Source organism: Telmatherina bonti, assembly GCF_933228915.1.
Source record: "Telmatherina bonti genome assembly, chromosome: 7".
Taxonomy (NCBI): domain Eukaryota; kingdom Metazoa; phylum Chordata; class Actinopteri; order Atheriniformes; family Telmatherinidae; genus Telmatherina; species Telmatherina bonti.
In genome coordinates this window covers 26,705,519-26,813,740 of record NC_136625.1, presented here as the reverse complement: position 1 = coordinate 26,813,740, position 108,222 = coordinate 26,705,519, and the positions used below count along the sequence as shown (strand labels likewise).

At 38.7% G+C, this 108,222-nt stretch overlaps 5 protein-coding genes across 8 annotated transcripts in view; 2 read left to right on the top strand and 3 right to left on the bottom strand.

The window, feature by feature from the left end:
• Positions 1 to 18,315: 18,315 nt before the first annotated feature.
• On the bottom strand, positions 18,316 to 39,449 carry LOC306758216 (polypyrimidine tract-binding protein 2-like). The gene is made up of 17 exons (XM_079243457.1): positions 39,391 to 39,449; positions 37,414 to 37,435; positions 37,225 to 37,276; positions 35,034 to 35,197; positions 34,855 to 34,926; positions 34,690 to 34,761; positions 34,424 to 34,582; positions 33,112 to 33,222; positions 32,569 to 32,737; positions 31,507 to 31,584; positions 30,470 to 30,582; positions 27,515 to 27,548; positions 25,479 to 25,571; positions 24,607 to 24,723; positions 22,158 to 22,257; positions 21,988 to 22,065; positions 18,316 to 21,837 (listed from the first exon to the last, which is right to left on the bottom strand). Exons 1-17 carry the CDS (start codon positions 39,396 to 39,398, stop codon positions 21,708 to 21,710), a joined length of 1,572 nt encoding a protein of 523 aa, XP_079099583.1. The 5' UTR covers positions 39,399 to 39,449; the 3' UTR covers positions 18,316 to 21,707.
• A 2,178-nt stretch (positions 39,450 to 41,627) lies between these two features.
• On the bottom strand, positions 41,628 to 53,069 carry dpydb (dihydropyrimidine dehydrogenase b; the record flags this gene model as incomplete). The annotated part of the gene is made up of 25 exons (XM_079244350.1): positions 41,628 to 41,792; positions 41,889 to 41,966; positions 42,165 to 42,227; positions 42,309 to 42,455; positions 42,666 to 42,787; positions 42,879 to 42,933; positions 43,589 to 43,731; positions 44,110 to 44,229; positions 44,361 to 44,481; positions 44,623 to 44,706; positions 44,821 to 44,889; positions 44,991 to 45,155; positions 45,274 to 45,489; positions 45,591 to 45,775; positions 45,917 to 46,127; positions 46,205 to 46,374; positions 46,896 to 47,003; positions 47,153 to 47,240; positions 47,320 to 47,401; positions 47,727 to 47,923; positions 48,237 to 48,398; positions 48,754 to 48,841; positions 49,988 to 50,070; positions 50,200 to 50,310; positions 53,037 to 53,069. The coding sequence occupies 25 exons, from the start codon at positions 53,067 to 53,069 to the stop codon at positions 41,628 to 41,630; spliced, it is 3,066 nt and encodes a 1,021-aa protein (XP_079100476.1).
• Positions 53,070 to 56,844: 3,775 nt separating this feature from the next.
• odr4 (odr-4 GPCR localization factor homolog) lies at positions 56,845 to 64,565 on the bottom strand. The gene is made up of 14 exons (XM_079243973.1): positions 64,474 to 64,565; positions 64,043 to 64,147; positions 63,599 to 63,712; positions 63,256 to 63,348; positions 61,981 to 62,087; positions 61,863 to 61,899; positions 61,370 to 61,513; positions 61,169 to 61,264; positions 60,563 to 60,610; positions 60,289 to 60,408; positions 60,101 to 60,215; positions 58,433 to 58,636; positions 57,367 to 57,417; positions 56,845 to 56,949 (listed from the first exon to the last, which is right to left on the bottom strand). The coding sequence occupies exons 2-14, from the start codon at positions 64,139 to 64,141 to the stop codon at positions 56,879 to 56,881; spliced, it is 1,299 nt and encodes a 432-aa protein (XP_079100099.1). The 5' UTR covers positions 64,142 to 64,147; positions 64,474 to 64,565; the 3' UTR covers positions 56,845 to 56,878.
• Positions 64,566 to 64,958: 393 nt separating this feature from the next.
• LOC306758957 (nucleoprotein TPR-like) lies at positions 64,959 to 96,240 on the top strand. 4 transcript variants are annotated; one of them, XM_079244411.1, is made up of 55 exons: positions 64,959 to 65,170; positions 65,815 to 65,919; positions 66,084 to 66,148; positions 67,685 to 67,775; positions 67,936 to 68,039; positions 68,157 to 68,321; positions 68,471 to 68,563; positions 68,994 to 69,074; positions 69,224 to 69,311; positions 69,547 to 69,684; positions 69,781 to 69,875; positions 70,182 to 70,379; positions 70,469 to 70,576; positions 70,839 to 71,059; positions 74,785 to 74,948; positions 75,032 to 75,156; positions 75,264 to 75,412; positions 75,517 to 75,679; positions 76,264 to 76,398; positions 77,086 to 77,226; positions 77,340 to 77,544; positions 78,353 to 78,549; positions 78,647 to 78,787; positions 79,561 to 79,677; positions 79,786 to 79,989; positions 80,115 to 80,305; positions 80,427 to 80,574; positions 80,848 to 80,985; positions 81,489 to 81,620; positions 82,589 to 82,719; positions 82,864 to 83,074; positions 83,162 to 83,311; positions 83,401 to 83,493; positions 84,453 to 84,557; positions 84,705 to 84,917; positions 85,070 to 85,108; positions 85,413 to 85,601; positions 85,713 to 85,824; positions 85,934 to 86,127; positions 86,314 to 86,384; positions 86,631 to 86,830; positions 86,943 to 87,137; positions 87,286 to 87,398; positions 88,613 to 88,687; positions 89,893 to 90,114; positions 90,212 to 90,413; positions 90,492 to 90,694; positions 91,045 to 91,116; positions 91,373 to 91,464; positions 93,022 to 93,134; positions 93,252 to 93,350; positions 93,453 to 93,594; positions 94,192 to 94,289; positions 95,547 to 95,645; positions 95,895 to 96,240. In XM_079244411.1, the coding sequence occupies exons 1-55, from the start codon at positions 65,020 to 65,022 to the stop codon at positions 95,948 to 95,950; spliced, it is 7,542 nt and encodes a 2,513-aa protein (XP_079100537.1). In that variant the 5' UTR covers positions 64,959 to 65,019; the 3' UTR covers positions 95,951 to 96,240. The 4 variants fall into 4 exon arrangements, with proteins under 4 accessions (XP_079100537.1, XP_079100539.1, XP_079100536.1 ...); XM_079244413.1 differs by having other exon boundaries at positions 87,283 to 87,398; positions 91,376 to 91,464; XM_079244410.1 differs by having other exon boundaries at positions 87,283 to 87,398.
• Positions 96,241 to 107,135: 10,895 nt separating this feature from the next.
• The window catches only part of dusp12 (dual specificity phosphatase 12), a gene marked incomplete at its 5' end in the record, with an annotated part of 8,423 nt that continues 7,336 nt past the window's right edge, over positions 107,136 to 108,222 (top strand). The window contains 3 exons of the mRNA XM_079243233.1: positions 107,136 to 107,398; positions 107,526 to 107,639; positions 108,146 to 108,222. The exon at positions 108,146 to 108,222 is cut by the window's right edge and continues 42 nt beyond it. Coding sequence (XP_079099359.1) covers positions 107,136 to 107,398; positions 107,526 to 107,639; positions 108,146 to 108,222 — 454 coding nt within the window. The remainder of the gene's footprint in view (positions 107,399 to 107,525; positions 107,640 to 108,145) is intronic.

The window sequence follows — 108,222 nt, the reverse complement described above, 5'->3', positions numbered from 1 at the left end:
CATCACTCCTCCCTGACATACCATATTGTGCTCTGGCAATTTATTAATTTGCACAAATTAGTGAAAATGCTTCCTTGTTGTTTGTTTTATTATAATGATTATGATTAAATTAAATTTTTAAAAAAAAACTCTTTAATTCCCTGAGAACAATGTTGTAGTAATTAAAAAAAAAAAAAAAAAAGAATAATTATTACATATGTATGTAATAATTTCCAAAGAGTGAAGACTGCTGGCAGGAATTATCTCCTGTACCTTTCGGTCTTGCATTGGACTTGAAGATGTCTTTTACTGAACACACTTTATTGTTTCCTCACTATGTTGTGTAGAGGATATATTTAAAAAAAAAAGGCATTCATTATTTTCAGCAGCTTGTGCAACTGATAATAATCCAGATATTAAATCAGGAAGGGTAGTCCACCATCTTTGACACTAAACTAAAACATCTCATACTTGGAAACAACAACAGTGGCGTTACTTTTAATTAGGAGTAGCCAGGGCATCAGAACTAACGTGAAAAAGTCTTTTAAAGGTAAAAATAGTTTTTTTTTCGCTGCAAATCTGAAAAGTAATAGAGAGTGGCCATGATCTTCAGACCCAGTAGTGATTTCACAAACATAAATCTGTCTGGAGATTAACGCTCCTTTCAACCATTGTCAGTGAACACATCACTACATGGAAGTTAAAATTCAACCATGCAAAAACAAAAACATAATTTCACCTTCTTTCAGCAAGGCAAAGTGGAGAGCTATCCTGTGATCTGATGAATCAAAAAATCATCATTTTAATTGGAAATCACAGAAATCCTCTGGTTTCCCTCATCAGAATGCCCATGAATCAAACATGATCTTTAAGGATTCAACATTTTAAAGGTTGTCGTGTTCAAGAGGAGGGTTAGAACACTATAGATAAAGATCCACATGCTCTGGTCTGAAACTTGTTCTCTTTGGTCTGGTCATCTCTACCTCCTATGCTTACAGCATCTCACCTTCTCACTTGGTTGCTGTTTGCGGTTGGCTTTCTGATCCAGCCAGGTCTGTTTCCCTTGTTCATTTAAAGAGGGTCATTGCCTTTTCCTCACTACGAGCCAACCGCCTGATTTTACTCAAATGAAAAGCTACTCCTCCATTAAAACCATCTCTGGATTCGGGCGTTAAACAGAATATTAAGTTGGAAAGGATCAAATCCTCACCAGCGCTTCAATGAATTTCACAAAAACCTGGGATCCTCTTATAACTTATGTGAACAATTTACCTTGTCTGGAAATGGACCTCTGACTGTCTATAGCTGCCTGGGTCAGTCCGGTAATGAGGAATGCCAAGTGCATTTGTGGTTGTGCTTTTTATTGTGGTTGTGCTTTTTTGTCTTTGTCTTTTCTGAGATGGGACATATTTTCTACAGTTGGTTGTAAAATATGATGAATGTTATGGTTTTATATGACAATTGGAACAATATAAATAAAGTGTTTGAAAAAAAAAATTAAGAGCCAGAGAATGCATTGTGTCCCCACAAAGATATCTAGACAAATGTGTGTGTTTGTGTGTGTGTGTGTGATCCTCCTGTCCAGATGAATCTCTCTCCACTCGACTAGATGTGTCACTTCCTGCTCTCTGTGGTTGTCATGGAGAGGCCAGGGCTCGAGCGATAAAGAGCCATCTGCCGTCGGCATGACCACCTACAGGCCAGCCTCACGCCCAGTCATGGCAACTGTGATTGATAGCCCCCAGAGAGTGACAGAGAGAGAGAGCAGAGAAAGAATGGGATAAAAAGGGAGAAGAGGGAAGAGAAGAGGGCATGGAAGAGGAGGAGGAAGTCAGAAGGGGTGTGACAGAGGAGGAAAGGAGAAAGATGAAGGAGGAGGAGAGAGGAAGAGACAGGTCCAGATGTCCCCCTGTTTGCACTGGGGTTTTAAGTCTCTCTCTCTTGTTTCCAAGGGAGACAAATGGTAGAAACGTGACATTGAGAGCGAGTGCATCAATTGCCTGAACACAAACACCCACACACACACACACACACATACACACACACACACACACACACACTCCTTAACACGTACACACTTGCAAGACTATGTTTGTGAGGACATTTAAAATCAAGTTGAACCCGAACATCCACGTCAACCAAAACCCTGATCTAAGCTTTGCTCCAAAACAAAGTTGGATGAGACGGTAACCAAGTGGCCTAGACCGTCTCACTTTCCCAAAATGTCCCTAACCTGACGGTCTAAAACTTAAACTGACCCTGATAAATACATTTGTGAATGCATACACATACACACAGGTACATAGAGCTTAACAGAACTAATGCAAACTGATGCAAAAGTTTGCTTTTTTTAAAATGTCTCTTGGGTTTGACAGTCGCCTCTGAGTACAGAACAGTTTGTATGTTGTTGCTGTGCTTCCTATTCACCACTAGAGGTGCAGAAGATTAAATTATTTTTGTAAAGAAATCTAGTCTTTATTTCCTCTTCCTTGTAGTTTCCCATGTTGCACTGCTTTGCACCTTGAACCAACAGACAACCAAAACATTGGCTCATTAACGTTTCTTTTGTGAATCGTAAAAAGCCATCGTAGTTTCTCCTGTTTGCACTGAAGAGATCGAGGCAAAAAGAAGATCAATTCATTGACTGCAATCTGCAAATTCACCTCTCTTGGCAATGCAGATTTCTCCTTCAAAGTCATTTTGAATTTAATTAAAGTAACCTGAGGAGAAAGCAACCTTTAAACCCAACTTAAGAAAAACTGGGAAGAGAATTCCATTTTTTAAAAATCTGAAGTTTTTATTTGGCTCTTTAACAAAAGTTGCAAAAAAGAAAAAAAACTTATTTGCATTTTTTCATTTATTACCATGTGATGGGTCAAAACTGTTGTAATGTAAACTTCTGATTCCTAGTATCTATAAAAAGGCAGTAGATAAGTATCAGATTGTGTACAAAGGGGTTTTGAGCAAAGTTTCTAGCAAAAAATTATACAAAATGTCTCAGAAACTCTATGTATCAAATATGTAACCTTTGGCTTTATAGGGTTAATATTTTAAAAGCCTTTATGAAACTCATATTCAAACTTTGAGATGCTTTCTCATGCTATCCCTGTTAAAAAAAACAAAAAAACAAAAAACAGCCAACACTAAAAAGTCAATTTGCCTCATTTTAAACAGCAAATGTTTAAATCAGGGCAGAAAAAACAAACAACGTTGAAGTAACTGTGATTTAATTACAGCCCACTTCAATCCAATTCAACCTAAATAAAACAGAACTCTAATTATCCCAAAACACTAATTATACAATCATTACAATCATATAACAAGAAATTGTTTGCATCCAAATGTGTTTGCCTGTTTTACTCTAATTTAGCAAAGTAACTGAGATGAGTTACTTTCTGTTGGACTCTTTATAAGTCATTGTGAAGAGTCATTGTGAAGCAATGACTTATAAAGATTTTTACAGACGTTATGAGACCTCCTTTGGTTGTAGTGATACCAGTGACAGAGTCTGGATTTTTGTCATCGTGTACACTTAGTAAGCTTCGACAACACAGCTACTTTAAATATGTTAATTATGTATATTGGTTTTGATGATGTTGATAAGTTAGAACTTATCAGACAAATGTGTTTCCATTACCCCATGCACACAGGCTGGAGTAATGATATTTAAAAGGTGACCACCTTCACCTCTAAAATGTTGCTAAAGGATTTTACGCTCTCATGAAGTGGTTTTTTGGACATTACTATATAGAATTATGTTTCAAAACTGTAATGGAAACATATTTTTCATATATAAGCATCTCAGGATGTGACATGAAGGGTCATGTGACCAGATGATATCCGGGAAAGATTGATATTGAGCAAAAGACAGCAAAATGCAGAGTTTCACAATCAATTAAAAACGGAAATGAGGGAGAAGCGCTTCAAAAAGCTGTGTCAAATCTATCACAGCAGCTAGAAAACGTTGGAATAACATTATGAGGCCACACTGCATAATCCACAATTCCCGTAAAATCTCGTCCAGCTGATGGCATTTTAGAGAAGTTGGGCTAATGTGCGAATGACCGTTGCTATGGAAACATCTGCAAATTATAACTGCAGTTTGTAAAAATTTTTACAAATATCACTTTTATTTTGCAAAAAGCTGTAATGGAGCTATAAGTAAATTTTCTCCATCTCCTAAACTTTGTAAGCAATAAAATTAGCAACACTCTTAAAACATTGCAACCTGCAACTACATGAAAATTATTTTTATCCAGTAAATGTCTGGTTTTAGTCAAACTGCTGATAGACAGCTAATTGCGATGTATCAGCTAACACTTAAAACCATTTAAATCTATCTTTTATATAGATTTTTGGTAAGAAAAAAAACCTACAGGTATACTAGAAGCAGTGTGAGGATGTACATTTGTGATGCTTTGAGTAGTTGCTAATGTAGTTGCTAACGTTTTATTGCATTAGCATGCTAACTATAACCAAAACTAGCTAAAACAGGAATGATGCATAGACCTGAGAACTTCATAACAGACCCTCTGATGTTCGCACAAAGTGTTCAATAATTGTGCATGCCTTTATTGAAGTGTGACCTTTGTAACATTCAAAATCTGTCAGAATGGTTTGACTTTAGATTAGATGCTACAGTGACTGCATGAAAGCTTAGAAGCAGTTGAAAAGAGGGAGGATGGACAGGTGTAGTCTACATATCTGACGCCACAAATCATGGCTCAAATTTCATTCAGCAGCTTCCTCATGCAGCAGCTTTCTGCCCTAATTTGATCTGGTTCATGAGTTGTTTTTTGTCCCAATTCATCATTGACTGAGAAGTTCCAGTAACTGACTGGGAAGATATGCATCCAAACTGGGCTACTGCAGAAACAGTGCCTTGTTAGCTGGAAGCTGTGGCGTTAACATAGTTTTCTGTGTGATGACCTTCAGCTCTCTGAGGTGACTCATGTCGGATTTACCATTGTTGTGTCATAATTCATTTTGGATTAAAAACCAACACTGTTGCAATTTCTCATAGTCACAGCTGACCATATTACACAGTATATATATGTAACTGCTTCCGTGTGTGTATCTGGACCAGATCAATATGATTAATTTCTAATTTATTTCTAAGGCCGATCTCATTTCATCCTATTCAGTTCATCTCCTCATCTAAATCAATAGAGATATGAATCAGCCCTGTGTGGTCTGCAGGGGAAAAATCCATTTCTATGGCAGGAGATAGGAGATCCTCACTGGGCCAACATGGCTGTGTGATTGTGTGTGTGTGAGAGAGAGAGAAAGAGCGAGATAGAAAGACAAGTGAAATACGACCCAGGGTGTCTGGGGTCCATCCATTTCCAGCTGCTGCTGCTGATGGCACTGTGTCCGCCTATCATATCACTTAATGACTCTGAAGTCATCACTTACCTCATCCTGACATCAGGTATCGATTGGCTGACTGCAAGAGGGATGATGGATAGATGAGTGGTCAGACAGATGGATGGAAAGACAGATGGACGGATGGACTGAGGAAGAAGCTAATCTCATTAATACAATATGTTTGTTACATATGACTCAGTCGGTCTTTCATACTGGTAATCAGTTTTATAAATCACTAAAATATGCTGTGTTTTATGTCTCTTGTGCACAAGAAGCAGTTTGTATTGATGCATATACAGCATTACTTTCCTCTAGCGCTGAAAGATAAAAAGGAAAAATGAGACACTGCCTAAATTACCCACAATGCAGCTGGAAAAACAACAGCGGAGATAACACAATATTAAAGACCATTTTCATCTGTAATGAATGGACTGCACATCTGGGGAGTTCTCATTAAGCATCATGAGACTAATCAGGGGTGTGGGCTACGGCTCTGCAGGTACAGGTCACACATTTGTCACTAGGGTGACCACATGTCACAGAGTCACTGAGCTAAAAATGGTTGCCACAGCACGTTGTGGAGTATGTGAATACGAATTAGGCAAAAATATTGCACTCCTTTAGATCAAAGGGCCATACTGGCATTAACCAAAGCATTATGAATGCCCCTGTAGGATATACTGTTGGTACTTTGTAAAGCTGCCAAGATGATCTAACTCTCCAAGGCCTGGATGCTGTAAGACCCCCATTGATGCTCTGAGGTATCATGATAGCCACACACCTTAAATCCTTTAAGCTGTGAAGTGGGGCAACACTCTACTGGACTTATCCCAGCATGATCTAATATTCAGGATCAGTCCATTCTCAGACCAAAAACCTGAGCTCATAAGAGGAGATCCAGACCTCATAAAACCCCCCTTTGGTTTTTAACACATGTACCATATTTCTTAGATAGTCAGTTGTGGTGTTTTTGTCACCACTTGTTTCTATGCATTTTCAAGTTGTGTATTTAAAAACATGCATTGTCAATGCCTTTCCCATCTTTTTAAAATTTCATAAAATTGCACAGCCAGCAGCTGACTTCTCATTTTATCAGTTTAAACAGATTCTAAAAATCTTATGCCTTACTTTCCTCACACCTGCTGTCATGCTACATGGCAGCAAGCGATGAGGAGGTCGGACCTAGTGATGGGATGTTCGACTCTTTTTGGAAAGTCGGCTCTTTTGCTTCGGCTCCCAATGTAGAGCTGGCTCTTTTGGCCCCCAAAAGGCTCTTGATTTAGAATATTTTGTATTCACATACTTTATCTTTAACATTCCACTTTTTTTTTCAGTGTTCTTATAAGAAGACTCTATTTGTGAATTTATTATTTATCATTATTGATATTTCAGCCAAAGTGTTTTGTTGCACAAATGAACAAAAGACATAAAGAAAAAAAAAACTCCACAAAACTGAGCGAGAACCAAACTCAATAAAACAGTATTAACCCGACAACAGTAAGGTTGGGTGATTTTCACCAAGCTGCAACCTCCGGCAGTAAAAAGTGAAGCCTATGCCGAGTGCATAAAACTGCAGTTCCCCCTTCATCCACCAAGGGCTCCAAAACAGAGCAAATCCCCATAGACTCCCATGTTAAAAAGACCAACTTTACAGCAGAAATAAACATGTTTACAGCCTGGTTCAATAATCCGTTTTCGGTTTATAGGTCAGGCAATTCGCCATATTTAGAGGCGTGTCCATTTGATTGACAGGTACCCAATGTCCTGCTTCAAGTAAAAAGAACGCGGAATAGCCGCGGTTTTTAGCCGGTTAACAACATGAGGTTAGCTCCTGTTTTCTCCGGGTTAGCTCTTATCTGCAGAAAGCTCGGAGTTTGCTCAATGTTAGTCATCCACCATGACGCTCACAGCACCCCCCTCAGCTCCACCTCGTTGCCCATATTTGTATTTTCCGGGCGAGACGACGTGCATGCCCCTGCCAAGATGGCGATGGTAGGAACCGCCTACCGAGCTTCAATTCAGCTCTTCAAAAAACTATGGGTGACATCAGGGAGGCTGCGGACATCTTTTTATACACAGTCTATGATTTTCACCCATGCTACATTGATTTTGAGTGGCTACTGATTCTACGGTAGTGTGCTAGCATTATGGTTCTCGTTAATGTTTACAATTGCAGCCCCTGTAGCCACTCATGTGACAACACCAGGCCCTCAAGCATTCTCCTCACAGCTGTCTCACTTGCAGTGTAGCGTCTACCCCCTCGGTGTTCTCCTATAATGGGATGGGCCAATCAAAACAAAGCACTGCCTTGGGTAGAGCTGGGGCTGAGCAATGAGAACTAAGAAATAAAAGCAGAAAGAAAATCTGGGAGTCGGCTCTTCTGATTCACTACAAAGCATCGGCTCTCAGAGCCGGCTCTTTTGAGGATGACACACCACTAGTAGGACCCAAATGCAGGACTCTCAAGAAACTCACAAGTAGAAGTATGAAGTAAAATAATTTATAGGTCCAGTGTGTAAGACTTACTGATGTCTTGTGGTAAAAATGGCCATCGAAACTATTTCAAATATCAAGCACTATTGTGAATAGACGGTGGCCAAATTAATCCAGACAAACATATTTTTTTTTATTTGTGAGAGGATTCACTGGCCTTAATCTGAGCTGTACTGCAAGAAATCCCTTTAAAACTTTCTGCATGTGTACTGTCCTCTTCTATGTGCCTTTAAAGCAGCTACTTATCCCATACAAGGCTCTAGCACCTCTTAAACAAAGCAGGTGTTGATGTTCTAAAGGTACCATATTATAAAATTTTTCAACAATGCCATATGAGTGTCAGAAGTCTAAAAAGATTGTTTTCAAAGTGTATTACCACCAAATTCAGACTTGTTCTTAATTTCAGCCATTCCAAATATCAATACTCATGAGCGGTGCCGGGCTACACCAGCTCTATGCTCCTCTCTGGGAGAACATGTAGCATTTGTTGGCTCATCTAGCCAGGCAGCGAGTCTGTGGCAGCATTCACCACCAGGAAGAGTGCTGATTTTACTTTATGATGTCATGAAGAGAAAGATCTGAAACTCCCTGGTTTTAGTACATATTTGCCCAAAAGTGGAGCAAGTAAGAAAAGTGGAGAATTTTCTTATTTTCCTCATGCTAAAGCTACGGAGACACGTCTGACTGTTAGAAAACCTTTCGATTGAATTTTGCATAAAGTGGGACCAATGCCCAAAGGTTTCACTTCATACAGAGTTGTTTGTTATTCAGATACACCGTAATAAAAAATGGTGGCACAAATATGTCACTGACACTGTCATTATGTATGTGGAAACAAAACAATTAAATGACTCAGTTATGTCATTTTAGTAAAGTGATTATATTCCAATAAAAACAGTTTTTATTCATATATCAAGATTTTGTGTGCCTGACTTTTGATTCTGTGACACGCTACATCTTTAGTGAAACGGAAAGCGTCGGTCAGTCAACATGTACAACTCGGTAGAAAATGAAAATAAAATGTAGAACAGAAGTGAAGACTGACTGACTGACCAAAAGACAGACCAACATAACACAGCACAACTAACACAACACAATACAATGAACTGGTAATTAAAAATCCACAGAAAAAGCTCTTCCATTCTACTCTTCAGAGCTGGTGTCCTGCAGGTTCGAGACATCTTCCTCCGATTATTTCAACCTCGACACAAGTCTGCTAATTACCCACTGATTAGAGACAAGTGTGTTGCTGTAGGGAAACATCTAAAATCTGCAGAACACAGATCCTCCAGGACCAGGATTAATCCGCGCCAAAGACCATGACACTCTCAGTTATAATGTCTCTCATGGTGAAACTGAAGGTTTACCAGTAGGCTGTGAAGTATAATGAACAGGAAAATGACTGCATCCTTCTTGCACTTTTCCAATTAATCTTTTGGTTCAAATCTCTGAAGTGCTTTTTAAAAACGGGTTAAAAATCTAAAAATGTGTGCATGTGTATTCACATCTATGACTCTGAATCCCTCAATTTTTATCAGATGCAGCCATTTAATAAATGCGGACATAGAGTTGAGCTGATCCCTGAACGTGGTAAAGAGTGAAGACCTCTGAGATTTTAGTAGGTAGAGAGCACACACTAGAACTGCTGGCTTGCCTGATGACAATTTCATGTTTGATGTTGACACCCAGTACTGAGACATGCAAAGAGAATTGTCCTCATTCTTCAAATCTAATAAAGTCTTGGTTTTGCTACCACAGCATTGTCTGACACAATCACCATGCCAGTAACTTAAAGATATCTGTGCTGTGAACATGGCTGCATGTGTGTTGATCTCTCACAGAGGATCTCAGAAAAGTGAGAAAGTCTCAAATACAATCTGCAAAAGCGTGGTAATGGACATTGTTAGGGAAAGTGGTCCAAAACTCAACAAAATAGTTGCAGTTTCTTTCTCTCTGGGATATAGTTATTGTATTATTGTAAACCAAGATGTGGAATGACTGCAGCACATTGTCATCCTCCAACTCTGAGCTGCAGCTGCTAAACTCAGTTCTCTTCGCTACACGTATACTATGAGAGGTAAAAGGGGTCTTTTCCCTTCTAAAGAAGGTTCTCTACTGTCCTCCAAACTCAGCCTCTCTGTTACTCTGAGGATATCTTGGGCTAAATGTAGCGAAGACAAAGCCGCACTCAGCAAGCTGGTGAAAACTGTTCACAGAAACCCGACTTCAAGAGGAATACCACAGTGTGCAAATATAGACTTGAAATGTTATTGCTGTGGTAGTGTAAGTTTACCAATCTCAATGTATCTGGAGCAACAATCCACTACAGTCATATATTACGTTTTGTTCAACGGGTCAGTACAGCTTGTTTTAATAAAAGAATTGGCCATGATCCTGAATTTGCATCCAGTTCTGATTATTTAACTTTCCAGTGGTAAGTTCCCTTGATGGAAGTGTCTCTCTTTCTCTCTTGACTGAGTGCTTTATCTTTGTTAGATTGACAGATTTTTGTCATCAGATTTTGATATCATACTGGGATTGTTGGCTCTGCTTTGGAAATCACTCTCAGCTCTTCCATATTCTCAAAACTGGGTGGTAAGAGAAGCAGTGGGACGAGTGTGGCTGTTGATAAGGCAAATGATTTGGTGTCATCTTTTACTTTATTTTGTGTTCATCTTGCAAACTTCTCAGACCATCAAATGGTTTTTTAAAAGTGCGGCTTCACTGGTTTTCAGCTGCCCTTCTCTTGCAGGTCCATGTGGTTCCTGGATGGTTTCCTCCCAGCAGAGATCATGCCTCCTGCTGGGAGGGCATTATGTTTTATTCCCTATTATAAACTCTGATGCTACATGGCATACTTTCAGTAAAGGAAACCCAGAGAACATTATTTGAAGGAGCAAGAAAAATAAAATAAAAAGGGACAGGGCAAGAAATAATCCAAGTTTCTATATCAGATGGATTTTTACAGGCTGGAGAGAGCTCAGAGAAGAGGCAGGGCATAACACAGATGCTGAATTAACCTTCGTTATGGAGTCCCAGAATTAAAGAAATGTGCCAAAGTTTGGTACCAGCAACTTTAAAACTAGTACCTCGAAACCTGAGAACAGTTTGAAAACACGATTTTAAGGAAAAGTTAAACTGAACCAGTATTTACGTTTCAGAGGTTAAATTTTTTTTGCCATGTCTGTCTTTGTTTTTTTATTTTACTTACAAAAAAAAAAAAAGAAAAGAAACACCACTTGTGTCAACACATGTAGAAGATGAAAGATTATTCAGGTGTGGAGGAAAATGTGTGTGTTGTGTGAAATCTGAATTGCCTTCAACACTGAAACGCACGTCCTGCTGCCAACCAGAAGATGAAGTGAGGTTGAGTGAACACCATGTGATCCATGAAGCTATTCTGTAGAGTCCACACTGCGTGTAAATGGCTACACAGTGCATGAATGCTTTTATCTTGCTTTCATTCGGGATTTCGTTTTTGGTTCTGTTTGCATTGTAGTGACTGTGTCCACTTTAGTCGGTAATGTCACTGCTTGATTGATGGTTTTGTATTGTTTCCCAATCACAGTCTACTTGAAGAAAAGGAGCTTTCCATCATGTTTTCTTCCCAATGTGACCCCAGACTGGATAGCTGCTCTGCAAACCTCTCCTTCACTGATATTCGGTGTCATGCCTTGGTCTTAATGCAGCGCTGTTGGTGGTCAGTATGACGACACAAACCCTGATGTTATGTTATTAGGTTATGGAAAAGGCCATAGTCATTTGTGCTCTGTGTTTGTGTGTGTGCGTGCATGACTCCTTTGCTTTCCTTTTCATCCCACTGACCAATGACCTACACCCCCTACGCCCTCCCTTCCTCAGCCCTCTCCCCCGCGCCATCACCGACCGTGCGAGTGAGGAAAATGAAGGTATGGCGGGGGAGGGGAAGAACACACCAACCACAGATCTGTGGATCATCTGCATCACTGAGCACACACGCACACAGAGGAGGGGCTGTGAGGTCATCAGGGAGGAGACACGCTATTGGTCAGCAGGGCAGCTACACAGCTGTGTTGGTCCTTCTTTTCTTTCTTTCTTTCTTTCTTTCTTTCTTTCTTCTAATTTCATTACAATGGACAGATTCTGAAGGTAATCAAGTAAAAAAAGAAAAAGAAATTGCATTTATTCATGCTACCAGCTTTCAATACAAATAAGTATTTTTGTATCTGTTTTCATATTCAGTTTGTATCTGTGTGGTACTTGTGTATCATCAGTGATGTATGTCCTCTGTACTTATACCATTTATGACTGTGAATTTTATGGCAGGAGATTTTACCCTCTCAAACAACAAAACCAAGACAAAAAGATTTTTAAAAAAAAAAGAAGCTCAGGAGGAGGTGAGAATCTCTGAAAGAAAGAGAGACAGAGTATAATAAAAGAAGACAATGTCTCACTAAATATGTTAATGTGTGGTCATTAAGCTTGTCATCAACATGACATTACACCATACAGGTTGGTTTTCTTTCTGTGTCTTTACTTCACCACAGACGATGGCAGTGGAAGCTAACATGTGAGTCTCACGGCATTGAAAGCTTACTTTTTAAAAAAAAAAAAGCATCAAAGTGTTGCTGTCCAGAAACACGGTTTGTGTTTTGGGTTGACATGAATCGATCTATCAGTCTGAGTCAGCTCTGCATGCTGCACACTGAACCAAGCAGAGCTACATGGGTTTACACAACATAACTGAAAGAAACACAAAAAAAGCAAGACTGGTGTGGACAAAAACCTTTGTATAGTACATAATCAATGTGTTTCTATTATTCCACTGGCAAAGGGAAGAAAAGAGGAGAGAGTATAGCCCAATACTTTAGCTGCAGTGAAACATGGAGGAGGTTCATTCATGCTGAGGAGCAGCTGTGTTGTCTCTGGCAACGAAAACATCAAATCTTAGAGATGAAATCAGAAAATTACCAATGTAGAGCGAATTGGTGTCAGGATAACAAAGTCTGAAAACAAGTTGTTAGGTCTTTCAGCAGGTCTAGTAACTTGAAGCAGGTGTCCAGCAGAATAAAATAAACAAACGACAAACACACAAACCTCCACCATTCAGCTCATTTCCACCCATATTGTGACTTCCACCCTACTCTATAGTCCTACATTCATTTCATATCAGGTGTGGTGCAGCAGGGACACTTGGAAAACCTGCAGGACACCAGTCCTCGAGGACCTGGATTGAGGATCCCCGATCTGAATCACTTCCAAAACTGAATGGGATCTAAATTAGACCAAGACTCATTCTCAGACAAACCAACAGATAAAAGACAGCAAAACGTAACCTCCACCAACTCCTCGGCAAACACTTTGAATGAGAAAAGATGTTTTCTTTTAAAGTGACCAGTGTACAGTCCTGTAAACGCCGAGGATGTTGTATATGTAGTAATGGAGGAGTGACAGAAACTGTGAGAATGATGCAGAAACCTTCAAGATGGCTTTATGAGCATTCAGAGGATGCCGCTGTAACAGCTCAGACATGTTAGATCTGGCTGATCAAAGCAACTTTTAAACTTTTTACTTTTGTCATTGTATGGCATCATCGATTGGGGTCGATTGACTTGTTTATTTCAACCTGTATATTTTTTTTTTACAAGACAAACCCAAATACTGGTCCGACATGGTTGGCATGCAGTCCATGCACAGCATACTGCCTCTTTAGCATTGAGGGTTAGCTGACTCATTATCACATGCAGTGTATTTTTTTAAATTTGGGTACAAGCAAAGTTAAAGTACAGCTCAGCCGTGCGTTTGACCTCTTATTATTATTTATGGAATTTCCTAACAATTGGAGAAATAAACAGATTGCAGAAAAGATGCAGTCCCGTACAAGCAACTATATGGAAAGAAAATCTAGTAGGAGATAATGTGACAGCAGATTATTTCTGAGCTGAATGATCACCCAGACAAAGAGGTAAATAAACAACATGGTAATGTGTCATATGGACTTTCACCGCAGCTGAGAGCAACTGAAAAGAAATAGGAAAGAAAATCTGGATTCATTAAAACACAGTCTCATGTTCAGTTCTCACTGCACTCAAATGGACCGTGCTTGTTGTTCAGGTGTGTCTTTCAACAGGTGCGTCTGGTAAAAGAACAGTCCACAGATCTGAGAGGCTCCAACATGGCTACCAGAGTGTCGTTACATCAGCTGAATGCCACCTGCAGAGCTTAACAGAGACTGCACCTGGTGCAACGCTCCATCCACCATCTGTATGAGGTAGCAGTTGTCTGATGATCTCACCCTGGATAGAGTCACTCAAACAGTAACTCAATCCTTCTTTATTCACCTCTCCTAATGTCTGCGTCTGCTGGGTCATATAATGAGGTTCAGTTATGAAACATACAGGGAGATGACCCTGACTGATAACTAAAGCGAAACAGATAAAAATGACTCACATTTTAGTCTTTTATCACAGAAAGCTTGAACTTTTTTTCCCATTTCAGATCAGTTTACTGATGTTTTGCAACCTCTAACGTCCCCCACAACAAATTTTAGGATGGCTTTCCTTTCACTTCTGTGGGGTTACAGCCATTTCCATCTAACCCGTAGAATCTGGTAGAATATACTGCTTGTCTAAGTGGGATTCAGCCAAGGCCTGCAGACAGACGCATGGAGTGTCTGCAGGACTTGGCTCACACTGACCTCCAGTGAATCACAGAGGAACTACAACTAATGCAAAAAAAAAAAAAAAAAAAAAAAAAAAATGCACGTCTATTCATATCGGCTCCTCAATAATTCAACCTTCGTGGGTAAATGAGATGCTAGCAGCTTACTAATCACTGACATTTATGCATTATCACTGCCATATGCAGCCTTGCATTAGATATGATGCATCTCATTGCCTATGTTTTCTGAAGAGACAAATAACCCTGTTGAAGTCATGGAGATGTCAGCTGGGTCACAGAGAAAGCTTGAGCTATAAAACTAAAGTCAACCAGACATGAAGGGTTTAATAATGACTTGCATTATGGAAATGTTGCTACCAAGGTTTATTATATTTGGTCACTTTAGTCACAGGCATTTTTCACATCCCTGACTGTGTGCATTACAAATTCTAGACGAGATAAAACTGAACTTAATTTTAGATTAATTGTTAAAGCAAAACAATACTCATATATGAACTTTGTGATGAGAAAAAAACACTGCTTATTGTCCAGAATGCCTCCATTAATCTACATTTATTCCTCCAGACATTGAGGTTCACCGTGCAGAAAAGTTTAAACTGACACACAGCATAATAAGCAACAGTATGCCAGGATGTTACAAAAGATTCAGTTTTAGTTTCAGCCAGTCTGATGGGATGTATGAATAAACGGATAATAATCATGTGCAAATTTACTGTTTTTATTAACTTTGAAACACAAAGAGGTTTTCAGAAATTGAGTGTGTGTTTGGTTTGATTTTTATCAACCTGTGGTATAGTCTGCATGTTACTACTTTCTGTGTGTGTGTGTGTGTGTGTGTGTTTTAATCAGTGCTGCCTCTCTGGGAATACATGCTATTTTCCCATGAGGCCTTGCTGCACATTAACATCTGGGAACAGCTGCAAACTTCATCCCTACAACTAGATCTGATGGGTCGCTGAGCTTCTGCACAGGGACAGATGCAGGGTCAGCAACTCACTCAGCCCTCTGCGTTGTATTGGAAATGGGACTTATGGTGTCGTGTGTAATGTATTCAGATATTTGACAAACTAAAAAAAAAGAAAAAAGAGAAACCAGTCATCTATTCATAACATCTTCCAGTAAGTAAAAAACCTAAGCCTTTGTAGTTTTTGCTCATACTTTAGGGAATGGTTTTGTGATCCACCAGAAAGCAATCCTGAATGAAGTTTTTATTTCCTGTAAACTACCGTGCCGTAAAGGGTCCGGCAGTGTTTCAGTGCTGCTCTGCTTCCCGAAAGCAAAATACAGACTGATTGTTTCTGTAAATTTAGCTGTATTAAACTGCATTATTATCTTTATGTTTACCTATATGTTAAAATATGTTAAGAAAATGTAAAACTGTGCAAATAGGCCGTTATCTTTAATAAAGGTAACACAAAAATGTAAGCACAAACATAAAATTAAAACAAAACAAAAAAAAAAAACCATGACCAGCTGAGAATCATACAGATGTGTGACAAATGTCACAGCGCTGATGCACAAACATCCGTGGTCAGTTTTTCAGCCCCTGGAATGAAATAATGAGACTGTTCATCACTTGTTTTTAACACGCTCACACAGTCACTGGCACTTTATTCAGTCCACCTTGCTTATTCTCGGTGGGATGGAAACATTCCTCAGAGATTTTGCTCCGTATTGACATGAATCATCACACAGTTGCTGCAGATTTGTCAGCTGAGAATCTCCCGTTCCATCGCATCCCAAAGCTGCTCTGTTAGATTGAGATCTGGTGACTGTGGAGGTCATTAGAGTAAAGTGAACACATTTTTTTCCCAAGAGTTTCCAGCACTTGGAGATGATTTTGAGCTTTGTGACCTGTTGGAACTATCTATCAGAAGATGGTTGACTGTCAAAAAAGGATCCTTTACACCCTTACACCGCCACCAGCAGCCTGACCCATTGATGCAAGGCAAGATGGATCCATAGTTTCATGATGTTTACTCCTAATTCTGACTCAACCATTTGAACACTGCAGCTGAAACTGGGAATCATCAGACCAGGTAACTTTGTTCCATCTTCTGTGGTCTAATTTTGGTGAGTTTGTGAATTCTAGGTTGTTTCCTGTTCTTAGCAGACAGAAGTGGCACCTTGTGGAGTCTTTTGCTGTTGCAGCTCATCTGCTTCCAGGTTTGATGTGTTGTGTGTTCTCAGATGTTATTCTGCACAATTTGGCTGAATATATATCATATTTATACGAGTAATTGCGTGGTTATACGAGTCATTGTATTTAAACCTTCTCCAACCAGTCTGCCCACTCAGACCAACAACCATGCCACGTTTAGAGCCTCATGTTTAGATGAAACTCATATTTAGATGAGTAAATGCATTGACTTGTAGCCATGTGATTGGCTGGTTAGCCAACAGGTGTATCAACATTTTGTTGCATAATTTGAGTTTATTCTATTTTTAAAAGCAATGTACATTAATAGACAGAAAATGTAAATATGCAAAATTATAGCTTAAATTAATATCCATCTTTTGTCTGTTGGCAGTTCAACACAAGTAAGAATAAGAGGAGAGTAAAATGTGTGGTAATAGAAGAATAATATGAGAGAAATAAAATGGATAAAATATTGTTGATCTTAGACCAGGAGGACCCCACTGACCGGCTCTAAATTGAAGATATTAAAGAGCAAAATGCTGCATTACATCATGTTCAAGCAATAAAAGACCTCTGAGTGTATATAACTACAAACGAAGAAAGTTTAAAGTTTTTTCCCCTGATCTTTTTTACACAAATCATAAATTTAAACAGATCTCTAAAGACATAATCAAGTTTATTCTAGCAGGATTTGACGGTGATCCAGAGTGCTTTATGTAAGATTAGAGAGGTTTGTGTTCTCAAAGGCTAAATTTTAGAAAAAAAAGTTGATGACAATCAGTCTCTTTTTATTTTGAATGTACTTGTGTAAACCTTTTAGGCTCATTTGAACTCTGCTGTAGTGTAAAGTGTAGCAGGTCTGCAGAACAAAGGGCTACTTCTGTCGATGAACAACTTCAAAAAGGACCACGTCACAATGTGAGTTCAGTGATTTAATGAAAATTCATGGTAGGAGGAGGTAAATGAGGAGAATCTTACGGTCATGACATGCCAAGCAGAGGAGAGTTGGGATGGGGTAACATCTCTGGATGTCAGTGCGTTTTGCTTTTTTCTAGATGGAACCAGGGAGAGAGGGCCAATAGGAGGGATTAATGACACAAAGAGGAATGGGAAAGGTTAAAAAGGGAGGATAAACAGATGAAAGGGTGGAGAGGGGGAGGATGGATGAAGAGATGAGGGAAGAAAAGGAGGAAAGGCGAGATGAATGATGGACGAGAAACCCAAGTTCACCTGTTAACTTCATTAACATAAACACTCAAACTTAGTTTAACCAGTAAGAAATATCTTGAGATTATTTAGAATTGAAAGTCCAAGTTTGAGTTTCTCCAACTCCAACCTGATAAATTGTTTACTTCGAGGGTCCACAAACTCCACTGGAGTTTTTGAAGTCATACATAGAATCAATGCCACACATCTACTGTAGAAGACTGCTGATACACAAATTGTGTAGAATTTCTGCTTTACAAGAGCATTCAAAGCTTTTCTTTTTTAAAAAAAAAATACATTTACTTTAAACTCCATTTAGCTGCTCCATCCACAAAGATCTGCTTCTACAGCAAAGAATAAACATCTCGGTAGAAATGCAGAAAGAACAGCCAACAGAAGGAAAAGTGAGAGAAAGAAGTAAGGGCAGAGAGACAGAGCTGAACAGAGTAAGAAGTTTATTACAGGTGAGATACAGATGAGAGCAAAGGCTTGAAACACTCCATACACAAAAACACACATTAACTTGGGCTCGTTGGTAGAAAAGATGTGTTTAATTTGTGCTAGTCTGAAATCTTGTCACATAAGAAACTGAAATCAAGTAGAAAATTTACATCAATCTCCTAATAAGAAAACAAGTCAAAAAATAAATTTTGCAGCTACAAGACTGAGAATCAAGTGAGATGACATCTGCTAAAAACAGAGACACCGTTTCCTGTCCATCTCTGCTTAATGAATGAGCTCATACAAGCAGAGGACCTGGCAGACGAGGTTAGCTTTTTTTCCTTTTTTAAATCAATAATTAACAAAATAATCTGTTTTTACAGGCTTACAACACAAGATCAGCAAACATTACCAATAAAACGATCTGTTCAAAGACACTGAAGTATCAACAGTAGAATCAGATCACAGACTAAAGGCACATGTGGTCCCAACGGGTCCCTAAAAATCAGAGACCAAGACCAGAATCACATGTTGAAACCTTGTTTAAACAGACAGCCACAGCATGCATCCTGTGTTTTGTGTGTGCACCCATTTGTAACTGGTTTTTAAACAAATGAGATTGGATTTGAACAGAATCTACTCTGCGTGGAAAGCTCCAACGTGTGGGTCTTTAATTACGTAAATGCTGGGGTGCCCATACATTCCTCACTGCTGGAAAGGATGTTTCAGGGATATGGAACCGTCTTGAACAAGCAGCGTTGGCCTCAAACAACTCATCACAAACACAGTTAACGTTACAACAAATTATGTGAAATGATCCAAGTTTTCTTGTTAGTGAAAACAATCTTAAAAATTAATAATTGTTCAAAATGGGAACGATGAAAAATCACAACACACTGCACTGATGGCATGTTGTTTGAGGACTTTAGACAGAAAATCTACTTAAGATTTTGTGTTTTATCTATAGCTTAAACTCTTCATTACGGTAAAGTAACAACTTAAAAAGTGCAAGTTGTTTCAGTGTTATTTGGTTAGATTTTCCCTGCCAAAGGGCAGGAATGTCCAGGATGTAGATCTGGTCTTACAGTGACGACTGGTGAAAATGTCACATTTCATGAATAGTTAAGTCAGTAGAGGATAATCTGATCTCCAGGTTAAAACTAAAACTTTCTCTCTAAGCAAACTGTAGTTTTTGAGTTGTGAAAAAAAAAAAAAGAGTAAACAATTGCCAAGCATCAAAGGTTTTGCAATCAATATTTGATATTAACTTTTACCAAAGTCTCAGACCTTCATGAGCTTGATGTGGGTTACGGCTTGTTTACTTTCTACATTACTACAGACTATTTTAAAAGCTTCACAAACATTACTTCTCACATCTTGTCTCAAAGGTCAGCCTCGACTCCTCTAAGCAGCTAACAATTAAAAAGTTGAAATCACAGATGTCCACAAAACCACATTTTTAACCAGATAGTGATGCCTTTAGAGGTTTGTGGTGCAACTATGGAACAATGGATAACAGGAGCAGCTGAAGTGCACAATTACATAGAAATGTCACGAGGAAAGAAAAAAAAAAACAAACCTCTTTGCTGTCCTACCAACAAAATTCATCACAAGAAAAAACTGAACTTTTAAATAACTCAGATACGATTGTTAAAATAAGAATCCAGACAGAAAATTCTGCTGCTAAACAGCGCAGAGGTTCACTAAGCACATGTACTGAGCAGCGGGGAAAAACTGGCGAGTAGAAAACATTCATTTAAAATAAATACAGTAAAAGCTCTCAGGACAGTGGTGTTAACTGAGTTGGCGTTATTCTGAGTAACAGCACCAGTGTTGCTGTTTTTAATGGTGTGGTGACAGAAACGCTGCGTGGAAGTGGTTGCACCATGTACACACCTGTCAAGTGTGTTGGCTGGAACAGCGTGCTGCTTATGGAAATCAGGGGAGGATCCATTTTACTTTGAGCTTGTACCGTAGCCAGTGGGGTGAGGAATAACTGGTTAGTGGGGACTTGATTAAAAGACAGCTAAATGACATTACCAGGGGAAAAAAGCTGAGCATTAATGAATTGCTTCTGCAACAGGACGGCATTTGACTTTTAATGTAAATATGATGCTTAAACAGCCAATTTTACAGTTATTTAATTCTATTGCATGTTTATTCCTATTTAATCTGTTTTTATATTTTTAATCTATTAATGCGCTGCTGTTTAGTGGGAAATTTTATTCAGCTATGAGGCATTCCAGTCAACCTTATTGTATTTAAATGTGCTTAATGCTTTCATTTAAGCTTCACCTGAACACATCTAACCATCCACAATGTAAAACCTTAAAGCAAGAAACAGAGGTGTTTCCATTACTCTTGTGGTCATCTAATTTAAACAATAATAAAAGTGTCGTAGACCCCAAACCGGAGTGGATGAAAGACAGCCTGAGTATCTCAGACTTTTTGAAGGATGGATGAATGAGAGAGAGAAAAACTGAAAGTGTGTTTGCAGGTTGTGATACTTGGTAAAAGGTGCATTACCAAAAACTAATAGTTTCTGCTTCTGTAATTTTAGTTATGGAAATGAAAAATTCAAGAAAATAAAAGATCTTGAAACGTGTCCCATGTAACGTAATGATTTTTGGAAGTCAGTTCATCCTCTTACTTATTTAGCCATTCAGAGGAGAAAAGCAACTTAGGTGCCCAAGCCTTTAAATGCCACTGTATTCACATCGAACCAGAGTTTTAGCATAACATCTACTTCTCCGTGCTTGTAACGTTTTTCTTCCTCCATTTAAATACATAAAATGGAAAGGGTGAGATGTGAAGCAGTGAACCAGCTCACATGGGATGAAACTGAATTTTCATTTACAAGAACGAGGAGTCACAAAGCACAAAACAATGTAATCATGAAGCGTCATCATGAGGGGAAAAGTGACACATCTATAATCCGAGGAACTCAAGCAACAACAGAAAATCCCAGGACAGCCAGAAACCACCATGCTGGCAGGTCACCTCTGCCTTCTCTGGGTAGAGCAATATTCAATGTCAAAGCAGCAATTTGCACTTAGAAATGATAAAAATTTAAAACGACAAGTTTAGAGAATATCTCAGCACTATATGATGTCTGCAGCCACATTCAGCTGGGATGTGGACCGATACTCTGGAGAACACTTGTACTTCTATCGGAGCAAATTATTTAATCAGCTGCTGTTAAAAATCACCGTACAGGGACTGAGCCAGGTGCTGACTCTGCTGGTCAAAATATCAGAAAATAATAAATAAAATAAAAATTGGGAAAAAGAAAGAAAAAAAAAAGTGAAATTTACAGTTTTGTAATTAATTGAATCTACAGACAGAAAAAGCTGAAAACAGGGCAAATGGTTGCGGCTTCATCGCTTGCTGCAGATCGTAATGTTGGGCCTGGGTGTGACGGCTAGATTGTAGACTTCGAAAAGGAAACTTTAAGATGGTGATTTCCTCCCATATCATAGTTGTGAAGATCCATCAGAGCCTGGATCGCTTCCTCTACTGACGACATCTGGATCAAGGCCATCTTACGGTCCCTGGTGAGGAGAGAACAGACATACCAGTAAGGCGTCCGCAGTTTACCTCAGAACAGAAGAGAAAAGACGTCTTCCCATGTCGTAGGACATTAGTTGTTTTTTTTTTATCATATAAATATATGCAGGTATTTGTCAGAAAGCGTTTCTTACTGGAAGAACTTGAAGGCCTTGACGGTTCCTCCACTGTTAGAAAACAAAAGGCGCAGATCATCCTCTCCAACTGCATCCCTGAACAAGCAAAGACAAAACTTTTACTGGGTGAAAGAAAAGCAACAGGAAGCAAACATGATCTTTGTTGATGTGCTTTGTGGTTGTTTTACCGAATGTTGGAGAGGTGAAGTGTTGCTGACGGAGGAAAGATGTTCTGGAAGTTTTTGGATCCTGGCTTCTTAAAGCGATGGAGGGGTGAGCCGGAAAAATCTGCCCAGGAAAAGCAAAACATTGGCACAATGACAGAAAAGATCCTGTTTTGTTATTATCTGCTCCATGTGCTCTGTTAAACCTGAACAGATTCCCTAAACAACTAAACAAAGCCTGGTGGAACTTTATCCTCAGTGTGAATTAGAAAATACTCGGACACAGACACAATATTTGTTGGTTAGGGAAAATATTCAACCACATCTGTAGTTTTGACGTGAACTTAAAGCAGACAGTCGTAATCCAAATAGGAGGTTTAAAAATGTCACGGTAGATGGAGAAAGCCGCCGTTTTCAGTGACTGTTGACCCAAAAGGACAGATGTGGATTATCAGTGTTTTCTTCTCATCAATTAAACACATTAACAGCAAACAGCATGTTCCAAGTACTGAAGCTGCTTTGGGAAGCTGCTGCAATGACAATGAGCCATTAAGTACTGCTGAGATGCACTCCCTAATTAATTAGGTACTCCTGTTTAATGACTTGTAAAAACAAATATCTAATCAGCCACACATATGGCAGCAAATCTTTGCATTTAGTCTTGTAGACATGGTAATGATGACCTGCTGAAGTCCAAACCAAACATCAGAACAGAGAAGAAAGGCTTTAAACATAGCATAGTTGGTACCAGACAGGCTGGTCTGTGTATTTTAGAATCTGCCAATCTATGGAGACTTTCAAAAGCAACCATTTTGAACTTTCACAGAGAAGAGAGAAAATATCGAGAGAGGGCCATAACATCTCGGTGACGTCCGAAGAGAATGGGCGGGCTGCTTTAAGATGACAGAAAGGCAACAATAGCTAAAATAAGCACTGGTTCCAACCAAGGTACCATCACTGAAAACACAACATGTCAAAGTTTGATGCAGATTGACTACAGCAGCAGAAAACCACACCACCAAAAATGATTAATAGAAAACTGTTGCCTGGGCTGATGAATGTCACATTTCACGTTTAAATGGTTGGGTCAGAATGAGGTGGAAACATGAAAGCATGGATCCATCCTGTACAGTTCAAGCTGCTGCTGGTGTGATGATGTGGGGGATATTTTCTTGGCCCAATTTGGCTTTCTTACTATTTAAACACTGCAGCCTACCTGAGTATTGTTGCTAATCATGTCCATCCCTTGACAACAGTGTAGCACCTTTCGATGGCCACTTCCAGCAGGATAATGCACCATGTCACAACGCTCAAATCATCTCTAACTGAACACAACAAGGTGCTGACAGTACTCCAATGGCCTCAACAATTAAATTTCAATCAAATAAGGCTGCTTTGGGATGTTGTAGGACAGGGGATTCTCATGACTGATGTTCAGCCGACAAACCTGCAGCAACTTTGTGATGCTGCCTGGTGTCATCTTATTAGTATCAAGATCTATGAAAAATTATACCAACGATTGTCAGTCCGGGTCTTTGAGGCCTTTGTGTTGAAGGTTTTAGAACTAGAACTTAGAACTAAGTTTTAGAACTTAGAAGGCTCAGTCTCCATCAGAGGAAAGAAAACATGGAGCTGCATCAGATCCTTGTGGCCTGGGCTGATCACATTTCCTTTCACTTTTTATCAAATTCATGCAAATCTGACCGAGTTATTTCTCCCCATTAAGAGTAGCCTATCAGCCCACTCTGTATGTATTGGTTGTGTTTACATGGCTTTGACCCGCTGTGATGCTGGCAAGAGGTTTTGTCCTTTATTATGAGAAGGATCCAGAACTTCATGGACACCAATGCCCTCTTAGTTTGCAGTTCTCACACATTCTGTTTATACTCCCCAGATATAAAGACAGAAATTCAAAGTTCTACCCTATTTTTTGTCTCGCTCTGTGATTGGTTTGTTTTGCTTTTGCAGCTTGACAAAATTCTTTTTGTTTGCATTAAGGTCTTGTTTGTTGTTGTATGAGGTCACATCTGGAATAAACTTCAGACTTTTATTCTTTTAAAAGAAAACATAATATGTTACATGATATGTCAGAAGCAACTGTGTGTGACCATCTTCTGATGCAGCTGTTTACTTTAAAATGGTTTAAATCGCAAACTTTCAATTTAGATGTAAAAAATCTAAAATCAAATCCAAAAGTCAAAACTTTAACCAAATAAATGTTATTTAACTTCAGCTTTGATATACATCTGTACACTGCATAAAATGTTCAGTGTAGAGAATAAGATGGACGTTCCTGCATGTTCACCTCCTGCTTTGGAACTTTGTCGATAAAGTTGTAGCATGATATATGTATTAAATGACGGAAACGTTAAAATGCATCAAAGGTTTTCCTTTAATGAAGAATTGACATTTTTGAAAAAACCTAAAAACAAAAGAAAAGTGACGTGTCCCCCTAATGGATCAGATACGTTACCTTTAGTTAGAAGCTGGTCATCCAATCCTTCCCTGGGCAAAGCCACCGTCTGATGCTTTGACAGAGTCACTCTCATCACTTTGCCAAACACCTTTTGACCATTCAGATGGCTCATAGCTGAGAAGAGGAAGAGAAGGGAACTTTAAAACTGAGCAGATCAACTTTTTTTCCTGTAGCATAAAAGGCCTGAGCACAGTATTACATGTGTATGTGGAGTGTGTGAGTTGGTGGTGTGTGTGATCTGCAGATTATCAGCTAAGAAAGATTAAGCAATTGATAACAGGTGCAATTACCAGTGTCCAAATGAGCAACCACCATGGTTTCTCCACGGAAAGTTTAGAAGGTCACATGCAAAATTAAATTTGACCCGATGGAGATTAAGATAATTGTGTAAGAGGCAAATAAAAAAGTTGCCAATTTCCAGCAAAGCAACCTAAATGTCCCCAGACAGACTTCAATATGGGCGAACGTTTGCAACAAAGTTACACAAGAAAAAAAACAGAGGAGGTTAAGAAGAGGTTGCGAGAAAGACGAACTAAGAGGTTAAAAAAAACTTTTAATAAAACTTGGGTGAATTAGACATTTTGGGGATCAACAGAAGAAATGCCTCTGACTAATGCAGACCGTGCAGGTGTGAGACCAGATAAACAGAATATCAGGTTTTTATACAGTAGAGCTAATTGCAGAACAAGGTGAATGCACAAAAAAAAGGAACATTTTTATAAAAATGAACATGCCATGAAGTGTTTTCTGATGCTAAGCCCAAACCAAACCCTCCAAATCGTGTCAAACAAGGTCACACATCACAGGTCTGGAAAAAATACCCTCTCAGTTTAACTCATAAAGAGACACTGTGGCTACGCAGGACTCACCGAGTTGAGCCTGGTTGCCATCAGATAGTTGGATCAGAGCACTGTCCTTTTTGTTGTAGAGGATCTTCACCCTCTGGACATCACCATAGACTCCTGAAGGGAGAGAGAGGCAGACCGAGAGGAGGAGCGAGAGAGAGCAAGAGAAAGCAGGGTGGAGGAAAGGATGAGAAGGATAGAACAGACAGAGCAGGAAAGATGGAGCCGACGAAGATAAAAAAAAGAAGAGGTGTGAATGATGGAAGGAATAAAGTTAGTGCTAGCAAGACAAATGAAAAGAAAAAGATGGAGTCTTCCCATTTGACTTCCACTAGAAACTCAATCACAATCTTTCAGTGTAACAATCTTAATGTTGTGACACCTCAGCTGAGTTTTAGCACTGGGACAAAGCTCAGACTGACTGGCTGGATAGTTTTCTGTATGAGTGCAGTACTCAGTTAAGTGACTGAAATGTAAAACAGTGCAGAAAAAAAACATTACACTCACTAAATCAGAAGCACTAAGCTGACAGAACATGCTGCATACAGAAACATGTAAATAGACCTCAAGAATAAAGCAAGCAGCTCACTTCCTTTGAGGACTTCTATGGAAATCTTTTTTACAACCTCTTGAAAGATCTAAAGTTATCCTGCAGTTCCCGTCTAGTTGACTGGGTGGCAAATAATCCTAACTGCGGTGTTGCAGAATAGGAAACAAAAATATTCTGAGCCTGCAATAAATAAATACAAAATCTAGAGAAAGGCAATAAAGACATATAGACAGAGAAGTAACAAGACTTTGTGAGTACACTGGATTGCTGTGATCCACTTATGCATAGATGTGGTGAGAACAAAAACACTAAAAATGATCTGGTCAATGTCACACATTCTCCAGTTTTCATGTGTGAAAACTGGAGAATGTGTGAGGAAATAAGGTGGAGGTAATCCCTCTGAGATGCATTCATGTGAAATTCTCTGGAAGCATAACATATTTCAAAGAGTATGGCAAGACAGAACCAGCTTTTCTGTGATTGTTTTATCTATTTACATTAAATCTGAACAAGTCCGAGCCGAGAGTGAGAAGTGACCTCATGCACTTACTTGAAATAAATGCTCAATAAGATTTACCTGCAGTATGCACACACTGCCTCACTTAGCCAATTTCCAGAGACAGTATCAGGTTTTATTAGATGGGGTGCATGGCAAAGGTTACAAATACCTGGGTTGTCACCTTACTAAAATATTACAGGGATGCAGAACATGCATGAAAGTTAATTGGGGAAATAAAATTTTAAAATAATTAATGTAATCGTTTCTGCTTTATTCTTTGCTGATAAACATGAGGGCAAGAATGAGTTTAACAGCACCAGAGATCAGCAAGTCAGATAATTTGCTACCTCTCCTTTGCTCAGACCATTTCCTCAAAACTGGGCATTATTTGCTTCTGCTGTCTCATTTAGGCTTAAATAAAAAAAAGATGTGCTTTGTATTTCTGCTGCAACACTTGCAGATGCTAAAAGATATTATACCGTTCACACTGGCTATTAAAAATGCTCTTCCACTGGTGGGACCAAACAGCACAGCTTTTAATCTTTTCATTTTAAACTCTTTGTTAAGCAAATGTCATGCATTGTTACGAAGTTGGTTTAGAATTACTATCTCTCCACCATGGAAATGATATGTAAATCATTATGAAGCAGTAATTATATAAGTTACAACTTTGGAAAATAGTTGAAAGACCTGATCTGCAAGCTGCGGACTTGTGCTTGCATGTTGGCTTTACGTTTTGAATACATTATTTCGTGTTTGTTCTCATCGGCTAATAGATAAGCTAATCAAACAGACAATCCATTAGACTCACTCACTCTGCTTTTAATGTAAATAATATGTAAATACAAGAGAAGAAAATTTAACTCTGCAATGTACAGTGTGACAGAGAAGAGCTTGGAAAAACAGGCAGATATAGAGGAACACAGTGCCCACGATATCACTGAAGAAAAGTGAACAAAACTGGATTAACAGAGAGAGATATACAGATAGAATAGTAGAGGTTGAACATACCGAAGAGGGTAAAGAGACTTTGAGGCGTGACCATCTTTAGAGAGAGAGACCGCAGAGCAGAGGACAGGAAGAGGAGGAGCAGAGGAGGAGCAAGAGGAGAGACGAAGGTAGAGATCAGACCGTCCAGCGTTGGACGAGGGGGGAGGTGGCGGTTTCCATGATGATGAGGGGTGCAGCAATGATGGAGGGGCATGAGGGGGGTGGTTTGGGAAGGGGTTCAAAACGGCAAAAGCCGATGTCAGGTTTATATCCGATTTTAAAAATGAAGAGAGGAAAAAGAGGAGAAAAAAAAAAACAGAAGTAGAAATAAAATAAATCATTTGAGGGGTAAATTATAGTGGGGAGGTTTTTAAGATAAGTTTGCAACATTGAGGAATGTAGAGCAATAAAGGGGTCAAACGGAGAGAAAATAAATGTATGATGGGAGGAGCATAAGAGGGAAGAAAGGAGGCGGGGAGGGGAGAAAGGAGGAGAGGAGGACAAAAACCAAAGCAGAGGTCAGTAAACAGAGCATCAGTGGAACATCAACGGAGTCTGAATGATTGCTGGTTTGATTCCAACAGAACGCTCACAAACACACCAAGTCACACTCGCATACACACTCATTTCTGCATTGTTAAACACACACATGCACACACTCACACTGCATTCAGTGTGAGGGATGCATTCAACAGTGGGGAAAAGAGGGGGTCGGTGGGTGGGTGGGAGGAGAGAAGAAAATAACTCACAAACAAGAAACAAAATCTTTTTAGCAGCATCAAACCAAAAATGGAGAGTGAAGAAAGGGGCAGCACCGTGAAGCAGATGGCTGAAGGTTTTGGGGACTAAATGTAGTCGTGTCTAAGATCAACTAACCAGACAGACAAGTAAAAAGCAACTGTGCACAAAAAAAATCTGACTTTGATTTAACCACATTAACAAAAAAACAAAATAACATAATGAACACAAATAAATTGGACTTTTTTTTTTCTTTCGTTTTTTTTTAAATCTAAGTTCAGCATGATGTCCAACACAGGATGTAATTAACCTGACACGAGCAGCAATTAGCTGGCTGGTGACTGGAATCAGACCGCCTCCAGTGTGAAAACCCTGTTGACTGTCAGATTTATCCAACTTTGCGCCAGACAGATTTAAACACACCAGTCACAGGAGATTAAAGTTTACACAGTAATTATAAATAACTGTTTAAACACAAATGACTCATTTTTTTCCAGGCATTTCGAGAAGGACAACAAATAAATGTATTTTCCTGAAAATGAAATGAGTTGTCCTGAAGAACTAACTGGTCTCCATGATCTGACAGCTCATCAACCGGTGACCGTCAGCCAAAAACAACACTATAAATGTTAACATATTTTGTTTGAGCTTTTGAGCTTTTGGTATTAATCCACAATTCTGTCAATGTGGAACTTAAGACTAAAAAATTAGCCTTTCTGATGTTATTAAAATGATCATTTATCATTTACACTAACGAGACAAAAGCGAGCTTTTGCCCATGTAGAGCATGGAAATGGTAAAACATGGCCATGTATGTTAAGTCTTCCAACTTGATTACTCAGTTGAGGGAGGATGGACATGTACCAAAAAGAAATAAAAGCAAATAAAGAAATAACTTAATCTGGACTCACAACACAAGGAAAGGCCACACCATACTGCCACATCCCAGCACTTGGACTGTACCGAGCACACTCTTCAGCAGTGCTGTGTAAGTTTACACTTCTCCAAAAATATATATATCAACTTTTACAAGTTCAATGTTTGCATATTAAAGTTTAAATACAAGCCAGGATCCAAAAGTAAACCAGGTGACATCAATTTCTTATGTTATTTAGAAAAATACATTTTTATGCCCCCCCCCCAAACAACAGCCTTGCGGAAACGCTCAGATGCTGTTTACTCCCCGCATATAAAGCACAAGCATCATGTTGCACTATGGAGAGCAAAGGATCCTCATTTAAATGTGCAATCCTGCACAACACCGCTCCCAAGTATGTGCTGATGTGAGTCTTACTGGTCACCAGAGAGATCTGTGACATGTTATTAAACATCCAGGACACACATCTTGCACTTTGACTTGATCCTCTCACCAGGAGAGACAGACGGAAACAGAGAGAGAGAATCCAACAGAGAGGTGGAACATAGAAGATAATAGATACAGCAGATAGATGACAGGGTAGATGTACATTTAGTTAGAAACTAAACATGACGCAGACAGAATGAACAGATGTAAGGTAGGTAAAAATACAGATTCTTGCAGAATGTCAGTATAGAGAGAATTACATAGTTTCAGAAGAACACAACTTCTCATCGATCTAATACAAACAGGGACATTGTTGTAAAATAATGTGCCTTAAAATATTTTAATGCTAATATTAATGAATAATTGTGCAATATAAATCTCCAACAGACAGATACAAACATGCTTTTATATGCAGAATCAAAGAGCTGATATAAGTTCAGTCTGACAAAAATCCTAAAAGTGACAAGCCACTATTGAGAAAATGCTTAACAAAAAAAAGAGAAAAACTTGTAAATAAATACACACTGTATAAGGGAAAATCGTAAAGTTTAGAATTTCTGAAAAAAAAAACCCCAATAAATATAAATAACGGTTTCTTTGAAAAAGGTGACATTGAACTTTAAGCATATTGTGGTCTAAAATGTCTAAAAAAAAAAAAATAAAAAAAAAATAAAAAAAAAGAAGTTATATATTACATTAAACGAAGGCCTGCAGACATGCACACAGGCTTAACCTTGGTGGAGAAGAAACAAAATGGAAAATAAAACGATCCATGTTAATGTGGACATGGCAGGCATACAGAACACAAGCACACAAGAGTTCAGACTTCTAACTTCTAACTAAGAAATAATTCTGCACCGTTTGAAGACTGGAATGAATGATTTAAAGTAGCACTTAAAAAACATGACAACAAGCTTAGCGTGTGGTTTGTGTACCTCTTCATTTAGGTTGGATGCCAGCAGGACCCCTGACACTCCAGACCCAGATAAAGCAACACGACCTGCAGCAGCGGCTGCTGCGGCTGCAGCGCTCAGAGGGCTAATGGCTCCTGACGGGAAAACAGGAAAAGAAACAAATAAGATGCATGCAGCATGTTAGGGTAAAAAACAAACAATAAAATCTTTAAAAAGAACTATGCTGAAGAACTAAAAACTGACCACGCTGACAGCAAAACATACTGATCTGAATCTCCCACAGTCTTACTGTGACTGCAGATCCACAAATATCAGCATGGGGGGAAAAAAACCAACCAAATAGGAGAATACGATTCGTTTAATGCCTTGTTATTTTTACCACATGCTCCTTCAAGTCAAAACTGATCAACTTTTCTATGTCATTTGGGTAAAAAGCTTTTAGGATCTACAAGTTTGCTGGAATCTGTTCAGGCTTCTTTACTCATTATGATTAGCCTTGGTAAGAATTACATCTGACAATACTGATGCTGCCAAACTGTAACAATGACATGCAAAAGTAAGCAAAGCAACAGTCTAAAAAACAGGTTTTACCAACAAAATAATGTACCGTAAAATGCGCCCAAACTACAACATATTGTTACAGCTTTGGTGGCATTAAACACAACACTCTAACATTCATTTAATTTATAGAAACACTTATTAAAAATAAATGATTCTCCTTCACTAGATTATTATTGTTTAGTAAAGTTCATCTTAAGTACTTTAGTTTTAATTTAGTAACATAACCAACATTTTAAAGATCTACACATACATACACAAACGCATAGAAAAGAAAACCACACTGCACTAATCTGCTAAAGAAACATATTAACATTTTATGTGTATCAGTCTTTGGACCAGTATTTGCCAGTTTAGCTGATCTATCAACCAAATGAAGAGGATGTTAAGAAAAAACCTTTTCCTGAACCGGCACTCTCAGATAAGCCCTGCAGGACACGACGGGAAGCAAGACAAAGTTATGGGAATACAAAACTATTAAAAACATAAAAGTAATGTACCTCCACCCTGTGAGAGGGAGAGAGAAGACGAGTAACCGCCTCCACTAGAGTAGGAAGTTAGTGCTCCGGATGGGGTACCTATAAGACATTTGATAGCCACAAATTACTTATCTAACCCGACACGAGAAACAACATTTATCACAAGATTCAAACCAACAGTACAAAACCACAATGAATTATTACAGTCACAGTGTTAATAAGTATAACAATATATAAATGAACCTGGTTTTATGGCACAATAAACTAGATTAAATAAAGTTCAGGTTATTTTGTTGCTTCCAACTAAAAATAAATCCAAGAAACTTTAGATTTTCTTTTTGTGTTTGGAGTAAAAATTGAAAACTATCAGATTTTCACTGAGACCAAATGTGCACGGGTAGTAGTGGTAGAATAATAATGATAAAAATAATAATTATTATTAATATATTATTATTATTATTCAACTATTATTCTGATCAACGCAACAGGAATCATGAACATGACAGTATATAAAACAGTGGCGTCCAGCTCCAGTCCTTATTGGCCACAGACCAGCAGATTTTCGATGTATCCCTGCTCCAACACACATTAAACGGTTCCGAAAGTCATTGAAGTTTTCCACAATGACTGATTAATTAGAGTCAAGTGTGTTAGAGCAGGGAAATGTGGAAAACCTGCAGGATTGTGGCCAATGAAGACTGGAGATGGACACCCCTGACATAAAACTAAATGACACCACTGCACCCAATTTTAGATTCAATGCCATCTGCACACACCGATTGTTTAAAGACATATAAGGCAATTATGTTTGCTCCCCCCATTTTCTAATCTCCTGCACCACTACTGGGGCACACTGACCGCTGTGGAGCTCAAAAGAGCCTCATCCTCCCATTTCAGATCAGAGATGGCATTTAATATGGTGAACATCACAAACACATTCAAAAGCAGCCTGGACGGTGGCTTTTACTCCTTTTGAGGAGCTCTTCCATTCTGAGCCAATAACTCAGGCCATCTGTGTGACATTTAAGAGCAAAGGATACCTGGGCAGACGTATGAGTGGATGTTGTGTAAACATGAATTTACCCAATAAAGAATGATCCTTGTTGGATGACTCTCCATCTCCTGTGGGGAGGTCAGGTCTGGTGTAATCACGGCTTTTATCGTTGTTGTATTTGACGTTGAGATTGACCAGTTTACTGAAGTCTATTCGCAGAGTGCAGCAGGAATTATAGATGTTCTGTCCATCCAAGGACTGGGAGGAGAAGGAACAAAACAAAGAGTAAGAGGTTTTTTTTTTAAAGTGTTAATTACAAAACCTACAATATCATTAAGAAGAAATTAAATAACAAGGTGACATTTAAAGTGACACTGACAATAATGACTTCTTTGTGCGTAAAAAGAGGCAATTTCTTTGATTATTTGATTGTAAATATGAACTCAAACTTTGTAGAAAGAAAAAATACAAGATTTTGAAACTGATGTCACAAATGTGTCCATTAAAAATAGAGTCATTGACTGCAGGAGTTCTTTTTGTCCACTTTTCAAATAATGACCAAAAAAAAAAAAGTTTCTCTCCTTTTTACATGTTGCTCACTTTTAAAAGAGTTAACATGTGTGTGATCCTACCAGTTTAGCTTGCTGGGCATTGACAGGGTCACTGAACTGCAGAAGAGCCTGAAACTGGTTGTTCTTGGTGAAGGTTATTATCTTCATCACTGTCCCAAACTTACTGAAGATCTAAATAAAAACAAAGAAAATAAAACTAAACAGAAACACAATTCAGCCTCCAAGTTACTACAGAGCATTTTTAAACATCGCTGATTAAAAGACAACAAATAACAGGCTTTTTGTCAGTTAATATGAATAAAAGGCCGTATGGAGGTCGTAGGGATGTTCCGATATAGATTTTTTTCTGTCCCATACGAAATCTGATACCTGAGGTTTAGGTGTCTGCTAATACAGAGTATCTATCCAATACCTGTGTTCTTTTATTATTAAGAAGCCTCTCAAACTGACTAAATAAGCTCAAAGACTTTTAAATAAAAAATAAATCTTGAAATTGGACCAGGAGAAGGTTATCCAGGGAAATATATTTGTTATTGTTTCTTCTGCTGATCTTTTTTAAAAGCATTTGCTGCTGTTTGTTGTTGTTGTGGTTCATTGAGCTTTTCCTTTAAGGCAACAAACTCCTCGTGCTCTTTCACTTGATGGCAACTAACTATGACATCTATTTTATTAGGTTGTCATCGTTTGACAGCATTCCTGAAACTTTAGCCATTCAGATTAGGCATGTTCCTATTTTGCTAGTGAGATGAGTAATAATGCCAAATTGCTAACAAAATAAAAAACAACCATGTATATACTCATTCTGATTGCTTTGTGCTGGAAGTTGTCCACGTGCTTAAACCACATGGGTATTACATGACGTGATGAGATTTCAGAGAAGACTTGACAATGGCGGCAACAAAACAGAATGGGACTGTGGTGAATACTATGTTCTTGCTGGTGACTGGAAAGTTACAGATCATTAAGAATCTGGCAGTCAAAAGGTTTAAAATACATGTAAAAAAAAGAAAAAAAAACTTTTCCACTGTAGGTATTGTCAAAATAATTACAACTGTATAAAATCTGTCCATCATGTAAATACTACTGACCAGATCACTTTACCGAGCTTCCATGTAATCATGTCACTTGGAGTCTTTGATCAGATTGATTTCAATTGGATGGATGAAATATTTGTCCATGTACATGTACTTATAGTCTCACACAGTTGCATAATTTCCTGTGACTGGGTTTGGTGGTGTTGGGTAGGGAATAAAGGAATTATTTCATTTCCATGGGATCGGATTATTCTCTCATTTGGAGGTCCTAACATCATGAAAATCTGCTTATCAGGCTGCATCTACGATAATAAACAGGTTGATTTGTTAGGTTTTACCTGTTGTAAAACGTCCAGTGTTACCGGATAAAACATGTTGTCAATAATAATTCGCAGGACAGGACTGGGGGGTGGAGTCAGCTCCAAAACTCCTTGGTCAGAGGATGGAGAGCTCCCATCCTGAACTGCTGACACTGCCTGTAGTACAGCCTGGGCTCTCTGAGTGTAACAAGAACAATGCAGGATACAAAGACATCAATTACTACGTCACTCTTTGCTGGACTAATTGAAACACAGAGCTTGGAATAAATCAATAAAAATGTTACCTGATTCAGAGCAGAATCTGTTTTCAGTTCTTTATGGTTAGAGTACTGGATGAAGACTGGGGAGTTTCTGACCTAAACAGAAGAGTAAAAAGGTATTAATTATACTTCTACAAGGACAAGGACAAATATTAAAAATCACAAGAGAAAAGCTGATATATTTCAGACCTGTGGTGTGACAGCTGTGTAATAGTTCACCATAGTGATGGCTGCTTCTTCTGTACCCAACTCTAGAAATGCCTGCAAGAGTTTTATAATCTTCAGCTTTGAAAGAATAACCAATAATCTTCAAGACACTGAGGTTCACAGGAACAGAATAGAGTTCAGCAACAGCAGCAGATTGCTACCTGGTTCTTTCCCTTCAACATCAATATATTGGTGACCTTTCCAAAGGGCAGCCCCAGAGCGATGACTTCAGTCTCTGTCACTTCATTAGGAAGTTTTCTGATGTGGAGGACTCTGGAGGGAGGTGACTCATCCAGACGCTGCTTCTTACTGTCACTCCCATTTGCTAAAAATAAACATGTAAACAAAGATTCAACTTTCATCAGATATAAGTTTTTCACAGATTTGGGTTTTATGTTGACCGTAATACTTAATATAAAGTAAGGCTATTTATTAAGTGTTGCATGAAATAAGGGCCGGGAGATATGCCAAAATCTCATATCCTGATAAAGCTCATTTTATTCCCCGTAACAATATACATAATGATATTATCACTTAAATAATGTTTTTAGTTGTTTTATTAACTAGCATTCAGTTAAAGAGACAGTATTCAGGGAATGACGTTTTTCGGGAAATGTGGGTGAGTGTTGCTCTATGTCCTTGTGTGTGCGTGTGTGAGCGTGTGGAAAGAGCTTTAGTCTATTATTTTTAAATGCCTTTTTATCCACCGTTTGTTTTAATCCTTATGACTTGATTTTATCTTGTAAAGCACTTTGTGTTGCCCGTGGCATGGAAAGTGCTCAAGAAATAAAGTTTGATTTGATAAAATTGTTTGTGTAACTTTGTGTCAGTCATAAGTTATGTGTCAGATGTGCATGTCAACGGCAGCAGTGATTTCCTTCAATCTGTGGGAACTATGGCTGTATGACGTTTCATGGGGAAAAGCCTGTTGCAGCATTTGCGTCTGGAGTTTATTATGAGCGCTTTTGCCACCACTTGACGCTGCTTTTACTATTTACTATTTAACTATTCTTTATCCTGTATTCTTTATCATAATTATGCGCAGGTGATAAAATGAGTAACCGGTAGTTGTGTCGGAATCCGTTGTTGGGACGGTGAGCTAGTCTGTTGTTGGTTCCACGTCAGTCTTTTTATATCCAAACCGCATCCATATGACAGAAATTTCCTGTCTTTTATGAACAAGCTCATCTGTCTCGGTTGGCTAGTCATCTTTTAAAATAAATTAAAGTAAATTATCCTGCTCTTAAACAGGCCTGCTTCAGTCTTTCTCCATGTTTGTTTATATATCGCAGCGTGCATGCTGTAAAGCGCATCTTGACGTAAAATACTGCAGTAAAGCATCTTATCGTGGCGTAAACTACAGAGCCTCATATGAAATGACATGCATTATCTATTGTCCAAACAATATATATTGTCATATCACCCAGTCCTACATGTAAACAATGTAATATTTTAAATGATAAATACTTTGCTATTAAAACATCTGGCTGCTTGTCAGCTGAGTCTCACTGGAAAGACGAATGAATGACTTTCAGGACTGCCATGGCAGCAACTGAGCCAGTTTGGAGAGATATGCGAGACAGGACAGACTAACACTACATAGACAGCAGCAACAAAAGTAAGATCATGTGACAAGTTACTGCAAAATACTGTATTATGCCATGAAAAGTTTGGGAGGATGTCATTCCCTCAGACAAATGAAAAATAAGGGGGAAAAAAAGAAAAGGGCTGGAGTGTTATTTTTCTTTAACTTGTGTTCATTTACTAATGAATATAGGCCTAGAAGAGCTGATCAGACAGGAAATAGTTTGCCTTTTGGTTTTAAAAAAATATTGAAATTAAATCAGAAAAAAGAAAGATAATTGGTGACAGCCCTATAAATTTCTGTTTGACAGATCCAGGTAAAATTACTTGTATGAAAATCAAGAAAGAGGAACAATTGGGCTCATATAGTTTTAAAAAAAAAACTTAATTTAAAAAATATTACTTCCACAAAACAAAAGCCTTTTTTAAAAACAATATACTGTTTCCATTTAAAACTAAATAACTATTTTGCAGTCAGGTATTAGTGGTTCTTTCTCCTTTTTGTGGCCACCACCTGAGTCATGTCACCCAAAAAAACAAAAACAGCAAATTTATATTCATGCAGAATTCACAGTCACCTTGTTCACGTTCCTTTAAAGAGGATGGTAATTTTTTCCAAATTTACGTTCATTTCCATAGAAATTTAATTCACTATAATCAACTTTTCATCTTCTTATCACCCCTCAGTGCACTTAAACCATAAAGGATTTAATGTTTAACTAAGTGGGTTAAATTTTCCTGTACCATCCAATTTACAACTGAACTCACCAGTCACAGAATTGGGGCTGCTGCCGTACATGTTGAGCTCATCTGAGCCTCTCTGGAAAGTAAAAGAGAAGACAAAGAGGAGTTTAAGTCATCATGCCAAATCCTGAACATATAGAAATAGACTGATGCTGTGTAAAATCATACAAGTAGGAATGCACACTTCAGTGTAAACTTTGATATACAGTTTACCTTCACACCAACAGCAACATCACTGCCAGAGGAGACAATGTAAAGAAAAAACAAAAATACAAGATTGTTACAGTCATACAAACCTTCACATGATCAAAGTCCAAACAAAGAGTAACACTTGTTAAAACATAAAAGGTATTCTGATATCTATGAGTACTGAAGCTCAAAGCTTTGCGGTTATTTTACAGATCTTTAACTGTTTAAAATAAACAAAAAACAAACAAAAAAAACAATAACAAAACTTCTTCTAAATCTGTGTTTAAGTAGTCTAGCATTAAAATGCTTGTTTAGCTCACAATTATGTTTTCCCTATTCTGGCTGCTGTCATTCCAAATAAGGGCCAAAATGACAGAAAATCACATTTTTGTTACTTATTCCACAATACATGGGCAAACAAATACTTCCAAATATACACCACCCAAATACAGCGGAATACTGTGTCTAATTACCTGAAGGATAACAAAATTTTTATTTATCTCTTTTGATCAAACAATTTCAACCTGATATACAGCGTATAAGATTGTAACCTTTTATTTGCCATTAACAGTATATAAAAATAAGACTGCGTGACCCATCAACTTTGGTGGCCTAATATCAGATTTCAGCTAAAACAAATGTTTAATTGTGCATTTTAGACTTGTATATACAAAATAATAATTTCCTCAGTGGATAAATAAAGAATTTTTGTTTGAATTTAAAAAGAAGCAATATAAAGGTTTTTAGTGTAATTTAGTCGTGCAATATTACAGGGATCCAGAAGAAAAAAAGTAATTAAACCCAGAGCAGGACAAAGAAGTAAGACACATTGAAAGATCTCGAGAAGCACACGTTCCAGAAGTTAACAAAACAGAAAATATCATGTAAAATCCAAACCAGTTTTCAGAAAAAGAAGTACATTTCAAATAAAACACAACAGCAAGAGGGTGGAGCGGTAACGACAAACATTTTAGAAAACAAAAACAAAACATATTACAGAAAATAGAGGACTTTGTGCTAGGGTATGCGCCTGAGCTGAAACAAGGCTGCTAAATAATACTAATAAAATATTTACTAATTATATCATACTATGTGTAATAGCAGTATTACATATATTTCTGTTATTTTTATTATAAGAATAATTGCTATAATCTTTTACCCCAACTTTTGCTTGTATTTATTTATTTTTTAATTATTACATTTGTTACCATGAAAAATGTTGAAAATGTTTTCAAAAGATATATACTTTAGAAAAACTTAGGTTTTAGAAATTTGTGTTTTGTCTGGTAGTCCTTCCCACAGCAGCTATAAGTTTCATTTTTACGATATGTGATCTGTAAATCCGTATTTTATGGTCACCATTTGAAAAGGTGAAAAAGTTTCTTATATATAGTATATTGCTTCATTTCAGCAATAATTTTCCCAGTATTGAGTGAGAAACACGCAGCCTCAGACAAAGGACCGCTATTTCAGTTCAGATTAAACCCACACCACCAGCTGACAGGTGCACAGACTTTCACAATTCATAACAAACCGGGGTAAAATAAATGCTGCTTCCACTAAAAATAATTGACCAAATATCGTTATACAATTTAAAAATAATGTCACTCTTATAGGTGACATTTAAGTGTGTAGCTAGCTAACCTTATTATTCGTTTAACGCAGGACAATGGGTGAACACCGTAGCAATGTTGCCCTGCTAGCCTAAACCTTTTTCATTTCCAACGTTATATAATCCAGATAGGGCTTAATATACTCGTAAATATTGGTGTTACATGTAATTATAACTCATAATGTATGACACATAATGTCAAAATGCTTTACTTGGGCTTGCTGGCTAATGTCACGTTCTTCGCAACAAACATTTTCAAGGCTTACAGATTAGCTAACATTTAGCATTTCCTATATAACGTCTATACAAAAATTAATTATGTCAATATCACGTGCCGAGATATAAAATGTGCATACAAAGGACTTTGACTGTGATATAAACAAATGTACCCATCCATTGCAGCTCTTTGTCCTCTTCTGTCTGTTGATATTTCAGCACACTACGATGCAGACAGGGCAGGCAAAATGGGCGTGCTTCTTCTTCTTGTCTTTTATTAAATGTAAGCAACCACCAGCAACGTTAGACGCTTTACTGCCACCGTCTGCTGGGATGACGCCAAAGACTACATATAAAGAGATGTACGGTCTATGGATGACACGACAAAATGACATTACAAAAATGCGTTTAACTTTTACCAAATGAAATGATTTGTCACGTTCTTTTATGATGAATTGATCTCAATTTATATGGACACAGAAATAAGACAACCCACGATAAATGTTCAGTTTGCCCCTCTATGAGTAACTCGTTTGTCTTCCTTCATTTAAAGAAAAAAAATGTTTCATCACTTTTTATAAAATTTTGGTGATTATTGTGGTTGAGCTTTTTTTTTCTTTTCTTTTTTTTTTTTTTTTTTTAAATAACCAAAATCTCTAATGCCTGAAGTTATTCATAATTATTTAAAAACATAATTAATACAAAAAAAATATATATCTGAAAAATAACATAAAGACTAATGAAATAAAATTTATTAAATAAACTAGTGAATTGATTGAAGAATAATATGTTCAGTTGTATTTCAAAAGTAGCTTTGGTGGTATTCTACCAGACACAGCAATTTTCAAATGTCAACAAATGCTTCATATCATTTGTGTGTGTGTGTGTGTGTGTGTGTGTGTGTGTGTGTGTGTGTTAGTCAACTCATTTCTTATTATCTTATCAACATTTTATTTATCAGATTTCTTTTCTGATAATCAACAGACACAGAAGAACAATCACATATGCATATCAACACCAAGTTGTTATGAATGGGTAATAAAGTACTGGAAACAACTAAAGAATAATAATTGGATTTTTTATTAGAGCAACATTAAGCAATGGTTGTAGTAATGTCAACATGCATTTTATAATTACATATATATTTTATAATTGTTTTAAAAAAGATGAACTGGATAAAAATATATTATAGCTTCAAAACCCAAATTCGTTTTTAGTACCATATCATTAATATCAATTACATCATGCAGCAAATTTACCAAAACTCATTTCAATGATAAAGTGCGAAACCTATTAATATTTTACCTGAAAATGGTTCCCAGAATTTATTGTTCAGCTGTCTATATTTAAAAAAAAAAAACTTTTCTGTCTTTATTCAGTATTCATGTCAATAGTGTCATGTTTTTGCCACCCTGATCTCCTGGCGCTCATCATTGATTACTCGATCCACCTGCTGGCTTCCTAATTGCCTCTGCTACCTCATTCAGTTCACCTGGTTTCCTTTTCTCTCACTGCCTACTTAAGCTCCCTCCAATCCCTCCTTTTCTGCCAGATAATAATCAGACCTATGTCTAGTTTTGTTCCAGCGGTCTACGGATTGTTCCTCAGTTGCCGACCCGCTGCTTCATGCCCCTGGATTACCCTCCTTGCCTTGCCCTCGACGGATACCGCTACCTTTCGGATCTTCTGGTTACCGACCCTGCCTGTCTTTGGATCTCTGAGCCTTGTCTTTGCCTGGATGAGTATTTTGCCATCCTGTTTACCTCCCAGCTGTTGCCTGGTTTCTTCTGCAGACCACTCCCCTGGACTGATCTTCTGTTCATACTCCTCCACCAATAAACTGGTCATTTGTCCAGAACTCCCTGTGTGTGGCTGAATTATGGATCCTCAGGGTAACTCATTACAAATAGCTAATTTACTATTCTTTTTATTACTTTTTTCATTAGCTCAAATATAATTGTTAAAAATGGAATGGACCAGAGCATTTCTGTTTTTGTTGTTATATATTATCTTTCACATCACTGTTGTGGCACAAATTATAGTAATTATATTTAAATTTTAGATAGATTAAAAGCACCATGTCACCATGTAAATTTCTCTCATATGAATACATATATCAATTTACTATCCTGGTGAGGAGACAATAACCTTATATGAATTCACATAATTTAAGTTCGATTGAATTAATGACCCAACATTACTATTAATACAAACCAAAATCATTGTGTACTTTTTCAAAATTAATTTCATTAATAAATTTTAGGATAACTTTTAGGATATATTTTTTTCTGTGATCTTTCTTTTTCAGCTTTACTGGGACATAATGCTGTACAGCAGTTTCACCATAGCAGATATGCAATTTCTAATCTTTATTTTATATTGGCAGAAAGCAATGGTTTTGTTTGTTCATTTAGCAGACAGGACTGATGGGAATACCCCGTTTTGGTACATGAGGTGTTGTCCTGGTAACCATCTGGATGCAGTCAATGATTGGACAGACACTGAAGCACAGAGTGCAGCCAGTGCAGCTGTCAGTCACAAAGGGAAGGTGGGTCTCTGGGTCAAACTGTATAGCCTAGACAGAGTCACAAAGTCACATAATATGACTACATATTTACAACAACTTTCAAAAGAAACAAAATCATTGTCTTAATGTAACCTATATACATACCTGGTATCCAGAATCATTGCAGGTCATATAACATTTACCACAGTTGATGCACATATCTTCATCTATCAGAGCCTGGACCTGAGAACACAGAGGATTGTGAATGACGACTTTTGTGTACTTACTCTGACTAGAAAGCCCAAAACTTTACAAAAAATGTAAAGAATGATTAAACACATGATGATCATGTGTTCATGTGTCTTACTTCACAGAATGTTTGTATACTTTTCATGAAATAAAGTCTTATATCAATACAACAACAAAGTAGAAACTGTGCACCTGCTCAATGTTGTCAAGCTCCTGGTATGCTCCAATGTGGCGCAACGCTCTGGCTATCACATCCTAAGAACACAACAAATGCTTGTTTTACAGAGCAAAGCTTGTTTGACCATGCAGAATGATTAAAGTAATAATTATCCACACCTTGACAGCAGGAACAGGTTTTTTGGGCATGTTGTGGCTAATGTTTGCCTGTGCGGCAACACCTTTATCAGTGCCTCCAAGGTGTTTTTTGTACTTTGTGATGGCTTCTGTCTTCTGCTGGAGGTATGGACCGAAGCTAGGGAGACTCTAGACGAATCAAACATGCAGAAAAAATGGTGAAAAATAAGTAAAAGGATGGGATCACTTTTTTTTTTTTTTTTTTTTTAAAGAAATACAAATTTGGGACTTCAATATTTAAATTACTACTGGTTTGAAACAATCTTTAAAACCATACAATCTAATTTTCAATAAACCCACCAAGCACTTTTACTGCAATCACATAATATGTCAATATACCTTCCCAACCAGGTCTTTCAGTCTGGGAACAGGTTTTCCTTTTTGGTGTCTCTCAGTGGGAGGAGACTGACCGTCCCAGTCCTTGAGATCCAGGCTCCTCAGGTACAACAAGGCTTTCAGACCTAAACATTATATTTAGTGTAATTTATAATTTATTATATTATATTATATTATATACATATATATACATAGTATAGAAACAAAGCCACTTACCTAAACAGTAATCCTCAATCAGAGTGAAGTCCTGGTTCTGAACTGCACTACACACCTGGTAAAATCATACACTGTCTGTCAGACAGAGACCATCAACAAAACAGCAAAGTTTCCTAACATTACAGCAATTCAAATTTAATTACTTCTCTTGTATGAAAAATGCAATGATTACTAGTTGCAGTGATTACAGACTGGAGCCAACTACATATTAAAGCCTATGTTTAATTTGTTGACAAAAGAGGCCCCTGGTGTCCATGGGTATGAATTCATCATGAGGCTATGAAAAAATGACAACAGTTATTGTTACACTAATCTATTTTAAAAATAACATAATCAGGAATGTTTTTATTGTTTTTCTAACATTTGATCTCCGCAAATGTGACAGCAACAGAAAACTGTAATTGTCAGCACTGCAAACCTAAATGCCACTGGGATTTAATGTGGTCACATTTTAATACCATTAATAGTCCCTTTTTTGGACTTTATTATAAATAAATAAATAAATAAAGTATACTAGGGAAGAAAACAGTTTATAGGTTTATACTGCCAATACTGTTGCAGATTACATTTTATTTGAGCACACATAATATTACATAAGTCAAATACATACAATCAATGTTAATAATTTAACAGCACTCAGACTTTCTGTGGTTATTTTGAAATGATCAAGCATATTACAACAAAATGATGAACAATAATTTAGTTATTACCTGTAGCACTGAAGCACCAGCATGGAGAAACTGCAGTCCAGTCTCTGCTGAGTCAATACCACCAGTGGCCAAAATGGGGAAACCTGGGATTGCCTTGGCAATAGCAGAGACTGCTTTGAGAGCAATTGGTCTGATGGCGTTACCTAGAAAAAAGAAATGACTTTGTGAGTTTGTGTAAGTAATGTGGTCATGGTGTTTTTATGAAGTGGCAGTAATTATACCATTTCTAAAATACTTTTTTCTATTGTTGACCAGTGATTAAAGTGTTAAAAGTATTTAATTACACATCTCTTCAGGCAAGGCACGGCAAGTTTATTTGTATAGCACAATTCAAATTAAAAAAAAACAACTCAAAGTGCTCAACTTGAAAACATTAAAAGAATACAGGTGTTGTAAAGAGAAGACAACAAAAATATTATTATGTTGAAGAAAGAAAACATCTAAAACCTGCAGGCCAGTGACCCTCAAGGAATGGAGTTTTATTTTCCCTTTTCTACTGATTGTGTGGACTTTTTACTTACCAGACACTCCTCCATATGTGGTGCGTTTGCCCCCACCAACACTTGGCCAGGGAGAACCATCAGCCTTCAGTCCCATCAAACCTGAAACTGTGTTGGTGGCTGTGACACCGTCTGCTCCACCTGCATCACAAAAACAACACATACTTGACATTCATTTTGCATTTTGGCTTTCAGATGTAAAATATACTCAGTAAAATGATTAAACAATAAAAAAGGACAAGAAGGAGGTAAAAACAGTTGTGTCTTGTCACCTTCATGTGCCGCTTTGGCGATGTCGATGATATTGGTAACATTTGGTGTCAGTTTAGCAAAAAATGGAATGGAAGTGGCCGCACGCACCCATCGACATATGTTACGCACCAACACTGGGTCCTTATCACACAGCAAGCACAAAAATTACAACCAATAATGTTGTAATTTAAGGTGCTACATTAAGTTATAGTTGAAAAGGAAATCAAGTTACTTATGTGAATTTAGAAAAGAAGGTCTAGAGATAGTTTCAGGAACATGTACCTGTCCACAGGCCAGTCCCATGCCCCTCTCTCCCATCCCATGAGGACAGGACAGGTTCAGCTCCAAAGCATCTGCTCCTGACTCCTAAACACATAGATTTTCTCACGTTTACTTTTACTTTGTAATGGTGCTGGCAATACACCATTTAAAGTCTGTACATATCTTCTGATTTATCCACTAATACGGGTTGTGCCTCACCTCAGCCATCTTGGCCAGCTCTGTCCAGTCTTCTTTGTTGTAACTGCACATGATACTTGAGATCACCACCTGACAGAAACAGAGGGAATTTTTAAACAACGTAACTAATCACCTACATCTAACATCTTCTGAGCCACAAAAGAAATAGGATGATGTGACGTGTAATCTACATTTTTGGGGAAATCTTTCTTCAGCTCAGCAACCGATTGACACCAGTAGGCTGCTGTCTTCTCACTGATTAGCTCAATGTTGAGGAAGGAGCTCTGACCAGGTCCATACACATGACCTGAGGTGGTACCACGGACAATGCGAGGAGACACATTGGTCACCAGGTCCTGCAGAAATATGTGTAAAGAGGCCATTGAAATACTTCTACCAATACCTTAAGGTCAAATGTACTTGAGTGACTCTGGATGCTTTCTAGGTAGCTCACATTGTTTGTCAGTCCTGTACCTTATCAAGTCCAAATGTCTTGGTCAGTGCAAAGCCCCATCCTTGTTCAAATGCTCTTCTGATCATTGCTGTACTGGTGGTGGGAGGAGCAGAGGCCAGGCCGAATGGGTTTGGAAACTTTATTCCACAAACCTCAACGCTAATATCCACCTGATCTATGGCGCTGTAAAACAAGGGGAGTTTAGGGACTTTGTCCACTGTCTGTCCATGAAGAGACTAGAAAAATAATGGAGAAGGAAAATACAAGTTTCAGGTTTGGACATCTTTTAAATGAACTACAGAAACTGGTTGGATTTTCACACCAGAGAGGAGAATACCTGTATGTATCTGTGGATGTACCATGAGGCTTGTTTGCCATCGTTTACAGACTCCACCGTGGTGTTTGCCAAACCAGCAATGTCCCCTCCAGCAAACACCCAGGGCTCACTGGTCTGCATTGTGTCTGTGTTGACCTCTGGAGTACCCCAGCGACTCAGCTTCACAGGAGCCATTGCTTCAGTCACTACACCAGAATACACACACACACAACCAATGGATTCAGTTCACATTAGAAAACACATCATCATCTTGTAGAAATCTTTTTCAACCCAAACAAATCTGGAAAGGCTGGAGAACAAATTTTGCTTTGTGATTATTTTCTTACCCTGAGGTTCATTCAACATGGACCCAAAAGCACTGATGATGTAATCAGCCTTCAGCCTCACAATCTGGTCCTCATCTTCCAACCAATCACCTTCCTCAGTCTGCTCAGTGCGGCAGAACTGTAACCCGGCAACCCTTCCATTTTTAATGATGACCTCACGAGGAGACAGGAAGGGCAGGAACTCGCACTGCTCCTCCTTTGCCAACTCCATCTAATGGAAAAGGAATTAAACATGTAGCTGTATGTGTTGGCTATCAAACAACATTTGTCCATCCATCCTCATCGTACCTCCTCAGGAACAGCCCTGATGTTGGTGAATCCCTTCCTGAAGCAGACGTACACTCTCTTGGCTCCACAGCGAAGAGCTGAGGTGGCACAGTCGAAGGCAGTGTCACCCGACCCTAAAACTATCACCACTCCCTTCAACTCTGGGAGGGAAGAGCGGCACTGGCACATGCCTAGACAATGAAAGAAAGACAGTAAGACTAATTAAGCCACAACAAGCACTCCCCTAGAACAAGTCCTCTTCCTGCTGTTGTTACATACACACTCTGTCTTATACACTGTAAATATTTGTTATTGTGTATTTAACGTATTTTGTCTCTAATATTTTCTTTTTGTACTGTTTTGTGCTCTCGTTTGATATCTGTGCAAATCCTTACTGTACTTTTACTTATAAATACTGCACTGAGCAACCTATAAAGGTTTTCTGCTGATTATTCTTGTTAGAAAAATTAATACATTTTTTATTTGTTTGGTGAAATTTTATATAAATATAGTTCTTTTTTAAAACAAAACATAACATGATACAAAAAAGCAAGTAAGCGGTTTCAAGAGGATTTGGCATTATATTGTATAAAAGTGTCATAATGGAATAAATCTTAAAGGCAGAATTGAAACAAGTAGGAAAAAAATGCAATAAAATGCCTTTTTTCTCCTCTATTCTGATATTTTTTACACCCCCCTTCCCCACCTGTACCTCTCTTGCTTGCAGAGGCCACCATAGGAAGGAAATCTTTTGACGTGAAGAACCCTTGATCCACAGTTAAACCTTGGAAGATTTTTGCCCTGTTGGCCTGAGGCAGACCTTGAGTAACACACATAAACACAGACATACTGCACATGAACACATTTCATACACACAAAGTTGGGGTGTCCAGGATATACATGCAACTGTTTAAGATGGATTCAAAGGCTCAATACTAAACTGAATAAACTTAAACATGGAAAACTCACCAATTCCAATGAAAACAGCCTTAAATCCTTCTTCCTTCAGTGACTTCAGAGTCATTCCATTAACACCTAAACCTTTCTCACAAACTACCTACACAAAAACAACAAACACACTCATTATAAAACCCTGTAAGGATGGAATAACTCTTGCAACAGGTAGATGTTAATACCTTGACTCCCAAGTCCTTCATCAAGTTTATCTCAAACTGAACCACCTCATATGGAAGCCGAAACTGGGGGATTTCTGATGTGCTGCATGGAAGAACACACATTTTGGTATCTTAGATTTCTTTTTATTTTATTTTTATCACTATTGATATTGACTTAGTCCCACATGTCTCTCATCCTGTCATGTTGATTTGTACCAAGGAAATTTGATATGGATGTTTATAGGAATGACCTTGATCTGTAACTCCATCATTCATATCAACAAGATTCTAAATTGTCCTACAGATGTTTTAGAAATTACAGAACATCATCCAACTGAAAAGATGATGTCATCTAATTAACTTTGATTAATTTATATCAATGATTCAGGATGATCAGAATGTTCTTTTCAGTCATGGACATTTCTCACCTCAGCCCCCCTGTGTACTTCTGCTTTTCAAATATAGTGATGTTATTGTATCCAAGACGGGCCAGGAAAGAGGCACAACTGACTGATGCTGGACCACAGCCGATCAGAGCGATCGGGGCGTGGTAAGACGCTGGCATCTTATTGGCTGGTGGGAGTTCAGGATTCCTGATCTGAGGGATGCCCATTTTACTGAACACCTGTAAACACACACACACAATCACATTTTACATGAGAGTTCACATAGCAATGTCATTACAGCTGATTTTACATTCATCCAAATCAGCCTGCTGGTAGTGCGCTAAATTCACATCAGGCTCCACTGCTTGACCAGGTTCACAGTCCGTCAGGTAGTTTTAGTGTTTTTGCATCACAAGACAAAAGTCGCACCTATCAGCTTAGAAATTAAGCAATGACAACGTGACTCCGGCTGTCTGTAAATCATCACAGCTGAGGTATTGCAGCAAGTTGATGGAATGCGTTTCCTGGAAACTTGGCAAGCAGCAATTGTACCTCTGTAGCGAACTGCTGCAACCCTCCGATGTTAATCGGCCCTTCTTCAGAGGCGTACAGGTTGCAGCCCCCAACACAAAGTTCTGATGTGGGACAGACCATCCCACAGGTCAAACCCAGAGGGTTGTCGGACAGAATGGCCCGAGCTGCTCCATAGTAGTTCTGTTACATGCACAAGTAAATAAGTTAGTGAGTAGGTTTTATTTATATAGCACATTTAAGCACAGTACACACGGACGAAGGTGCTTTACAGAGCTAAAAATACTATAAAAGAAAGTAAAGGAACAGGCAAACCCAACAATTAAAAAGAAAAAACATACTCAAATGAACCCCACTGACAAACATATAATTAATGTGTGGAGACATGCAAACACAAGCATGTACATTAAAAGAACTGATATTTTACATCTATCAATAAACTTATTTGGTCTTATTTATTTACAACTTTTAACCCCTCAGGTCTCTTCACTTCATTGTCCTGCATTATACTCTCCAGTGTTGTGAGTGTGTTCTTTACCTTGTTAGCTATACTTGTAATAAATGACTTGATGTCCAGGTTGGTTGGGCAGCTCTTCTGACAGGGAGCATCAGCACATTTTAGACACCTAAACACAGATTTTTATTTGTGCATGTTTTCAATCAACAAATATCAAGGCATATAAAACTGAAGTTAATTCCACCCAGTGATGTCCAAAAAAGTGTTAGTGTACAATACAGTCTGGTAGTTGTAATTGCCTTCTTTTTTTTATTTATTTTTTTTTTAACAAAGTAAGTATAAAGCAGCATAGTTAGGAGCCAACACAATGATGATTATTTCACATAATTATGTTCAACAGCTGTCTAAAACAGCAGCATTGATAAGTTCTGATAAACCTAGTGAAACATTAAGTTATGCAAAAGCGTAAGTGAAAAAAAAAAATCAAAATAGGGTGTATGGTTGACCAGCTTTAAAAGAATTTAGTCTCTTCTTTAATTGTCTTTTTGTTTATGATGAGAACATGTGCATTGCATTTTAAACCCCAAAATCACAAGCAGTGTCAATATTTTCAACAAGTCTGACTGAAACTATGCAGAGGCTTCAACTGTTTCCTGTAGCCTAGATAACTTTATTATAGTCCCACTGAATTGCACCTTTTGATGCCTCTCTGTGACAGGATTGAAATCAAAGTGTTTAAAAAATTATGACACATAAAAAAAAGAGAAATTAATGTGTGCAATCCAAATGAAATCAAAAGTGCTCTGACTAAATGTTAATCTGCACAGAGCGGTGCTGGTGTGCCAAAGTTTCTGCAGCTGGACTCGAGTTACTAGAGTCTGTAGAAGCCAAAAGAAGATCATTTTATTAATGTTAACAAGGAAACTACACTAAGACAAACATGGATTCTCTGTTTTGCAGCAGTACAATGTTTTTTTTCTGTTAGGGATCAAAGAGCAGGCGTCACAGAGCAAAGCACATTGCCATGGCCCATGCTGAATGCCGAGATGACCACGTCTTAATCCCTCAAAGAAAGAGCGGAAAAGCATAAAAACAGGTGGGAAGGCCTTGTAGAGGAATTAGGAATGAGCAAAGAGAAACCACCATGTCAAAAACACACAGACAACATGTATGAACGAGAAAATTCTGCTTAAAAAAATAAACATCAGAAACAGAAACAGTGGGCTGCTGTGCATGAATACTCTGTAATGTGTTCATGTTTTTGAGCCGTTTCATGAGTTAGTTTAGAGAAAAAGCCAAGTTGTCCAGTTTTTACCTCAGTGCTTCTCGCAGAGCTCCTCTCTCACTCAGCGTTGTGTGCTTTATATCATCAAAGTTGTTCTCCAGCTTCACACACGACTGAAAGAAAGAGTGTAGAGTGCAGACGAGACAGTATAAATGCTCTAACAACAACTAGACCTCTTCACTGACTGGACAAACACACTTTTAATCAAAGCTAAATCTTGAATGTGTGTGTGCATGTCTTACGTCGCAGTTCCTTTCAGGGTTTCGCTTCCAGTGTTTCTTTTCCTTCTTTTTATTAGCTGTGGACATGATCTGAGCGTGACTCCTAACTCTTGGATTAAGAGCCAGGATGCTCTAAAAATAAAAATTAAATTAATTACTTTAACTTCACAAGGAAAAATGAAACATGTTTTAGATTGTAACACTAACAGAACTCACAGAACATTTCTACCTAATGTTTTTTATGTGTTAGCTACTTAAAGATTGTTACCCACTGAATAATAACTATCCAGTTAATTAATTAAGATTATCCACTTAATGATACTGGTAGCCTAAATGACTTTGGTTGCAAATATAATTTTAATCCCTTCATCTGAATATCAAATGGTGATAATATCTGTATGTCAGGATATTAAAGTTGCCACAAAACAAAAGTTAAAGAGACAAGTTGTATTTGATCAATGACCTCAGAGACAATCTTAGCATTCCTGCTTCACTGACATGCTTATGAATTTTCAACTCTTAGATTGTATAAGTGCATGATTTGTTTTTAATTCATTCAGCCCCCAAAGACGGTTTCTTCTGGAAACCCACAAAATCTGTGTTTGCTTTATTATAACTAAAACTGTGACCTTGAGATAAAACAGTAATAATAATATTTATGATCTCTTCCTTGAAATAACATACTCACAGATGACATTTTGTTGAAATTCTTAAATTAGATGCACCAGTTTAACATCACAAAAGTCTACATGCAGTGTACATGACATCCGGTGTTATCTGTCCTTGTCACACACAGAAATGCTGGTAAAAACAAAAAACTCAGAACATTCTGGGAAGTCTGGTTGTTTGAATGCTGGAGTTCAGATGATAAGATAATAATGCGTTCCTAGATCGATGTGCTGGTGTTATGTGACTCCTACATGTCACTTCTGTTGTTCATGTATTATAATGTGTTATATTGCAGCTGGAAATATGATCAATAAAAGCTGCATGAAATTTAAAGTCACATGGAAAATTCTAAATCCCATGATTTTATAGAGATTTTTTACAAGACAGCTTGATACTGTTGCTCCGCCTCTACACGTGCACACCCGAATCTCTACTCCATGTCTCGTGCCACTTATCTAAACTTTGTACACAAGATATAACATGTTGCACAAGGCCATGAACCCATGTTAGGACCACATGACGCAGCTTTCTTAATCGTTCTGTAATGGTGCTGCAACATGCAGCAGTGGCAGTGTGTGTGCATAAGTCTTTGGATGCAAACTCAATCAACAAGAGTCACTGCGAGTGAGACTTTTATGATAAAAGCAGCTGAAACTGAAGAAAGAGGCTTTGACTGTTTCCTGCAGTAGAAATAACTATAAACAAGTCCCTTTAAATCAATCTTTATTAATCAGTTTATGACATATTTTCACTTTTTCATGTCTTTCTGTGTCAGAACTCAATTCAAAGAGTTTCAAAACTTTTGAGGGCGTGAAAAATCCTCCTTTGCACTGAAAAAGGAATACAAGTGTGCAATCCATATAAAGTCAGAGGTGCTCTGAGACACTTAAATATTTCAGCAGCTGGACTGAAGTTACGAGTGTCTATTGCTGCCAAGTTGCCATGGAGAAGATTATGTTATAATGTCAACAAGAAAACTATAGTAATATGAATATGTACTCAATGTTCTGTCAGCTAATTGAGAGAGGGAAACACAAAGATCCACTGATACTAAAGCACTTTTACTACATTGCTATTTGAATAAAATCACACTTTATGCAAGAAATATTGGTCTCCTTGTGGCCGCCTACAGAAATAACTGTCCTCTGTCTCTTTACGCTCTGCAGTTTGTACTGGCAAACCTCTCCAGCAGCTTGTCCTCAGAGGGAGCAGTCTTGCATCAGAAGTTGTTGATTTTGTTCTTGCTCCAAGCGCAAAACTAAAAGCTGATGGAGCCTCTGAAGCTTTTGGAGACATCTGCCTTTTAAACGGAAACTTATGTGAATAAGAGATTTACAATGGACAAAACTGAGCTACAAGAAGTTGAGGAATCCTAAAGTTCACCCATATACTGTGGATCCTTCATTTCCTCATGCTGACACAATCAAGGTTATTTTGTTTCCAATTTAGAGATCCTCCTGTTACCGCAGGCTAACCAGAAATACGTTTGGTGCAAAACTAATAACTGAAATAATCAAAGTTTCCCTTTTCATACTAATCCTTTAAATTGCTTTTAAAATCTGTAGCACGTCTGCAAGTCTTCGGAGTACCAGTATGTATCATAGCTGTGCACCTTTGTTAGAAGTGTCACAAATGGATGTAAAATGTCTTCAGACTTTTGCCTTTGCTCCTGCGCTGGTTTTTCATGTGCAGAGTAAATCCTTGTGAGAGCTCAGATTATACTGTAATAATTGGTTGAAGGTAATCCCCAAATTCTTGAGGAGGGTTTATTTAGTGACATTACTGTACTATGGTATTTTGCAAGCAGGCAGCACAGATTTAGACACTTTGTAGCACAAATTCGATTTAGTGCAAGAATAAAAACCCTATAGCAGGAGAATTTCCTACCAAACGTAAAAAAAAAAACAGTCAACAATCAGTGATAAAAACGCATTATAGGACCAGTGTTTGGTCCCATAAAGTTGGAAAATGATTAGAATTTTTTAAAAAAAACAACAAAAAAAAAAAAAACACCCAAAGATTCAGATTTATCTTAATATTGTGCAAAATATCTTTGTGTATCTTGAGTTTTAATGTATATTATCAATAGAAATATTAGTGTACTTTATTCTTAAAAAGTTCACTTGAAAATTTGCTTGCATGTGAAGCCAGTTGACAGCAGGAAGTTCAGCATGAATCTAACAGCTTACCTCAATATCTGGAAGATCTTTACTCAGCATCATCTTTCTGCCCGACTTTGCAAAGAAGTTGGTAATGCTTTGTGAAGGTCTTCAAACAATCCCGGTTGGCTGTCCAGATAAGAGACGTCTGAAGCACTGTCCGGGACTGTCCTGCTTCCAAGTGTCAATCTAAGAGTGTTGACTATCCCACCACTGTCCCAGCAGAGATGTTAGACAACAGACCAGCCCCCTTTCCACCAGAGAAGAAGAGATTCTGGTTTGGTGTTAGTGTTAGAGTCAGTCCCAGCTGGGTCAACTGGAACCGGGTTTGTTTTTCGACCCTAAGAGCCAGTGCTGCGTCGTTACGTCATCTAAAACATCAAAAACTGCTGTCTGAGCGACCCCAAAGCTGGCTCTTCCCCATACACCCAGAGGATAAGGTGAGCTGACAGATGGAGCTGTTATCGCTCTGTGAAGGTCAAAGTTCAGCAGAGATGGGCAGTGGGTACGTTTCTGAGTGCATTGCACTTCAACTATGAAATCAGTGACAATTGCAAACTGTAAAGTTCAAACTCCACCTCTAAAAGGGGAAGTCGATCTGTATGCACTTTTTTTTTTTTCTGTGACAGGTCGTTTAAGACTTTATTCACAAGTTCACTCTCATAGACATGTGAAGTTTAATTAATTCATACATCATAGTAAAAAATCTCAAATACTCGTGTAATTAATTCTCAAAGCAGCAACATTGGTCCCGATAACAGCAAACCTATTCGACCTTGTAGGCTAATTAATCTGTTAAAACACAACGACGTACTCTGTTAACATCAAGTGTATGTGCATGTTATGTTGACTTGATACTGACAGGGTGAAATGCGGACCAGAAACATCTAAAGAAACGAGCAAGGACAGTGGGGGCTGTGGGAACTCGTGGCTGTCTGTGGTAAGAGCTCCGTCAGGTGAAGAAAAAAAAAAAAAAAAAAAACCCGTGCTGTGACTTCACACTACAAGCCGCATTGAAGGTGTGCTGAAAATTCCTACCATGAAAAGGCGCCCTCTCAAGTAGCGCAGTGACAGTCAGCTGCAGGGTAGATGTCATTTAGTCATGTTTTCTACTCTAAGAACTTACCAATAGCCTTTTCCAGTCTGTCATAAAATGAAAAATTATGCGAAATTATTGCAGAACTTTCTCTCAGAGACTGTGTTCTTCATGGGTGCATATTTTTCATGGCATGTGTGTGTGTGTGTGTGGGGGGGGGGGGGGGGGGGTTGTTTGTTTTTTTGGTATGACAGGCATTGGTAACTTCTGGCAGTCCTTGGCAATTCTCTGGTAGGCACCATACAGTCTATGGTTGGCACTGTGGTAGTTGCCAGAAGTGCCACGACGTGACACCGCTGCCACAGAGCTTGCTGTCTCGTGGATTTTTAAAAAAAAAAAAGTATTTGTATGTAACTTTTTTTGTTTAATTTAGCTCACAAATCCTTGTGCTCTGTTTTATGTCCCATATGCTGTTACCTTCTTTGTTATTATACTATTATATCAAGGTTTTTATTGTTTTTGTAATCCGATATACAATGTCAATTTTGTACTGTTGTTTCCACGGTTCAATAATAAAAAAAAGACAAAAAAACAACAACAACAAAAAGAAAACACACAAACAAAGGAAAAAAAAGTCTCGTGGAAACGCAGACTTCTTCTGCATTTTGTTTTGAAAATTCGCTCTTATTTCTACTTCTTCTTTTCCATTTCAGCTGATATTACTTCCTTTTCTACCCAGCTGAAATTTGCCTGGCTCTCTCACACATTGTAGAAAAAATTGATTTGGGGAAATTCACCATAGTGTGTAAATGAGTTCAGAATAGATAATAAGAGGGTTTCAGTATAGTTTATGAGAGGTTTCACTATGATGGATGAATGACTCAAATTTCACATGACTATGAGAAGGTAATTCTGAATAAGCAGCCTTCTCATGGAAAAAGTGCAGCTCCATGGGTGGGGGCTTTGGGAATTTGAAGCAATGCCAAAAAAATTAAAGCAGGCTTGGAAATTGGGAAATAGCTATCAGCACCAGTGGCAAGGAGAGGTCTCAATGTGAAATATGAAGAAAGATTATATTTGTACCAAGCTCTGAAATGCTCCAGTTTTTCCTATAACTGCATTAAAATGGTCTGGACAATGTCTAATAATTTACTTCACACTTGTAAGAAGCTGAGATTAAATACATTTATTTATTATGAACCTCCTCCTTGTGTTTGAAATAGTTTCTTTTTTTTTGTACTAGCATATAACAGAAGCCAGTGCCTGCCAGCTGGTCTCCACGCAGGGCACCACTGCTGTATTGTCAGGTGGGTGGAGTTTGCATGCCAAATACACAAACAGTGAACAAATAGTTAATATGCAAACAGTTTTTGGCATCAAGTTGTGCCTGGATGAGTTTTGCTTGGCTTGTTTCTGGATTTTGGATTTCTGGATAATGGATGGTAGGTTGTACTTTTGTAGGAGTGGGCGCTGCATGTGTGATCAAGAGCTGGGAGAAAAAAAAGACATCAAGGTTGTAGAAAAGTAGTGCTTATACTGGTTTAATAGAAGTCTATGCCATTTCACTGCTTCCTCAAAACAGTCTGACTTACTCAGGAATATGAAAAGCATGTTTCTGGCCTTTGCTGCCTACATTTGCTCGGTAGTCATAATAAAGTCATAACGTGTTTAGTAATGTTGAGTTATGTGTGGAGTAAAAAAAAACATTTCTTGTGCTCAAGAAGGATACATCTATTGTTTATCATATGTACATTATACGACACACTTCTCTCATAATGGTTTTATTTTGAATAAAATAAATCTGTTCTCCCAGGCCATATCCATTGCGCTGAATTAAAAAAAATGTTTTATAATTAGTTTTTTATGCAGATGGATTGGCTGATGAAGCCTCATGTTAACAGGGAGTTTAGTGACAGAGAAGTCAGAGGAAGGAATCTTTAACAATAACTAGTTGCTTTCCACAACTTTTGTAACCATCTTTTATTAATTTATCACTGTTAAGTTAAAATAGTCACCATAGTTTACTGATCTAAGGGTCTTAGAGTAAAAACGCATCACACACCATGCACATCAGTAAGGTCCAAACAAAATAACTACAGCAAAAATTCTTCTACTCAATGTTTGGATTTTTCCAGAGACTTTGGTTTAAGCTGGATATTAAGGTTGTCTAAGTTGGAGATATTTCTCAGCATTTCAAGTCTTTGCTTGTACAAGATGGATGCTATCCATCCATCCTCTTGATCGCTTGTTCAATTGAAGGGTCGCGGGGAAGCTGGAGCCTATCCCAGCAATCATCGGGCGAGAGGCAAGATGGATGCTAATGAACAGCTATTTTAAATAAAAACTTTTTTTTTTCAGATAACAATGATCATATTTAAAGATGAGCGTTTATTCAGCCTCAACCTGGGAATCCAGTCTGTAACTGCTCCTCGTTTATTTCCTTTTCATAACCTTATTTTTTATTACCTCCACCAAGGTGGAGGTTTCTGTGTGTTATCAGTGGCGTTGCATTGTCTGTCTGTCTGTCCTTCTGTCTGTCAAAACATTATGAATGGATTTTGATGAAATTTCAGAAATGGAGTAAGGAATAAATGATGAGAGCTTGAGTGTGATCCGGATCACTGTCTGGATAAGGTGGCATTTTTAAAGGATTCCTAATTATGGGAAATATGGATAATTTTGCTATTAAGCTTTTAACTCAAAAACAAAGCCCACAACAATTAGCAAAAAAGAAAAAAGAAAAGCGGTGGTTTGCGCTCTCTGAGTGCTTGTAGTTTCTGATTCAATCAACAGATGCTTGATGGACATGGAACAAACAAAATTTTATTTTTATAAGTCAAACATCGCTGAGATATAGCATAGAGGCAGCTGTGGCGAGTAGGGCAACAGCAGTAGCCATGGCAACACCTAAAAAAAAAAAAAAAAGGAGAATTTAAAAAGAGAAATTAAAAATTGCTTCATATTTTCAGTACTTGCTTATCTCTGTTTCTAATGACACGTGGTGACAAAACAGTAATAAGAGCATAACAGTAAAAATATTTTGGGAAAATGGGCCTGAATGTTCAGGAGAGTTTCAATGGCGCGGGTGTCAGTCCAGGCGGGGGACTGTACAGACAACCAGTCCAAAGACACAGTAACAACTACAGTCAATTTTTTTTGTGGACACAGTGAAATATTTCCCCCACAACATTGTTTTTATATTAAATATATTTTAAAAGTCTGGAATAATTGAAGGGGCGTGCTGTTAATGAACATGAAATGAGATGAAGTGCAGCAAATGTGTCAATCTACTTTCTACCATGATTTATCTGCTGTATGTCTCACCCATGTAGCTGTTTCTCTTGGGCTCCACTTCAACTTTTTCCACAATGGGCTCTTAAAGCACAAAAAATAAATTCTCATCAACCACATTAAACACAGCCAAAATGTGTAAATAGTGTTACAGTACTATGAAATCTAATTTACACGACGGAAATGTACAAATGTATAAAATTTACAGGAGGAATAAAGATAATCTCAGATTGGAAGTAAAATCCAACCATGGAAAATATTAACTTCTTACTTCTTTTTCATAACATGTTTTTTTTTTTTTTTTCCAGTTTTCAAAGTTTTTTTCTTTTTCAAACCTTTGACCTTCCTGCTGGCTTTACAGCTTCACTCGTTTTGAAAAACAGCTTCTGTACCATGGACATTGCTCAGGAAGGACTGAAGGTGGTTGTTGTGTGTGAGGGGAAAAAAAGGACAGTCTGTCGCTGTCTTTCACTCCAGGTGAGCTTTCCCCATGCAAATATAATCAAACTGACATTAGAGTAAAAGTGCCAGCTTAAACTGCGTTGGGACACATTTTCATTTCTTTTTCTCCAACATTCTGATTAAATATTTATAAAACTGTGGATTTCTGTAAGGCAGGAGGCTAACTACAACATTGACAAGAGGCAACACTTAACTTGTAGTCTTATTTATTTCTTTTCCTTCACTGATTCATGTTGGGAAAATAAATGGACTAATACTAAATGTATCTGGATGTTTTAAAATAAGAATATGTATGCACTGATGTAAGCATTGATGAGCATGTAAAATGGACTCCTCAGTAAAGTGAGATGCCTGTCCAGCAGCTGACCACAGCTGGGTGTTTACTATATTTGTTAGAGATTATTTATTGTTTTTGTCTTGTTAATTTAAGTCATAAATGAATCAAGCACAAACTGTAAAATAAAAGACTTGCGGTCAACATCCGTCCATTAACATTCTATACCTGCTTCATCCATCAGCATAATAGATTCCAAACTTGACTGTGTTTAACTAGCTGACTATAATGCATCCTTGATGTAAAGAGTCAAATCTACTACATAAACTACTGTATGTTGTAAAACACAAACACTGTTCCAACCTGTGGTGTCATCGCTCTCTGTGACTTCAGCAGGTATTTCCTGTGTGGTATCCAAATCGTCCTCAGTGGCATTGATGTCCAGCATCTCCTTCAGCCGATCCGTTATCTCAGACAAACCCTCGCCATTAAACTGGTAGTCACACACACACACTGGTCCAGACATTTTTGCGGGACAGTAAATACGCCGAGGAAGAGAGAGTAGCTCTGAAACAAACGGAGATGAGTGAAAACATCTGTTACTGTACATGTTTAACAAAAAAATAATATTAATTTGAGGTTCTTGTTTAATGTTACTGTGGTTATTAGTTAAGATAGTAAAAGTTAGAGTAAATATATTTTAATGAGCAGCAGCCACTACATCAAATAGCATAACTCTTAAATAAGTTGCTTTTATGACATTTTCCACAAATGGTCTCATTTAAGGTGAAATCAACCTAATTATTCTTTTTTATCTTTCCCCCTTTTTTTTTATTTTATTTTATTTTTTTTATCTCTGTTTAAATTAAACAGTAGGGATAGAGAAAAATATTGGAATATAAACCAGCAAACTGGTCTAGAATAAAGGCCTGGCTAATCATGTTACACTGTAGATCCATGTCTTTCATCGATAGTTGTTCTGGAAGATGTGTGGGTCTCTGTCAGCAGGTGCTACAGTAATGACTAGTTGCTATACAGCTGCACTGGGCGTAAAGACTGATAATGAAAATTAGCTTCTGTGATAAGAAACGTTATAATTGATCATATAATTTGTTGCTGCTGCAGCAAAAGCCAGAACGGATTATGGAGTGCTACTTGTTTCCTAATCATATCAGCCAAAGTATGAGCAACCATTAATATTCCTTCCTGGCGCACTTTTCTTCAAAATTCCTGCTCAGTATACAGTAAATATAAAAAATATTGACACACAATTTGATTCAAATTCAGTGGGTAGGTGGGACATTAAAGATTTGGTTGTTTTACCTTCAAAGAAAACTACTTAATAATTGATAAGTGGCTGTTAATTAGTGTCTCATTCAACCAGTGTAAATGATCAAACCCCATTATGAGGTGATGAGGGCAAACTGGTGTAAACTAATGTATACGGCTGACAGCATTTCCTGCAGATGCTCATACTTTATAAGAGGATATGAGGCAATATGCACGGTCACAGTATTCCTACTTACAGACAGTACATGTTCCTATACTCACACTCAGAAAACATTTCATGATATTATTGTCAAAACCAGGCACAATAATAAAAGTTATCCTTTTCTTTTCCATCTTACTGAGTCTCAAATAACTGCATTAATTCAGATTTAGTGACAGATTTTGGGTTTTGTTAAAAGATTTAAAGATAAAGGATAACATCATTAGTAAACTATTTCTGTAATGTTTAAAGTCAGCTAAAACAGCCATCATTCACTAAAGCCACAGCAGGAAAAAGGAAGTAGTTGTTTACATCAAAATCCCTTTACACTTTAATCTTTGTCATTAATTAATCTTGTGCTAGTACACGAATTTACTTTGTACTGTACAGGGCTTCAGTCAGTCCCTCTTCCTCCAAACGCATAAACCCAGCTTCTCAGCTGCGATTGGCTGATCCCAAACCCACCCACGACCCTGACTTTAGCTAATCTACAATTAGAGGCAGATGATTGGGTGGGCAAACTCCAGATAGCTTGCATGTACCTATCTGTTGTTTGTCTCTTCTGCTGCCTTTGCTCTCCTTGTCTTGTGTCAGCAGCTCCTCCAGCAACATCTGAACTCTCGTGGTCACCGTAGAAACCACATCCCTCTTCAGCAGCTGTTAACAAAGCAAGTGTAAATGCTGAATTCTTCATTCAGTTTCTTTTGACTTTGTCCACAGGATTTATTACCTTTTCTGCCAGTTTGGCCTTTGGCTTGTTGCCATGTAGGAAGGCCTTGCTGTGAATTACTCCCCTGATGGACACACTGCCTCCACATGGCTGGACCACATCTGATACCCTCTGCACATTCTAGCACACAGAAAGTCTTCCTTCATGCTCATGTCAAACTGAAAACAGCTTGATTTAAAAGCTTTGTATGGACTTTGATTATTTATCAAACCTAACATATTCTTGAAACACAACCAAACGTGCCTTTTTATGTGTTTCTGTGTGTGAATCTTACCGGCGTGATGAGCAACTGAGCTGTGTACATCTGCCTCACATTTCTCTTCTACAAAAAAAAAAAGGGATTACAATTGTGTCTTTTCAACAAAAACAAATAATGAAAAATGTTGTATATCCTAAATTGACAGCTAGAGGCAGAGAACGTTTTTAGTGTCTTTCAGACCTAGGCAGGTCGGAATATGCATTTCTAAAAATCTTTAAAACTATTTATGTTTTTTTTTTTGTAATCATAAAAAATGTAACTTTTTTTTTCCTTTTCTTTTTTTTTTAATCGGTTGACACCAAAGCACATTTAAGATGTAATATTTTAAGTTAACTACACTTAAGTATTTTGTAATCACATTTATAGTAAAAAAAAAAAAAAAAAAAAAAATCAAATTTTATTGAATTTATGTGTTGTAACCACTTCTTTGTTGTAATGTCCTTTTTTTATACATAATAAGCAACAAAATGGAATTTGTGTAAATAGTATAAGGCAGCTCAAAAGTTAGTCAAATAAAATTCAACACCCGTTACTCTTAAGCAAAGCTCTAGTAGTTTGTTTTTGTTTTTTTTTAAAAAACATTTAGTTCATACTATCAGATTTATTTCAGATTCATACAACCTGTCCTGCAGTGAGCTCTGAGTCCTCTGGCATCTTTTTTCCATCAATGAGACAAATTCCACTCTCAATCTGGTGTGCCCACACTTTCAGTCCTTCCTGAAACATTCAGTGACCTGAGGTCAGTCCAACTCCATCTTTTCAATACAATTTATCCATCATTTAAATATGAATGCATGTGTTTGTATGCATGTGTGGGCTAACCTTAAGACATTTATCCATGCTGTCTGTGTTAATTCTGCTGTCTGGTAAGGGTATCAACATATCTACATTCAGCCAACATGACAGTGTGACCCAGGCTGAACACACGCCCGACTGGTACTTCCAGTCTGCAGGCTTGGCCACACTCTGCAACAACCAATGACAAAGTTAGTGATGGCACAAAAACACTTCACGTCTGTAATAAGAGACCAAATAACACCTGGAATAAACTGTTATTTATATTGGTTTAAAAAAAAATTTAAAAAGAGAAAAAAAATATTGTGAGTTATAATCTTGATTTCTTAAATTATTCCTAGTGAATTCATTTAGTTATAACTTAAAGACGTGAAAACTAACTTGAATAAATCTGTGGACTGTTTCTATGTGGGTGCTGAACATTTATCAACATCATCCTGTGCTCAGTGTGCTTCTGTGACAGAAACGGCGAGCACCTTTTTGAAATTAGAAGTTTCTCAGCAAATAAAAACAGACTAACCTTGGGGTCTTTGACGTCAAAGGTTCTGCAGACAGTTCTGATATGAGGGGGTTAAAAAAAGAAAGATGCACACTGACTGGTAGTGACTTGAAACAATGAAACTGTCTTAAAAGGATACTTTCTGGTTTTAGGGTTGACGTGCAGTGTAACACAGTCTGTGACATCATCGTCTGTGGGGTTCCACAGACACTCAGAAGAGATGAGATTTTCCACTGCAAACACTAACTACACACACACACACACACACACACACACACACACACACACACACAAACAATATTTGCGCTTGTTTTCTGCCTTCTGGTGGTCTTAAACTTATTGTAGCGATATTAAAGGTTTATTACAGTTGTTTTTTTAAATCAGCCCATTATGTTGTTTGTGCTTACAACAGACATTATCAATATTTTCTGAGTTTAAACAAGTGCTGTCTTCTTATTGCCAGATACAAGTCTAGGTGTATTGCAATAATTAACATTTACTGACCCTTAATAAGCAACTGAAAAACATAAAAGCAACATCACGGACAGGAGATAATCAACATTAAAGGATTTAAGAAGTGAGAGTAGCTGGAGCCTATCCCAACAGCCACTAGGTGAGTGGCTGCTGGGTACACCCTGGACAGGGTGGTGGTTTGTCACAGGGCCAACACAGAGAGACAAACTCATGCTCATTTCTTGGGACAAGTTAACCTAACATACATGTCTATGAACTGTGAGAAGAAGCTGGAGTATCCAGAGAGATGTAAATTCTATACAAATAGGCCCGGATTAAACCCCTCCCCTACAGTCAAGCCTCAAACCAGGAAAGGTCTTGCTGTACAGCAACAGTGCTAGCCACCAAACAGCTATACAGCCAATCTCATGTGCAATACTTCTATTTTTTCTATATATTAAGCCTACTACATACTACGCGTGGACGTGGTTAAAGACAGTTCTCGACAGATCCAGGTAGCAGAACTTTCTTCTCAAAGGGGCTCTGAGAAGTCCGAGGCTTGAATGCATTAAAAGTCAGTAAACTGTGCAAATACACGTTGCCAATGACAAACTTTAAACTTAATGAACACTTGTCAACAGGTCACATATTGATCAATTCAATATTTAAAAATGGGCCACATATATCAAAATTTAGTTTTCCCTGATTCAAAACCAAACATTTTCCTGCAACACTTCAACAGGATTTCTCTAGATTATGAGTCAGTTTAGTCACAACTGGTTTCTGATAAAATGATGAAAATAACTTTACAAATAAAAATGAAAAAAAGGACATTTTTAAAGCAGTGAGAAAAAAAAAAAACAAAGCTTTTTTTTTTTTTTTACAGCATTAATACTTATAAGGAAGATAAATTAAGAATAAAAATCAAAGATTGTTGCATGTATGTGATAATATGACTCACTTGTCGAAGTGTGGTTTGTGTGTCTTTGACATCAGTATCATTGATTATAAAGACTCCCAATACAGACAGTCCTCCAGGCAGCATCCTGGACACCTGGAAATTGTTAGGAAAAGTAAACTGTAAAGTTTAAAAAGCCTGCAAACGCCAGCCAATTTTAAAGTAACCAGATTTGTCCACTGGATTTCAGTCATATTTTTGTAGGTAAAGATGTATACCTATGTAATGTAGAAATACACAGCTGCTTTCAAAGCTTGTCTGGTTATGTTTGAAAGCTTACCCATTTACTGACTGATCATGAAATAGATTTGAATGACATTTTTCAACAGTGAGAGCTTATGCTTACCTGCCGAGCATGCTCAGATACCCAGTCTTTGTCCACAGACTGTCCAGCCCCAGCAGACTCCTCACTTTGGGGTGTCCGGGCTGCCATGACAACGAAGTCCCTTTGGACTGAGCTCTGAAATAGTCAGTTGACTAATATTACTTACTCTCTATTCTCTCCATTTAGAACTACTCTCAAAACATAAAAAAGTTGCTTGAGAGCAAGTATAAGGAAAAATGCAACAACTGATTCAGAGTATATACAAATACAGAGTTAGTATTTGAATCTGTAAATTAATCATAACACTGTAAAATGCTTTGCAGACCTTAAACAAGGTTAAATTTGTTAAGTGTTGACCCAAGAACATTTATGAATGAAATAATTATTAATCCCAGCCTTTCTCCATCTCTTTACAGAAATTCTGGACATTACAGGACCTTATACAATACATTTTTGCAACCTTACCTGTCCAATAAGCAGGCCTGCGACTGGACCTACTTCTTGTGAACATAGTTTAGACAGATATTCCTCCACAGCATCTTCTACTATATAACTACGACCCATAACAACCTACAAAGAAAGGCACGTCACACAAAATTAGGCACTTTGATATTTGTCTTAAACATTATGCTTGAAGTTAAACTAAGACGCAAACATGTAGCGAATAAAACAATGCTAACTACCACTGGACGATTTCATTTTTCACAAAATAGCAAGTGCAGTAGTTTAGATTGTTAAACATCTGTTTTCATGTTGACCAGTCTTTCCAGTCTAACTTTAGCTAGCCGGTTGCTACTTAATTTGTTATCTTTAGATAAAACAGTATGTCCAGATTCCAATTTAGCATAGCCTACAGCTTAAAATATAGTAGCTTCCATCTGTAGCGGGGAAAATACCTGAACGAAGCAAAATACTGGTAAAATATGAGCCAGGAAACTGGCACCTTGCTTTTAATTTTAACAGCTGTAAGTGGTTCGTCAGCAGAGCAATAAAACTCAATTTAGTACAATCCTTTGCGTATTGACGTATTTCCGTCGCAGTTCTTTGTCGTCACCACTGAGGCGTGATTAAATGGTCAAGTTAAATATTTTATTGGCGTTCCTTACAGGTTTCTAGATGAATTTCAAAAGAGAACAAAAATCGAAACAGATTGATCAAACACATTTAATGTTTTCCTGGATGAATGACGAGGGCAAAAAACTTAACATATTTAAGAAAGCGAAAGGAGCTGTTGTATTGTTGAGTAGAAAGTTAAGATCTCAGTTGTGGATTGATTGCTAAACGGATTTATTTTGAAAATTCAAGATCCTCATCCGGTTTAATGTGAATGTAGTTTCACATTTTTTTCTGGCGTTCTCACCAGGTTTTGATCACAGGAAAAGTTCATGATTGCTGCAGTCTGGTGTTAAGTTTGTGATATTTGTAGGGGGATATTGGCGGAGATGGCGGTCGTTTTACTGCAAGTTTTAGAGCGAGCAGAGTTAAACAAACTCCCCAAAGGCATCCAAAACAAGCTTGAGAAGTTTGTGACGGAACTACAAAATGCTAACGAAGCGCTCAAGACACAGCATGAGCGGTTCAAAGCAGACACCGGTGGGTGACTCGTACATGATCCATATAATGCTCATTGTCGAGTAATCTACACTGGAGATGATGTTCTAAACGCAGGATACTCACATTTTCATGTTGCTATTGTTCTGCATAAAAGCTTTTGATTCAGCCTGCTAGAAACTGCTAGCTAGTGTTAGCTACGCCATGCTAAAGCTAGCTTTGGCGGAAAACAGGAGATAACGAGAGGTTTTAAATATGACATTGTTTTAAACATTCTGCTGCGCTGATTTCAAAATTAATATTAGCTTCACTTGATTTAAAACACTATAAAAGTTTAGGAGTTTTTAGTACAATGTAAGTTATTAGAAAGGCAAGCGAAGTTTGTATGAAATTCCCTATCATATTTACGTTTAGCTGCACAGAAACAAGTCTTGCCATTAATGTTTACATTCTTGCCTTCATCTTCGCCCTTCATCTGTATTATGTATTTAAGTTGACTCACATGAAGCTGAAGCATTCATTTTCACTTCTGTTCAATTGAATATGCTATATTGACTATATTGCTGCTCTTTCAAACTTTCATTTGCCAATGTTGAGATAAAGGAAACTACAACACCTGAAGTAACAGCACAAATCAAGTTAGCAATTTGTCTACTAATGTTTATCTGTTTGTGGTACCCTTACAGAGCAGCAGTATTTTGACATTGAGAAGACATTGGCAGAGAGTCAGGAACAAATCTTTTCTACCACGAGAGACCTTCAGACCCTGAAAGAGGAGAATAAAAGGCTCAGTGAGTTCTCACACACCCATTCTGTACTTTCATGCAGCACATCATGCATTGTGTGAAATTTGTTGCTGGAATTAATTTACTTAAAACCCAATGATCAGAAGCACTCATGAGTTTTGCCTCCTTTTGTTCTTTTGCTGGTGGTAACATTGTTTCTCTGTGTCCAGGTGAGGAGCTGAGCACTTTGAAGGGAATAGAAGCTGATACCAACGAAGACAAACCACCAGAAGAGGTAACGATACAGATTAGGGTTGGACGCTAGTACTGATCTCCCAGGATTATTCATAATAATAAAATATCTGCTTTGTTATTGTTTAGAAAACTTTATCTAAATATCTACAACTGATTTAAACATAAGTCAAATAATCCATAACCCAGTCAGCTGACACTTTTATCATGATAGTAATAATGGTTTATATTAAATAACATTTTTCAAGGCACCCAAAATACTTCATAGTGATTTTACTTTTTATTCACTGCTCTTTCATACTCAGTGGTGGTATATGTATCCATAGCTGTTCTGGAGACACTGATGGAAATGTGGCTGACCATCTGCACCCAAAACCACTGTACATTCATACGCCAGAGAAGATGAATGAAGTATTTATGCCCAAGGACATACGAGTGTCACAGGAGTAAAGATGGAGCTGTTTTCAAACCACAAACCGTCCTGTAATAGGATGAGCCTGCTGTAAATCATATTCAGATATCTGTATATCCTTCTTATCCAGGCCATCTCTGAATTCACTGCAAGCTGCAGTAGCCAGAATCAGCACATCCATCAAAGGGCTGCAATATACAGTGGGGCTGCACAGATTGTATCGCTAACTGTTGGAGTTTAGATTCATGAGGAGCCTTGGCCCTTGTCCTGCAAGTATTAGATGTTTCCCTGCTCCAGCACACTTGACTCAAATGAATGAGTCACTGCTGAACTTGATAGGTTGTTGGTTTGCGTCAGGTGTGTTGGAGCAGGGAAACATCTCAAACTTGCAGGACTGAAGTCCTTGAGGACCAGGATTCCCCACCACTGGTTTAGGTGAACGCCGTGGCTCAAAACTACAGATATGTCCACCTGTAATCTTCTTATTTATTCATTCAGTATAACAAGCAACCTGTAGTATAAGGTATTGATCAGTTAAAAGATGCCCTGTGATGGAGTGGCGACCTGTCCAGGGTGTACCCTGCCTCTTGCCCAATCATTGCTGGGATAGGATCCAGCAGCAACATGAATGACTGTTAAAAGATCCTGCTTAATGTGGTTAACTGTTCTTTGTTTATATGATAGATAGATAATGGGTAGATTTGATAAATGACAGTTATACTCTTGGATTACTGTAAAAACGTGCAATAAAAAAAAACAATTATGCAGCTACTGTTCTTTCCTGGAGAAAAGCATTTGCTAAAATTTAATTTAGAAATTTACTTTTAGGAAATTCCAAAGAGCTCATGTTGAACTGGAGGAAATTTGAACCCAGTCAGATGCGTTGTGTTTTAGTGTATCCTGATCATAGCGGGTGACGTAGGAAGTTTTATACATTGTGTTCAGTAAAATGTTTTGAGTGCTGTCGAGGTTAATTTGATCATGATGATTCACATGAAATGAAAACATTTTATCTGACATAAATAGATCTTTTGAATATAGATTTCTCTCTGCCTATCAGTCTGTATGGCTGTAGCCTATTTGAAAGTCATTTTTTTAAAGAAGCTCAACAAACTGAGTAGTGTTACTTTTAGAAACATTGTATTTTATTTGTGTATGTGTTCACAGCAAACCAAGGCCAAGTATGAGATTGAGGCAGAGAAGAGAGAGTTGGCGAGGCTGCTGGAGAAGAGAACGCAAGAGGTGGAGAACCTGACAGGTAATGCATCGGTTCACACAGAGATGTATAGCTGAAATATAAATCTTTATATATAATATAAATTTTTATTCATTTTTTTCAGTGATTAGGTCATGTTTGCATAAGAAATCCCCCCCCCCCCCCCCATTTTTTATGCTATATTAATTATATGTTTTCACAGAGGATATGAAGCGTCTCAATGAGAAACTAACAGATGCAAACAAAGTCAAGATGGAGCTGGAGTTGAAGCTGCATGATATCCAGTCATCTGCAGCCTCAGTACAGGTAAACACCAGATTTCATTGCAAGCTAAATGGCTCCGTGGTAGAGCTGATGTTGGAACGGACCAAATGAAAAAAACGATTTCCAATAAATAAACATCACTGATATTGTGCACTGTAGCATCAAGAGAAACGCATGGAGCAGGAGAAGGAGCTGCTGGAGAAGAAAATTGAGTGGTTAACAACAGAGCTGAAGACCAAAACTGAGGAACTAATAAACACCAACAGAGAAAAAGGCAAAGAGATACTGGAGCTGCAGGGCAGTCTGAAGAGCTGCAAGGAGCAGGTAACGTACAAATGAACGTGATCTCACCTGATTGTGTGATAAACAAACGTAGAATTGGGTGTCTTGTATAACAATGTTGATTGTGAACTACTGTATGATGATCTGTTCTGTGTGCAGCTCGAATGTCTGATAACTTTTCTGTGCAACAGGTGACCAGTCTGGAAAGTCAGCTGACTTCTCTGAGGGAAAGCTGTGAAAGTCAGAGTAAAATAGCAGAAGACCTGAACAACAAAGTGAAACGGGTAACGTCAACAAAGCAGTGTCTTTAGCTAATTATATTTAACATTTAGATGAGCTTAGATAAACCAACAGAAAAAAAAGTTGTTCTATATTTTGACCATTTTAGTGAACAAAATTGTCCATTTGGTCTGTTGAGTTTGAATGTGAGCCATGTCTCTGTGTCAAAGCGTGAAAAAAAAAAAAAACCCAATGTGAATCACAACATGTGCTGCTGGGATAAGACTCTCAACTGTTCTAATATAATAATGGAAGCATGCTGTGATCTGATTAGTGCACCAGTCATATCTAATCACAGTAGAAGCTCGTTTATTTATTTTATTTGTGACGATATCAGTCACTACTACAAAGAAATTGTCATGAATTCTCTGTTTTGGTGTGTTTACAAATACTATTTGCAGTATCTGTTGCTAAACTATTTGCTTGTGTCCCCAGGCTAAGGATGAGCAGACTGCCATGGAAGAGAAATACCGCAACGAGCTCAATGCTCATGTCAAGTTGTCGTCTCTCTATAAGGTCAGAACAACCCCAGATCTCCTAAATCTTCTTATAGTGATTAATGTTTTATTTAAGGACATTTTTGAAAGAAATGTAATCTTGATATTGTTGCTCCCTGTTAATGATTCTGGATGCTCGGTCGTATTCTCATGTTTTCCATGTTGTAGGGCGCAGCAACAGACATGGAGGCCAAAAACCAAGAACTAAGCAGAGCAACGGAGGAGCTCAGCAAGCTGGTTAAAGTCACGGGGGAAGGTGGGAGTCTTGTTTTTCAGTTTGTTCTTTTAGAAAAGGAAAAAAAAAGGTGTCCAGACTTGCAGTTTACTGCAGGAAGAAGTGATGTCTGCTACTTTGAAACACGATTCACCCGCTAAAGAGTGACTAAGACTCACGGACTGTATATGAAAGATGGACGCTTGAAGCTTTCGGCGGTAAAAGGTGAAGCTGCATCACTACATGCACGTAAGTGATTGATGTCATGTATTTGCAGCAAACAAGGCTCTAGAGAAGAAGGTGTCGGAGACTGAAGAACTGAAGAAACGGATCGAGGCAGAACTTACAGAGAAGCTCAAGAAAACAGAGAAAGAGCTGGAAAATGCTACAATGAAGGCTGCAGGAAAACACTGCTGTAAGAACATGCATACACCTTTTACATATCTTTAAATGTTAAAGCTGCAGAAGAATGGTACGCCAACGACTGTTGCTTTTGTGTTTTCTGTGGCAGGTGTGCCTTCGCTGACGGAGGAACAGCTGGACTCCATGTGTCCGTCAGCAGCCGCCATTGCTGCGATTGTCAAGCCTGGGATGAAGTTCTTTGATGTGAGTTTATGTTGGTTAAACCAACTCTGTTATGTAAAACTTATCCAGTGGATAATCAGAATGCACTTTGTAAGGATTGCAAGTAAAAATCCCTTATCAAACATAAATGAACATCTTATTCTTTACCTGTGGTAACATTCAAGTGTTTGCAACTGCAAAGAGCCTTAGTCTTATTTTGCAAAGAAAATGTTCTTTAAAAAGCTTTACTCTCAATTTAAAAGAATTTGTTGTCCCTTTAGTTCAGCTTTGATATGAACCTGCTCAGATGCTGTAATAATATGTGATCCTTCTATGCCTTTCTTATAGCTGTATAATGCCTATGCTGAAAGTCAAACACAGCTGCAGCTGGAGAAGCAGGAGACCAGGAGGGTGAGCAGAGTCCTGGATGAGATTGTCCAGGAGGTGGAATCCAAAGCGCCTGTCCTCAAGCGCCAGAGAGAGGAGTATGAGAGCATGCAGAGGTCTATGGCCTGCCTGTGTAACAAACTGGAGCAAGCTCGAACTGTGCGTCAGATGTTTAATTCATACTTTATTTTCTCTTTTTGACAAACAGCTTGTAGAAACGTTTGTGTTGTTTATGTTTTTGCTGTTAGGAGATATACAGTTTGCAGAAGGAGAAAGAAGAGGCCAAGCAGCGCTGCGATGACCTGGAAAGAGAGAAGCAGAGGACTGAGAGGCAGCTGGAGGATACATCTACACAGGTATGGCAGCACAGTCAGATGCAACCAACAAAGTGCAGCTGAATTAATCTGTTGATGCTTAATTCTGAAACAAGATTCACTTTTAGAAGAAAGATGGTTAGTCAATGGTTAATGAAGAGCTCTTTCTAATTATATTCACCAATGTTATGTTTTCTAAACACAACAAGGGGGTTCCGAAATGATTATTAATCCAGTAGTAATAATGATCCACATTGAATGATGATGCAGGTGCTTTCAGTGATTAATCTCTCCCCTTGTCCAGCTTTGTGCTATGCTGGTGGAGCTGGAGGAAGCCAGAGGGAATCGGGTGACCAAGGACGACGGCAGTTCCGCCGATATCTCCAGCACCTCCGAGGTCAACACGCGGCAGCTGTCCTTCCGGAGCGTGGCGGAGCTCCAGAGTCAGAACCAAAGCCTTCTGGGAAGGCTGAGGGATCTGGAAGAAGAGAGAGATAAACAGCAGACCAGTGTAAAATCAGCACGGTAAGAAATCCTACCTGTGATTTTATTAACCTTCTCTAGTACAGCTTGCAGATTGGATTGGTCTGTTAATTTTTTCTTTTTCTTTTTTTCTATTTCTTTTTTTATTTTTATACATGTGATGTATGTTTGTGCCGTTTGCATTACAATAGTGTAACACTAAGTTCTGCTACCAAGCCCATTGTGTTACAGTTACATTGAGAAACAATGACTTGTTGGTCATTATAAGTGTTTTTCCTCATGTTGAGATTTAATGGATGTTTTTTTTTTTTTTTTTATAACTCTAATGATCAGTTGTTTGTAGTCTCACATTCCTGCCTGTGAGGCACTGCAAAGACATTTAAAGTTTAAATTTATGCAGTGATAGGAAGAGCCAGAAAACTCCATCTTACTTAAACCCTCAACGGAGCAGATGTTGTTATACCTCTGATTTGAGGAAACATTGTATGGAGAAACTGTTTGACTAACTGTGTGTTGTTTGTGTATCTGTGTTTGTTAGCATTATTTTTTTCACATGGACTTTTGTGTCTGTACCAAATTAAAAAAAAACAAACAAACAAAAAAGACATTTTACAAACAGTTCTTCCACCAACTCAGTTCAGATTGATGTCTTTAACTACATATTGCCTCCCGTGGGCTCACCATCTGCGGGAGGAGCCGTAGGGGTCGGGTGCAATGTGAGCTGGGCGGCAGCAAGGGGCGGGGACCCTGGCGGTCCGATCCCCGGCTGCAGAAGCTGCCTCTAGGGACGTGGAACGTCACCTCTCTGGTGGGGAAGGAGCCTGAGCTTGTGCGCGAGGTTGAGCGGTTCCGACTAGATATAGTTGGACTCACCTCGACGCATGGCTTGGGCTCTGGAACCAGTACCCTCGAGAGGGGCTGGACCTTCTTCCACTCTGGAGTTGCTCATGGTGAGAGGCGCCGAGCAGGTGTGGGCATTCTCATCAGCCCCCAGCTTGGTGCCTGCACGTTGGGGTTTACCCTGGTGGATGAAAGGGTAGTTTCCCTCCGCCTCCGGGTGGGGGGACGGGTCCTGACTGTTGTCTGTGCTTATGCACCGAACAGCAGTTCAGAGTACCCACCCTTTCTGGGGTCCTTGGAGGGAGTGCTGGAGGGTGCTCGTTCTGGGGACTCCATTGTTCTGCTGGGGGACTTCAATGCTCACGTGGGCAATGACAGTGAGACCTGGAGGGGAGTGATTGGGAGGCATGGTCCCCCCCCTCTGAACCCAAATGGTGTTTTGTTATTGGACTTCTGTGCTCGTCATGGATTGTCTATAACGAACACCATGTTCCAGCATAAGAGTGTCCATATGTACACCTGGCATCAGGATTCCCTGGGCCGCAGTTCAATGATCGACTTTGTAGTCGTATCGTCGGACCTGCGGCCACATGTCTTGGACACTCGGGTGAAGAGGGGGGCGGAGCTGTCAACTGATCACCACCTGGTGGTGAGTTGGCTCAGATGGTGGGGGAGGAAGCCGGTCAGAGCTGGCAGGCCCAAACGTGTTGTGAGGGTCTGCTGGGAACGTCTGGCTGAGTCCCCTGTCAGAGCGAGCTTCAACTCCCACCTTCAGCAGAGCTTCGAACATGTCCCGGGTGAGGCGGGGGACATTGAGTCCGAATGGGCTGTGTTCCGTGCCTCTATTGCTGAGGCGGCCAGCCGGAGCTGTGGCTGCAAGGTCGTTGGTGCCTGTCGTGGCGGTAATCCCAGGACTCGTTGGTGGACACCAACAGTGAGGGATGCCGTCAAACTGAAGGGGGAGTCCTATCGGGCCTTCTTGGCCTGTGGGACTCTGGAGGCAGCTGATGGGTACCGGCGGGCTAAGCGGCATGCGGCTTCGGCCGTTGCCGAGGCAAAAACTCGGGCATGGGAGGAGTTCGGCGAGGCCATGGAGAAAGACTTCCGGACGGCTTCGAGGAGATTCTGGCCCACCATCCGGCGGCTCAGGAGGGGGAAGCAGTGCTCCATCAATACTGTGTACAGTGGAGATGGGGTGCTGCTGACCTCAACTCGGGACGTTGTGGGTCGGTGGAGGGAATACTTCGAAGACCTCCTCAATCCTACCAACACGGCTTCCCATGAGGGAGCAGAGCTGGTGGACTCAGGGGTGGACTCTCCTATCTCTGGGGCTGAAGTCGCTGAGGTGGTCAAAAAGCTCCTTGGCGGCAAGGCCCCGGGGGTGGATGAGATCCGCCCAGAGTTCCTTAAGGCTCTGGATGCTTTGGGGCTGTCCTGGCTGACACGCCTCTGCAGCATCGCGTGGACATCGGGGGCAGTACCGCTGGATTGGCAGACTGGGGTGGTGGTCCCCCTGTTTAAGAAGGGGGACCGGAGGGTGTGTTCCAATTACAGGGGAATCACACTCCTCAGCCTCCCTGGTAAGGTCTATTCAGGGGTCCTGGAGAGGAGGGTCCGCCGGATAGTCGAATCCCGGATTGAGGAGGAGCAGTGTGGTTTTCGTCCTGGTCGCGGAACAGTGGACCAGCTCTATACCCTCTCTGGGGTCCTGGAGGGGGCATGGGAGTTTGCCCAACCAGTCTACATGTGCTTTGTGGACCTGGAGAAGGCATTCGACCGTGTCCCCCCGGGGCTCCTGTGGGGGGTACTCCGGGAGTATGGGGTACCGGACCCCCTTGTACGAGCTGTCTGGTCCCTGTACAACAGGTGTCAGAGCTTGGTCCGCATTGCCGGTAGTAAGTCGGATTCGTTTCCGGTGAGGGTTGGACTCCGCCAAGGCTGCCCTTTATCACCGATTCTGTTCATAACTTATATGGACAGAATTTCTAGGCGCAGCCGAGGGGTTGAGGGGATCCGACTTGGTGGCCTCAGGATTGGGTCCCTGCTTTTTGCGGATGACGTGGTCCTGTTGGCTTCATCTGGTCGTGATCTCCAGCTCTCGCTTGAGCGATTCGCGGCCGAGTGTGAAGCGGCTGGGATGAGAATCAGCACCTCAAAATCTGAGACCATGGTCCTAAGCCGGAATAGGGTGGATTGCCCTCTCCGGGTCAGGAGTGAGGTCCTGCCTCAAGTGGAGGAGTTTAAATATCTTGGGGTCTTGTTCACGAGTGAGGGAAGGATGGAGCGTGAGATCGACAGACGGATCGGTGCGGCGTCTGCAGTAATGCGGGCTCTGCGCCAGTCTGTCGTGGTGAAGAAGGAGCTGAGCCAGAAGGCGAAGCTCTCGATTTATCAGTCGATCTACGTTACTACCCTCACCTATGGTCATGAGCTGTGGGTCGTGACCGAAAGAACGAGATCTCATATACAGGCGGCTGAAATGAGTTTCCTCCGCAGGGTGGCCGGGCTCTCCCTTAGAGATAGGGTGAGGAGCTCAGTCATCCGGGAGGGGCTCAGAGTAGAGCCGCTGCTCCTTCGCATCGAGAGGAACCAGTTGAGGTGGCTCGGGCATCTGGTCAGGATGCCTCCTGGACGCCTCCCTGGTGAGGTGTTCCAGGCACGTCCCTCGGGGGGAAGACCCAGGACACGCTGGAGGGATTACATCTCTCGGCTGGCCTGGGAACGCCTCGGGATCCCCCCCGCAGAGTTGGCAAATGTGGCTGGGGAGAGGGAAGTCTGGGCTTCCCTGCTTAGGCTGCTGCCCCCGCGACCCGACCCCGGATAAGCGGCAGAAGATGGATGGATGGATGGATGGAACTACATATTGGAGAAGGTTTGCAAATATGAAATGCAAAACTGCAGTTTCTTCTTTTTCTGGTTCCTTCCAGCATCACAGAGCTGGAGTCCGCTGTAGATAAACTTCAGAAGGAGGTGGAGCAGCTGAAAGAGCAGAGGAACCAGCAGAAACAGCTGGCAGACTCCAGCGCCAGGCAGAGAGACATGTACAAGGCTCTGCTAACTCAGAGCACTGGCTTCAGTCTGCCTCCACAAGGTGCCAACAAAATGATAAACACGGAGCCTTCATGGTGACTTTTAGTTAACAGATTAAGATGACGTTTTCCTGTTTGTCTGCAGGTCAGGACTCTTCTCCTCTCCCTCAACGTGATCGTCCTTCAGTGCCAGCTACTCGTTCCATGCCTCAGAGAGCTGCAGCTGCAGAGTCTGCACAGACTGCTCAGACAAAAGCAGCTTTAAAGCAGGTATGGATAACCATCAGCGTATTAGTTAAAAAAAGAAATGGTGGATGAGCTGAGTGTGGAAATGTAATTACTGTGCACTGAACTTATATATTGCTCTGCATTTCCAGCTCAGTGATGCTTTTACCCTGTATAAGAAGGAAAAAGCAGAAAACGACAAGATACTGAATGAAACAAATGAGCGGCTGCAGCGGCAGCTGACAGGACTCCGCTCCAGCCACGCTAAGCTAACTTCCCAACTGGAGTTCAGCAACAAACGGTGTGTTAAAGTTAAAACAAAATCTTCTAGCTTTTTTTTTTTTTCCTCTGAAATCCACCCTTAGATCTTTGAACATTTGTTCTTCGTGCTCTTGTGTACATCAGGTATGAGATACTCCAAGAGAATGTTTCAGCGTACCGCAGAGAGATTGCCAACCTGCAAGACAGAAACCAGAAACTTGCTACTACAACCCAACGGCACGAGCACATCATCCACACACTGAGCCAGGACCTGAGACAGGCTAATGAAAAACTGGCTCTGGAAGAGGTGAGGAAGAGGATTAATGGGTACAAGAACAAACATTACACAGTCTAATTCCACATTTCAGTCCCGGGTCTGTTAACATGTTTAAGCAACTGTTGGTGAGCACATGTAGCATGTTTCCTTGCAGGTTTTTGTATTAACTTTAGTGGGACTTTATGATAATGCTGAGCAGAAAAAAAGCCTACAACAGACTGTCGGGCTCTTTGATCATTTGGGAACTTCTATGTTTTTAAGTGAGTTTTACAGAATGACGTGATAAGTTGAGTTGATCCATGATAAACTTCAGCTTTTTTAATTTTCTTGTTTTTACATTATCCTGTTGTCTTAAACTTCAAGCACATGCCGTTTAGGATTGTGCGTCCAAGCAACCTTTGGATCTCTCCCGTGGATATGTCCACTAGCCTAAAATTTGATTTACAAAAGTTTTGTCACTGTTGTAATAGATCGTTGTTTCCTTCTCAGTGATGTGAACAACCGTTCCCAAAGCTGAGTTCTAGTTGCTTCAAAGTGGTTTTCATGTCTGGTTTTCTTTTTGTTTTCCGCCCTGTTCTGATTAATATAATCATTTTTACCTCATTTATCTGTAGGTTCGCGTGGAGAACCTGACTAAAGAGAGAGACATGTTGAGACAGGCAGAGTCTCGACTGAGCCGGGAGAAGGAAGCCATACTGGCCGAACAACGTAACCAAAATCTGCTGCTCAACAACCTGAAGACTATACAGGTATCATAGCAAAAAAAAAAGTGTAAAAGATGATATGTTTCATGCTTTCTTTGTAAACTCACGATTACTTTACTGATTAAAGTAAGAGATGTTTGTTTGTTTGTTTATTCACACTTGACCGCAGACACCTGCCTGTTAAAAAGTAGAACTAAAGTTACTTAATAATTCATCCTGATAGTAATTGGGGTTAATGCTTAAACAATTATCTCTTAATTTTTTACTAAAGAACAGCTCAGAGTGAAGTCTGAGTACTTATTCTTATAACTTCTGAAGCTGGATGGATCCTGTTTACAGGCATTTTTTAGAGGCTGGCCAATCAGAATAAAGAGTGATCCTCATTAAAAGCCATGTATGCACGCTTACATTAGCAGCTAGTTTAACTGTTTGATTTACCTCTGAATGTTACATACAAGCAAAGCAAACTCATAAAGTCTAGGATAAGAAAACTGACCTATTCAAGTGACTGGAATATGTAAAATATCTTTTTAGTTTTAAAAAACAGATGTAAAGAAAAAATATACAGAAGAGAAAAAAACATGTCCAGTTAAGTCCTTCTGAAACACTCCAAACATGAACTTTTATAATTGATTACATTTTTTTTTGCATTAAGAGAAGTGATATCAGTAAAACTATCTGTAATGTAAAATATTAGTATTAACTTTCTTTCTTGTTTTAATCGTCATCCAGTTGACAATGGAGCGTACAGAGACAGAAACTCAACATCGACTCAACAACAAAATTGAACAACTGGAAAAAGAACTGGCTTCAATGAAGAGCAGACTGGACCAGGAAGTTGCAAAGAGACATGCACTCGGACGCAGTATGGATGTACGGAAAGTCTTTCTGTCCGATACATAGTCAAAGTCTAATGTAATTTGTCTGTACCATCTCACGTCCAGGAATCTTGTGTTGTAATGCCTCCTCCTCTTCCTCCTTTGCAGGCTCAGCTGTTAGAAGCAAAGAAGAAGCTGGAGACTCAGATCACCCTGGAGCAGAAGACTAGAGAGCTGCTGCGTAGCTCTGAGCAGCAGGTGGCAGCGCTGAAAACCCAGTTGGCTTCTGCTTCCTCCTCCGAGGCTACAAGCACCTCCACCAGCACAACCACCCCAGCTACCAGAGCTGCCAGCATCCGAGCACCACTGAGAGGTAAACAGTATTTATGTTCAGGGAGAATACAGCATAGTGGTCAGTTTGTGTAAAGCAGTGGTTCCCAGACTGGGCAGGGCACAGCAATGCTAAATAAAACTTGGAGTTGGAGTTTTGGCATTGGATAAATTTGTAAAAGTACCAATGAATCAACAAGGGAGACTTCAAATATTCTTTTAAAAAAAAGAGACAAAAATATGATGCAGCATATCTGCTTGACCAAGTAATGGCCAAGTAATACTAATTATCGATGGTGATTGATGAAGAGACCACCGTGTGTTGCATGTATCAGGAAGAATAGGTGCAGTTTTGCTGCAGCTAATGGAAATCCAATTAAAAAGATTAATAGAGACTAATATAAAACTATTATCATCTGATATTATGAAGTATGAAGCCAAGCAAGTTCCAACACCACTTGGGGACTTTTCATCCTGAACACAAAGAAAAGCCTGCAGGTTACTTTAGAACTAAACTACCCAACTACCACATGCAGCAGAGTTGCTCTGCTAAAGCAACATCAGTCTCATAGAAAACTCAGCTCAGTTGAAGAAGTTTCACAGATTCCTGGTTTAAAACATTTCAGACCAGCAGAAGAATGAATAATAACACTGAAACGGTTAAAACTACAGTGAACTACACTGCAGCCATTGAACAGATTAATCATTTCTTAGTATATTGCCATGGAGGAAAAGGGGGTCCAGCAGAAAAAGTTTGGGTACCACTGATGTAAGGTAAGCTTTGGGAGATGATCAAGAATAATCCTGTCATGCTTTTTGGTTTTTAAAACCTCTTCCTGTGTGTCCAACAGTGCGTTCTCCAGTACCAACAGCCTCTCAGCCATCCAGCCAAACAGAGCAGGAACTCTCAGAGATTAAAGCTCTTTTACGCAGTGCTGAGGAACAAAACACTGAACTGGCCGAGCAGCTGAAGAATGCAAACTCCACTGTTGAACAGTACAAGTCTGTGGTGCTGACTCTGGAAGACAGCCTGAAAAAAGAGAAGGAGGTATGACGCTTCCACTTGTAAACAATGTTTTCTACTTCTTGGCTGGTCATACGCTACTGTTCAGATAGGTGGAAATGTGACTTTGTCTGTTGTTCAGTCCCGTTTCCCTCTGGAGAACCGACTGAAGGAGTCGGAAGAGGTGCAGAAGCAGCTGGAGCAGAGGATTTTAGAGGTGGAGAAATCGAAGCAGCAGGAGCAGGAGGAGAGAAGGAAGGCTGTGGATGCTCTGGAGAAACAAGTAATGTTGAAGAGGCTACACAAACTTTCAGAGGAGATTACACCAAATGTTTTTATTGAAATAAGTGATCAAGACAGTCAGGTGTTCACATTACAGTGAGTTTTATACATGGGCAAAATAATGGATATTATTGTTTATTTTTAGTAGACAAAATGAATTTTTACCTTATTCCTGCTTGTCAGACGCATCGATCCAAATTTTCTTTTATTTTGTTGACTGAGCACAATTTCCCCAGACACCAGACTTTCTTACACATTAAGAAGAAATAACCAGTCAGTTAAAATATATGTATTAACAGACTGATTTTACATTAATCTTTACAAACACAAGCTAACAGGAGAAACTCTTCATTGGAATAACACAATGAACCTAGAACAGAAGTCCTTATCAGCTTTTAAGAGCCAGCTGAAGGCTCAGCTCTTCAAGAAGCACTTCCACACTTAGTTAGCTATATTTATCAGAGGAGTTGGAGAACTAAGCCCAGTTATTTGCAACAAATATTGTTGCATTTATTCTTTATATATTAAAATGGGGAATATTGTGGGGAGGGAAAAAAAACAACAAAGCCAGCAGCTAAATGTCAACACCTGTGTCCAACTGGACCCCAGTGGTTTACTGGCACCTTCCTAGGATGTCCTCTACTGTTTGAGTTTGTGCTTGTGTTGTTCTCACTCTCATATGTAAGTCGCTTTGGATAAAAGCGTCTGCTAAATGACCATAAAGAGAGAGTGTAGAGAACATGACTATTAATATTCCATTGTGTGTTTGTCCAGGTGTGTGAGGTGCAGCGCAATTTGAAAGCTTGCCAGGCTGAGCAGCAGGAGGCACTGGAGAGGTCCGCTGCTGCTGTCACAATGGAGCAGAATGCCATACAGGACAGCCTGTTGCAGGTATTTTTACACACACACACACATCCTCTCACTAATATCATCAGTCTCTACCGCCAATGCTAAATTCATCTCCTCAAACCTGATTAAACCCATTTATTGTCCTCACAGACTAAGCTTGCTGGAGAAGCACAAGCTAAGTATGAGCGCGAGTTGATGCTTCATGCTGCTGACGTGGAGGCTCTGCAGCAGCTGAAGAAAACATCTCAGCAAGAAGCAGCACGCAAGAGGGAGCTGGAGGAGGAGCTTAAGAAGACCACCTCTCTGCTGCAGGAGAAAACTGCAGCTTGGAACACAGCAGAGAGACAGCTGAAGGTAGGATAGCACAAACTTTGAATGCACAGCCTGTCATGTTAAATGCTCGAGCTACAAAACAAAACTAAACTGAGTGGGAGAATTTCTAAGTGTTGGTTACTGACTTTGTTTTAATTTTCCCCCAGGAGGAGCGGTCCAGTCAAAGCCGGCGCTGTGAAGAGCTGGGGAAGCAGAATAGTCTCTTGCACCAGCAGATAGATGAAATGGCCACCAAGAGTCGCCAACTGCAGCAGCAACAGGCGCAACAGCACCAGCAGCTCGACCTGTCATTCAGCGAGGAGGGAAAGACCACGGAACAGATCCTGGAAATACTCCGGTAAGACACGTGCAACTACAGACATGCCTGTTATTTACAGCCTTAATGTTTGTCAGAAACATTAGGCTGATGTCATGGCTTTGAGAGCTGAGTTTAAAGCATGTTTGTGTCTGTGTTGTAGGTTTGTGCGCCGGGAGAAGGAGATTGCTGTGGCACAAAGTGAGGCATCAGATGGAGAAGCTCTTCGCTACAAACAGCGAGTCGAACACCAAGAGAGAGAACTGAAAGAGCTACAGCAAGCTCTTAGTGCTGAGAGGGAGAAGATGCAGGTAGGAGTTTATTGATCGGCCTCACCTTGAAATCCACCTTATGCCTTATTTTTTTTGCAACACATTTTTTCTGTTTGGTTGGTCTGAATTGTTTTTTTTTTTTTTTTTTTTTTTTTTTCATTATTTCCTTTCATAGTTAATTTTGAAGCCTAAAACTTATTTTCTGGGCAGAAAAATCATGTTTTTAATAAGATCTGAGCCACTGAACGATGTGAATAACACAATACTCTTTTAAATAAAGATAAACTTGTTTGGTCACCTCTCTGCTCTCAGTTGACAACAAAGACTCTGGTCCAGCAGCAGGAGCAGCTGAAGAGGATGGAGAATATCAATGCTCTCCAAGAAACCAACAGGACGCTGAGATTAGACAGGGATAAGCTGCAGCAGGAGCTGCTGCAAGCTCAGGCTAAAGTAAGAGCAAAGCACTGCAGTGTGCTTTCTAATGCTTCCTTTCTTCGTTGTTGCCAGTTTGTCATGAACCACAACAAAATTATTATCAACAGCCATCTCTGAAATTCTATGATAGTAATTCTGCAGTTTTGCTGGAAAGAAACAGGCACATTTTTAACCCTTAAGTAACACAGTGATGTAGGAATTGGTTTTGGACTTTGATGTCCCTCAGGAACAGCCCAAACGCTCCCACTAGTTCTCCAAGTACTCTTTTACATTTTTAAGTTTTAGTTAGTAATCTGATTTTAATCTAATCTTTTTCAGAGTAAAAAATATATGACACAGTACTATACAATGAAAACATATGAAGCGATAAACAAATCCTATGAACTGTTTTGGAGCACCATTCAGACATAATAATGGCTGAATGCTGTCATTTGCAGATTAGGTTTTTGTGTCTTGTGTTTAAAGTCTTTAAAGGGAGTAAAACTCAGAAATATTCTGCTTCTCTTTATTGCCACAAGGTGACAAAACTCCAGTCAGACATCAGCCCTCTACACAACTCTCTGTCTATACTGTCAGAGAAAAACGGCTCGCTGCAGGCTGACAAGAGGCTGATGGAAGAAGACCTCAAACGACTGAAGGCTAAAGTACAGGTTTGTAGGAATATGTTGAGGGGGGACACGAGTAGGTTTGTCATTGTCCAGCTTGTTACTGTCCTTTGTATGTATTGGGATTACTGTCAGCTGCATGATATTTATTTTAAGTGATAAACAGAAGATCAGAATGGCTACCATGTAATGTTATAAAAGGAAATTATTCCTACCTATTTAGGATTAAAAGAAATGAGCAATGATTAAGCCTGATAAATTATATTGTCATCATGTAGAAAAGACCAAGTTTGGTTTAAGGGTAGGACACACATATAATTAAACCTAGGTTGCAAAATGAAACATTAAAGTCTGACATTTGCTACAGAACGAACTACTTAAGACTTTTAAAAAAAAAATTGTTTGACACGAAAGAAAAAGCAAGAAAAGTAATTTCCTTTCAGATAAAATAATTTCAGATATAGATGGCATATGCAGTCATCACACCAACAACTCAGATTTCTGGCTCTTAACCATGTGTTGAGGATGTTTTTTGTCCATCATGCTTTGTTTGTCTTTCTACAATGTACATTCTTTCTTCTCAATAACATGTTTTTCATTATCCATTTTTTTGTTAAAGGGTAGAGTATGTAAGATTTTCAATATTTTCAAAATAGATTAACTAATAAAATAACTACAATCATAATTATAAAGTTTTTTGAACATGTAGGTTCTAGTCTGTTCATATTTGATGTGTTATCAAAATACAAGTTTAATTAATGACAAATGACAAAAAGCACTTTTTTTTTTACTGGTAGGCAAACATTAAGAAGGGTCTTTGTCATTAATTAAACTTGTAATTTAATAACACATCAAATATGGACAGACTGGAACCTACATGTTTAAAAAACTATCTAATTATGATTGTAGTTATATTTTTTAGTTAATTTTTTTTATTTTTCAAATATTGAAAATCTTACATACTCCACCTTTTAATGTGTGTTTTTCCTGGTTTCAAATGCACGTTTCCACAGCAACTGACGAACCAACAGAAGGACAGCGATGTTGAGGAGAAACAGAAATTCACAGCTGAAAGGGAAGCACATCAGAAACGCATCTCACAGCTAGCTGAAGAAACAGCCAAGCTGAAGACTGAACTTGCCAGGTAAAATAAAAAAAAAAAAAACACACACACCTACACACAAACACACAAGCAAAAACTGTTGAGTTCCACACACCTAAAGTGTAGCATGGGATAACATTTGCTAGTGTCTAATTAAAACCCTAACTAGTGTGTTGTGTAAATCAGATCCAATGCCAGCTGTAACTCAGCTCAGTCACAGCTGCAAGCGCTCAAAGACTCTGTGTCCCGCCTGACATCAGAGAAAGAAACTCTGAAGAAAGAATTGGAAACAAAAAATAATGACATTCTGGAGAAGAATAAGACCATCACTCAGGTGAAGAAGATTGGACGACGCTACAAGACTCAGTATGAGGAGCTCAAGGCCCAGCATGACAAGGTTGGACGGGAGTGGTGGAAACAGTTTGATCCAGAGGAGTAAAGATGAAAGCTGCAATAAGTTTTCATGTATTTGTCCACTTTCCAGATGGTCAGTGAAGCAGCCGCCAAGGCAGGAAGTGAGGCGGCTCCGAGCCAGGTGTCTCAGCAGGAGTTGAACAAAGCCCAGGAGGAGCTCAACAAGACCAAGGAGGAGCTGAACTCTCTGAAGGAAGAAGTGCAGAAGAAACAGGAGGAGGTGGGCGGTTTAAGTCATTGCATCAGAATAAAACCCATTCATCTGTCAGGTTTTAGCTGAAGAGTCAGTGAGCTGATTTATTTCAGCAGGCACAGAAGAGCCAGCAGGAGTTGGAGGCAGCTCAGAAGGAAAACCAGCAGACCAAAGAAAAGCTCCAGGATATTCAAAACCAGCTGACACAGGTAGAGCATGAATATGTTAAAACAAAACTAGCATGAAGCAACAAAAACATGGCTTTTTAGCTGCAAGTTCACGTAACCAATATCCTCCAGACACATTTGCTCAACAACAAATGTGGGTTTTGTGTTGCCTCATTGGCTTTCACATCGAAAGCACTTTAATAACAAAGTATATAAACTGCTTGGCTATAAAAAGCACAATAAATAAAGAAAAATCACGCATTTCTTTTTTGAGGAAAAACCAGCACGGTTTTCAAAAACAAAAGAAATTTTCAACCATTGTTCTGCTGAAACTAGCAACACGAGTTAAAAAAACCGTCCCACCAAATCTGTTGTAATCGCAACATTAAATCAAATCAAAGATACTTTATTCATCCCCGAGGGGAAATTCAGAGTTCAAGCCAGCTCGTCCAAGGTCAGACATACAGACATGTAACATTCATGACAAAAGAGCAATACAGAACCAAGCATAAGCTTAGGCCATGCAGCTATTACCAGCGCTGCCTTACAATAGATAAGAACAGAGATACAATAGGATCATAGGGGGTCGAGGGCAAAAAAAGGTCATGTAGCTCCGGGCCGCGCCAGGAAGACGCGGTCCGAAAATACAGAGAAAAGTAACATATTGACTTTGAAAAAGCAAAACATAAAGACATGAATATTTCTTCTTCCTCTTTTTATAATTAGTTTCACCTGCTGCTTGCAGATAGATTCCCCAACTACTGAACTTCTCAGCGTCCATTTTTAAGATCTTTTGCTTTCTTTCAGGTGTAATGCCATTAATTTGTGTGAATGCAATGATGTCTTATGTGCTTGGTAGTCTGCACAATGTGGATCTTCAAAATGAGTGACTTTCTGGGAGTATGAAAGCATCACGACTACAAGGAGTCCATGAAAAAAAAAATGTATATTAAAGCAACCCTACAATTTACCACCTCTGTTCTCTCATTTTGTTTTTGTAGGTCCAGTCACAGTTGTCTCAGACTCAGACTCAGCTGCAGCAAAATCAAACCCAGCTGACTCAGAGAGAAAAGGAACTTCAGCAAGCAAAAAACCACAACCAGCAGGTAAAACTTTCAGCATGGTTGTATATTCAGTTGGAAAATATGCACTTTTACGCGCTCGTGGGTTTTTTTTTTTTTTTTTTTTTGTCACATTTTGAATTTCAGTGCTGGTCTGAGTTTACATGATTATCTTCACTTTCCAATTTAAAGGTACAGAACCAGTTAAAATCAGCCCAATCTCAAGCTCAGGCTCGTCAGAACCAGATTCAGCAGATCCAGCGGGAGCTCCAGCAGGCTAAAGAAACCCTTCAGCAGAATCTTGCTAAACAGAAGGAGCTTCAACAGGCCAGCCAAGCCAGCCAACAGAGCCACAACCAGGAAGTTAACACACTTAAGACTTCTCTCAGCCAAGCAGAGAGCAAAGTAAAAAAAACTTTCTTAAATTTCTTTTCAATTTTCTTTTTGTCTTTCATTTCATACTTAACCTTTTTATTTATTCATGTATTGCTGTTTCTTCTTGTCATGCCTGTAGTGAACCAATAAGTCATTTTAAATGAATGCTTATCTTCTAACAGCTGACTGAGCTTCAAGGCCAACTGGAAAACCAGCAGAAGGTTAGGAAAAGGCTCTAAATGTGTTTTTGTTGTTGTTGTTGTTTTTTTTTCTTAATGAAGTGCAAATATTTATTTCCTTCGTGGATTTACAATCTGAGTGATGATACATGCCCAAACAAGCTATCTAGTGGGGCTTAGCTTACCTCAAGAAGTTAATTATTGCATTTAGACATTTCTTCACTGAAAGTTTTATCTACATAATCTGAATTTACTTTACTGTGGTTTTTTTTGCCATCTTTATTATTATCACATGGTTCAAACTGTTTTATTGGTAATTGCCCCCCCCCTCCCAATCTTTCATAAGATGGTTGCTGAGCGTGAAGCAGACATGAAGCGTCTGCAGGAGCAGCTAACTGAAGCTAAGCAGGCTCATGAAGCTATTCAGAACATCCAGGCCAACCAGAGTTCCCAGTCTACACAGGCCAGCGATGCTACTGCTAACAGTAATGCTAACCAAGCACTACAAGATGAGCTGACAGCACTCAGACAAGAGGTATCGACTTCCATTAAACTGTAATAACAACATTGGTCCTGTCAAAGAAATTAAAACATGGTGGAATGGGTAGCTTTTCTTCCATTGATCGCAAAATCTCCTTTCCTGCAGCTGTCTGAATGTAAGAACAGAGAGGAGCAGCTCAAACAGCAGATGTCCGAAAAAGAGGAGAAGACTAAGAAAGTCGTCCTTGGAGCAAAAGCCAAAATAAACCAGTTAAACAGTGAGTTTGTCATCAGAGAAGACGTGCTGAATAAATTAACAAGTAAACATTTCCTTTTCAGTAATTTACGGTCTTATTTTGAATTCCTTAAATGCACCTTCACTCATAGCTGCTAAAGAACAGCTAAGTCAGGAGAACGAAGAACTGAAACAAGGTATGGAGGAGCTGGAGATGAGAATGAATGCCCTCAAATCTCAGTATGAAGGACGACTTCTGCAACTGGACAGAGAGCTGAGAGAGCTGAGGGGGACACAAGCGCACTCTGACCCCAGAGAGGAGCCTCAGGACCAGAGCGGACCAAAGGTACCCCATTTGAAACTGTTCGTCAGTGGCACACTGATATGACCAACTTCCAACTAAAAATATGGTATCAACTTTATTAAAAAATTTATGAAACTGTTTTTTACATAAAGGTTAAAAAAAAAAAGGTCCAATATTTCTGTCCTTCTGTTCTCCCTCTGACTTATTTTTGTTGTTTTACTACAAAAGGTGGGGGATCAGCCCAGATCTTCAGATCAGAGGCAGATTTCTTTGAAGAGTCCTACTCAAGATAGAGGAAGGTAATTAATAACTTACACATAAACACTGGTGACCACTAAGCATGATTCACACAATATGCCATAAAAACTTGTAGTCAGTAGTCGGTGAATGTAAAAGGGCTGCAGCTTCACGTAGGTTTTAGTGCCACGAAAGGATTTAGTGGAGACTGATCTCACTTGTAGTCAGCTGATCAAATTGGTTCCACGTGGAAACTGCAAGAAAAAAGAAATAACTGTTTTTATAATTTTGTACATTTTGTCCATCAGCTCAAGCCTCTCTGAACCTCCCACTGCCAACATTCGACCCACTCCAAGTACTCCATCTCCTAGCAGCAAGCCAAGCTCCTCTATTGGTAGTAAGGCCACACCTCGTGCAAGCATCCGACCAATGGTTACCCCAGCAACTGTCCTCACCCCGACACCTACAGCCACAGTTATGCCGACTACGCAGACTGAAAGTCAAGAAGGTGAAAAAAGAAACAATAGAGATTAGAAGTTAGCTATGCTTGCATGGTCATAATTAAAAAGGTAAAGCTGCGCCCTTGATTCTTTTAGAGTGAAACGTGTTTCTTTTTGCAGCTGTGATCAGTGCAGGAGCCTCTGTACACTCCACCAGCTCTGCTCTGGTGAGCACTTCCACTGCCATAACTCAGCCAACCAGCACGCAGGCCACTGCTTTTGTCCAGCCCACTCAGCAGCAATCAGCCAGTCACGATGCTGGGTCCAGCATGGAGCCAGAACGGCCTTCTACATCCTCCTCTTTGATAGCAACAGGTGAGGAAGACCATTCCTCAAACCAGAAACTGCCACATCAACATAAAACCCATTTATAAGATACAAAAGAAAATTTTAATGTTTATGTATGCTTATTTAAACTGACGTTATGGTGTGTGCTTGCATGTGTGCGGTGTGGCTTCAGCAGGTTCAAAAAGAAACAGAGATGATGAGGAGGAAGAGGATGACAACAGGCCAGAGAGTTCGCATACTCCTCCAACCACTAAAAGACTTAGACTAAAACCAAAGATGCCTCCGCAGGTAAACACAAATTCTCATGTCTCAACTTCTTTATTTTGTATTTTATTTCATTTTCACTTTAAGTTTGATTTGTAATCTTTACTGTGTGAAAACTTAAGATAAACAAGAATCTTGTATAAATGAATTATATAAGTTTATGTTCACCGTGTAGATGTGAGTGCGTTGATGTGTGTGCAGAAGTGAGTATAATCAGGTGTGTGTGATTGAACTCTGATGCTTTATACTCGAGTGTGTGAAGGTTTTATACATATTCAAGTTTTGCTGTTATATAAAGCACTGTGAGCTGCTTGTGTAAAAAAAATAAAAGCTTCATAAATTAAATTTAATTTGATTGGAATCTGGGATTACTACATTGTCTCCCAGTTGGATAAGAAAGCTTTGATAACACCCTGGCTAGATCCCAAAACCACCTGAGTCAGCTGAGCTGTGCCTGAGTGTCAGAGCGCTTTGCTGAGTTTCATGCTGCAGATCTTTTGTTCTCTTTTGTTCAAAACTTTTGTTCTCTTTGGCCTGAGCTTTAATATCACTACTGAGGACTAAAGCTATTAACTTGTAAACTAAAAAGCTTGACTTTCTTCACCGTTACAGACCAGTACGACAACACGACCACATCACAACAAGGCTACAAAACTCCTCGTCTCATGGGACAATTTTAATAGGAGTCTTCTCAATATTCTTTCAATTTTCAAGAGTTTAAAAAAAGAAAAAAGTCATTGAGAAATATGAGAAATTTGATAGATTAGCCTCAGATTGGTCAAGGTGTTCTGGGGGTTTCCTGCAGCAATGTAGTTTCTTTTATTTATTTATTTCTTGAGCACTTTTCATGCCACGGGCAACACAAAGTGTTTTACAAGATTAAATCAAGACAGAAGGATTAAAACAAACGGTAGACAACAAGACATTTAAAAACATTTAAGACGCAAACTCTTTCCACACACTCATACACACCAAAGGACAGACAGCAACCACCCCCGACATTCCCTGAATAACATCATTCCCTAAATACTGTCTCTTTAACTGAACGCCGGTATAATTAATAAAACAGATCAAACATTAATTATGTTAAAAAAGTCTGACTTGATGTTGATGTGAGGAAACGATATCTAGGGGATCCATCCACACCAGGAGTCAGTCCCTGCATGCTCAGGAAGCTTTTTTGTTCTTATATTCATTACATATTTAATGTGTATTGCTGTGTATCTGTTGTGCTACAGATGGAAGGTGACGAGGAGCTGGAGGAAGAGCTGAGGGATGAGGGAGATCAGCAGGATTCACCAGACGACAGTCAGGTCAGTTATCAATAAACTCAACACAAAAAATGATCAAGACAAGACTGCAGCTAAGTTTCTGCTTCTGCTAAACTTAAACCTTAAGGGAAGGAAATTGCTACTAATGTTCTTTTTCCTAAGTGAACAATAGGTTAAACATTTGTTTAGTCAGAAAACAGATGAATTTGCGTATATTAATGGGACGCTGTCAGTAGTTGACAACCACAATTCTGGTGTTATATGCCATGCACATGTAAAGCTATATTATATTACTGTTCTGCTACATAGTACCAACTATCCTACTTTTACTTGCTTGTTAGTGAAGTGCGTTGTACTTCTTTTTGCAACAACTTAGTAATGAAGAATAGATGACGGGTGTGCTGTAGATATTCCCCAAACCACAGGTGCTCATTGAAGGAAACGCTAGAGCAGGAGATTATAATCCAAAAAGACTGGCATTAAAATCCAGCTCCAGGCATTTAATTAAATGGACTAGAATCATGAAAAATACTCCAACGCGTATTGGTTTTTGCCTTCTTTTGGGTGTATTTTGGGGTTTTGGTGTACTCTTAGTGACGCAGAATTTAAGAAACAAAATGAAAGATACTTATTTATCCTCTGAGGGAAATTGTAATGTTGTTGTAGGGTTTGTTATTTTTTTCTTGGAAAAACTACCAGGAAATGACATGAAGCCTTGCAGGTCTATCTGTCAGAGAAAATAAGCACATTTACATGGATCAAGATTTTCTCTGTGGCAGCAACAACCCAGACGTCTGCTTATTGGGGGCAGCTAGTGGGTCGGTGATTGATTGGGCTCGTAAACTGTTTTGTGTTAAAATAAAAACATAAAAAAGTTTAAAACCTGTTGGACTGACCCCTGATTAAATTAGCAAGAAACTATGATTACGGGCTGGGTAGATAGGTAGGTGGGTTTCAGGGATCGGGGTGTTCCCTAATGATTGGCTGTAGTCGTATGAATGTCAGTTAACATATGACAAACAAAATGTTTTTTTTGTTATTTTTTTTTAAAAAGCTGTCTGCAAAATAAGAGTAACTGGATTACTTGGATATTTACTAAAATTTTAAACAATTATTGTTTTTACACTTTACTTACTGTTATGTAATTTAGGCTCAAACATGGATTTATGAAGTAATTATTGTTAGAAACGATCAATATGCCTTTGAGTTGCAGTGCAGGTCTGTAAGTACTCCTGTTTACTCTGCAGGAGCTCCCAGAAGAGAGCTTCCCAGTCTCAGCAGAAGACACTGAGGAAGAGGGCGTTTCCCAGTCTGTGCCATCTGATCACGGCTCCCAGAGCTCCGCAGTAGTTCGGGACATGATTGTGATCGACACAGACAGCGAAAGCCGTGAGAGCAAAGAGGAGGAGCGGAAACAGGAGGGTGAAGATGACGATGAGGAGGAAGAGGAGGAAACTGAAGAAGAACAGGTCTTGCTAGTTTACTTACATTTATGAACATTGTGATTTGTCAGACATAAATTTCTTTTACCAGGTTTTAATTGTATTACTTTCTCTGTTTACTCAGTTTAAAGGGGAAGGGGACGAAGATGAAGATGATGACGACGCTGCGGACAGCGGGATGAGGGGAGGAGAAGACAGTAATGAACAGGGTCAGGAAGCCGATGAAGGAGGAGAGGAAGAAGGACCTTCAGAAGGGACGGCTACTGAGGAGAGTGTGTGTGGAGCGTCTACAGGCTCCCAGCGTGTCTCCGAGGCGACACGCAGCGGTGAGCATCAGCTCTGCTCTCTGCACCGATTCATGCATCCTCCTCTGTCAGCTGATGCGACTCACTCATCTCTTTTAGGAGAAGGCTGCAGTGGAGTCACATCAGAGTCCGAACCCCCCAGAGACCTCATCCACCACCCCCCGATCTCTTCCTCTGCACATTCCCCTTCCTCATCCTCCCTTACACCACGCCTACCGCATACACGCAGACCGCCACATGCACTCCCACCTCGACTCTACATCCAGCCTCCAGCTCCTGAACTCGGACCCCCCCACACACAGGTGAAGTGATTTATCTCATTTTAGTGCTCGTAGATGTGTAAACTTTGCTTAACTGGTTTGTTTTTCAAAGCAACAAACAGTAGTAATGAAATCCCATCATACTGTGTGACACGCATCACAGTGCCTGCCATGCTGTGTTGTTTAGGCTTTACTGGAGCTCATAGCTCACACATCGGCCTCAATTCTCAATAATATCAGTCATAACTAACTGTTGTTATGGTATGAGCACAATGGGGAAAAAAGTCATGCAAACATATCAGGGAAACACAGAAACTATTCTATGGCAACATGTCAGTATAAATGCAATGTTTAAGTTGAGCGTTCTGAAAGTCTGTGTGTTTGTTCATCAGAGACAGTCCTCTCAGCTGCGCAGACCATCATCAGGACGTGGACCTCAGCTCACCCCGGGAATAGGCACTATGGTGAGACATGTTCATGTGTGTGAATTACAGCACCTTCAGCTGTTGGGTTGAAGGACTGATCAGATGTAACCTGTTTTATCATTTACCAAAACAGATAAGTATTTAACATAAAACTAAACCCTTTTGCTCATTTTTAAACTTTGATTTTGTGTGTTAAATGTTCACCTTTTTGTTTGAAATTGTAATTTGAGGGGGGAAAAAACAAGTCATGCTGTATGCACTGCCGATATGCTGATATTGCATCTTTATGTTTCAGCAGCCTTTCTTTGATGATGACGACAGAATGGTTCCCAGTACTCCCACTTTAGTTGTACCACACCGCACTGATGGCTTCGCTGAGGCTATACAGTAAGATTTACTCATACACAGACATCATCTAGATTTCCTACAAAATCAGGGAACGTAGAGGTGTGCAAGATGGCTCATGAAATAAGAAATCTGTTGCTGCAGTTTTTAGTGAGAAATCAGTTGCAGTTTAAGTATTTGTGCAGTTTAAACACCAACTTTTAATATACATACTCCTGTATATAGTCAACTAAAATACCACATTGATTGTTCTGTGACCTGGATGAAAAAAAAAACTTACAAATGAACCTTTTCTTTCCTTCTTCTCCTGACTAACCATTGATAGAGGTGTCCATCATTAACATCTACTGATGGCTTCCTGAGCTATTTACCTACATAACACCTTTATTACAGCACTAGGAACTGCTCTGGTGCATTTTTTTCTACCTTCTACTTTGGCACAGTTCCTCATCAGGCATCACTAATTCCTAGGACTACTTCACTAATTCCTTGATAAATCAGGCTTCTATCCTCTGGTTTTCTCTCAAAACTTGTTTTCTTATCAGTGGAGATAATGATTTGCATTTTGTACTGTGTTCCAGGTGAATTTGTGACACTGACACAGTAATACGTGTCTTGATTCGGACGCTTCTGTAATAATATAACATGTCTCAGCTTCCCTTTAAGACCAGAATTATACACAGCCCTTGTGAAGGTATATTGTATTTTAGGTGTGTCATTTCAAACAGGAGACAAACAGGAGAAAGTAAACCATGCCAGGTTAAGTACAACATAAGCTAGAGATAGAAAATCAAATGTAGAGCGATTTAACGCTCTACCAACCATGCCAACCTTATATTGGCATGGTTATAAATATTACTGCTCTACATGGAGATTTATTGGCAATGTTGAGTTTAGCTACTGTCCTGTTTCTAAGCCAAGACATGTCAACTATTTATAAAAGCACTTTCCGACAACTGCAGCTGAACAAAGTGCTGCACATAAAATAGAATAATTCTAATAGTAAAACATTAAACAGCAAACTCTGAACTCTGTCTAATAGTCATTAAGTAAAGATTGAGGTGATATTCTTTAAATTTGTTGGTTGTAGCTGAGGTTGGTTTGTACTTTTGCATGTTATAGAGCAGGGGTCAGCAATCCTGCAGGGTTTTTCTAGTGTCCCAGCTGCAACACACCTGATTCAAATTAATGCATTTAGCAAGTGTGCAGAGTCTCTGAGTCCAAGACAGGAGTTTTCCAGCAGGGTCACTTGGAAAACCTACAGGACACTGGCACTCAAGGACCAGGATTGCTGAGCCCTGTTGTAGAGTATATCCGTGTTGTTAGTATGTAGGCCTCGTACAATATGGCGGTTAACCAACTTCTGGCAGCCATTAGCTGTTGCTGCTACTAGGGTTTGAATTTATCATGCCGCAGTATCCAGTTTTGTTATCAGGACATCATAAATATACTGAGCAAATTTGGTACTTTTATGACAAAATTTTACTTTTATTACAACATGAACACATTATATTTTGAGAAATTTTTCCAACATCTCAGTGAACGGATACTTCTTCATCACAGCTGACAATGTGACTGTCGTGTCTCTGATCTCCTCAGCTCGCCTCAGGTAGCTGGTCTGTCCACTAGATTCAGATTTGGACCTCCAGAAGACCTGCTGCCTCAGGCATCAGCTTCACACTCTGACTTGGGACAGCTGGCATCCCAAGGAGGTAAAAAAAGACCACACACATACACAGGATGACATCTGAAACTATTTTACTGTTGGTATTGCATTTTCACTACTGTGGCATTTGATTTTTTTTGGGAATGTTATAACGTGTGTGTAGGTCTGGGTATGTATGAGTCTCCTCTTTTCCTGGCTGCCCATGATGAAGATGGAGGAGGAAGAAGTGTCCCCACGACACCTTTACAGGTGGCCGCACCGGGTACGTAAACATATCCACACATGTTCCCTTCATGCTGCGTCCTGCTACACACTAAGCCGTGGTGATGAACACTGAATGATTGTTAACTGTCTCTCTTCTCAGTGACGGTCTTCACAGAGTCGCTACCTTCAGACAGTGCTGATAACATGGCCTCTCAGTCAGTTCCCATGGTAACTGCCTCCACTGGGATGGCTGCTGCTGCTGATGATGGAGATGAAGTCTTCATGGAGCAGGAGGGAGAGGGGTGAGCATCTAAGACTTTTAAACATGTAATTCCTCTCAGAAGAGTTAAAATAATGGTAGTAAAAAGGACTAAATGGAACAAAAGTTTAAATGCACGGCTGAAGGCCCGTTTATGCTCCTTTATGTTCGGAAATGTGGACAACTGTTTCAATGGTTTTCATACATTGCGGCCCTCAAATGTCCATGCGTCTGTTACGTTACCAGTGTTTATCCACCAGATGGTGGTCATGAAATCAGAGTTCTCACTGGTTGATAGCAGTAATTTATAGTTACAATATTTTTTGTCCTTCTCAGCTTCTTCTGTCTCTTCTGGTATTAGGCAATTTGTCATCTTCTTCCTGTTTTTCTTCTTCTCTGGATTGTTCATTTTGCCGGTTGTGTGTGGGCTATACAGCTCAATGCCCCCTTAGTTTCCGGTGTTATTACTCTGTCATCTGCGTCGGGTGACAGATCTGCAAGAACCTGAAAACACACCAAATTACACGTGTAACTAACACAGAAAACGGACTGGCCCTTTGTCTGTGTATTTGTCTTCTGCCTCGAGCACACATGGGCCTTAAAACTTGAGTGTGTGAACTGCATGTGTGTGTGTTTCCAGACCCGGCATTGAATCTTCTTTGGAGAGCCAGACAGACATGGAGTCAACAGGACAGCAGAGTGATGATGCATCTCTGCCATCCACCAGCCAAGACCCTGGTATTTACTTTGTTTATAGATATTCTCACTAATATTAGCATAGTTATCATTTTTAAGTTGCTAATGTGCATTTCTCATACAGACAATTACTAACTTAAGGAATCTGTGGAGCCTTATTAGTAGTATTGTATGCTTTTATCTTGGTTTTCTGAGCTCCATATTTGACATGTAGATATGTTTTACACTCAAAAGTCCACATAACACAATATTTAATCATTCCTCAATATTTAATATCATTCCACAATATTTAATGTCATTCCAGTCTTTTAAATTTGAACCAAGAGCCTGGTTCTGATGCATCTACCAGAAAAACACTTTACTAATAGAAACCAAACAAAAGACATTTTATTTGCACAGCACCTTTCACACCGAAAGCAGCGCAAAGTGCTTTACGTATTAAAAACAAAGAGTATAGACATAATCCACACTGGAATTTGCAAAGTATAAAAAGTTCAAACAAGATTAAAACCAATGAAAAACAGATGAAAACAAAAGTCAATATAAGACTTCATGACAATAAACTTTAGTGATAATAAAAAGATAACTATTTAAGTTAGTGGTATTTAAAAGAATACTTAAAATAAGTATTTACTTAAAAAGTAAATAAATAATCAAACAATAAATATGATGAGAATAAATGAATGATTAAATTAGAAATGACAGTAATACAGAATACATTAAAAACAACGTTATCTTAATGCTAGGCTAAAAAGGTAGATCTTGAATCTGTTTTTAAATTTGTTAATTTGGAGTAAATTATTGTTCTTTGCTTAAACAAACACGAAGCCCATCTAATTATTTGGTTTAATCTGTACAGAATATGACTGACACACGTGGATACTACGCTGTCCTCCGTATGACCTGTGATGATTCCTACGAATTTGTTGTGTTGCCATTCTGGCAGATTTCATAGGATTATTATCCACTAAATTACATGTCAATAGTCTGATGTCTGTCGTCTACCTGCTGTTTGTGTCCGCACTCTGCCAAACATCGTTCTTTGGGATTTTTTAATCATTAATCAGTGAAGCTGATGTGTACAAGTGTCATCTTTCCCGTTGAAGCTTCATGTTTTTGCCTGCATTTAACCAACTCAAAGGAAAGTATCAGATCAGGCATTAGAGACAATAAAAAGAAGAAAAAGCAGAGATTGGGGTCTTATTTTACAAATCTGTTTGTTGATATGTGCATTTTTCTTGTTTTTTTTCTTTTTCTTTTAATCTTTTCTCTGACTTTTTTCTTTTTGATGAATTATAGACACAAGCAGCGTTACACAGCGCCGCAACGTGACAAGTCAGCTTCTGACAAGCAGTCTGTTGGGTAGAGGAACGAGAGGAAGGTTAATCAGCCGCAGAGGTAAGGAAGCCTGTGTTGTCCAGAATACTGGACTTTCCTCAGACAAGGCTGTTTTCATCATCCAGCTGATGACCACCGATCAAGAACTGCAGTCTTAAAAGAAAAAGTCCAGGCAGGCAGAGGGTTAATGATCAAGCAGTTTATTGAAGTGCAGCAAGCAGCATATGACAGACATGAACAGTAACAATGTAGATTCAAACTGATTTCAGGCATTAATTTGAAACATTTTTCTTGTTTGACATATTTTAGGAGCTTTTTCTCGAGGAGGAAGAGGAGGAGCTTTGGGGAGAGGTGGCATCGCTTAAGGATCTTTTCACCAGAATGCAGCAATTATTTCACCCAATGATGACATGAAACAAAAGAAACATTTAGGTCCCACACTTGTTATACATATATTAATGGAAAGACCGATTAAAAATAATGTTCATACTATTACAAGAGGGATGTGACCATTTTCTGTGTGAGTCTGTCTGAGATGAGTCCTCACTGTTTGTGAAATCCAGTTAGTTTTAGTCTTTTTTTTTTTTGTTCTAATTTCTTTATTTTATTAGTTTTGCTCTGTTTGGGAAACAGTTGTTTTAATAAAGTTGTAATAACAAGCAGCAGCGACATCATGTGGTGTTTAAAATGAATGACAATGCATGACTTTCTTAAAAACTGAATCTCGTTTAATTTATTACTTCTTGAGGGACGGCATATAACAAACAAAAAACACTACTGTAAATGTGGCAGATGTAGCTAAAGGACTACTTGTCATCCGTCCCTGGCCTGGTCTGGTCTGGAATAAGGAAAAACAAACACTTCATATTTAATTAATGAAAAATGGAGAAAGGAAAATCCGTCACTAGATCTAATGCTTTTAAGACATTTACTTTTTACTCAAATGAAAGTCACAAAACACTTTATCTACTTTTTCTTTTTTCCAGTTTTCGAAGCTCATTTTTAAATACTAATGGAGGTCAAACCTGAAATTAGATTATATAGAACCTGCAAAGTAAAGCCCTAAATTTCATCATATTGTGGTTTAAAAACATTGTCTGACTGTTAGGATTCAGGGTAAGCTGGCAGACTTCCTGTTTAAATTAAGTCTTTTCTGAGTAATTTAATGCTAACATTACCTGTATTTGCGGAAAATTACTTTTTGTTCCTGCGAGTTTTATGTGGAAGATGGAGCTTAAGAAATCTGATGGTATTTAGATGATGCCAAGGATTCATTCAAACATTAATGCAATAGTAAACATGGTAAATTGCTAGTCAGTAAAAGCATGCATGCTGAAGCAGCAAACAGAGTACAGCCTCTTCTGCCTCTTTAGGCTGTTTCTATGGACAGCTCAGCAGAAATCTGATGGAGTTGGGGGGATGGGTGGGGCTTGGGTTCCCACCTGCCATGTTGGCAGCGTTAGTTGCCATGGCAGTTGGACTGAGGATGGGCGAGAGTGTGAGGGCTGCAGAGGGGTCAGGTTTGGCCAGGGATGGCAAGTCGCCTGAAATCTGGACTCTGAAGAAGAGAGCTGCAGGGAGAATGGAGTACAAACATTCAGACGCTGTAAGCAAACATGGTCCTGGAAAAAATCTGGAAACGACATTCTGAAGTCAACAAAGCGGTTCTTACGTCCAGAGAAGACGTAGTGATGGTATCTGTCGCTCCCCTGAGGACTGGGCACAGACAGGGCCGAGGTGATGGGTGTGGGGAAGCCTTTCAGAGATAATTTAATGTTGATCTCTCCACTCAGAAGAACTTCTGGATATTAAATTAAAAAGGGGAAAAAAATTAATAACTTTAATATTTCCCTTCATCCCACTGACTGACACTTCTTCACTTTGACCATTTACATTTAAAGGAACAGTCAAAATGTGGAGAAATGTGTCCATTTACTCACCTGCTGGGCGATTTAGACTCCTCTTCAAGGAGTTCCTTGGTTTCTCCCTGCAGGAAGGGGTGCTGCCTGGTGGAAAGGTGAACTTTTGTATAATGTCTCCTACAGGTTAAAAAAGAAAAGATCCATCATTAATCATATGAATCAATAAATAAATGCAGCACATTATTTTTTGTCTTTCTTTGTCTCTGGACACTTTAAACAAGATTAGTACACAAACCTTCAGCTTGTAAGGAGAGAGTTACTGACTGGACATGGCTCCTTATTAGTTTTTAAGTTTGTAAACCCCCTTAGAAGTACCTGGATTTTAGTTCATATGTCTCTATTCTTCTTACCACCATTCTTAAAGAAAAATACTGCCTCTGGTCTGTTCCTGGTGGCCGGCACCGTCAGTGCAGCACTGATGCTTCCTGTTAGACCTGGAAATTCAGAAGCCAGGGGTTTGGGAAACCCTGGTTGCATCACCATGTTCCCATCTAGACGCCAGTATTGGTCACCCTTGATTTCCAAAGAGAATAAAAAAAGGATTATTTGTTATGCTCCATATGTTCAGCAATGTGCTTTCTAAAAAAAAAAAACTGAGTAAATAATCAGATTTTATAGGCACCACTGTAGTACTTTCCAGTATGTAGGCGTAGTGTTTCCTGATGAAGCATAGATGGACTAATTATAAAAGCTGACTGATGGTCATTAATTTCACAAAACTTTGAAAATGAACTATAATTTAATTGCATATCCTGCATTTAAGATTCAGTTCAGCAAAATCTTAATATTTCCAAAATCTTCCTTTTTAAGAAAAGAAAAAAAAAGGGGAGCTAATTTTTGTCTCTGGAAAAATAAGGTTGAGATGATCTGGAATATGTCCAAAAGTACAATAAAAAGGATTATCTGAATTTAATCAGGTCGGAATTTTCACCCAGTTTAAGACGATAAGTTAACAAATATCTTAATGTTTGTATGAGTATAAACAGATAGCAAGTATTTGTACCTTGATGATGTAGATGTTTCCTTCGCAGTTTGAGCGTGTGAAAATGGTATCAATAGGAGGAGAGATGCCCAGAGTGCCTGTGATATTCTGTGGGTGACCCACTGAGCCACCTACAGGGTCAACTGACCAGAATAGTTCCCCTGCATGGGAAACAGACAAATATTAATGCACATGGCTTGTACACATCACAGAGAGCATTTTCCTTCCTAAAGGATGACACATACAACTGTTTATATGTCAAGATAAGCTGCATGTAAACGCCCGGAGATGCCATCAACCGTATGCACACTCGACACTAAATACAAATGATGAAGGAATTTCAAAACCAGTTTTGATCATTAGCACTGACCTTTAAAAATGAGAATAGTCCCATTAAGGAGTGCTGTCAGTCCATTGATGGGGGAATCACTGCATATGTCAGCAACGGTAGGAAGTCCTACACAAACACAGTTAAGTTAATAAAAATTGATTAAACGCAGACACATTGACAGAAATACTTGTTTTCTACCTGTCCCTGATCCCTCAGGTCCTGCCTCCCCCATAGACAGGCCCAAAGCCTGAGCTACGTCTTGCAGGGTGCTGGGTCTGGTGCCTGCTGGGCCACCGACACCTGAGAATAAAACATTTCACATGTTTATAGCAATACACAGTAAATGCTTCTATATGGAAAAAATAATTCTGAACAGTGTTTTCATGATAAACCAAACATTTCAAAACAGTGTAGTTGGACTTACCCGGATTTGGCCCAGAAGGACTGACACGTCCAGCAGACAGCACCAGGTGGACATTGAGTTTACCAGTAGTGTCTCCAGCAGTGGATGGTCTCACAGGTACCTTGCTGCCCAAATTAAGAGTACCGTGGCTGTGGCTGGGCAGAAAGGGGTCAGATGCCATTAAGTGCGAAGCCCCATAAGTAGATGAAGGCATGGGCAGCAGGCCAATTGGGATGTTACTCCCACCTATTAGACAGAAACAGAGTGAATATGTATGTATGCATGTGTGTGTGTGTGTAACTCACTAAAAGTGAGTTAAAATCTAAAACACTACTTTATTAACATTTTGTACACACACACACACACACACACACACACACACATATATATATATATGTATATATATATATATATATATATATATATATATATATATATATATATATATATATATATATATATAAAAATATGTATATGAAAAAAAAAAGAAGAAAAGAACTCGAACCATTTTGGAAGTGATTGGTTGGTACAGCTGGAGGGGTGGAGCCAGAGGAACTTTGTTGCAGCCTGTTAGGGAGGCTGTATGTACCTTGACACTGACCACCAGAGTACTGTGGGCAGCGACCTCTTGCTATAATTAAAATTATATGACAATATAAGTTAATAATATTGATAAAAGGTTAACTTATTGATGTAAAAAGAGTTTTACTAACATACAATAGCCATCAGGATTTAAAGTGGTTTTTAGAACACTGGTGAACAGAATTTGTTCCCACTGTATGGAGTCAAAGCTGTTTTCCACTTTAAAGTAATTATGCTAAGCTAAACAAATTGGCATAGCTTCATACTTCATAAAAGTAAACAAGTTGGCATGTTGTCATTTTTGCATTTAACAAGTAAAACATTTATGTGAACAAAAGATGAAACACTTAATAAATGTTGAATTGTTCCTTTAAACTTAAAAAATCGTCATCTAAACATGTATTAGTTGTGCTTACTATTTAGCTATCTGTTTCATGTATATATAGCCGAAAAAATACATTTACCTGTGTAAGTTTCTTCACTTTCACTGTTGGACTTTCTCCAGTTTCTCTCTGATTTGCGGTTCCCTGGTGAAGAAGAGAAGATAATGAGGAAAAAAGATGAGAATAGTACCAGAAAAAAACAAAAGGCTACAAAGTAAGCAGAATTTCTGTTTTAAACTTAGCTAAATTAAAGTTTAAACAGATCTTTATTTTATCATGAAAATTTGCAGAAGTTGATGCCATCATACTTATGTTTTACTTTGCTCTGCTCTAAGCGGTTTTTTTTCTTTCTTTTTTTTTTTTTTGCTGATATAATAAGGTGATGATTGATCAGTTCTTTCATAAAACATCTTATCAAAGGTGACATTTTTCATAATTAATCCTGATAATAATAATATAGATAACTGAATGAATGTTAATATTGAGCAAAACATAACTTGTTATTGTCACTGGTGAAAAAAGGACATAAATATTTTAGTAGAACTCGTGTTTGTAAGTGCAGTAAAAATAAAAGCATCAGCAGTAAGCGAGCTGCTTGATGGCAGCTTACTGGAAGGTTTGGCCCTCAGAGGCTGGATGTTTCCATGATGTGATGCTGACACTGTGGCATCTGTGGACCAAGAAATGGTACGTAAGAGCAAACTCATATATCATCAAAGACCCAGCTGGTAAAATCAAAATGAGTTATACTCCTTAGATTGCTTGTTGAACAAGGTGAATGAGTTCAGATGTTTTTCTAAACCAAGTTGAGCCTGCCGACTTTGTGTTCATGGCCATTTGTGCTTACCACATTGCATTTGGTAGTCTGGACAACAAGTGTTGAAGCGGATGCACAGTGGATCACACTCACACGACTGACCTCTCCTAAAAGCCTCACCACAACGACCCTGACAGGACTGAGCTGAGAACAGCACATCAACAAATAAAACCTTTGAACAGAACAACTTTACTCTACATGTTACTCCTAATTTGCATAAATCAGTTACATTCACCAGGGTGCAAAAAACACTGTATTATTTCATTAGTTTGAAAATATATCGTCAAAACTTGAAAAGTCACCACAATTTTAAAGGGGTCGAACATAATTTATTTATATTTTATTTACAAGGGAAATGTACAATGTCAATCATCAAGGTCATCATTTGATGCATTCATTCATTTGATGGGATAATTTAAATTTGTAGTTGCAATCTCCAAATAAAATAAACAAAAAATAAATTATAAAAAATAGTAAATAAATAAAAATATGTAAACAAACACACACACAAACACACATGTACATATATATATAGATATATATATATCTATATATATATGTGTGTGTGTGTGTGTACAAAATGTTAATAAAGTAGTGTTTTAGATTCTAACTCACTTTTACTGTGCTGCAAATGGCACCTTGATTTTAATGATATGTGAAGGTCACTGCCTGCGCCTTACCATTGGTACAAGTTGCCTCAAAATCTGGGCAGCACTCATTATGTTGCTGGCAGCTGGAGTCACAGTTACACTGCCGACCTCTGGTGAAAACCTCTCCACAACGACCCACACAGCTTCCTGAAACCAGAAGACAAGAAACTTAATAATTGTCTGATTGCTCTTTGTTAAACTGCATGACAGTTCAAAACTTCACATTATGTTCACAGGTATTGTACTAAATACATTTCCAAACATACTAATGTAGTTGGGGTTACTTATTCATAAGCTCTAGGCCTGTTAAGTGGCATAAGAAATGGAAAAATGACAAGTCAGGACGTAAAAGAAATGTCAGCACCTACCAGGTCTGGCAGCAGCAGAGGTTATGAAAAGGCCAAGCAGGAAAAGCCCGAGTCTCATCATCATCTTCTCTTTCTTCTTTGTCCAAAAGTCAGTATAAACCGAATCTAATCTGACAGTAAAATGAAGAGGATGACAAATATAAAAAGTCAATGTGAAAAAGGAAATCACAAGGCCCAATTCTTACCTCGTCTATGTCCCGTCTCCTCTTCTCTCAAGCTGTCCGTCTGTTGGTCTTTTATAAGAGACTAAAGCAGTGAGACGGGACCCTTTTCATTAGAATCACAAACACACCTCGCCCACATACCAATTAAAAACAGCTAGGATGTAGTATTTAAGCTTCCTACACTTAATTTAAACTGTCTCCCACACGGTAACTCAATTCTTGTGGAAAGTAACTCATCACAAATTACTCTGATTACTTTCATTTTACTCAAGTTAAAAAATAACATCAGTTAGCTGTAAAGGAGCAAATGTAGTGAATGTCATGAAATACCTGGAAAAAAGTGTAAAATATGGATTTGTCTAAGTCACAAGCAGATATTCCAGCAGTATTACATTCTTTTTCTTTTAACTTTGAACTTTGTGGTTGTGCATGATTCTACACCTACCTGCTGTCCTTTGGCTCCACTTTCTCTGTCAGCCAACTTAAGGAATGAGGTGTCAAAGCCAAAGCTGATGTCATGTGGTTTTGACCACTTTTGTGGTGAAGTTTCAATTGTCCAGCTCAGTTCCTGAGTCATAAAATGTGTCTCACTGTGGCTGACTTTAACAAAGAGGAGACAAACAGAGCCAAACAGGAAATCAGTGCAAAGGGTCAACCTTGGGAGACAATTGGCTAAGTAGGATGGATGAATGGAAGGCATTAGTTTGGATTTATATATTTTAGTGAAACAGATAACCCAATGGTTAGATAGATGGAATGTAAAAGTATATTTGTGCCAATTTATTAAACATGATCTATAAACATGGCATGTTTAATTAATGCTGCATGGTGGTTTGTTTGCATTTAAGCACGTTCAAATTGAAACAAAGACTACAAAAATACCTCAAGTGGGCTGATAGAAGACCTTTGTTGCCAAGGTTAGATATGTTAGTATCAAAGTAATGTTTGGTAAAGGGTTGTAATGAGAAGGTGCAACATTTGTTCTGATTTAAATGTAAATTTCAAGTCCAGTTCCTTGTCAACCCATCCATCAGCATCCATTTTTTTTCCTGAAATTGTTACATAATATTCTAGATACAGTTTGTTGTAAACTGGTGAACATCTGTCCATCTTTACATTTGAGTGGCTCTGCCTTTCTGAAGTGCTCCTTTTATATCAAGTAATATTACTGACCAGTATACAATTAAACTCAGAAGTTATTAAATGTTCCTCTGTTTTTTTGTGCCAATTACTTTTCCAGTGTTCGTTGGACCTGTTCCCATTTTTGTGAGATGTGTTACTGGAATTAAGTTTAAAATGGTTTCATATTTTAAAGGAAATGGTAAAATTTCTTAGCCTCCACATCTGATGTGTTGTTTGTTTTGTAAAGGGAATTAAATCTGGGTTTATGAGATTTGAAAATCATTTTATTGTGTTAGTAGTTTACATTTCACACAACATCTTAACATTTTTGGAATAAAAGTTGTAACATGTTTAGGTCTCATGACACATTCTGTAATGGAGCTTGTAGGGGAAACTTTGTTCAGTAGAGGAAATTTCACATGCATGGTTTGAGTCCACTTTGAGTGAAAGATTAATACCAGCCTTCACTACTGCAATAATGAAACACTTCCTGACAACAGACATGAAATCCTTTGGAAATGGGGCTCAGGTGGTCATTGATCAGTTTGATGAGTATGAAATTGCAGCAAACACTGTGACCTACGAAGATTTTTCAAAGTGTAAAGAAGCTTTTGGACATCTGGCACAAAGCAGCTTTTTAGATCATGCAGTAGAATGATAACACAGTCACTGCAATAGACCAAACATACATAACACACCCACTCATTTCTCATTTACCTGCTGTACATCACTGTGTGTTGGTGTGTGTGCTCTGCTTTTTCTTTTTTAACTTGCTTCATTTCTAACAGTCAATTATATATATTTGCCAGTCCTTTAATAAGCCATCAGGGAGGTTTGTGGTCATGGCAGGGTATTGTAATGGTCAGATGGTCAGGTTAAAGAAGCCTGTAAAACTGTATTTACACCCCACACTGTGACCATACACAGACTGTGGGACGCATGCCGGCGGGTGGTTCAGAACACACACACACAGTTTGTAGGTGTTAAGAAGTGAGACTCCAGACACGCATCATGTGTTTAAAGAGTCTGGCAATTGAAAACACAGCAAACCAAAGAACAGAGATTCTTTTATCTTGCACATTTAACCTTTTAATAAAACCCACAAAGTCAGACTAATCACTTCAGACATGACTCTTTCTCTCTGTTGATGCAATTAGAGGCAACAAGACACCTGTAGGTCCTTTTGTAGCCTAATTCAGTTTGGCTGTAATATTCCTGTGATGGTCTGTGGGCTCACATTACCTCACCATCTCTGGTATTTTCCTCTGTGTCCTGTCTTGTTCCTGTTCTTTTAGTTCAACTTTATAGTTTCTGGTGGTTTCTTCTGGTGTGTAAAGAATGTACACTTTGTAGATTTGGTTACATCACACTGTCAGATTATTTAATGAACATGTTGTGACTTTTTTGTTTCAAATGTGAGCTTTCACTTTTGATACTTTTTTTTATTTTCTAATATGGTTGGACTTTTGTCTTCAATGTTGAAATGAGAGAATTTATCCTAAAAAAATACAAAATTATATTTGCACAGACATTTTAATAAGTAGAACCATTTTCCTTTATTCATTTAAATTTAGTGAGCTATGCTCATACCACCCTATTTATTGACAATTCTGGTGGTTTATAGTGTACAACATTGAACACCCTCTACCAGGCATACAGATTAAATGTGTTCGTTAGTTCAGTCAAAGGCTAATTCAGTTTTGCTACAATGATGACCAGTAAAAATCCTCCCAAGTTTTACTCTTTAGAATAAATACTTTTTTATGTTTCATTACAGTAACAATATGATTTAGCTTTTTTTTATTTATTTATTTTTTATGAAGTACTTTTCATTTAATCAGCTGAATTTTAATATGTTCTGTTACATTAAAAATGAAACTTCTAAGCACTATCTTACACAACATTAACACAAGATTCATAGAACAGGGGAAAATATTTGTCTTTTTTAAAAAATGAATCTGATCCGTGTTGGGTTTTGTTTTTGTTTTGTTGTTTTTTTATTTTTTGGTCTTTTAAAAAAAAATTAAACTATTATCACAACAACACATGGATACGTGGACACAATACAAAGTAAACAAGAAACACAAGGAGACAAAGCAAAATACATAAATGGGAATTTAGTTACAAAATAAATGTACACAACACAAACATGGAGAAATAAAACTTTAAAATAAAAGAGGAATGGAAAATATTATTGTAAAACTGTTTGGACGACAGTCTCGTTTACGGACAAGAATGAACCCCGGAACTGAAGACCTTTGACGTGTTTCCAACCGCGCAGTTTAAAGACGAACCAGGCATCAGTCTCTGCTGTTTCTTTTCCTTTTTACACTTTTACTGTATCTTGTTTTATTCCACTTCACGTTCATTTGTTCACATTAAACTAAAAATTTACCAATTCAAAACAATTTTACCTGAAGGACAAAAACAACCACGAGCCTGAAGTTACCTATTGAGGTGAGTTAACAGTGTGTCAACTTCGTGCGTGACTGTCAGCGTGGGGATTTTTCACTCCTCAACTATAAATTACATGCTATTTATTTAATAGTTTTATACAAGATAGCCTACTAGTTACGTTTATCACTTCCAATCTAAAAGATATATAGGTCGTTCTTAAGTTTGTTAGTTTCGCAGTTATTAAGTATATGGTTTATTTACTTGAATTAAATTAATTTTCAAGAGAAAGTAATAATTAATTTAATAATTTGTTTAACAAATAATTAAATAAGGTACCCGAATTTTTTTCAGATTATATTTATTAAGGAGTTAGTTTTGATATATTGTTTCACTTATTAAATAATTAAATAAAAATACAAGATAATATATGTATTGTCAATGATTACTTTAGCGCAGTGCAGCTTTAAAATACTGAACATAAAGAAAACCTATAACACTACACCTTGTAGAAGATATCAGCATTTTATTAATATTTGATAAATGCTTTAATAAAGGGCTGGAACATGCAGATAAGGTCAAAATGATGCTTTTAATGGCTAATCTAAGTATAATCTGCTGTTGTTCATACTAAGTTGACAGCTGCCTGTTGGCCTTAAACCAGCTATTAACACATTATTTAATTGTTATTATTATTATATTATTTAATCATTCTAAATTGAGCTTTTTTGTTGTTTTGTTTGTTTTTGCCACCACACTAAAAGTCTAAATGATTTGTCAGGTTCACTACACATAAAGCTTAATGATCCCACATTTAACATGTGCAGCTGGTCAGAATTGGGTGAAAAATGTCAGATAATGCTAAGTGATAGTGTACATAACTACCCTTAAAACTCTTATTGGATGTATTTCTAAGAGCAATTTGATGTAAGCAGCCCTAAATGCAGAATTACTTTTTCTTTATGTCATAATTAGTTTCTCCTGTTGGGTTGTGGTCAAAGTGACTTTACATATATTAGTTTTGTGTACACAAAGTAAACCGGTGGTTTTTTTTTTCGTTTTTTTTCCATGGTTCGATTTCAACAGCTGTGGTTGCTGAGTGAATAAAATAAATTTTATTTACACTGAAAATGTTATGCTATGAGAGTGAGATTAATATTATTGCAATATGAGATTAAGTGGTATAATGTGGAATATTTTCTTTGCTACCATCTGACATTTAGTCAGTAACTGACTGCATTTCATATTAATTATACTCACGAAAGATTTATTGAAAAATAACAAGCTACCTATATGTAAATGAAGAATGTGATTATTATCTTATTGAAAAAAATTAAGAAAAAATTCAGAAATAAAAACCCCATAGACTTATTCCTGTGCTTGTTTGATAAAAGATGAGAGAAGTTTCAGCCTGCTCTGTGTATTTACAGCCATGCTGCTTGTAGAATCCGGTGTGTACATCGGCACCGCGGCCGACCTGAACGACAGCCAGGCATTGGTTGCTTCATCCATCACTCATATCCTCTCTGTGGACTCTGTGGACCCCACCCCGCAGCTTCCTGCTGATGGAGACTTTTCCAGAAAGTGGATCAATGTCTTAGATGAAGTGACAGCTGACCTCCTCAGTCACATGAATGATTGCTTCATGTTTATTGATGAGGCAGTGAAAGCCGGCGGGGCTGCACTTGTTCATTGGTAAGTCAGCGGTGGGAAAAGTTACATTTTTACCTGTTTTTCAAACTGATATGTGGCTGATATTTTGTACTCATTACATTTAATATTCTGATTCAGCTTCTGTGTTTTTGTTGCGTTTGTGTGTCAGTCAGGCTGGCCGGAGTCGCAGTGCCACCATTGTGACTGCATATATAATGAAGAAGCATAGGCTGCGTTTTAGCGAGGCTTACCACAGACTGAAGAGCATCAAACAAGATGTACAGTAGGTGTTTGTACCAGTATGAGTTTTTTCTGCAGTATTTTTCACAGATGTGTTCAGTAATGATCAATCTTCTTTTAGATTACTTTACTTCAACTTATTCTAAGAAAAAAAGAAAAAAAAAGCCTTGAAATTTGTCTTTTTGTCTCATGTCCTTCAGAAGTAATTGATGGAAAAACAGAATGAATGAAAATTTACTTTATCGTGTCGCAGAAAGAGGTCATGTGAAAAGAAAAGCACATCCTCTTTCAGTACTAACTTCTGTATCAAATCTACCATCATCTCTTAGTATTCAGTAAATAACGTCATTGCATGACATCATATGATTATTTATTTTATTAAATCAAACCAAACTGCAGAAGAAGTGTGTAAAAGAACCAAATCCACCTATACTGCTTCTGTAAGGGTCCAGATGGTAGGTAGCAGCCAGATGCACTATCTGAATGAGTGATGCTGGTAGAAAGGAAAATCATAGAAGTGAGATTTACTGACATGTGGCTGTGTTTCAGGGTTAACAGTGGTTTTGAGGATCAGTTGTGTCTGTATGAGGCCATGCAGTGGGAGGTGGACACATCCAGTCCTCTGT

Coding starts and splice junctions, on each gene's coding strand:
- odr4 (XM_079243973.1), bottom strand. CDS start 64,141: ATGGGTCGTAGTTATATAGTAGAAGATGCTGTGGAGGAATATCTGTCT. Junction 61,514..61,862: donor TTGACGTCAAAGACCCCAAG/GTTAGTCTGTTT, acceptor TGGTTGTTGCAG/AGTGTGGCCAAGCCTGCAGA. Junction 58,637..60,100: donor AAGAGACAAACAACAGATAG/GTACATGCAAGC, acceptor CGTTTGTTTCAG/AGCTACTCTCTCTTCCTCGG.
- LOC306758957 (XM_079244410.1), top strand. CDS start 65,020: ATGGCGGTCGTTTTACTGCAAGTTTTAGAGCGAGCAGAGTTAAACAAA. Junction 74,949..75,031: donor CTTCAGTCTGCCTCCACAAG/GTGCCAACAAAA, acceptor GTTTGTCTGCAG/GTCAGGACTCTTCTCCTCTC. Junction 85,825..85,933: donor CAAAATAAACCAGTTAAACA/GTGAGTTTGTCA, acceptor CTTCACTCATAG/CTGCTAAAGAACAGCTAAGT.
- LOC306758216 (XM_079243457.1), bottom strand. Junction 34,762..34,854: donor ACACAGCTGTCACACCACAG/GTCTGAAATATA, acceptor TCTTCTGTTTAG/GTCAGAAACTCCCCAGTCTT. Junction 30,583..31,506: donor CTCCCTCTCACAGGGTGGAG/GTACATTACTTT, acceptor TTTTCCCGTCAG/GAGCCATTAGCCCTCTGAGC.